The sequence below is a fragment of the Miniopterus schreibersii genome, assembly GCF_964146895.1.
Source record: "Miniopterus schreibersii genome assembly, chromosome: 13".
NCBI classification, from domain to species: Eukaryota; Metazoa; Chordata; class Mammalia; order Chiroptera; family Miniopteridae; genus Miniopterus; species Miniopterus schreibersii.
Window position 1 is genome coordinate 49,836,075 of NC_138113.1, and position 121,580 is coordinate 49,957,654.

Below are 121,580 nucleotides of genomic sequence, written 5' to 3' on the forward strand. Positions count from 1 at the left end.
GGATAAAACAAAACAAACATAGTATGAAACAGTACTTTTAGAAGTCTAGGTAAAGCTCCTCACAAAGTTAATTAACATATGACCCGGCAGTTTCATTCCAAGGTATATACTCAAGAACTGAATGCAAGAATTCAACCAGATACTTGCACACCATTTATTGCCTCACTGTTCACAAGAGCCAAAAGGTGGAAACGACCCAAATGTCCACTAACAGACGAATGGAAACACAAAATGGCGTATACACACAATGGAATATTTTTTAATCAAAAAGGAAGGATATTCTGACACAGGATTCAACATGGATGAATCTTGAAAGCAAGCTAAGTGCAATATGCCAGGTACGAAAGGACAAGTATTGCAGGATTCCACTAATAGGAGAAATAACGATATTTCTCGAATAGTCAGGTTTCACAGAGACAAAGCAGAAAGTGATGAGCTGAGAGGAAGGGGACTGGGAATTGTGTAGTGGGCACAGAGTTTATGTTTGGGATGATGAAGAAGTTCTGCAGATGGGTGGTGGTGATGGTTGTAACACACTGTAACTGTACTACCACCTAACTGGATACTCAAAAATGGTTAAAATAGTCAATTTTATATTTTGCCAAAATAAAAATTAACTTAGTAGGAAAAGGGTTTAGAGTTGAATCCGAAAATGACTTTTTTTTTTTAATTGTTTTAAAAGGCAGAAAAGAAGGAACAAATGGGACTTTTCCACTCCAATTGCAGTATAAAGATTGACTGGATTAAGTAAAAGATGACTATATACTGTTTATAAAAGATATAGTTTGATAATAGGTTAAAACTAAAAGTAGAGTTGTTCCTAGGTATCCAACAGAAACTGGTTCCAAGTTCTCCTGCAGACGCCAAAATCTGAGTATGCTCAAGTCTCATGTAAAATGGTATAGTATTTGCATATAACCTATGCACATGCTCCTATATACTTTAAATCATCTCTAGATTACCTATAATGCCTAATACAACGTAAAGGCTATGTAAACAGTGGTTATATTGTTTAGGGAATAATGACCCAGAAAAAGTCTATTCAGTATAGATACAGCCATCACAGGCCTAACTACATAGTACACATCCGCAGAAATGTAATTTCCCCCCAAATATCATCAATCTATGGTTGGTTGAATCTGCAGATGTGGAATCTGAGGATATGGAGATTTGACTGTGTAGAAAGAGTTAAACCCTGCAAACACTAATCATATGAAAACAAGTGTTAATACCAAAGTGGTTTAAGAGTATTATCTAGTAAGAAAAAGGTTTTGCATCATAAAAGGACTGAATTAGCAGGATAATACAATAATCTTAAGTAGGTATGTGCCTAATAGCAGAGCTTTGAAATAATCCAGAAGCAACACTTGACAAAATTAAAAGGGTAAAAATTCACAATCATACTTAGAGATGCTAATCTACCTCTTTCTGCTCTTTCTGAAGAATTACTTAAAAGAAAATGTGTAGCCATACACAAGAATAAATTCAAAATGGGTAAAAGACTTAAGAGTAAGTCATGAAACCATAAAAATCCTAGAAAACATAGGCAGTAAAATCTGACATCTCTCATAGCAATATTTTTGCCAGTATATCTCCTAGGGCAAGGGAAACAAAGGAAAAAATAAACAAATGGTTCTACATCAAATTAAAAAGCTTCTGCACAGCAAAAGAAACCACCAACAAAATGAAAAGGGAACCATCTGTATGGGAGAACGTATTTGCCAATGATAAGTCTTATAAGGGGTTAATTTCCAAAACATATAAAGAACTTCTACAACTCAACATCAGGAAGACAAGCAATCCAATTAAAAAACAGGCAAACGACCTGCACAGATGTTTCTCCCAAGAGGACACACAGGATAGAGAAACAAGATGGCACGTAGGTAGCAGCCGCACCCGCCGCCTCCCGCAACCACATCAAAATCACAACTAAAACACAGAACCACCTTCACTCAGAGCCGCCTGAGACCTGGCTGCACAGAAGCCCCACAACCGGGGACCTGAAGCAGCACCGAGAGCAGGCGGATCGGGGCTGGATCATGGAGACGCAGCTGCAGGCCCACCAGGTGCTGTGGGTTAAACCCGGGAGGGAATCTCAGCGGTGGGGGTTTCCCGGAGGAGTGAGGGGTCCCAGCCCCACAGCAGGCCCCCAGCCCAGGGCTCCAGGGCCGGGAGGAGACGTCCCCACAACTCCGGGCTGTGAAACCAGTGGGGACTGTCCCTGAGGGTCGCGGAGGCCGCGGGAGCCCCAGCAGCTCCTCCTAAAGGGCCGCGCACAGACTCACTCAGATGCTCCCTCTGAGCCCAGCGCCGGGCAGCAGCCTGAAAGGACCCGGGACACTCGGGGGGGAACTAACCTGCCTGAAGTTGGGACGAGAGGTGGAGGGCGGCTTCCTCCCAGGCAGAAGGGCAGGCAGAGGCTGTTGCTCCTGTGGCGAGTCCTCCCCGCACACAGCCGGCGGGCAGGCGGGCAGGCACCATATTTGAGTCGCCAGCACCTGACTCACCTTTGGCCCCGCCCCGTGATTCCCGGAGGCCCCGCCCCTCCCCACCTGCAGCTCATCCAGGCCATTTCCAGGGGCTTTTCTGTGCAAGTGGCCTCTCTATTCTCATGCTTAGGACTTTCCTAAAATCTCTCAAACAAGCAGCAGCTGCCCCATAAGGCTTGATAAGCGGCCCCGGGCCTGGCTCTAGTGGCAGCTGCATTGGCTCATAGCTTGGCCTCTCCTGGGCACCTCCAAGCCCAGCACAAGTAGCAGCAAACTACAGTTTGCTGAGTAGCTCATGCTGGGTGGCCCTGGGCAAGGCACTGGCACAGGCTGACTTTGCACCTCTCGGGAGGCCCCAGAGACAGTGCACCTGGTGGTCAGACTCGACCACGCTGGATTACAACCCTACCACAGCCACGAGTGACACACTCAAGGGGCGCATTTGGTGAACACCAAAGCTCCACTGAAGTAAATCCTGCTTCATAGGAGTGTCTCCAGCACAGCAGCTCTTTGGCTGTAGTTGCAGCTGGTCCTCACAGCTGATTGGCTGGGGGGGTCAATTCCTCCCAGTGACACCAACAGCAATCAAGGCTCAACTATAGCAGGACAGTGCACACAGCCCACACAGGGGAGCACCTAGAAGGCCCAGCTCAGGTGACTGGGGGAGGCTGAGCCACTGGACCCTACAGGACACCTACTAAACAAAGCCACTCTACAAATTCCAGGAGACACAGCAGCTCTACCTAATACATAGAAACAAACACCTGGAAGCAGCCAAAATGTGGAGGCAAAGAAACATGTCACAAAGGAAAGCACAGAAGAAATCTCTAGAAGAGGAACTAATGAAATAGATCTAAGCAAGCTAACAGATAGAGAGTTCAGAATTTTGGTTATAAGGATGTTTAAGCATACTATTAGGGAAATAACTGAGAAAATCGATAACATAATAAAGTACCAATTTGAAATGAAGGCTACACGAACTGAAATGAAGAATAATTTACAAGGAATCAACAGCAGAGGATTCTGAGAATCAAATCAGCAATTTGGAACATGAGGAAACAAAAAACAACCAACCAGAAGAGCAAAAAGAAAAAAAAAAAAAATCCAGAAATATGAAGATAGTATAAGGAGCCTCTGGGACAACTTCAAGAGGCCCAACATTCGTATTATTGGGGTGCCAGAAGGGAAAGAAAGAGACCAAGAAATTGAAAACCTATTTGAAAAAATAATTACAGAAAACTTCCCCTATCAGGAGAAGGAAATAGACTTACAAGTCCTGGAAGCACAGAGGGTCCCAAACAAGAGGAACCCAAAGAGGCCCACACCAAGACACATCATAATTAAAATGCCAAAGGTTAAAGACAAACAGAGAATCTTAAAAGCAGCAAGAGAAAAGCAGTTAGTTACCTACAAGGGAACACCCATACAACTGTCAGCTGATTTCTCAACAGAAACCTTGCAGGCCAGAAGGGAGTGGCAAGAAATATTCAAAGTGATGAAAAACATGGAACTTCAACCAAGATTGCTCTACCCTGCAAAGCTATCATTTAGAATTGAAGGTCAGATAAAGAGCTTCACAGATAAGAAAAAGCTAAAGAAGTTCATCACCACCAGACCAGCACTACAGGAAAAGTTGAAGAGTCTTCTTTAAGAAGAAGCTAATGAACAAAAGAATCTGATGAACTAAATAGACCCAGAGACATTGACACATGCAACAGATGATCATATCTCAGAGGAAAGAGGGAAGGGGGGTTAGGGTGGGAAGAGATTAACCAAAGGAGTTATATGCATATATGCATAACCCATGGACACAGTCAATAATGGGGTGAAGGCCTGGGGAGGGCGTGGGAGCAAAGTGGAGGGAGTCAATTGGGGGGAAAAAATGGGACACCTGTAATACTCTCAACAATAAAGAAAAAAGAAAAAAAAAGAGGCCATACAGCTGGCCAAGAGGCATATGAAAAGATGCTCAACGTCACCGATCATTAAAGAGATCACATTAAAACCACAATGAGGTACCACCTCATACCTGTCAGAATGGCACCATCAACAAATCAACAAGGGTTGGTGAGGCCGTGGAGTAGGGAGTCCTCATGCACTGTTGGTGGGAATGCAGGCTGGTGCAGCCACTGTGGAAAACAGTATGGAGGTACCTCAAAAAAATAAAAATAAAAAAGGAACTGCCTTGCCCAAGATGGTTTAGAGCATCGGCCTGCAGAATGAAGGGTCCTGGGTTTGATTCCAGCCAAGGGCATGTACCTCAGTTGCTGGCTGGATCTGCAGCCTGGTGGTTGGGGCTTATGAGGGAGGCAGCCAATCACTGTGTCTCTCTCACATCCCTGTTTCTCTCTCTCTCTGCCCCCCCCCCCACCTCCCTCACACACTCTCTGAAAAAATATCCTTGGGTGAGGATTTTAAAAATAATAATAAAATAAAAATGGAATTGCCTTTTGACCCAGTGATCCCACTTCTGGGAATATATCCTAAGAATCCTGAAACACTAACCAGAAAGAATATATGCACCCCGATGTTCACAGCAGCACAGTTTACAATAGCTAAGATCTGGAAACAGCCCAAGTGCCCAACAGTAGATGAGTGGATGAAAAAGCTGTGGGACATTTACACCATGGAATACTACGCAGCTGTAGAGAAGAAGAATCTCGTGCCCTTTGGGACAATATGGAGGGATCTGGAGAATATTACAATAAGCGAGCAAATACCATATGATTTCACTTATACATGGAATCTAATGAACGAAATAAACTGATGGAAAAAGTAAACCAGAGGCATGGATACATGGAAGAGACTGACAGATGGCAAAGGGGTGGGGGGCACTGGATGAAAGAAGGTGAAGACAGTAGCTAAAAAACATATGCATAGCTGTGGACACAGACAACTGTCTAGTGAAGGCCCGAGGGAGGGCGGTAAGGGCAGGATGGAGGTGGGCAAAGCTGGGGTTGGGGATGGGGGACATCTGTAGTAGTGTCAACAATAAAAAAATAACATTTATTAGAAAGCAAAAAAGGCCGAAGGAAAAAGAAATATATAATACATTGAGCTAGAAAAACAATAACCTCACAGTTCACAGAGGGAAGGGATTAATAAAATTAAAAGCAGAAATTAAGCAATGGAAATTATCAATAACATCAAAAGCTGAGTTTGAAAAAAATTAGTAAGCTAGGCGATCTTCTCCAAGACTTAAGAAAAGGAAAGAATACAAGTGCACAATATTAGGAATGAAAATGTAACTATAAATATGGTAGAGAATTATTTTAACGTTATTTATATTAATTTTAAAACAAAAGAAGTATACATTATTCTAGAAAAATAATTAAAATTTAATCTGGAATCTGGATATTAAAATAATTGAATTGTTAATCAAAAATATCTGCACCATCCTTAGCCCCCAAAAGACACCAGCCACAGGAAATTTTACAGATCAGTTTGTATCAAACTTAGAAAACAGTCTATTTTATGCAAAATAACCAAGAGGGCAGAAACAGAGAAAACTGCTCAATGGATTTTATAAGGCTAGTACACTTGGTATCAAAATCAGACAAGAACAGTAGGAAAAATAACATACAGGCCAATATTACTTATAAACACATTTGCAAAAATCCTAAATAAAATATTTGCAAGTTCAAATGCAGCAGTGTCTCAAACAATGCTACCTTTTTGTTTGGCTTATTTCACTTTGCAGAATTTTTTATGGCTGATCCATATTTAAACATGTGTCAGGCCTGGCCAGCGTGGCTCAGTGGTTGAGCATCAGCCTGGGATCCAGGAAATCACGGTTCGATTCCTGGTCAGGGCACATGCCCAGGTTGTGGGCTCCATCCCCAGCAGGGGGTGTGCAGGAGACAGCCGATCAATGACTCTCTCTCATCATTGATGTTTCTCTCTCTCTCTCCCTCTCCCTTCCTCTCTCTGAAGTCAATAAAGATATATTAAAATATATATATATAAAGTCACTCAAGTATTTTCGATGGTTTCAGAATTATCTGTAGGAAGCTCTGACTTAGTTGTATAGAGTTTGATACATGTGTCCACCATTAAATCCAAATCATGTTTTATATCAAAATTTGTGTTAAGCAAAGCTAAGTTACTTGCCCTTTGGTGTGTCACAGTGTTCCCCGGGCGCGCTTTGAGGTGCTCCGCCCATGTCACAGCGGCCATTCTCCACCTTCATCGCAGGGATACGTGGACCTTCGGCGGCCCGTGAACATTAGGACAAAGCTCCATGTGTGGCAGGTGGAGGCTTCATAAAGGGGGGATGGATTCCCTGTATCTTTCCCTCTGTTTCCACTTGGTTCTCCAGCAATGCAGCTCAGCTGAGAGTGTCAGGATTGGGTAAGCCGCTTCTGTACATCAGCGGTGCTCCTCCCATGTACTGAATTTGAGCTGTCCCGTGACAGAGGATACGAGCAATAAGCATTTGAGAGCCCGAGGCGCTCCTCTGAGACCTGATCTTTCAGGTCCTGACTAATGTGTTCCACTGTTGGGCCACTCAGAGCTTCTTTAGAGTAACTCTCGGAGGTCAGCTGAGGTTCCAGGTTCCCTTGCTGAGCTCTGCGGAATCTCCCAGGGAGCTTCATCTGCATATCAAGTTTGGCTGCCAAATCGGTGGCTTCCTTAAACCAAAATTCATGATAAACTTCAGTATTTTCCGTCACTTCATTCAGCGAATGCAGCACCGCAGTCAAGCTACTGGCTGCAAACAAGACCTCAGAAGTCTGCCGCTGGAGATTTTTCCCAAGGCTCTTGTAAAAGATAGAACATTTTTGAGAACAATGGTAACAAGAAAATCAAAATCTGCTGCTGCACTACAGAGTACAAATGCTCTGCCCGCTACACAGTTATTACATCTAATATCTGTGTCATTAGTTACACCATCTAAACATAAAACAACCGCTTGTAGGAGGTCCACTTAAATTTTTAAATGCATCAAGCCTGCCTGTCCACCAACAAAGGCAAATTCCCTTCAGTTCCTTACCCCTTTCTTCGTTGTTCTGAAGGAGGACAGGAATCACACTGTCAAAGTCTGAAAGCAGTCGTGGTGATCAAGGGACAAAAGAACCAACTTCCTCAATTGTTCCTAATGCAACGGACGCTCCCATAACAGGCACCGATTTTGCCAACCACACAGTGAAGGCCCGGGAGGAGCAGAGCGCGTGTGTAGACAGCTTGGGGACATTTCTCTAAAAGTCTAGGAGCAACAACTTTCATTTTGGAAGAAAACCCACCGGACACAATGTCAGCCTGGCCACAACCATACTCCATGTTTAACCCCCACTTCTCAGTGTGAAATTTCACTGCCAAAATTTCAGCAGCAGCTTCGTAAGGCAGGAAGCCCACAAATTCCTCCCTCGGGTTATGAGCTTCGGCCACAAACCTCACCAACGCGGCAGGTGCTCTTCCCGTGTCCACCGCGACATCAGCGATAAGGGGAGGGCAGTGAGCCTCCCCTTCCCCGCGGGTTCCTCCCGAAGGCAGCGACACAGATCTCCAGCACGTTTCTGCGGTGTTTGAACAGAACAGTGAGTTGGCTGCTGTCTCAAAGCCCCTTTCCAGAGCCTGCGCCCCGAATTTACCCGGCGCTCCAGCAGTATTTGAAATTTATCAGGAGCAGAGAGACCTTCTGGGATCTCATAGCTTCCTGTCCATCCAGGGGTATGTTTTGTTTTCCCGTGAGTCAAAATTTCAAATAAAGGTGTCAAGTATTCTTTCTTTCCCTTCCCGTCAAGGGTTAAAGGGAAAAGGTCTTCCTCCAGGTCTGTGGATTGTTCAAATGACTGGTCAGATCAACTATTACTGTTGGTGTCGCATGATCTCGAACTGTCCCATACGGGCTAGCTCGACAGGTCACAGAGGTCTCAAAGCGTTTGGCACATAATCCATGACGTTTATTTAGTTGATCGGTGTTTCATCTTCTGAGTCTGCTCTCCTACAATGTTCCACCCACTTCTGGCACCTGGCCGGACCCGGGGCCTGAAGGCGGCCAGGCCCGACCGCGCGCCCCCTGGGTGCACCTGGAGGCAGCGCAAGAAGTGAGGCATCGCCGCCCGCCTGCCGGCCGGCCCAGCGCCCCCTCCCCGCCTCCTGGGGCAGCCCGCCCGTCGGGGCCCGTCGGGGCCTGGGCCAGGCTGGCCAGCAGGCTGGGCAGGGCCTTTTTTTTTTTTTTTTTAACTGTGCTTTAGGTGTTATATTTAAGAAACCACTGCCAAATCCAAGACAATGAGGTTTGCTGTTATGTTTTATTCTAAGTTTTATAGCTTAACTCTTACGTTTAGGTTTGATACACTATGGATTTTTGTAAGTGGTGTGAAGAGTCAAACTTCTTTTTTTAAACATACGGATAGCCCATTTTCCAGCACCGTTTGTTGAAGATCTTGTTCTTTCCCCACTGAACGGTCTCGGCACCCAGTTGTTTCTGACCACAGATGGGAGGGTTTGCTTCTAGGCTCTCAATCGATTTCATTAGTAAAAATATCCGACAGAACTGCACTGTGTTGACTCATTTAAAATCAAGAATGAAGTCCTCTAACTTTATTCTTCTTTTTCAAGATTGTTTTGGACTCAGGGTCCCTTTAAATTCCATATGAATTTTGGGTGTTTCTATTTCTGGAAAGAAAAAAAAGTCACCTGGCTCTTGATATAGATTACACTGAAACTATATATATTGCTTCGAACAGTATTGCCATTTACCAATATTGTCTTGTAATCCATGAACATACCTTTCCACTTGTTGGTGTCTTCTCCATCCCCCAGCTTTATTGAGATATAACTAACATATTGCACTGTGTATGTTTAAGATGTGCATGTTTGATACATTTATATATTGCAAAATAATTACCTACTGGTTGGTGTCCTCTCTGATCTCTTTCAAAAATAATTTTTAATTTTCAGTGATCAAGTCTCGTGCCTCCTTGGTAAAAATTTATTCCTAAGTATTGTATTGTTTGGTGCTATTGAAAGTGGAATTGTTTTCTTAATTTTTTCGGATTGTTCATTGCTATAGAAATGCAACTGATTGTTGCATGATTTTGTATCCTGCAGCTTTGCTTAATTTATCAACTCCCAATAGTTTTGTGTGTGTAACTTTTAGTTTTCTACATCAGAGCATGTCATCTGTGAGAAGGGATAGTTTTCCATCTTCCTTTTCAATCTGAGTACCTTTAATTTCTTTACCTTGCTAAATTGCTCTGGCTAGAACTTCAAGTTCCATGTAGAATAAAAGTAGTGGAAGCAGGCATCTTTGTCTTGTTTGTGACCTTAATTGGGGGGAAGCTTTCAGTTTTTCACTGTTGAGTATGATGTTAGTTGTGTGTTTTTCATACATGTCCTGTATCATGTTTAGGGAGTTTCCCTCTAAGTGTTTTCTTTCCTAAAAGGGTGTTGGATTTTGAAAAATGCCCTTTTTGCATCAATTGAGATGACCTTGCATTTCCCCCTTTGTTCTATCAGTATGGTATATTTGACTTTCGTATGTTGAAACACTGTTGCATTCCTGGGATAAATTTCACTTGGTCATGGTCTATAAACCTTTTAAGATGCCACTGGATTTAATTTTCTGGTATTTTGTTGAGGATTTTGCAGCCATACCCATAAGGGATATTTGTAGTCTTATTTTCTTGTAGTATCTTTGGCTTTGGTGTAGAGGTATTGCTGGTCTTATAGAACAGGTTAGGTAAAGTTCCTTCTTAACTTTTTTTGGGGGGAAGGGCGGAGTTTAAGAAAGATCGGTGCTAATTCTTTCAACACTTGGTGGAATTTACCAGGGAAGTCATCTGGTCCAGAGGTTTTCTTTGTTGGGAGTTTATTATTATTATTATTACTACTAATTGTCTCCTTGTTATAGATCCATTCAGAGTTTCAGTTCTGGTAGTTGGTGTGTTTCTAGGGATTTGCCTATTTCATCTAAGTTATCCAAGTTGTTGGCATAGTATTATTCTCTTATAATCCTTTACATGTGTGTAAAGTTGGTAGCAATGTCCCCTCTGGTTTTAGTAATGAGTCCTGCTCTCTCCTTCTTTCTCTCCTCCCCCTTACAGTCAATCTAGGTTAAGATTCGTTTTGTTGATCTGTTCATAAAACCATCTTCTGGTTTTGTTGATTTTCTCTATTTTTCTATTTCCAATTTCATTTATTTCCACTCTGATCTTTTTATTGTTTTTTGTTTTGTTTTTTAAAAAAATATATCTTTATTGATTTCAGAGAAAGGAAAGGAAAGGGAGAGAGAGATAGAAACACCAATGATGAGAGAGTCATCGATCGAGCCCGCAACCTGGGCATGTGCTCTGACTGGGAATCAAACCCCGATCGCCTGGATCCCAGGTTGACGCTCAACCGCTGAGCCACGCCCGGCCGGGCCACTCTGATCTTTTTAGGTAATTTGTTATGCAGACACAGATGACTAATACAGGGGCAGGGAAGATTATGACTGGAACCTAAGAATAGATGCTTGGGTATCTTCTAGCTCAATCTGCAAAGTTTACTTAAATTGTTCTACCTTCAAGTTTACAGATTCTTTCTTCTGCCTGCTCAAATCTAATGGTAAACCCTCTAGTGTATTTTTTCTTCTCATTTCAGTTATTGTACCTTTTAGCTCCAGAAATTGTTTTTTGTGTTTTTTTTTTAGTCCTCACTGAGGATATGTTTCCATTGATTTTGAGAGGGAGTGAGGGAGGGAGGGAGGGAGGAACATTGATGTGAAAGAGAAACATTGATCGGCTGCCTCCCATACACGCCCTGACCAGGGATCAAACCCACACCCTAGGTATGTGCCCTGACCGGAAAGCGAACCCACCACCTTTTGGTGTACAAGCCAACACTCCAACTGAGCCACCTTGCCAGGGCTCTGTGGTTCCTTTTTAAAATTCTCTTTATTGATATTCTCATTTTGTTCATACATTGTTTTCCTGGTTTTCTTTACCTCTTGAGCATATTGAAAACAGATGGTTTAAAGTCTTTGTCTAGGGAGTACAATGTCTGGGCTTCCTTATGCATGGTTTCTGTAATTTTTTTTCCTTTGAATGAACCACACTTTCCAGTTTCTTTGTATAATTTGTGATATTTCTTCTTGAAAACCGGACATTTGGATATTCCAGAATTCAGAATTTCCCCCTTCCCCAGGGTCTGCTGTTCTTGATTGTTAAAAGCCTAGCTGTGTTCAGTCAGTGTTTTGAGATTTCCTTGAATGCCAGGACCTTGAAAAAACAAACAATACCACCCTTCCCAGTCTTTATGGAGTGACTCTGTGCTGGGCAGTCTTTAAGCACTTAATCAGACCATTTATCATTCTACCTCACATCCTATATATCAGCCATAGTGAATGTTTAGGGTCTTGTCACATCTCTTCTGAGCGTATTTCCTGTCCTGGACATGCATGTGGCTTTCTAAATTCCCCAGTATACAGATGCTTTTGAATGCTCTAGTATCCCAGAGAAACCCTCTGCCTGGTTTTCCTTCTGTTGTTGCTGGGGATTTTTTTCCATCACAGCAAGCAAGAATTTACTGGCCACAGCAAAAGCACCCTCAGATGGGCCATTTATTAAAGCTAGGGACAGTGAAACAAGGTAGGGCTTAGCATAGAAGCAACAGGAAAATTAGAAAAAAGGGGGCCTTGGAGACAGGTTTAGGGGGTTAGCCCAGATTGAGCTGCCGTTGCCCACTGCTCCCCTGGTTGCAAGTGTTGTGGGGTCCCTTGGAGTTTAGGAGATGCGTGCCTATGGGGGAATGAGAGGAATGGGAATGGCAAGGGCGTGCTCCCAGAGGGAGCACATTAAAAAAATTTCCTTAACATGTTTTCAAGCAATGACTGCTGCTTTTCCACCCTAAGTTCCAGGACAGGCAAACTGAGGATGAGCACCTCGGGTTAGTTGTTCAGGATGACCCCTAAACAGGTTAGAGTAGACGAACATAATTTGTGAATGAGGTCTGCTCCGTTCCTCTGGAACTAGGAACCAGGGTCCCACACTGATAATGTGGGCTGCTGTTTTCAAGACTGCTGCCGAGCTTGGGAACAGGTGGGGCAAGGACAAGTAAAAACGCCACAAACTTTCTGTTTTTAAGTTTTTTTCTTAATACAGCATTCACTTGGATAGTGTGAACTTTTTGTTTTTCCAGAGTTCTGACAAAGTTGGTTCTGACATTTTTGGTTCTTTTTTCAGTGTTTCTTTGGAGGGGTGGGTGTTTGGAGCTGTCTACTCCACAATTTTGCTGACATCACTCTATAAATATATATGTTAAAACTATAATTAATTATGTGTAGAACTTTCTTTGCTTAAAAAAGGGTATTTCCCTACTGAGGTTTAGACTCGCATTTCTGAAATGGCTCAGTAGCTAGAAAATGTTAATTCTGGTATCTTAAAAGAAACTGTTGTGGCCAAATGAATTTGGAAAAAGTATATGAAAGGCTCTGAAAAGTTGTAAAGAAACCTGCTTTATGTTTACTTTAACCAAACACTTCCCAAGTTTATTTCACTTAAGAGCCTTTCTAATTGGTAATGCATATTAGAGTTTGAAGAGCATCTGTTGATAGGACAAGAAAAAAGGTCCCAGTTCTTCGAGCTTTGAAAGCTTTCTGTTTTACAGCTGTTTCCATAGCCACAGTTATGGGGCTGGGTGTCAGGGAGAGGTGAAGAGGCAGCATGACTAGTACTAATTGAGAACAAATATGAGTCAAAACCCCTCCTGTGCAGGATTTCTGAGGCACACCTGGAAATATGCAAGACAAGGGGCCTAAGGCCACGTGAGCTGTGCGCACTCACATCTATCATCTTTGGCAGATGACATGGGGAGAGGTTACAATCTACCTAGAGTGAACTGCTGGGTGATCACCACAGTGATTTTTACAAAGCAAGCTGTGTTTAAAAACAAATGAGTTGGTGGTGTGGAATGCTATTCTCAGTACCCTTAAAATTGTTTAGTTTTTTTAGGGGGGCACCAAATAAATTCAGTCTGTAGTTAATGCCGGTGCCACCAGTGCTGGATCTAAGTTGAGGCCCTGAGTATAGAGGGAAACTTTGATTTCAGTTGTTTACACCATTATTTCCCTTCCCAGCTTGTGGACCCTCTCAGGGCCAGGAGAGTATCTGACTCACCTTTGTTTCCAATGATGCCCAATAGAGTACTGAGGGGAAATGGAATATAAACATGACAATGAGCCAACAATATTCTTTCCCTTGCCTCAAAGCAGGAATGAAGAATATAGAACCTCTTCAAACAATTAAAACAAGCCCTACATTTAGATCATTTTATTTGAATGGCTGGAACAGTGGCTGTCATTATTTATTCTGACTGTCCATCCATCCACTTGGATAAATTCTGATTAACCACCAAAATGCCCAGGGATTATGAGCATTTAATTCCAATGTCATGCTATAAATAAACTAGCCAGATACATGCAATCATAAAACTATATCCTGTCAATAAGTCAATGTTTCTCAACTTGATTTATGGATTCACTGCAATCCCAATCAAAATCCCAGCAAGTTAATTTGTGGATGTCGACAAATCAATTCTAATGTTTGTATAAAGAAGTAAAATACAGAAGAGCGAACTCGATACTGAACGAGAAAAACAAAGCTGGAGGACTGACGCTAGCTCACTTCAACATTTACTATAAAGCTACATTAATCAACAGAGTGAAAAACAAAAACTGTGGTATTGGAGAAAGAATAGGCAAATACACCAATGAAGCAAACAGAGAGCCCTTAAATAGGTCACACAAATACAGAAAACTGATCTCTGACAAAGGAGCAAGGATAATAAAATGCAGCACAGACAGTCTTTTCAACAAATGGTATTGAACAATTGGACATCCACATGTAAAAATAAAAATCTACACAAAGACCTTAAGTGATTCTTAAGAATTAAATCAAAATGGATCACAGACCTAAATGTAAAATACAAAACTATAAAACTCCTAGAATATAACATAGGAGAAAAATCTAGGTGACCATGGGTATGGTGACGACTTTTAAGATCCAACACCAAAGGCACAACCATGAAAGAAATAATAGGTAAGCTGGACTTCATTAAAATTAAAAACTTGTGCTCTATGAAGGACAATGTGAAGAGAATGAGAAGCCACCGACTGGGAGAAAATGTTGGCAAAACACAGATCTGATACAGAACTATTATCCCAAGTACACAAAGAACTCTTAAAACTCAATAATAAGGAAACAAACAACCCAATTAAATAATAGGCAGAGTAATTCAGCAAAAAAGAAAAAAAAAAAGAGAACTCATGGACATGGACAACAGTGTGGTGATTGCGGGGTTTGGGGGGTAGGGGGCGTGAGAGAGGGTAGGGGGGAATAAACGATGATGAAAAAAACAAAAGAAAAAAAATGAGCAAAAGACCTAAACAGATACGTCTCCAAAGAAAATCTACAGATGGCAAAAAAACACATGAAAAGATGTTCAACATTATGTCATTAGGGAACTGCAAATTAAAACAATGAGATACCACTATACAACTATTAAGATGGCCAAAATCCAAAACACTACCACCAAAGCTGGTAAGAATGTAGAGCAGTAGGAACTCTCATCCATTGTCGGTAGGAATTCAAAATGATATAGCCACTTTGGAAGACAGTCGTGCTCCTTGGTATTTCCCCAAAGGAGTTGAAACGTGTGTTCACACAAAAACCTGCACGTGGATGTTTACAACTTTATTCATAATTGCCCAAACTTGAAAGCAATCAAGATGTCCTTCGGTGGCTGAATGGATGGTGTGTTACATCCAAACAATGGAATATTATTCAGCAATAAAAAGAAATGAGCTACTAGGCCATCAAAAGACATAAAGGAAACTTACATGCATATTAGTAATTGAAAGAAGCCAATCTGAAGAGGCTACATACTGTATGATTTCTGTAACAAATGTACTTCTGTGGTGGGGATGTCAATACACAAAGTGGGGAAGTCTGTGCATGTGTTGGGGCAGGAGGTATATGGCAACTCTGTATTTTCCAGTCAATTGTGCTATGGACCTAAAACTGCTCTAAGAAATGTTTACTTAAAAAACAAAGTAGATCCTGAAGATAAAATCAAGAGTGATAAGACAGTCCCTGGATTCAAGATTTCCATTTTGCATAATGAGACTGGAAGGGCCTCAGTGCAGTGACATCTGAGACTTCAGGATTTCTCTACACAATCCACAAAAACCAACCTGTGATGAGTGGTTGGTTTTTTTCCTGCCTGGCTTACTATACATAGGGCTTGGATCACAGGGGTCTGGGTTGAATCCCAGCTGTGCAAAGTGAGCTGTTTTCCTCATTTGTGAAGACTGAATGACATCACATATGTCAAACAAAGAGCTTTATAAACCATCAAACACAAATATATATTGCTACTGCTGAATTATTTATAAATGCAACTTAGGAATATTTCAGATGTGTGAGAGTTTATTATAATGCATGACCACACCAAGCCTCTCACTGGTCAGCCCCTGGTTTTAAGAAAGCACTTATGGGTAAGCCTATATCCCATGCATCCAAGACAAACAGCTCAGTGCAGTGACAGGCAATCAGAGAAAAGGTCCTAATCTCATAGCTGTCTGCTCTGGGTACAACTTGCAATGGGAAGGAAGGGAAGAGAAGCCCACCTACCTGCCCCTCACCCCCATTCACACACCCTTCAAGACATATAACAGCCATCCAAACAGGACAAAGGGTCATAATTCCCAAGCATCTTTTTAGTTAAACAGATGACAAAAATTACAAAGTGGCTCCTATACCATGTCTGTGAAGGCTGGGGAGGAGTATCCACAGAGGAGAAGCCCCCTTCCTTCTCCTGAGCTTCTAAGTCTCATGCCTTTCTTTCCAAGGCCACATATGAAATAATTTGGCACAGCAAACACCTGGAAAGCTCACTGCACATGGCAATCTAAAACAAGACCAAGTGTTAAAGCAGAAATTTATTAAAATCCTCCATTTATACAGTGTTCTACAGACAAAATAATGTACAGAGTCCTCAACATTCAGGCAATGAACTCTATTCTCAGAAGTGTCTTGCAAGAAGACCAAATTTTTTGCTGTCCCTCCGAAAAGATACTTGTTTCTGCTCCTGAAAATAATGCATTTATTACACCATGTCTCAAGAACAATCCTTTGAGACCCCAAAGCCTCTGCAGAGTGAAGGAAACCTCCAGAACGCAAAGGTGTAGTGCAAGAGATACATAAATAGCGGCTGTTTCAGAGGAGTGCGCGCACACCTGGTGGACAGGTCATGAGCAGAGCTTGAGGGCCCAGATGGGTGGCCCTAGCTGCGGAGCGTGGCCAGCCGGGACTGCATGGCCTCCAGGGCCTCCTCTTCTTCCTCATCTTCTGAGGCGGCTGTTGCTCCTGGAGTTTCAGGCTCGGGAAGGGGGTCAACCACTTTACTAGGTGCTTTGCCCAAGGCCCCTGAAAAGAAACAGTGAACAGGTCAACAAAATATTGGATTAAGGATGTGGCCCATCATCTTCCCTGCCTTTCATACCTGGACCAGTCTGACAGAGAAGGGACAATAAAACAAGCTGTTTTGGTGAGGTTTTGTTCACGGTGACAAATGTGCAAATACCAACTTGTAATGATACCAAAGTCCTAATAACTGTAAAGATTTTGATTTTAAGAATTTTGGTTCTGAATGAACAAACTGAACTACCAAGCACAATAGAGACAGACTCATAGACAGAGAGCAGGCAGAGAGCTCTGGTGGCGGGGTGGGTAGAGGTGGTGGAGGGATTGAGCAAAAATTAAAAAAGAGAGCTCATGGACAACAGTGTGGTGATTGCAGGGGGTGGGGGATGGCTGGAGGTGGAAGAGAGCATGGAGAGGATAAATGATGATAGAAAATTTAAAATTAGATTAAATTTTTAAAAAAAGAATTTTGGTTTTGAAGATCTTGATCTAAATTCCTAAACACTATTGAATACTTAATTTTCAAGGTTCATGAAGATTTCAAATCTAACTAAATTGTTTCTAAATCTTCATACGATGTTTTTCTGGAGTATGGAGTAACTAGTCTTCTTATCCCCCCAAATTAAAACAAATAAAAATTAAATCTCACCAATTATATTTTTTATCAAACATAAAACTCAGAAAATCCATGCCTGTTGGGTGTGCCTCAGGGGCTGAGCACTGACCTACGATCCAGGAGATCACAGTTTGATTCCTGATCAGGGAACATGCCCAGGTTGCTGGCTTGGTCCCCAGTGAGGGGACATGCAGGAGGTAGCTGATCAATAACTTGCTCATCATTGATGTTTCTATCTCTCTCTCTCCCTCTCCCTTCCTCTCTCTGAAATCAGTAAAGATATATTAAAACACACACACACACACACAAAAACACAACTCAGAAAATCCAGAAGTAAAAACAAAGATTAAAAACTCAACTTCTGATCAAGATGGCAGATTAGATAAATGCTATACTTGCCTCCTCCCATGATCACATCAAAACTACAACTGAATTATAGAACCATCACTGAGAACCACTTGAACAGAATTCCTATAACTGAGGATATGTATAAAGATATAAAGGAGAAGCAACGTGAAGACTGGTAGGAGGGGCAAAGATGTGAAATGGGCATATCTCACAACCATGGTGGGGCCATTAATAAATGGGAGGGGTATCTTGGCTGCAGAGGCCTTCCCTGGGGAGCCACAAAACAGGCTTTCCAGCCTGGGGAGGGGAGTCTCCATAATATCAGGCTATGAAATCAGCAGGGACTGCTTCAGAGAAACAAAAAGGGCTGGTAGAGACGGAGGAGCTGATCATAAAGGGCCCACACACAGACTCACTCACTCACAAATTCACTTGCTCTGAGCTCCAGCAGAGGGGCAGTAGCTTGAAAAGCATCAGGGACATGTGGCAAGGAACTAAATTGACGAACTTCAGGGCAAGAGCTGGAGGGGCAGGGGAGGAGACAATTCTCTCCAGGAGACAGAAGTGCTGGAAGGTATCAAATCTATGCTCTCCTTTAAATTGGCTAACACCATTCACCTTGCCTAGGTGATACCAAAACCCTGCCCCACCCAAGTCCCTTGCCTGGCCTGAACCTCTTCCAGTAGCTCTTCTACACAAGCAGCCTGCCTCGGCTCAAGCTACAGACTTTCCCCCAGATCTGCACACCTCATATGAGTGGTGGGCGCCTTAGTCTTGCACTGAAGACTATTTCAAAGGTCTGCAAAGCCCACACATGTGATGGCTGGCCTCAACATGCACTGTAGCTCCTATCAAGCAATCCCAAGACCAGCACAAGTGGTAGGTCTCAACATACATTTTAACTCCCATCAGGTAGCCCCAAGCCTGGCATAAGCAGCATTCAGCTGTGGCCCGTAAAGTAGTTCCAACTAAGTGGCCACAAGCAAGGCACAAGTCACAGCCGGCCTGAGCGTGCATCGTAGTATCCAGCAAAGGGTCACAAGCCTGGCACAAGTGGCAGCCAGCCTTGCTTCACAGTGTAGCCTCTCTCAAACACCTCCAAGCCCAGAGCAAGCAACAACCAAATGCAGATCACTTTAACTCCTACCAAGTGGTCCCCAAGCCCAGCACAAGCAGTGGCTGACCTTGGTGTCCACCAGAGCCACTCCCAAGAGGCTCAGACCTAATAAATCTAGTGGCCAGCTTCAGAGCAGACCAGAGCCCAAACAGCTCCACAACTGACACACCTCAAAGTTGGACTTGGCTGGCACCAGAGCCCCACACAACACCTTGTCCACTATACTGGCAGCCAGCACTCACAGCCAGTCAGCCTGAGTGTCAACCTGAACCACTGACATGCTAGCAGCATTTGGGGCCCAACTGCAACCCACAAGGGGACACCCCTGGAGCAACTGGCTCAGACGACCAAGGAGACTGTGCCACTGAGCCCCACAGGGAGTCAGCCAAAATGAGGAGATAAAAAACATGTCCCAAATAAAACACTAGGACAAAACTCTGGAAAAAGAACTGAAAGAAATGGAGATAATCTACAAGATACAGAGTCCAAAACACTGGTTATAAAAATGCTCAGTGAACTTGGGAGAAAAACAGATGGACTCATTGAGAACTTCAACGAAGAGATAAAAAACAGAAAAAAGGATATAGACAGAAAACATTAAAAAACTAGTCAGAACTGAAAAATACAATAAATGAAGAATACACTGGTGGGAATCTACAGATTAGATGAAGCAGAGGATCAAATCAGTGATCTGGAAGACAAAGCAGTGAAAAACCCAATCCGTAAAAGCAAAAACAAAAAAGAACTAAAAGAAATTAGGATAGTTTAAGGGACTTCTAGCATTAAGCATAACAACATTCACATTACTGGGATGCCAGAAGGAGAAGAGAGAGAAAGAAATTGAAAACCTATTTGAAGAAATAATGACAAAAAACTTTCCTAAACTGAAGGAAATAGACATACAAGTCCAGAAAGTGCAGAGTCCCAAACAAGATGAACCCAAAGAGGGCCACACTAAAACACATCATAATTAATATGCAAAAAGTTAAAGACAGAATCTAAAAGTAAAAGCAGTTAGTTATGTACAAAAGAAAAGCAGTTATGCACAAGGGGGCCCCCATAAGACTGTCAGCTGATTTTTCAACAGAAACATTGCAAGCCAGAAGGAAATGGCACAAAATATGCAAGGTGATGAAAGGCACAAACCTACAAGTACAATTACTCTACCCAGGAAGGCTATCATTTAGAATAGAAGGAAGATAGTTCCCCAGACAAAGAGTTAATCACTACTAAATCAGTATTACATGAAATGTTAAAGAGACTTCTTAAAGTGGAAAAGATAAAAAATATGAATAAGAAAATATAGGAAAGAAAAAAAATACCACTGACAAAGGCAAACATTAAAAGAAACCAATTAGAAAGCTAGTACAAAGGTTAAAAGGCAAAAGTAGAATTATCATGTGTAACTGCAACAATGAACTAAGGGTTACACATACACACACACACACGAGAAGTAAAAAATGACAAAAACATAAGTGTGGAGGGGGTGAGTAAAACAATAGTGATTTTTAATGTGTTCAGATTTAAGCAACCACCAACTTAAAATAGACTGCTATATCAATAGCCCGGTATTTATGAAGTATATGGTAACCACAAACCAGAGATCTACAAGACTCTACAAGATCTACAAGATGGATAAGAGATATACAAGAAATAAAGAGAGAGGAATCCAAGCACAACACTACAGAAAGTCGTGAAAACACGAGAGAACAGAGCAAAAAGAATAAGGAACAGAGGATAACTGCAAAAACAATCAGAAAAAAATAAAATGGCAATAACTATATACTATCAGTAATTACTTAAATGTAAATGAATGAAATGCTTCAATCAAAAGATAAAGGGCAGAAGGATGGATAAAAAAACAAGACTTATACATATGCTGCTGACAAGAGACCCACTTTAGATGGAAAGACACACAAAGACAAAAAAAGGGATGGCAAAAGATATTTCATGCAAATGGAAATTTTAAAAAAACTGGGGAAGCAATACTTGTATCAGACAAAATAAGACTTTAAAACAAAGGCTATAACAAAAGACAAAGAAGGTGATTTCACATACACTAGCAAAGATATGGAAGCAAAATAAGTGTCCATCAATAGATGACTGGATAAAAAAGCTGTGGGATATATAAACAATTGAATATTACTTGGCAATTAAAAAGAATGAAATCTTATCATTTGCAACAGCATGGATGGATCTGGAGGGTATTATGCTAAGTGAAATAAGTCATACAGAGGAAGAAACATACCACATGATTTTATTTATATGTGCAATGTAAAAAAAAAAAGTACTTGAACAAATAAAACAGGAACAAACTCATAGATACAATGGAAGGAAGGTTGGGCAGATGGGAGGAAAAGGTGAAAGTCATTATGAAGTACAAATTACCAGTCATAAAAATAGTCACAGAGATGTAAAGTACAGCATAGAGAATATAGTCAATAATATATATGTGCCCTGGACGGGTGTCCTGATAAGCCAAGGTTGCAGGTTCAATCCCAGGTTAGGGCACAAAGAGGAATCAATCAATGAATGTATAAATAGGATCGATGCTTCTCTCTCCTTTTCTCTCTCTCTAAAAAAATCAGTGTGTAAAAATTTAAAAAATGTATATATATATGTATGGTGTCAGATGGGTACTAGACAGGGTAATCACTTCACAAGGCATAGAATTATCTAATCACTATGTTGTACAACTGAAATTAATATAATATTGTATATCAAATGTAACTGAAAAATAAATTTAAAAAAAACAAAGGAAAAAAATTCCAAATAAACCTCATTAACCATCACTCAGAGATAACTACTATTTTTCTATAGGTGTGAGTTTTACATAAGTGTGTATTTCCATAACAAGGCTTTTTTCACATAATATATTGTGAACATATGTCCATGTCAACAATATATTTCTACATTCTCTATCACAACTATAATGTATTCCATTCAAACATATATAACATAACTGATTCAAACAATATTGTTAGGCATTTAGCTTCTTTAAAACTTTTCAATATTATAAATAAGACTACTATAGACATCCTTGAGTTAAATCATTCAGCCAACCTTAATTAATAGAGTAAGCCCCCAGAAGTCAATCTTCTAGGTCAAGGGCTTTTGATAGCTACTGCCAAATTATTTTCCAGAATTTCTATGCCAATTGAAGCTCCCAAATGCAGTTTGTGGCACCAACATTTCACCTTTCCACTTTGGAAGCTCTAGAATTTTAAAAAATTTTACCTCTGTGTTTTAAAAAAGATGTTTATAGATATTGTGCTTATTTTTAAAAAAATAACTTGCATAATCTAAAATTAAAAATGCGTAAGTATGGGCGTTATAGCCTAAAGAAAAAGCTACCTGCTAGTTTATGAATGAAGGAAGAACGGCCATAAAGGGAGGCGAGAAAGGATGAATGTCAGGGTCATACCTGCTGTAATTTCAGACAAAATTTTGTCAATTTCCATTTCTGCTGCTTCTTCCATTTCTTCCTGGTCATCCATGCTTTCAAAAGTGTCCTCCAACATCTCTTCTATGATCCCAGCCTAAACACAGAATAAACCATGTCACTTCCAACTGTTAAGTCTGTTCTCAAAAGACACCTTTAAGTGCCAGCGCCCAGTGAATTACAGTGTCTCCCAACCCAGTCCACCCTTTTGAGGTCCTACATGCAAGACTGCTGGACACAGGAAACACTGGATGTTGCCCTCTCTGCAGAAGGGCAAAAAGCCAAAAGGAAACTGCTCTCCAAATTTAGCACCAAGCTGGAGGTGGGCCTTTAAAGTCTATCAGCCGAGTTTCACAAATTAACCTGCACCATAACAGCAGTGCTCAGAGAACAGCTTGCTGACAGATGAGTCAATGCCCTGTTTTGTCTTGGCAAGCATTTGTTCTCACACTGCAAATATAATCTGTGAGTGCAGTTGAAACACAGTATGGAAATTGGTTGGAGTCATAGTAGGCACTCTGATAAATACCAAGAGCACGGTGGGGCTTCATGGGACCCCAGAAAGGCCTGAAGACTACTTCAGCATGTCCAGGTTATACCTGGTGGCATAGGGTCAATCTGGTGGGTCTGTATTTGTTTTTGAAGCAAAAGGTCAGAAGAGCACCCTCCAATGTGAAAAAGCGCAAGTGACACCCCTTGGCAGAACAGGTAGGAAGGGGCTGAGTGGCTGTGGTGTAGAGCAGAAGGAAAGCATGGATTCAGGCTTCTGAGAAGCTGCCAGAAGAGAAAAAACCTGACTGCTTTGCAACCTACAACAACTGAGCCCCTTGCTTTGTACCTTGAAATCCCAATCATTCCAGAAGCAGCAGGTCACATGGAGCAGCTCCAGCCCTGGCTCCCCGGTACTCAGCCAGGGCACAGCTCTCACTTAGCATGCTGATGGGATCAAATTTAAAGCAACCCCTCTCTCCTGCCCTGCCTTTCTGCTCCTGGACCACTCAAGTGACTTAATGACATGGATCTAGCTAGTGTCATATTCTACCCATTCTCAGACCCTTTCCTTCCAACATAAATGAACAAACTAATTCACATTCAAGCTCACACAGGTGGAGCCCTCTGGAAGTCATCTTAGTGCTAGAGGCTATTGTAAAAGAGGTTCAGTACATACTTGCTAACTGTTTAAAAGAGCCTAATAGAATCCTGACTGTAACAGTCCTCCATATCCTGGAGGGAGAAGCTGCCATTCATTAATTCAATCAGCAACCATTCATCAAATATCAGCTCTGTGCCACATGACAGGCCAAATGAAATGACTAAGTTCACGTCCCTGCCCTTGAGGAGCTGGACGTCCACCCCATCAGAGGCTTCAGTTTGTACCTAGGGATGCATCATTGAATGAATTCCATAAATACTTATTATCTACTACATGCAAGCCTTCCTTCAAATTTGTATTACTTTCAATATTCAGAAACTGTTGTGGAAAAGATCCCAGATTCTAAAAAAGGATTTCCCTCAGATTCTGATGGCAACATAAGTTAGAATAAGCAGGCATGAAGTCATTCCAACTTGGGGGATGAGACAAACCACTTTTAAAGGACACACCTATTTCCCACCTACTGCTACTACCCAAGGAGTTCTCATTCCAAAAACCTGGACCCTGGGCTTTTAAGATGCTTTTCTTTTCCATCAATTTTCTTCTCCAGTTCCTCTCTCCTATGCGCTAGAGCCCTATATATAATTCAAGTTCATGAATGAAATTCCCTAGGAAGAAGGAAGGAAGACACAATTTCTTGCTTTACAAATTACATACAAGAATTTGAGGTATACAACCTTGACTTGCAGGCCACACATTTGAAGGATGAATCAGCACCTGCACAAGGCACTTCCTATCATCACTTCCTCTGAGGCAGCTCAGGCAATAAGGTCAGACATCTGTGCTCCAACCCCAGATCTGTCACTTACTACCAACATTACTTGTAAGTTACCTGGCAACTTTAAGATTAAGTTTCCTCCTGTGTAAAATGGGGATAAAAATACCTAGCTCACAAGGTCGCTGGGAGGACTTCATAGGACAGAATGTGTAATGTGCCTCTGGCTGGCAGAGAGAGGGCTCAGTAACAATACCCTTCTGAGCCCTGTCCAGCAGTACAGGTCTGTGCCCGGCCCCAATCCTGGGGATGGAAGGTATTTATTGGTTTCTACTTGGTTTTCAGCCTCTCCTTTTCTAGTCTAAAACAAGCATCAGCAAACTACAGCCTGTGGGATCAAATCAGTCCACTCCCTGATGTTATAAATAAACTTTTATTGGAACACAGTAACTCTCATTTGTTTACATATTATCTATGGCTGTTTTTATACTACAAAGCAGTGTTGAGAGGTTATAACAAAGATCTATGGCCCACAAAGTAGATATTACATTTAATATCTAGCCCTTTACAGAAAAAAAATTGCCAAAAGTTTTCTGGCGAGGGAGGGAGAACTCCACCCCCCATGCCAGCTTCACTAACATTCCCCAGGAGCAGGCAGAGGAACCTGGGCTTTTCCTGTTTCCTTACTCGGGTGAGAGCTTGTAAACCCTAGCTCCCTGAATCCTAAACACTTACCCTCTGGATGCCCCCTCCCCTAGAGCTCTGGGTACACTTTCACTTCTTCTAAGGGGCACTCTGGCGATCTGACCCAGCCTCTGTGATGCTCTGCTCAAAGGGTTTCAACTGACTGTAACAGCTGCTCCTCTGTCCTCAGTGTCTGATAACAGTGGTCTGTCCATTCCTGCCCAGCCCAGCTCTAGCCCCTGCCACTTGCTGAGAACAGCACTTGGTGGTTTAGAATGGGATGCAGGGTTAGTCCCTGGTCACCTTCATCATCTCTTTGGACAGTTCCCGCATGGTGGCCTGGATTTCTGGGATCTTCACAAGACTCTGCATGGCCTTCATCACTTCTGTGCTCTTCTGCAGGGAACCAGCCACTCGCAAAACAGCTGAAAGAGAAAGGATTGCTCAATAGAATGTGACACAGGATGGAAAAAATGAGTCAAATTATGAGCCATTCTAATAAAAGGGAACAGTAGTATGTGAATTTCCAAAGCCATTAATGTATCTGCAGAATACATTACTGCACTAGTTGACCAAGAAACTGACTTTTCTAAACTCTGTGTTACTTTGCTAACACCGGTGCAAATTTTCAGAGCATGCACAACAATTAACCAATCTGGAGAGTGACCTGAAGGCCTGTGGCTGACTTTTAGGGAAGGAAGTCAGCCAGGAATAACCATGGCATCCAGGTTAAGTCACACATGGGAGGAACAGCTCTAGACCTTGCCAGGGCCACACTGGAAAACAGAAGGCTTTAGGCTACCCAAGTAGTGCTTGTTACAAACCAGCCTATGGACTACAGCTGCTCTGTTAGGAACCTGCTGCTGGTTCTCAGGAAAATGAAAGAAATCAGGATAAGATACAGTGAATATATATGTGTGTGTCAATGTAAGATGGTTACAGTTCCTTGCTAGGGAAAAACTGTCCGTATTCTGAGATCCTATGCATATATATATATATATCACATACCAGTTCTTTTATATCCATTCACCTACTGATAGATACCTAGATTGCTTCCGTATCTTGGCTATTATAAATAATACTGCAACGAACACAGGGGTATAAATATATTTTGGAATTAGCGTTTTTGTTTTCTTTGGATAAATACCCAGAAGTAGAATTGCTGGGTCGTATGGCAGCTCTATTTTTAATTTTTTGAGGAACTTTCACGATGTTAATCATAGTGGCTACACAAATTTACACAAGGGTTCGCTTTCCTCCACATCCTCATCAGCACTTGTTATTTGTTGTTTTGATAGACATTCAGACAGGTGTGAGGTGATAGCTCATTAATTTGTTTTCCTGATGATGCGTTATATGAGCATCTTTTCATGTCTGTTGCCTATCTTTATGTATTCTTTGGAGAAATGTCTACTCAGGTCGTCTGCCTATTTTAAACTGGATTTTTTTTTTTTTTTTTGGTGTTAAGCTGTATGAGTTCCTTATAGATATTGGATATTAACCCCCTTACTGGATGTATCATTTGTGAATATCTTCTCCCATTCAGTTGGCTGTCTTTTTCTTTTGTTGATGGTTTCCTTTCCTGTATAAAAATGTTTCAGTTTGGTGTAGTCCCATTTGTTTATTTTTTTCTATTGTTTCCTTGCCTGAAGAGACATAAAAGATATTACTAAGACTAATGTCAGAGATTTTGTTGTTGTTAATGCTCACCCAAGGATATTTTTTCCATTGCTTTTTAGAGGGAGTGAAAGGGAGAGAGGGAGGGGGAGAGAAAAGGAGGGAGAGTGTGAGAGAGAGAGAAACATTGATGTGAGAGAGACACATCGTTTGGTTGCATCCCATCCCAACAGAGGCTGGGGATCGAACCTGCAACCCAGGTACATACCCTCGAACAGGAATCGAACCCCCGAACTTTCAGTGTGTGGGCTGTGGCTCTAATCATTGAGTAACACTGATCAGGGCATGATGGCAGATATTTTACTGCCGACGTTTTCTTCTAGTTTTATGGATTCAGGTTTTACGTTTATGTCATTAACCCATTTTAAGTTTAACCTTTGTATGGTATAAGAAAATGGTCCAATTTCATATTTTGCATGTATCTGTGTAACACCATTTATAGAACAGATTGTCTTAACCCTATTGTGTATCCCTACCTCCTTTGTTGTAGATTGACTGTGAGGATTTATTTCTGAGCTCTCTATTCTATTCCACATCTATATATCTGTTTTTATGCCAGTAACATACTATTTTGATTATTGTAGCTTTCTTAGTATAGTTTAAAATTAGGGAATGTAATATTTATGTTGCTCTTTTTCAAAACTTCTTTGGCTCTTTGAGGTCTTTTGTGGGTCCATAAAAATTTTAGGATTAGTTGTTCTGAGAAGAATGGCATTGATACTTTGATAAAGACTGCACTGAATCTGTATATTACTTTAAGTAGTAAGGGCATTTTAGTAATATTAATCCTTCCAACCCATGAGCATGGTATATCCTTCCATTTATTTGTATCTTCTTTAATTTCTTCCTTCAATGTCTTTATAGTTCTTCCATTGCTTTTCAGAGAGTGGAAGGGAGAGAGAGAAACATTGATGTGAGAGAGACACATCAACTGATTGCCCCCTGAGCACCCCAACCCAGGGCAGGGGATTGAGCCTGCAACCAATGTACGTGTCTTTAGCCAGAATCGAACCCAGGACCCTTCAGTCTGAGTGCTGATGCTCTAACTACTGAGCCAAACCAGCCAGGGCTATAATCCTTTTAATGTATTAGTGAATCCAGTTTGCTAATATTTTGTTGAGAATTTCTGCATCTATGTTCATCAAGCATACTGGCCTGTAATTTTCCTTTTTTGTAATGTCCTTGTCTGATTTTGGTATCGGGGTAATTAATGCTTGCTTCATAGAAAGAATTTGGAAGCATTCCTTCCTCTTCAATTTTTTGAAAGACAGGTATTAATTCTTTAAATGTTTGTTAGAATTCACCTGTGAAACAGTCTAGTCTTGTTATTTGTTGGAAGTTTTATGATTACTGCTTCAATTTCATTACTAATACTCTGTTTAGATTCATTATTTCTTTCTGTTTCAGTCATGGAAGGTTATAAGCTTCTAGAAATTTATCCATTTCTTCTAGACTGTCAAATTTGTTGGCACTTAGTTGTCCATGGTAGTATATTTGTGTTGGTTGAAACTTTTCTTTCATTTATGATTTTGAGTTTTCTTTTTTCTTGATGAATTTAGCTAAAGATTTGTCAATTTTGCTTATCTTTTCATAGCTGCACTGACATATTGTTTTTAAATTTTTATTTCATTATTTCCACTCTGATCTTAATTATTTCCTCCCTTCTACTTACTTTGGGTTTTTTTGTTCTTCATTTTCTAGTTCCCTTAGTAGCATAACATTAGATTATTTGGGAATTTTCTTGTTTCTTGTGGTAGGCCTGCATAGAAATGAACTTCCCTAGTAGATCTGCTTTTACTGTATTCCATAAATTTTGAAAAGTTGTGCTTTCATTTTCATTTGCCTCAGGTAGTTTTTGATTTTTTGTTTGATTTCCTCTTGGATTAATTGGTTGTTTAGTAGCATTGTATATCTGTGTATTTGTGTCTTTTCCCAGTTTTCTTCCTGTACTAGATGTTTAGTTTCATGCCATTGTAGTCAGAAAATACACTTCTAATCATCTTAAATTTATTATTCAAGGCTTGTTTTGTGGCCTGATATATGATCTATACTGGAAACGTTCCATGTGTAGTTTAAAAAAACGTGTACTGTGCAGGTTTTGAATGACGTATTCTATAAATGTCCATTAAACCAATCTGGTCTAATACGACATTTAAAACCATTGTTTCCTTATTAATTTTTGGTCAGGATGATCTATCCATTCATGTGAGCGAGGTATTAAAATCCCCTATTATTGTATTATTATGAATTTCTCCCTTTATGTCTATTAATATTTGCTATATATTTTATTGGTCCTATGTTGGTTGGATGTGTAGATATTTACAATTTATATACTCTTCTTGGACTGACCAATTCATAATCATGTAATATCCTTCGTCTTTTTTTATATTCTTCATTTTAAAGTCTATTTTGTATGATATGAGTATTGCTACCACATCTTTCCTTTCGTTATTATTTGCATGTAATATCTTTTTCCATTTCTTCACTTTCAGTCTGCTTGTTGGTCTTGCAAATTTTAAAAATTTAAATCATTTTTTATTATTCAATTATAGTTGACATACATTATATTAGTTTCAGGTGTACACCCCCAGTGATTATACATTATATAACTTACTAAGTGATCATCCCAATAAATCTAGTACCTATCTCACATCATACATAATTATTAGAAGATTACTGACTATATTCCCCATGCTGTATTTTACATTCCCATGACTATTCTGTAACAACCAATTTGTACTTCTTAATCCCTTCACCTTTTTCATACATCCCCTCTCCCCCCCTCCCATGTGGCAACCATCAAAATGTTCTCTGTATCTGAGTCTGTTTCTGTTCTGCTTCATTTTGGGTTAAGATTCATTTATTGATATGTCTTTATTGCCATTTTATTGTTCATATTTTTTGTCTTTTTTCCCTCTTCTTCTTAAAGAAGACCCTTTAACATTTCATGTAATAATGGTTTGGTGGTGAAGAACTCCTCTAGCTTTTCCTTGTCTGGGAAGCTCTTAATACATCCTTTGATTCTAAATGATAACTTTGCTGTGTAGAATAATCTTGGTTGTAGGTCTTTGCTAGGTATTTTTTGCCAATCACTCTGGTCTGAAAAATTTCTCTTGAGAAATCAGCTGATGGTCTTATGGAAGGTCCCTCGTAGGTAACTAACTGCTTTTCTTCTGCTGCTTTTAAAATTCTCTTTTTCTATTTAACCTTTTGCATTTTAATTATGATGGGTCTTGGTGTGGGCCTCTTTGGGTTCATCTTGTTTGGGACTCTGCAGTTTCTGGAACTTGAAAGTCTATTTCCTTCACCAGGTTAGAGAAGTTTTCTGTCATTATTTTTTCAAATAGGTTTTCAATTTCTCAGTCTCTCTCCTTTCAGTACTCCCATGATGTGAATATTTGTATGCCTGAAGTTGTCCCCAAGGCTCCTTAAACTATCTTAATTTTTTTGGACTCTTTTTTCTTGTTGCTGTTCTGCTTGGCTGTTTTTTGCTTCCTTATACTCCAAATCACTGATTTGATTCTCAGCTTCATCTCCTCTACTGTTAATTCCTTGTAAATTATTATTTGTTTCAGTTAGTGTATCCTTCATTTCTGACTGTTCTTTTTTATGGTTTCCATGTACTTTTTTATGCTATTGAAGTTATTTCTAAATTCAACTACTCTTCCCCTAAGTTCCTTGAGCATCCTTATAACCAGTGTTCTGAACTCTGCATCTATGTTGCTTGTCTCCATTTTGTTTAGTTCTTTTTCTGCAGTTGTGTTCTGTTCTTTCATTTGGGACCTGTTTCTTTGTCTCTTCACTTTGGGAGCCTCCCTGTGTTTGTTTCTATGTATTAGGTAGAGCTGCTACATCTCCTGGGCTTGGTAGAGTGCCTAATGTAGCAGGTGTCCTGAAGGGTTCAGTGGCAAAGCCTCCCCAATCACTCAAGCTGGGCCCCCCTGTGTGGGCTGTGTACACCCTCCTGTTGTAGTTGAGCTTTGATTGCTATTGGTATGTCAATGGGAGGGATTTACCAATCAGGCCAATCTGCTGCAAGGACTGGCTGTGACCACTCACCACTATGGAAGATCAGCTGTGCAGGGGCCTGCCCCACAGAGCAGGACTTACTTCAGAGGGGCTCTGGTTCCCACTAAATCCACCCCTTGAGTGTGTCACTGTGGAGGTGGAGGTGGTTGGGCAGTGGTTCAACATGGTCTGAAGCTGTTCACTGGGTGTGCTGGACTCCCAGAAGATGCAGGCTAAGGTCAGGTGCTGCCTATGTTCTGCCCAGGTCCACCTGGCTTGAGCTGCAAAGTGATCTGCAGCTGCCTCCTATTTGTGCTGGGCTTGGAGGTGCCCAAGAGAGGCCAGGCTGAGAACTATGGCCAGATGTTGCTAGTGCTGGGCCTGGGGCTAATGAACGAGGGGTATGGGGTATGCTGAGGCCAGATGCTGCTTCTTTGAGATTTTAGAAAAGCCTGAAGTGTTAAGCGAGACAGGCTATTCATATGTAAAAGGCACTGGAAACAGCTTGGGTTGGCCCGGGTGGTTGGTAGGGCAAAGTCTCAGGGAATCACCAGGGTAGGACAAAGAGTGATAGCCAGGTTGATGGATACTCGGAGATGGCACCCGTTTGCCATCTCTGTGGGAGGAAGGTTCATCAAAGAAACAACGGCCTCTGCCAGCACTTTTGTCTGCGAGAAAGCTGCTCCCCCAGCTCTCACTCTGATGCCAGATACTTCAGTTACTCCTGTATGTCCCTGGTACCTTTCGAGCTGCTGTCCCAGCACTGGAGCTCAGAAAGAGTGAGTCCAGTAAGTCTGTGTTCAGGACTCCTTAAGAACTACCTGGGACTCCCTCCAGCTTCGCTCCATCTCACTCAGCCTCAAGCCCTGGTGGGTTTTACAGCAAGAAGTTATGGGGACTTCTCTTCTCAGCATTGGTAGAGAAGCTGGTGTGGAGCTGGGATGGCTTGCTCCTCATGGGGAACTCCACAGGCAAGATATCCCTCCCAAATTTTATCTGCCACACGTGGATGTGGGACAAGCCCATTCTCCTTCTCAGCCCCAACTACCAGTCTTGATGTGACTTCTTCAATTCCCTAGCTGTAGAACTTCTATTCAGCTAGAATTCGGGCAATTCTGAATAATGACTGTTCTATAGTTTAGTTGTAATTTTGATATGGTTGTGGGAGGATGTGAGTACCATGTTTACCTACACTGCCATCTTGACTGGAAGTCCTGGTCTTGCAATTTGAGGCAAGTCTCTTGTAAGCAGCATATAGACGAATCATGCTTTTTAATCCAGTCACCGTGTCATTTTATTTTAGCATTTAGCTCATTTATGTTTAATGTTATTGCCATTTTATTCACTGTTTTCCGGATTTTTGTTGTTTTTGTAGTTCTCTGTCCTTTCTTATCTTCATCTCTTCCCTTGTGGTATGTTTCAGTGTTTGGTTTTGTCATTGTTGCTGTTCCTTTTTCTTTATTCTTTGTAAATCTTTTGTAGTTTTTTTGGTTTGTGTTTACCATGAGGTTTACATATATTGTTCTGTATCTGTAGCAGTCTTTTTTAGGCTGATAGGCATTTAAGTTTGAATATACTATAGAAGGACTTCATTTTTACTCCCTTCTCCACTTTGGTTTTGATGTCATATTTTAGACCTTTTTGTTTTGTGCATCTCCTAAGTACTTACTGTACTTTTAGTTAAGTTTGGTACTTCTGTCTTTTGACCTTCATAATAACTTTTTAAATGTCTGATTTGCTGTACTTAATTATTTGGCTTTACCTGTGACATTTTTTCTCTCACATTTTATTTTTGGTTATGGCCTTTCCTTTTCTGCTTAAAGAAGACCCTTTAATGCTCTTGTAAAGCTGGTTTAATGGTAACAAGCTTCTTTAGTTTTTGCTTGTCTGGGAAACTTCATCTCTCCTTTAATTCAGAATAACCTTGCAAGTAAACTATTTTAGGTTGTAAGTTCCTTTCTTTCAGCACTTTAAACATGTCCTGCCACTCCCTTCTGGCTTCTAATGTTGCTGCTGAGAAATAAGGTGATAATTGTATGGAGTTTCCTTTGTAACTCATTTTTCTCTCCCTGCCTTCAAAATTGCTTATTTACCTTTAACTTTGGGTATTTTTAATTACAATATGTCTTGGTATGGGCCTCTGGGTAAATTTGTTTGAAACTCTCTGTTTCTTGGAACTGGAGGTCTGATTCCTTTCCCACATTAGGAAAGTTTTCAGTCATCATTTCTTCAAATAAAGTTTCTGTTTCTTTCTTCTCCTAATGGCATTCCTATAGAGTGATTGTTACTGTGCATGCTGTTGTTCCAGAGGTCCCTTGTATTATCTCAACTTTAAAAAGTCTTTTTCTTTTGGCTGTTCTGATTGGTTGATTTCCACTAGTCTGTCTTCTAGGTTGCAGATCCCTTCTCCTGTTTTCCATTTCAGTTACCATATTCTTCAGCTCTGCTTGGTTCTTTATTCTACTTTCTAACTCTTTGTTCAAGTTCTCCTTAAGTTCCTCTATTCCATGCTCAAGAATGGTGAGCATCCTTATGATTATTTCTTTAAATTCTCTACCAGGCAAACTACTTATCTCCATTTCATTAGGGCTTTCCTAGGGCTATTTGTGTTCCTTCATTTGAGATATATTCTGCTGTCCTTCCATTTTATTTGACTTTCTTTGCTTGTTTACATGAATTAGACAAAACAGCTATCTCTCCAAGTCTTGAAAACATGGCCTTGTGAAGAAGTGTAGGCTGTATGTGCTAGGTGGTTTTGGCAGACTGGTTGGAGATGAGTGGGTACCTACAGTGTCCAGTCACTGGCCTACCAAGCTGGAGTGGCTGTGGGCAAAGAGGCCAGGTGTCTGTAGTAACACTGTTGATCCTGCTTGCTTCCTTTATTCAGTGCCAAAATGGGCTTGGGTGATGTGTCCAGGATCATGCTGTGGCAGCCTTATCTGTAGACCAGAGCACCAGGACAGAGCTCCTAGCCACTCTATCAGGGTGGAGGGGAATATATACAATGGTGCTCACTAGCACCTCCAACCCTTGAGAATTCCAGCAGTTCTCAGCACCTGTAGCTCCACAGCCTTCTCTATATGGTCTCTCTCTTGTTTCTTGTACAAAAAGTGGTCTTGTGCAGAAATAACCTCTGTGTAGGTCAGGTGTGCTGGGTAATTTTGATAGGGTGGTTGGAGCTGGATGGTGAGGCCAGGTGCAGGTGGTAACACCTGGTTTATGCAATCTTGCTCCCTTTGTTCAGAGCTGAAATAGGATGCAGGCAGTTTGGCTGGCAGTGTGCTGTGGTGATCTTGCAGGTAAACCAAAGCACCCAGATATAGCTCCCACCCAACCTATCAAGGTGGAGAGATGTAAACAATGGTGCTCACCAGCATCTCCAACATCAGAGAGTTCCTGCAGATCCTAGAGAGTTCTTGCAGTTTCCCAGGCTTCTCTATGTGGTCTCTTTCTCCATGTGGTGTTCAGAAGCTGTTCAGTCAGCACTTGGTGGTCTCTCAGGAGTAACTGCTCTCTATATAGGTGTGTAATTCAGTGTGCTCATGGGAGAGGGTGAATTCAGCATCCTCCTGTGGCCCAGCCATCTTGGATATCTTCAGAAATGGATTTTTAAAAGGCCAAAATAAATGTATGTTGTACACTGGAAACTCAAAAAAAAAAGTCCAAATACAGAGAAAAATAAAACACTGGACTAAAATGTATTTTCTATGATTCACAGGAAGAACGCAGGTGTGTCAGATAAAAGGTTATTTTATAATAAAAGAATCACCCCTTTTGAAAGAATGAGAAGACAAGCCATAAGCTGGAAGAGAGTATTTGCAAAAGGCACTTCTGATAACAGACTGTTATCCAAGATATTCAAAGAACTCTTAAAACTCAGCAATATGAAAACAATGCAATTAACAGATAGCAAACACCATAAACAGACAACTCACCAAAAAAGATATACAGATGGCACAAAAGCATATAAAAAGGTGTTCAACATCATGTCACTAGGAAATAGCAAATTAAAACAATAGCGAGATACACTACACACCTATCAGAATGGTCAAAATCCAAAACACTAACACCACCAAATGCTGGTAAGGAGGGAGAAACAGGAACTCTCATTCAATGCTCTCAGGAATGCAAAATGATATAGTCACTTTGGAAAACAGTTTGACAGTTTCTCATAAAACTAGATATAGAGTAAAATCTCAATATAAGGGACTAATTTGGGTGAGGGGGTATCCATTAAAAATTAAAGTCCATTATATAATAAAGACTTGTGGAATGTGTATGTTAAAAAATTGACAAATTAGTTAATTTACCTGTTTTGATGTATGGAGATACATTTGTGTAATTAAAATTAAGTATGGATGAAAAGTTTGATTTCACAGAAAAGTTTGCTATATATATTATAGTAATTTAAAATTTATACTTAATAGGTCCAGTAGATGCAAGCATTCATCAGTCACCGTGAGTAAACAAAATGCACATGGCTGGGGAGTGGAATAGCGCAAGTTGGATTATTGGCCTGGCCTGTGTTAAAATTGCTGCAGAAAGTCACACCATGCTGAACCAATTACTGCGCATGATGCAGTATGATCATGTGCTACTTATTCACTAAACACTGTTTACAAGCAGTGATTCTTGGATTTAAATACGCAGACTATAGTTGTAGATATGTAATGTAATATTTATATATGTTGACAAAATTACTACAGTGCTTTTTCCAACACATGGCCTATTTGCTCAAATTTGTTATAAAAATAACTGAATTAGTAACAAAAAATAACCTGTTAATTTATATATAAGCTTATCTTGGTTAAAAACATTTTAAAATTAACAGAGTGTTGCCCAGCTGGCGTGGCACAGCGGTTGAGCATCTACCTATGATCCAGGAGATCACGGTTCCATTCCTGGTCACGGCACATGCCTGGGGTTGTGGGCTCGATCCTCAGCGTGGGGTGTGAAGGGGGAAGCTGATCAATGACTCTCTCATCATTGATGTTTCTATCTCTCTCTCCCTCTCCCTTCCTCTCTCTGAAATCAAGATATATTAAAAAAAATAAAAATTAACAGTGTGTTAATTTTCACATACGACATATGGACCAAAAATTCTGTCTGTTAAACCCAAAGTCTGTTAACTTAAGGTCCGCAAAATTGAGGGTTTACTGTAATATTACCATATAATCCAATAGTTGTGCTCCTCAGTATTTATCCAAATGAGTTGCAATGTATATCCACACCAAATTTTCAACATAGAGATGTTTATAGCAGCTTTATTCATAACTGCCAAAACTTGGGAGCAACCAAGATGTCCTTCAGTAAGTGAATGAATAAATAAAGTGTGGTACATCTGAATAATGGACTATTACTCAGTGCTAAAAACATATGAGCTATGAAAAGACATGGAAGAAACTTAAATGCATATTACTAAGTGAAAGAAGACAATTTGAAAAGGCTACATACTGTGTGATTCCAACTATATGACATTATGGAAAAAGCACAATTATGGAGAAAGTAAAAGGATTAGTGGTTACCAGGGGCTAGGAGAAGGGAGATTTTTAGGGCAGTGAAAATATTCAATATGGTATTATTATGATGGATACATGTATATGTGAGCAAAAACTGCAAAATATGCAACACCATGAGTGAACTGTAATGTAAACTATGGATTCTGGATGATGATGATGATGATAATGATATGTCAATGTAGGTTCACCCATTGTTACCACTTTACCTCTCTTGTATGGGATATGGACCGTTGGGGGAGACAGTGTGCATTTGTGTGTGGAGGCAGGGGGGTAAATGGGAACTCTGTATTTTTTGCTCAGTTTTGCTGTGAGCCTAAAACTGCTCTAAAAAATAAAGTTTACTAAAAAGAAAAAAACCAAAACAATCTATATCCTGAAGATGAAATTAAGAGGAATAGGAGGGCCCCCTGGATTAAAAATGGCCATTATGGATGATGAGACTACAAGGGCCTCACCTAAGGATTTCTCTACACAGTCTACAAAAACCAACCTGTGAGAGAGTGGTTGCTTTTTCCCCCCTGCTGGGTTAGTTTAGTGCACACAGGACTTAGACCAGAGGGATCTAGTTGAATCCCAGCACTGCCACTTCCTGACTATGATTTAAGATATATCACTTCAGTAAGCTGAGCTGTTTTCCTTATTTGTGAAGATTGAATGAGATCACATATCTCTCAAAGAGTTTTGTAAACTGTCAAACACACACAAATAAAAAGAATTTACAAAATAATAAAAAAATGATTTATAAATGTAACTTAAGAACGTTCCAAATGTGTGAGTTGGTTATGACACATGCCTCTCACTGGTCAGCCCCTGGCTTTGAGAAAGCACTGATGTATAGGCCCATAGCCTATGCATCTAAGACAACCAGCTCAAAGCAGGCACAGGTAGTCACAGAGAGTCCTAATCCCACACCTCTGCTACAATGTAAGCCTGTGGTCAAGTTTTCTGGAATTTGCTGCTGAACATATAAACTAAGACAACAAAATAAAGTAAAAATATCACCTATTTTATGTTTTGTACACACACATTCTAAAGTCTGAACAAAACCCCTAACTGCAGAGCTGCTCTTTAACATTCATGTACCATTTAAAATACCAAACATGTCCTCAAATAGGATTGTATAAATCCCTTAAGACCAAAATAGATTCATACTATTAGAATATTATATTCAAAAAACAATAAACATGATATACTAGAAAATAAGTGGCATCAGGGTAGTGATCATGTCCCACTATATATATATATATATATTTTATCTTTATTGTTGAAAGTATTACAGATATCCCCCTTTTTCCCCCATTGATCCCCTCCACCCCACATCCATGCTCCACTCCCAAGCCTTCACCACACTACTGTCTGTGTCCATGGGTTATGCATATATGCGCGTAAGTTTTTTGACTAATCTCTCCCCACCCACTCCCCACTCCCCACTCCCCAACTTCCCACAAGATTCATTAGTCTGTTCCATGCTTCTATGTCTCTGGATCTATTTTGTTCCTTAGCCTGTTTTGTTTACTAGATTCCACATATGAGTGAGATCATGTAAAACGTAACCAGGAAGAATCAGAAAACCTAAATAGGCTAATAACAACTAATGAAATCGAAACGACAATAAAAAACTCCCAGCAAACAAAAGCCCTGGTCTGGAAGGATTCACACGGGAGCTTTCTAATTCTTTAAGTTGTAGGGTTAGTTTACTAAAAATGTTTCTTGCTTTTGGAGGTAGGCCTGGAGTGCTATGAACTTTCCTCTGAGGACTGCTTTCACCGTGTCCCATTGATTCTGGGTTGTTTTGTGTTCATTTTCCTTTGTTTCCAGGAAGTTTTTTATTTCTTTCTTGATCTGATTGGTAACCCATCATTGTTTAATAACATGCTATTTAGCTTCCATGAGTTTGAAAATTTTTGAGTGTTTTTACTGTAGTTTGTTTCTAATTTCATGCCATTGTGATCTGAGATGCTGGATATGATTTTAATTTTCTTGAACTTGTAGAGACTGGTTTTGTGTCCTAACATGTGGTCTGTCCTTGAGAATGACTCATGTGCACTTGAGAGGAATGTATACTCTGCAGCTCTGGGGTGAAATGTTCTATAAATATCAATTAAATCCACCTGATCTAGTGTGCCATTTAGAGTCACTGTTTCTGTGCTGACTTTTTGTCTGGAAGATCTATCCAGTGAAGTCAGTGGGGTGTTAAAGTCCCCGACTATGACTGTATTGCTGTTGATCTCTCCCTCAAAGTCCTTAAGGTTATTATTGATAGGTCCTTATTTGTTGTCATTTTAATTCTTTATTCCTATGTTTCTCTCTCTATTTCTTACTATTATTATAATAGCAGTCCCTTTAACATTTCCTGCAATGATGGTTTGGTGATCATAAACTCCTTTAGCCTTTTTTGTCTGGAAGCTCTTTATTTCACCATCTATTTTGAATGATAGCCTTGCTGGATAGAGCAGTCTTGGTTTCAGATCCTTGTTTTGCATTACCTTGAATACTTCACGCCATTCCTTTCTGACCTGTGGAGTTTCTGATGACAAGTCAACCGACAGCCTTATGGGGAGCTCCTTTGTAGGTAACAGATTACTTTTCTCTTGCTGCCTTTAATATTCTGTCTTGAATTTCTGGCATTTTAGTTATGATGTGTCTGGGTATGGGCCTTTGAATTCTTAATGTTTGGGACTCTATGTGCCTCCTGAACTTGTGTGCCTTTTTCCTTGACCAGGTTAGGGAAGTTTTCTGCCATTATTTCTTCAAACAGGTTCTCTAACCCTTGCTCACTTTCGACCTCCTCTGGCACTCCTGTGATGTGAATGCTGTTACGTCTCATGTTGCCTCACAGCTCCCTTAGATTGTCCTCCTGTTTTTTGTTTTTTTCTTTTTGGATCTCTCATTGATTTTTTTCTATCTTCTAATTCGTTGATTTGATCCTGAGCTTCCTCTAATCTGCTGTTTATTCCTTCCAATACATTCTTTATTTCTGCTATGTCATTCGTTTCTGACTGGTCACTTTTCAGTTTCCATATCTTTTTTCATGCTGTTGAGCATCCTTACAATCAGTATTCTGAACTCTATATCTGAGAGATCGCTTATCTCAATTTCATTTAGCTCTTTTTCTGGAGGCTTCTCTTGTTCTTTCATTTGTGGCTTGTTTTTTTGTCTCCCCATTTGGGCTGCCTATTTGTGTTTGTTTCTTTGTATCAAGTAGGCCTGCTAGGACTGTCAGTCTTTTTAGAGGGTCTCTGGTGCAGGCCAATATCAGATGCTGTTTGTGACTTGCCTTGAGTACCCTGTTTGGAACTATCAACAACCTACTGCTTGAGGTCTCCTCTGTTGGGTCTGGGTGTGTTTGGACAGGACCAAGATGCACACAAAAGTCTGCTTTTCCAAGGCCCCGGTCCAGAAGCAGATGAGGCAAAGCACTCTGAGGTCTGCCTCTGCCTGCAGGCTGATTAATCTGATTCTCTTAATGGGCCTCAGGCTGTATAAACTCCACAGGGTAGGGGAGTTGAGTGTTATCAGTCTCTAAACAAGCCTCAGGCTACAGAAATTCCATGGCATAGGGTGAGAGGTTTTCCAGCAGGGTGGGGCAACTGCTTCCCCCTCAGGTAAAAGCTGCTTGGAAGGTAAATGTCTGCCTGTGAAAGATATCCTCTGCAATATGGGGAAATGCCTTGGCCTAGGAATCCAGAGGGATGCCCTCTGAGCTCTATCTCCAGAGCCCACAACCATAGATTCTCCTCACATAGCTCCAGCCCATTCTGCCCTCCCTCTGCTGGACCCCAAGGTAAGTACTACATGGGAAACTTTGTGCATTGGCTCTTTAAGAGGGTGCCTACATTTCCAGCTATTTCTCTCTGGCAGACAAAAACTCTGCTGCTCTTCAGAGCTAAATGTTATGTGGGCACCTTTCTCAGTTCTGGTACCAGAGCTTTCAGTGGAAACCCCCCACAGCTGATATCCCTCCGGACCTTCAGCTGCTGCCTGTGGGAGCCCAGCCAGCCCTCTTGTGCCTCTGCACTTCCTACCAGTCTCTATGCGGTCTCTACTTTTCCTCCTTGGTTATGAGGGTGCTTTCCAGCTCGTCTTCAGTTGCAGTTGATTATTCAGGACAGTTTTTCTGTATTTTAGTTGTCATTCAAGTTTGAACCTGGGAGAGTATCAGTGTAGCTTCCACTCATTCTGCTGCCATCTTTAATCCTCCCATGTCCCACTATATTAACAATGTGATGGACACAGAGAATACTACCAATAAATACTGTACTTGTACAAAGAAAGAAAGAATTATTTTGTGGAAGACAGTCACAGAAAGCATGTTAGTTTGAAATAGAAATTCCTATCTAAAATCTCCAAATAACAAAGTATTGAAAGTATTTTCTTATATTTTATCAAAATGTTAACTATGAAATTATAATCTTTCTTATGCTGGATGACAGTTAAATGTTGAATGCCAAATAAAGGGAAAAGTCTGTCCCTATTTGCTTATTTAAAGAGCTGTATACCTGGGTAACAAATACTGCACATGTATATATATATACATAATGACATACTGTTAGACTGAAAAAGCAAATTGCAGAATAGTCCCTGTGGTTACTGGTGGATAAGAGGGCTGAGCCCAAGACGGGAATTGGTGAACATTCACTTTTTATTTTGTATCCTCTTTGTTGTAGGTAGCTGTTTTATATATTCTAGGATGTTTAGCAGCCTCCCTGGCTTTTACCCACTAGATATCAATAGGAACATTTCCCCTTCCCCAGTTCTGACAACCAAAAATGTCTCAAATCTACCAAATGTTCCCTGAAAGGCAAAAGTGACACCCTTTGGGGATCACTAAGTTAGAAGAGCTACTGCAACTGGAATTAAAATTACAGTAAGCCTATATAACTTTTAAGTTAAAAATACTAATTAAAAAAATGTGTTTTGATTCAACAAATCAGTTTAATTTTCACAAATGTGATGCTTCACCTCAAAGATCCATAGTTTGTAAACTCACTTTCAAGTACTCCAATCAAAGCACTAAATGAAAAAAAGAAACAAAGCCAAAGAAGGAAATCACAACCGGTACCTAGGGAGAGGTACTGCCCTAGCCTGGCTCTCCCTGTACTGCCTTTTCTTGCCCTCTAGAAACTCTGCCCCCACCACTCAAGGGCTTAGAGCTCCTATTCGGTCCCTGACGCCAGGACCCCACCATGGCTCAGCACCCAGCACCTGTCACCAGAACCCCCTCACCATCATGGCTGAGCACCCAAGCCTGGTCTTTTTTTTTTTTTTATTGTGGCAAAACATGTATAACATAACATTTACTGTTTTAACCAGTGTTAAATGTACAGTTTAGTGGCATTAAGTACATTCATGTTGTTGTGCATCCATCACCACTCTCTCTCTCCAGAACTTTTCTCAAACTTCCCAAACTGAAACTCTGTACCATTAACCCTTGGCTTCCTATTTCCCTCCTCCCTCCAACTCCTGGCACTACCATTCCCTTTCTGTCTTTATGAATTAAATTAAATTACTATTTTAGGTACCTCATAGGAGTGGAATAATATAGTATCTCACTAAATTATTGACTAGTTTAGGTACCTCATAGGAGTGGAATCATATAGTATTTATCCTTTTGTGACAGGTGTGTTTCACTTAGCATAATGCCTTCAAAGTCCATCCATTTGTAATGTGTCAGAATCTCCTTGCTTTTTAAGGCTGAGTAATATTCCATTTTGTTTTTCTATTTACCCTTCAATGGACACTTGGGTTGCCTTTACCTTTTGCCATTGTGAATAATGCTGCTAGAAACATGGGTGCACAATTACCTGTTTGAATCCCTGCTTTCAGGTCTTTTGAGTATATACCCACAAATGGAATTGCTGGATTATATGGTAATTCTATTTCCTGCCCCACCTTTGAACCTCTCTCTTAACTTTATGCCCTCAATCAAAACATACTCATCATCTGTCTTATTCTTCCATAAGCTGCTGTAGGAAAGCTTCACTTGGAAAGCATCTAATCATGACAATGTATTAATAGCTGACAAGGCTTAGCATATTACCCCTCCCAGGGACATCTGCATTTTAACAGAGGAACATCTTAAGGAAAAGGAATGGCTGCATCAAATGGTGGCTTTTCAAAGCAGCAACAGGCTGGGGGTAGGGGTGGGGCTATGGCACATCTGAAGTAAGGCCTCTCAGGAACTCTCATTACACTATTTCTAATTTTCTCTTTTCTCACTCACTAAGTGTAGACTCCTCCGTCTTGCCTGTCCCAAGTTCTATCCTCACTTACTTTCTCTGCTGTAGTTAATTTGCCAACAAGCAACATCCTATTATAAACCCTCTCAACACCCTCCCTGGGGGTTCTTCCCACCAGGCAGTGTATTTGGTGCTGGAGAAGCCAGGCAACCCTCTTCCAGTGAATCTGGACAGCCCCAAATAGAATCTCCTTTCTCTCTTAAGCCTGTTCCTTTCCCTAGGTTTCCAGTGTCTTTTAATGGCCCTGCAGGCTTTCCATGTTCAAGGGTTTGGAGCATCTCAGGCTTGTTTATACCTTCACCAAGTCCCACTTACTCTGCATCCAGAAAATTATTCCTCTTGTCCTCTCTTCTACACCATCCCATTGGACTGACTTATTCAGGCTCTGCCCACTACCTCCCAGGTCCCACTACCCCATCATCCTGCATCTGCAGTCTGTGCTTACAGTGAGCCAAGGTTCTCCACTGCCTATGAAATGAAATTACAGTTCCTCAGAGTAACTCTCAAAACTGGCTCCAAGTCACCTTTGCAGCTTTACCTCCCACTGCTCCCCTTACTGCACTCTTGTCAAACTCAATCAAGTGCTGTTGGTTGAACAGAGCTGAAATATTTCACCTGAGCCTTTGTGCACCCTAGTTCCTCTACTCAGACACCTCCCTGATTCTCCCCCGAATACTTTTCCTCTGAACTCCCACTGCATTTTATCTGTACCATTGCCACAGTACATCTTAATTTGATCTTGTCTCTAAGAACCCTTGCTTTTAACAGCTGTAAAAACCATCTTCTTCACTTCCCTGCTAGTCCCCACTGGCCATCAACCTAAGAGCTGGGGTACCCAACCTCCCAGACCTTCCTTCAGGGTTTGGAGTGCCCTGTTCTCTTTGGCCCCTTGTCCATTTCTACACATGCTAGCACTCTAGCTGGAACGCCCCCCTCACCCCTTCGGATTTCATCCATGCCTATGAAGAGCCACCTTTTCCTTTTCACAGTCCCCCAGAGTTTATCACGATTCACGATTATAAATATGCATTTGTGTCATTATTTTTTATTGTCATTAAATTTGTCCTATTATTTGCTTTTCAATCCATACCTAGAGAGCAATGACTGTGCCTGTAACGTTCACTAATATTCACTACCTTTCTCTCCAGTGCCCAGCAATGTACATGGCACATAATAGGGGCAAACAGAAATTTGTTTACTAAATATATTAAAACATTTTGCTCTTTGTAGCTTAGTCTGTTTTGCTGAGGAGACTGGAGAAGGTTCTCATGAAACCTACACTTAATGCAGCCTCCCCATTCTCCCTCTTCTTTTCTTTCTTTCTTAAAACAGAGGGAGAGACAGGGAAGGAGGAGATGGTGGTAGAAGGAGCTCTGAGGACCACTGCAAGGAACAAAAAGAAGACTATCAATAATAAGGGACAATATTGCATTCATGAAATAGGAATAGGGTGTTTTTAAAAGGAACTCTTTCCTGGAAATAAAAATTAAGATAACCAAAATAAAGAATTCAAGAAAATAAATGTAATAATATAGTTGAGGAAATTTCTCAGAAAGTAAAAAAACAAAGACTAAATTGGTAACAATGATGATAATATTTAGAACTTAAAATATACAGCAATTACCATGTGCCAGGCACTGAATTAAACCTCACAACTACCCTATGAGGAAGGCACTGTTATTATTCTCAAAACAGAAAACAGGAAAGCTAACAAATTAAAGGATCAATCTAGGAAATTTAATAACTGACTAAAATCTTTTGTTTTCAAAAAAAGAAACAACCACCACCAGAAAATGCAGTGAGTGAAAAAGAAATGATCACAAATCCCAGAACTGAAAGACCAGGGAACAGAAGGGACAGAACCCATGTGGAAACATTTACAGTTGCAATGATATGATGTCTTGGATCCCAGAGGAAAATATAGGGAGTAGGTGGGGATGCAGATGAAGACCAGACAATACTTTTGTATGGGAATATTAATTTTTAAATACCCATTAAGATATGAGTGGAGATGCCAACTTAGTGATAAAGTCAGGCCTGAAGATAAAAATTAAAAAATCAACGGTATTTAAAGGCATGAGGTTAGATGAGATCACAAGGTTAGAGTGAAGATGGAAAAGAGCAGAGGATCTAGAACAGAGACCCTTCTAGCACTTTAACATGTAAAGATCAAAGAGCATATAGTTTACTTTTCAGTTGTGATAAAGCCACAAAATAGCATCTAATTGAAACAACATTATATATTGTTGCAAATGTATATTTAAAGGATAACAGGCTCCTGACTTATGTGCAGTACCTGAGAGCTTTTGTCATGTTTACCACTGAAAGTACATGCTATGGAAGAAAATATACATAAGTTAATGATTATTTGTGAGTTATAATTTCTTAAAAAGATTTTTTGGAATCAGTACACAGGAAGAAAGGTGAACAGAAGAGAGTGATCAAGTTCACTAGCTCCCAGAGAAATGTTAAAACAAGGTAACACTTCTCAGACTTGTCTGACAATATCAAAAGGTATGGAAAAAAGAACTCTCATCTGCTGCTGGAAATATAAATCAGCAAAGCCTCTTTTGCTATTCTAGAGTAATTTAAATCCAGCTATTCCACTCTGAGTATATAACTGTCCTAACGAAACTGTTATACCTGTGAAAGAGTGAAAAGACACTCACAGCAGCACTGTTAGTAACAGCAAAAACTGGAAACAGCCTGCATGTTCATCAATGGGGGAAACAAAAATAAAATATGACACGATCCATATGATGGAATACCATCCACTAGTTAAAGTACATACTTATCACTGAGTATATTTCAAAAATACAATGACGCATGACAAAAAGATACGAACGGTGTGTATAATATAATACCATTTATAATATTTTAAGATTCATGATACTGGTTTCCTCTGGGGAGCTTGAGAGAGAAGGGAATGGAATTGGAAAGGTATATTAAAGGAGCTTCAAATTTAGTAATAATGTTTTATTTCTTTTATAATATAAAAACTGAGGTAAATACAATAAAATATCAAATTTTACTGGTTCTGGGCGATAGGTACATAAGCATTTACTGTATTATACTGTGTACTTTTAACCTTCGCAACGAGGGGGGGGCTGTGCATACAGTGTTTTATTCATATAGGGGGGAAATGGTAGAATAAGCAGTATGCTTTCTGATGTTGATTCAGTAAAGAAAATAGTGAAAAAATTTAAAATAAGTTTCTCATGGTCAACTGACCATGGGCTTTTCAGCATTTTGCATAAAAATAGGAAATAAAAAATAGGGAATGAACATGAAACTTTCAAAGCTGAGCTTTCAAAGTAACAGATGAGATTAAACTATTTCTTCATGGTACTGAATACTTGGCTTGTTCTAAAGGCATATAGCTAAGTGATATATCAAGTATTTAAAGAGCCTAAATATATTACTCTAGGGCTGAAATAACACAGTTTTTAAGATTTAAGAAGATGTGTTACAAACAGTTTGTAATATATTTACTCTTTCCCAAACCATGATTTACTTTCTTCAGTATCTAAAGAAACTGATGATATATTCATTATTACACATATTTAAAAACCACATCCAAGTTTTAAATTAAAATTGAACGTAAAGAAATACCTTCAGAACTAAATATAACCAAAGAATGGAATAGGTACTAATTTGGCACCAGCCTTTAAATTGAAAGAGTCTTCTAACTTTTAAGTGTGATATACTCATCAATGTAGTATCTGATAGAGTTCAAAATACTCATCAATGAAAAATTTTTCCATAATTTCTGAGTCCATACACAGTCTAAATTTCTGACAGTCACCTGCTGCCATTCTCAGTAACTATAATTCTGAATTAGGATGTCTTCATTTAACAGAAATAAAGTAAGAACAGAAACTAGATAGAAAGTTTAATCTATGACTCAACTCTTAGATCACTCTATAACACTGTACACATGAGGACATACATTCTTTTACTTAGTTTTAAATTTTTATTGATTTTTAGAGAGAGGAAGGGAGAGGGATAGATAGATAGAAACATCGATGGGAGAGAAACATCATCGATCGGCTGCCTCCTGCATGACCCCTACTGGGGATTGAGCCCACAAGCAGGGCATATGCCCTTGATCAGGAATCGAACCGGTGACCTTTTGGTTCCTGGGTTGACGCTCAATCACTAAGTCACACCAGCTGGGCCATTCTAACTTTTATTTTTTTTATTTTTATTTTTTATTATTATTATTTTTAATATATCTTTATTGATTTCAGAGAGAGGAAAGGACAGAGAGAGAGAGATAGAAACATCAATGATGAGAGAGTCATTGATCGAGCCTGCAACCCGGGCATGTGCCCTGACCGGGAATCAAACCCCGATCGCCTGGATCCCAGGTCAATGCTCAACTGCTGAGCCACACCCGGCCGGGCCATTCTAACTTTTAAATGAAGAAGTTTCATGTGTAGATTTTATCATTACTTCAACAACACTGGCCAAAAAAAAGTAACATTAAAATAATTATAGTAATAATTTGCATTTTGTGTAACACCAAACTGAGACAATAATAAAAAATAAATATCAGAGCCCTGGCTGGGGGGCTCATGTGGTTGGAGCGTCGTCCTATACACCAAATGGTTACAGGTTCAATTCCCAGTCAGGGCACATGCCTGGGTTGCGCAGGTTTGATCCCGTCAGGGTGCATACGAGAGACAATCAATAGATGTTTCTCTCTGATATCGATGCTTCTCTCTCACACTGATGTTCCCCCCCCACCCCTTTCTCTCTCTCTCTCTCTCTCAAGTCAATGAACATATCCTCGGGGGAGGATAAAAATAAAGTAATAAATAAATAAATAAAAATCAGAGCTGAGGCTGTTCTTCCTATTCATGGAAACCAGTACTGATAACAACAGCGAGAGCAGCAGTGTTAATTAGGTGGCTTTAAGGTAATGTCCTTACCCAGCTGGTTCTTCATCCCCATGAGCACAGAGTTCATCTGAGCTCTGGATGTATAGAGCTTGTTTACAGCCTTCCTTGACCTGATCACCTCCTTGGCCAGGACCACACAGACGTCTTTCTGACCCTTCTTGGCAGCATCTTTCACAGATCGTTTCACTTTTTCTTCTTCTCTTTGAATATCTAAATTTAAAGCACAACACAAAACAACAAAAAATTAAGGGTAAACCAGATTTATTGGTACTCAAATCTGCTCTTATTGTGAGCTAAATGTGTCTGTTAAATAGGAAAACAGATAGGAGAATACAAACAAAATTAAAATAATGTGATGGGTATTTGTTATTTCCAGATACAACATTAAAGTAATTTAAGAGTAAAAGTAAAAATAAATCCTATTACATTAAGTCAAAATTTCAAAACTGCTTTTGCAAACCCATTCTAATATTTGTTGGTATTGGTATAAAGAAACTTGAATTCCATCCGTAAATGCATTCCAGAGCTTGCTCTAATAATCAGTAAGTAGTATTGCCACAATTACGGGAGCACAATCGTTGTAGGGTCACTAATGACTTATAAAAATCTACAACTCAAAAGTATCATAACAGCATCAACTAGTGGTAAGATATGTCTACATTATATGCTTTATTAACAGTCAAGATTATTTTACTACCATTTTAAGTATACAGTTCAGTGGTATTAAGTACATTAGTACTGTTATGACCCATCACCACCATTCATCTCCAGAACTCTTTTATAGCTTTCAAAACTGAAACTCAAACCCATTAAACAGTAACTCCCCCAATTCCCTCTTTCCACCAGCCCCTGCCTACCACCATGCTACTTTCTGTCATTATGAATCTGACTACTCTAGATACCTTATATAAGTGGAATCATATGGTATTTATTTTTTTGCGACTTGCTTATTTCATTTAGTATAATGTTCTCAATGTTCATCCACGTTGTAGCATGTATCAGAATTTCCTTCCTTCTTAAGGCTAAATAATATTCCATTGCATGTATATACCAAATTTTGTTTATCCATTCATCCACCAATGGACACTTGGGTTGTTTTCAACCCTTAGCTATTGTAAATAATGCTGTTATGAACTTGAGTGTACAAATATATCTTCAAGGTCTTGCTTTCAAATCTTCTGTGTATATGCTTACATTACCATAGACTGGGTGGCTTAAACAGCATAAATTTATTTTTCACAGTTCTGGAGGCTGGGAAGTCCAAGATCAAGGTGCCAACAACCCATTTGGTTCCTGGTGAGAACCAACTTCTTGGTTTGCAAATGGAAGGCATCTTGTTGTATCCTTACATGGCCAAGAGAGAGATCATCTCTTGTGTCTCTTCTGATAAGGGAACTAATCCCATTAATTAGGGCCATACCCTCATGACCTAATTACCTCCTAAAGGTCTCACCTTCAAATAGCATCATACTGGAGTTAGGGCTTCAACATACGAAATTTGGGGGCACACATTCATCCATATCATTCTATCTTTGGCCTCCAAAAAATGCATGTCCTTCTCACTTGTAAAATGCATTCGTTCCATCCCAACAGCCCCTTCTCTTAATTTTTTGTGAAAGTTTGAGAAGTACTGATGTTACTTCTTTAAATGTTCAGTAGAAATCACCAGTGAAGACATCAGGTGTAGAGCTTTTCTTTGTCAGGAGGTTTTTTGTTTTTTTTAATATATCTTTATTGATTTCAGAGAGAGGAAGGGAGAGGGGGAGAAAGAGATAGAAACATCAATGATGAGAGAGTCATTAATCGGCTGCCTCCATGTGCCTGACTGTAGATCGAGCCCGCAACCCATGCCCCTGACTGGGAATTGAACCCTGATCTCCTGGATCGTAGGTCGAAGCTCAACTGCTAAGCCACACCTGGCCGGGCTGTCAAGAGATTTTTGATGACTGATTCAATCGCCTTACTAATTATAAGTCTATTTAGGTTTCCTATTTCTTTATGTTTGAGCCTTTACAGATTGTGTTTCTAGGAAGTTGTTTATTTCATCTAGGTTATCCAATTTGTTGGTGTGCAATAACAACTGTTCAAGGTACTCTCTTAAAATATTTTTTATTTCTGTAGAATCATTAGTAATGCTCCCATTTTATCTGATTTTAGGATTTGAATCTCTCAATCTAGCTAAAGGTTCATCAATTTTGTTGATCTTTTTGAAGAACTCACTTTTGACTTTTCTCTATTGTTTTTTCTATTCTCTATTTTATCTTTGCTCTAATCTTCATTATTTCCTTCCTACTGAGAGCTTTAGGTTGAGTTTACTCTTCTTTTTCTAATCCGTAAATTGCAGTTTTGGTTGTTGACTTGAGATCTTTCTTATTTTTCATTGTTTTTACAGCTATAATTTCCTTCTGAGCACTGATTTTGCTGCATCCCATACATTTTGATTGATATATTGTGTTGTGGTTTTCACTCATCTCTAAGTACCTTCTAATTTTCCCTTGTGATTTCTTTTTTGACCCACTTGTTGTTTACTAGTGTTTAATTTCCACATACTTGTGAAATTTCCAGTGTTCTTCCTGTTACTGATTTCTAACCAACCCTCATGTGGTCAGAGAAGATATCTTAAATGAAATCTGTTGTTTAAAAATGATTGAGAGTTGATTTTTGGCTTAACATATGATCTATCCTGGAAAATGTCCCATGTGTACTTGAGAAGAATCTGTATTTTGTTGTTTGGGGATATAAATGCTTTATGTGTCTATCAGTTCTAGTTGATTTATTGTGTTGTCCAAGTCCTCTATTTCCTTATTTACCTTCTGTCTACTTTTGAGAGTGGGTTATTAAAGTCTCCAACTATTATTGTAGTACTATTTCTCCCTTTAATTCTGTCAATTTTTGCTTCATATATTTTGATGATCTGCTATTAGATAAATATGTGTATAATTATCTTCTCATTGTATTAAAATTGTTATAAACATATAATGTCCTTCTCTGAGACTCAAATTACCTGTTGGACCACTTGATATTGTTCCACAGGTCATTTTTTTTACTTTTTTCTCTGTACTACAGTTTTAATAGTTTGCATTGGTATCTTAAATTTCACTGATCTTGTTTTCTGTAGTGTCTAATCCGCTTGCTAAAACCATTCAGTGAAGTTTTTATTTTACTTTATTTTAGACCTTTCATCTCTAGAAGTTCCATTTTCTCTTTTCTATATCTTCTATTTTTCTCCTTATAATGTTCATGGTTTCCTTTAAGTTCCTGAACATATTTATAATAGCTGTCTAAAATTCTTGTCTGTTTCCGATCATCTCAGTTTTTTCTGGGTCTTTATTTCCTGATTTTTCTGATCTTGGGTCCCACTTTCCTGCTTCTTCCTAGTAATTGCTGGGTGTCTAAATTTTTTGTTCTTCTTTTAAAGAGCATTCAGCTGTATTTTGGAAGACAGTTCAGTTGCCTACAGATCAGCTTTTAAAACCTGACTTTAAGCTCTGTTAGTGTGGACTTATAGTGGCCTTTAATCTAGGGCTATTTTAGCCTTAGTATTAAGGCATGATCCTTCTGGGGTCCCTAATGACTGTCCCAGATGTTCAACAAAGTCTCATTACTGTGTGGGATCAGAACTCTACCATCTTTCAATTCTTTGTTAGTGCTGGGAATTGTTTAGCTTATAGTTTCCTAGTAGTTGTTATGTCCTCAGTAATTGTTCTTTGTCCAACCACTTGAAATCTTACTCTAAGTATGCTGAGCTTAGTATTCAGCTAAAGACTCAATGGGACACCATGCAGATATTTGGAGCTCTTTCTCTGCGCAATGCCCTTCTGATACTCTGCCTCACAAAGTCCAGCCACTGTAGCCTCCCTGATCCCTAATCTCTGTTTCCTCAACTCAGTGAGACCACCATGCTCTGCATAGAATCCCCTTCCATGTACTATGTATGATCCAGAAAGTTTCTCCAGGCAGAAAATCAGGGACATATTAGGGCTCTCTGCCTTTGTTTTCCTTCTTTCAGTGATCAAAATTCTGCATTACCAGTTGTCCAATGTTTGCAAACAGATGTTTTATAGACTGTCCAGTTCTTTCATTTACAGTGGGAGTGCAGGCCCAAAACCCTTACTCCATCATGGCTGGGAATGGAATTCCCCTCTCCAATTCTTTTTTTAAGAAAGTGATGATATTGAGATATCTTTATGATATTAATTTTTCTCCAGTCATAAAAGTGTTAAAAATCATAAAAGTTTTAAACATTATCTCTTTGCAAGTCACCTTAATTTTAAGTGGTACTCAACAACAACTTTACTTATAAATATATTTTCCTCAATTTACAGCCATGCTAAGATAGATGAGTAGTGAAAATGGAATTTCATTCCTTACTTATGTAGTTTATTTAATTTGAATTTCATTTCTTTATAAGTAGGAAGAGATTTTTTTTAATTCTTTATTTTTAATAGCTTAAAACAACACATTTATTCTTTTACAATTCTGGTGGTCAGAAGTATAAAAATCAATGTGTTGTCTTCTGGAAGCTTCAGGGAAGAATCCATTTCCCTGTCTTTTCTACCTTCTGGAGGCCAACTAGGTTCTTTGGTGCATGGCCTGATCTCCCATGTTCAAAGCACATTACTCCAACACCCGGGTACTGTGGTCACATCTCTTTTTCTCTCACTTTTCCTCAACACATTGCCTCCCTCTTAAAAGGACCTTTGTGATTACATTGGGCCCACTCAGATAACCCAGGATTATCTCCCCACCTCAAGATCCTTAATTTAATCACATCTGCACAGTCCCTTTTGCCATGTAAGGTAAAATATTCATAGGTTCTGAAAATTAGAACACAGACATCTTTAGGAGGTCATTATTCTGTCTACCACAGTATGTGAGCACTTGCTTTGTTTCCAACCCTAACTTAGACTCTAGAAAATCAGAAATTAATGAACATGGCCTGCCTCCCTTAAACAGCTGAATTCCAGGCCAGAGAAAGCTTTAGTTTTAACAAAACATAAAGTTTCTTTGAGTTCATTAGAGTTTAGTTCTTCTTATAATTATTATAAAGCAAAGTAGTTACTACAATTATAAATATAAGAATCAACTATGTCTTACAATATATAGAAGCAGTTTATTTTTATGAACTAATGCAAAATACACCAAGAAAGTGAGGAACAGGAGACATAAAAATGATAATTTACCTCTTATTTGCCTGTCAACAACTCTCATTTCCTTTCTTATCTTCAATGACCACTCATTGACCTGGGAAAGATTTTAGAAAAGGAATTATAAGAGAAGCCAACCTCCTAATTCACCAAATTTTAAAGAATTTTATATTAATTCTACATTTATTCCAGGTACAAAATAAATAAGCCATTTTCAAAACAGAGCTTTAGGGCAAATTCCATTTTTTTAATCTATTTAATCCCAGTACATAGAAATCCCCAGCTATTCAAAGATTCTTATCTGAAGGTAGGCAGTAAAAAGCATTTTATACCAGATCTCAGAGAAATTTCAGTACCCTGCAGGTACATAAAGATTTTTCAAGAGTTGCATGAGTATAAATAGGGTTTAAGGGTATCAGAAGATTTTCAACTCCTATAGATAATTATTTTAAAAACTGCTCTGCCTGTATCATTAGAGTTCACCTTTTCCTTTTCCCTTTTAACAATGCTTTTTCATTTCAAAAAAGAAATATATCCCTCTAATATATTTCCCTGAGAGGCAAAATCTCTAAAGCAGTAAATATAAGGACAACTGGAAATACTGGTATTGGTGTTGAGATAACAGTGAGTGACTGACTAATGATTATCAAATTCTTATGTAAGTATAAAGTGTTTTAATTCTTCAGTTTCAAAAAAATTGAAGGAAAATCTGATAAATCACTAAAACTAAATTTTACACTAAATCACTGTGCTTTTTGGCATATGACATAGAAATTCAAAGAACTGAGTGACACTGACATAACAAAGTGTCTATTACAATCTACTTATTTATATTAACAATGTTTCTCAGCCCTTAAGTCTAACAAAACATAAACATAAAATAGGACTTTTTTCTGCTTGCTGCACCTCACATTGAGAATCTTATATACACCTGCAGCCATGCCATCCGAGGGTCCTCTGCAGTTGATGCAGGTCTTAGGACATAAGAAAACTGCCAGAGCCATGGCACACTGCAAATGGGGCAACTGCCTCATTAGATGAATGGGTGGTTCCCTGAACATGATCCAACCACACACTGCAACACAAGCTACGAGAGCCTGTTCTGCCTCTGGGCAAGGAACAATTAGCTGGCTGTGTCCATGTGAAGGGTGGTGGTCATGTGGCCCAGATTTACGCAATCTGCCAGTCTACCTCCAAAGCCCTGGCGGCCTATTACCAAAAATATGTGGATAGACTTTCAAGAAGGAGATAAAACACTCTCATCCAGTACGACCAGATCATTCTGGTAGCTGACTGCCTTTACTGCAAACCCCAAATTTCGGTGACCTGGTGCCCATGATCACTATCAGAAATCCTACCAAACAGCCCTCATGAGGGTCAGGGTTCACCTTTATAATAAACAATGGTTGTGAGAGTTAAGGTTAAAAATATATAATAATAATAACAGTAGTAAAACAGGAATAGAACTGATGTTGAACACTTTAGCTTTCATTCATGGATACATGAACTAAATAGCATTAAAAAAATCCATACCATTAAGAAAAGATGTATCTCCAATAAATCTGACTTTTAATAATTTGATTAAAATCATTATTTAACAAAATCTGTAAAACATTTTCCCCCCAAAATATCTTTTTATTGGTTTCAGAGAGAGGGAGAGAGAAAAATGTCAATGATGAGAGTCATTGATCAGCTGCCTGCCCCCCCGTGGGGATCGAGCCCGCAATCCGGGCATGTGCCCTGACCCAGAATTGAACCGTGATTATCTGGTTCAGAGGTTGACACTCAACCACTGAACCACACCCGCCGGACTGTAAAACATTTATTATACAACAACAACTCCACCCAGAAGAACTACTAAAGCACCTAATGCTGTTTGGTTATACAATTAAAAATTTTTAATATTAAGTTTATATATGTTTTTAAGTGAAATTCGCATATCACGATTAGCCATTTTAAAGAGTACAATTTAGTGGCATTTCGTGCCTTCACTATGTTGTGCAAACCAACTCTCCCTAGTCTCAAAACTTTTCAACATGTCTGAAGAAAACACTATGCCCTTTAAATAATCTCTCCCTATGTCCCCTTCCCCCCATTCCTTTTCAACTGCTAACTGGCTTTTTATCTCTTTTGATCTACTTATTTTAAATATTTCATATAAAAGGAATCATACCATTTGTGGCCTTTTGTGTCTGGCTTCTTTCATTTAATATACTGTTTTCGAGGCTCATCCATGCTGTAGCATGTACCAATACTTCAGTCCTTTTTATGGCTAAAGTACATTTTTACAACTTGTTTATCTACTCATCTGTTGACGGACATTTGGGTTGTTTCCATCTTTTGATTACTGTAAATAATGCTGCTATGAACATTTGTGCACAAGTATTTGAGAACCTATTTTCAATTCTTTTGGATATATACCTATGAGTGGAATTGCTGGGTCATATGGTAATTCTATGTTTTTCCTTTTTGAGGAACTCCAAAACTGTTTTTTAAAGCGTCTTCACCATTTTATACTCTCACCAGCAATGTACAAGGGTTCTTATTTCTCCACATTCTTGCTGACACTTATCTTCCAATATTTTTTATTGTAGTTCATCTTCGGGACCTGTTAAGCAGGACTCTCAATGTGGTTTGATTTTCATTTCCTTAATGACCAATAAAGTTGAATATCTTTGTGTGTGCTTGTTGACTATTTGTATATCCCTTTTGGAGAAATGTCTATTCATGTCTTCTGTATTTTTAAGTTCAGTTGTCTTTTTGTTATTGGGTTCTTTATATATTCTCATGTTAGAATCTTATCAGATACATGATTTGCCAATATCTTCTCCTATTCTGTAAGTTATCTTTTCAATTTCTTGATAATGTCCTTTGACGAACAAAAGCTTTTAATTATGATGAATTCAATTTTTTTTTCTTTTCTGTTGTGGCTTGTGCTTTTGGTGTCACAGCTAAGAATCCATTGTCAGATAGGAGATCATGAAGATTTACCCCTATGTTTTTTTCTAAGAGTTCTATGGTTTTAGGTCAAAGACTTTAATTTAGGTCTTTGATCCATTTCGAGTTAATTTCTGTATATGGAGTGAGGGAGAGATCCAGCTTCATTCCTTTGCATGTGGTTATCCACTTGTCCCAGCACCATTTATTGAAGATACTATCCTACCCTCATTGGATGGTCTTGCACCCTTGTAGGAAATCAAATGGCCATAGATGTATGGGTTCACTTCTGGACTCTCAATTCCATCCTATGGGTCTATATGACTGGGAGTTCTCCACATTTGTTCTTCATTTTCAGTACTGTTTTGGCTATTCAGATCTTGTATTTCATATAAGTTTAAGGATCAAACTTTTCTATTTCTGCAAGAAAGGCATTTGGAATTTTGATAGGGATGGCACCAAATCTAAAGATCACTTTGGGTGGTACTTCCATCTTAACAATATTAAGGCTTGCAATCCATTAACTTGAATTCTCTTCCAGCTATGTTTTATAGTTTCCAGTGCACAAATGTTTTGCTTCCTAGGTTAAGTTTATTCCTTATTTCCTTTTTAAAATTTTCATTGCTAGTGTAAAACAAAAAACAAAAACACCTAATTTTTTAATGTTTATCATGTAATCTACAACTTCACTTAATTCACTTATCACTACTTTTTTTTGTGCACGAGTCTTTGAAGTTTCCTATATAAGGAATCATGCCATCTGCAAACACATAGTTTTACTTCTTTCTTTTAAAAATGAATGCCTGCTATTTCTTTTTCTTGCCCAATTGCTCTGGCTAGGACTTCTAGTACAATGTTGAATAATAGTGGCAAAAACAGGTGTCTCTGTGTTGTTCCTAATCTTAAGGAAAAAGCTTTCAGTCCTTCACAATTTAGTATAATGTTAGCTGTAGTTTTTCATAAATGTCCTTTATCACGTTAAGAAAGTTCCCTTCTATTCCCAGTTTTCTGTTTTTATCATAAAAGATATGTACATATTTTTATTTCAAGAATAATAGGATTATTAAGTTATTCCAAGCATAAATGTATTATGTTAGGAGAAATCCATGTGGTGAAAGTAGAATGGAAATAAATGGAAATTCTCCCCTCAAGGAGAAAAAGAATAATGCAAAATGTCCAACTATAAAAAAGAACTTGTACAAGTATATTTTAAATAAATATTGAAGGTAATCAAATTGCTGTGATACTTTTAAGAGATTGATGCACCAATTTTAAACACAATATTTACAGTATGTAAAAATTGCATCCTATGCAACTCTATTTAATTATAATAAAAAACATAAAATACTGATTTTACAACTATACATGATAGCACACAAGTACTCAAAATTCTTTCACGTAATATATGAAGAAACTGAAAGACAATGTTATAATCTTACTAGAACTTTCAGAATTTTCAGGAAAGGAAATCCAAAATTCATACATTCATTCAAATGTTTACTAAGCACATGCTTTGTGATTCAAGATGCCCAAGGATAAAGAAAAGCACATATTTCAGTGATGAGAAAGAACTTACTGATTAAAATTATACTTACTGTGTAAATACTGATACAATATTTTTTTATTTTAAATCTTGGAGTACTAAGTTTAGTTGGGACCAAAGACTACTTCTGGAATTTGAGCATAAAAACACTTAGTACCAAATAATTTTTTACTATAAAATAGTTCACAGGAAATTGAAGACTTAAGTATCACATTTCTATTTTGCTTAAACAGAGTAATAAAAATCATGACTTGCTAATAGCCACTAATATTAAAAACAGATTATCTGAATAAAAATGAAAATAATACTAGCATAATAATGCTATTTTCATCCCAAGAAAAAGATATTTAAAAGATTCGTTTGAGAATTCATTAGAAAAGTTTACTTATGTCTGATTGGTTTATATGAGGACTTTTAAAACAAATTTCATCTTTAAAAAAAACTTCAGAGACTATGGAGAAGTTGAGTGATTTCTTGTTATTAAATGTTAATAAAATCTTCAAAAGAATTTTTGTTTTAAATATGGATGTTTTGCTGTTATTCTCTAGAGCATTTGAGATTTTGTTCCCCAGCATATGTCATCAGTTGGCTCAAACTCTTATAAAAAAATTTTTAATTACCATATAACCCAATGATTCTCCTAGGTATATATTCCCCAAAGAACTGACAATAGGTCCTCAAACAAATACCTGTACATCAATGTGCACAGTAGCTCTATTCACAATAGCCAAAAGATGATTCCACTTATAAGAAATATTTAGAACAAGAAAGCAGATTGGTAGTTGGTACTGGGAAAGAAGAGAATGAGCTGTAACTGCCTAGAGAGTATGGGGTTATATTTTGGAATGATGAAAATGTTTTGGGGGATGAGCTAAAGAACATATGCATACCCCATGGTCATGGGCAATGGAGGGTTGAAGGCCAAGGGAGGGAGTGGCAGGGTGGGTGGACATGGGCAAAAAGGGGAAAAATGGGGGACATCTGCAATAGTGTCAACATCAAAAATTAAAAAAAAAAGAGTGAAAAACTGTTTTGGAACTAGAAAGATGGGTGGTTGCACAATGTTAGGAATATACCAAATGAATTGTTCAGGGTAAAACTGTTCATTTTATGTTAAGTGAATTTCACCTCAATTTAAAAAAAGAAGTAAAGAAAGAAAAAAGGAGGGAGGGAGAGGTAACTATATTAAGACAGAAGACTTCAGAACACGGAAACTTATCAGAGCTAAAGAGAACAGTATATAGTGATAGCACAATTCAACAAAATACATAACAATCCTTAATGTACATGCACCTAAAACAGAGCATTGAAATACATAAGGCAAAAACTGATAAAATTCAAAGGGGAAATGGATGAATCCACTATTATAGCTGGAGAATTCAACACCTCTCTTTAGGTAACTGACAAAATTGAACAGGCAGAAAATCAATAAGGACACAGCTGACTTGAACAATACTATCCATCAACTAGTTCTAACTGACATTTATAGAATACTCACTCTGTCCAACAACAGCAGAATACATATACTTCTCAAGTTCAAATGGAACACTCCCCGAGATAGATGACTTTTTTGACCATAACACACACACACCCTAACCAACTTATAAGAATACAAATCATACAAAATATGTTTTGAGACCACAATGGAATTAAACTAGAAATCAGTAATAGAAAGGTAGCTGGAAAATCCCCAAATATTTGGAGACGAAACAACACACATCTAAATAACACATAGGTCAAAGAAAAGTCTCATGAGAAATTTTAAATTATTCTAAGACACAACATTAAGAATTAAATGAAAGTTAAATACAACTTATCAAAATGTTTTGGGTGTAGCAAAGCATTACTTAGGGAGAAATTTATAGCATTAAGTGTATGCATTAGAAAAGAAGAGAGCTCTAAAATCAATAATCTAAGATTACACCTTAGAAGATTAAAGAGCAATTTTAAGCCAAAAGCAAGCAGACAAAAATAAAAGTGGAGAAGTCAATGAAATTGAAAACGGCAAAATAACAGAGAAAAATCAATGAAGCCAAAATCTGGCTCTTTGAAAAGATCAATAAAATTGAGAAGCCTCTAGCCAGGCTAAGCAAGAAAAAAGAGAGAAGAAAAAATTACCGATATCAGAAATGCTAGAGGAGTCACCACTGATCCCAGAGTAAAAAGATAATAAAGAAATGCTATTTACAACTATATACTCACAAATTAATATAGATAAAAGGGACCAGTTACTTGAAAGACCATTAAAACTCAGAAATAGACTATCTAAATAGGCCTACATCAAAGCAATTGAATCAGTAATTAATAACCTTGCAACAAAGAAAGTATCAGGGCTAGCTGGTTTCACTGGTGAATTCTACTAAACACTTAAGAAAGAAATGATAACAATTCTCTACAAAATCTTTGAAAACATATAAAATACTTCTAACCTCATTCTATGAGGTCAGTAGAATCCTAATACCAAAACTAGATGGACATTAACAGAAAGGAACACTACAGGCCAGTAGCTCTCATGAGCCTAGATGCAAAAATCCTCAATAAAAATGTTAGCAAATTGAATGAAAAAAACAGATACCTCAAGGAATCAATGGAAAAAAAACAAAAAAACCCTCCTGGAACTAATAAGCAAGTATAGCAAGATCTTAGGACAGAAGGTTAATATACAAAATTTAACTGCTTCCCAATATAACATTAATAAACAAGTAGAATCTGAAACTTAGAAAAAATATTTACAATAGTACCAAGCAAAAAATAAAGACAGGTATAAATCTAACAATATATATAGGGATCTACATGTGGAAAACTACAAAACATTGATGACAGAAATCAAAGAAGATATAAAAATAAACAGATATTCCATGTTCATGGGTTGTGAGACCCAACATTAAGATCTCAATTCTCCCCTACTTCATCTGTAGACTCAATACAATCATACTCAAAATCACCAGAATCTATATTGTAGATTTCAACAAACTAATTCTAAAATTTTTATGGAAAGACAAATAACCTATAATAAATAACATAATAGTGAAGAAAAAGCTGGAGGATTTCCCACTACCCAATTTCAAAACCTAATATAAAGCTACAATATTCAAGAAAGAGTATTATTAGCCAAATAGACACATAGATCAATGGAAGACTAGAGAGCCTAGAATTAAAACCACACAAATATACTCAACTGATAACAAATAGATATTTTTCCACAATTGAAGCAAACTAGTTGTTTTTAAATTGTCTAAATTCAAATATTCAGGGCAATGCTAATTAAACTCAACCTCTACGTTATTAACATCTGAAAATAATAAATTCTACCTTAAACTTAGTGAAGTATTTCTCTTAGAAGCACTAAGACATGAATTTAATAACTATGTAGAAGGTGGTAACTAGCTGTTAGAACAATTTCACATAACCAACAGAAAGTATTTCTTTCCCCAAATGTTAGCAATAGTCAGGAAAATAAAGAGCATGTTTTCTGAACTTGTTCTTCAAGTCTCAGCTTAAATGCTACTTCAGGGAGGGTTTACTTGACCCCTAGGATATGTTAAAAATCCCCTTGCAGTTTAATTACACAGAACTCTATACCTCCTCTCTTCTGTAAACCGCATTATATTTACAATTACTTATAGACTCCATGCTCCAGAAAGTCAAAGGCCTTTTCTTATTCACTAAGCCCTTGCACAATGTCTAGCACAAAGCAGATGCTCATTAACTATCTGTTGAATTTAACTGCATGGAATATGTGTCGTGAAGAAGTAACATAAAATTTCAGCCATCAGTAACACAAACAAATATCTACAGAAACTTTCTATATATGTTTTTAAATGTCAGAGAGAAAAAGTTTCATAAAATCTGTCAAAAAAAATTTAACTTACAAAATCAAAAGGGATTTTTGCAAAAGAAAACTTACCTAAGAGAAATGAGAACAACCAAAATTACCCAGCTAGGTCCCACACCAGTGGTTCTCAACCTGATTGCATATTGTCACCTGGGAAACCTTAAAAATACCAATTTAATTGGGCTAGGAGTGGAGCCCAGATGATAGATAGTACTTAAAATCTCTCCAGGTGATTCCAATGTTCAGTTAGGGTAAAATACAGCCTAAGATGAAAAGCTCAAGAAAATGTATCACACAAGTCTCATAACTAAAAAGATTACTACAATAAACAACAGGAAATTAAAAAGATAAAAAGGAAATTGGACATTTATTTACAACCAATAATTTTAATAATAAATTAGATACATTTATAGTTGATAAGTAAAACAGAACATAAACAAGGAGTACAGTACAAAGAAAAATCAACTTGTAAATTAGATAATATGCTGTGAAAACCATAAGGAATCTGCAGAGACTTTCACACTATCAAGATGTATAACACCTAATTCAAATTCATTGATAGAGTGTCTACTACATCCCAAGCAAACTAGGCACAGAAACTAAAACAAACAGGAGAGCATTTTCCATAACTAGCATGGAGACAAATGGTAAACCAAATGGAAAACAAAATGACTCTTTGTTACCATCATTCACTGGAATTAATTCCAGGTGGACTGAAGACTTAACTATAGATTGCAAAACTCTGTTACTTTAAAAAGAGAGTATAGGAGAAGACCTTTATGATTTCAGATTAGGAAAGGATTTCTTAAACTAGACCAAAAATGAATAAGCACAAAGGAAAAAAATGATATTTTTAAAATCTATGTTGAAATAAAGATTTTTTATTCATCATAAGACACCACTTAAAAGGAAAACAGTCACAAATTTGGAGAAGATATTTGTAACCATATGAATGGTAACAAATAAAAAGCATTTATAAAGACTTATATCCAGAATATGTAAAGATTTCCTATGAATCAGTGTCTTTTCATCTTTCCTTTAAAACTGAATTCTGAACATGGTATGTGAAAATTAGCTGGATAATTTGTCTCTGGATGATGCTATCTTCTTCCAGAGAAGACTTACATTTGCTTCTAGTAAACATCTAACCTAACAGCACTGGCAACTGGTTCTTAATTAAGCTTAATTAATCCAATCAGGGACAGAGGTAGTTTGAAACTGGACTTCATTCTTTGTGAAGTCCGGTTTATTTCCTGCTCACTGTTACTACTAAAGTGTATCAGAGTCCCAACCAAAACCCTGGAATTTATCTGAGTCCCTTTATCCTTGGTGAACTCCAGTTTTGAAGCCCCTAACCACAGGGTTTGTCAAAAGCTCTACTCAAATTCTCAGTTTCTCAAACACTGCATTAGGAATTAGAGGATATCTTTATGGAGAAAGTGGTCCCAAATAATTGGCGCATATAATTTAGCTTCCCTCTTCTCTAGGATCTTGATTTTGCAATACTGCACTGCCTTGGTAGCTTTCAGTGATTTCAAATAGTTATACCTTTTATCTAGCTCTTCCAGTATTTTCAGCAGGAGAGCTGGTTCAAAACAACCTAGTTTCTAATCACCCTTATGATTTTTTAAAGAACATATTACTTTCTTATTTTAAATGTTTTTATTGATTTTTAGAGAGAGGGAGGGAGAGAGAGAAACATCCATGTGAGAGAGAAACATCATCAATCTGCTGCCTCTCATGTGTATCCCAAACAGGGACGGAACCTGCAACCTGGGCATGTTCCCTGACCAGGAATGGAACCAGGGCACCTTTTGGTGCACAGGATGATGCCCAACCAAGCCATACCGGCCAGGGAAAGAATATATGTCTTTATCCAATTGAAAGGTCTAGAAGCAAGAACACTGTAGAAACAGTAAGCACCATGAGCACATAAATTTGGTTTCTTTCTTTTTTTTTTTAATAAAAATATATCTTTATTGATTTCAGAGAGAGGAAGGGAGAGGAAGAGAGACAGAAATACCAATGATAAGAGAGTCATCATTGCTCAGCTGCCTCCTGCACGCCCCCGACTGGGGATGGAGCCCACAACTCAGGCATGTGCCCTGACCAGGAATTGAACCACAATCTCCTGGATCCTAGGTTGATGCTCAACCACTAAGCCATGCCCAGCCAGGCTAAATTTTGGTTTCTAAATACCATTCCCACTAAAAGAAACCAGTGCTCCTTGGAGAAATGGCTGATTCCAGGTCTCAGGCTAGGAAACACAAACTACACTACTATTGACAGAATGTTTATGTCATCCCCAAATTCTTATGTTGAAAACTAATCCCTACATGAAAGTAGTATGTTGTCAACTGTAATTGAAAAATAAAAATTTAGAAGCTGGCAGCAGATTGAGTGGAAGCTACAATGACACTCTTCCAGGACCAAAATGGAATTACAAGTAAAATACAGAAAAGCCATCCTGAATAACCAACTGAAGACTAGCTGAGGAACACCCCCATAACCAAGGACCTAACGTGAAAACCACATAAAAAATGGTAGGAAGTATGAAAGCACAAGAGGGATGGCTGGGCTCCCACGGACAGCAGCTGAAGGTCCAGAGGAATAACTCAGCTGTGGGGTGTTCCCATTGATAACTCTGGGGTACAAACCCCAAGCTGGGCTTCCCAGCCCAGAGCACCAGAACTGAGAAAGGTGCCCACATAACATTTGGCTGTGAAAAGCAGCCTGCAGGCAGAGGCAAACCTCAGAGTGCTTTGAGTCTTTGCATAATCTGCTTCTGGACCTGGGACTTGGAAAAGCAGACTTTGGTGTGCATCTTGGTCCTGTCCAAACACACCCAGACCCAAGAGAGAGGATCTCAAGCAGTGGGTTGCTGATAGCTCCAAACAGGGTACTCAAGGCAAATCACAAACAGCACCTGACATTGGCCTGCACCAGAGACCTTCCAAAAAGACTGAGAGTCCTACCTAATACATAAAAACAAACTCAAATAGGCGGCCCAAATAGGGAAACAAAAAAACAAGCCACAAATGAAAGAACGAGAGAAGCCTCCAGAAAAAGAGCTAAATGAAATGGAGATAAGCAATCTTATCAGATATAGAGTTCAGAATACTGATTGTAAGGATGCTCAACAGCATGAAAAAAGATATAGAAACTATTAAAAATGACTAGTTAGAAATGAAGAATGACATAGCAGAAATAAAGAATATATTGGAAGGAATAAACAGCAGATTAGAGGAAGGTGAGGACTGGATTAACAAATTAGAAGATGGTACAAAAAAATCACTCAATCAGAGATCGGAAAAGAAAAAACAATTAAAAAACAGGGGGACAGTCTAAGGGAGCTGTGGGAAAACATGAAACATAACAATATTTGCATTATAGGAATTTCAGAAGGGGAAGAGAATAAGGAAGGAATAGAGAATTTGTTTGAAGAAATAATAGCAGAAAACTTCTCTAACCTGGTCAAGGAAAAAGGCATACAAGTTCAGGAGGCACAAAGAGTCCCAAGCAAGAAGAACCCAAAGAGGCCCATGCCCAGACACATAATTAAAATGCCTAAAATTCAAGACAGACAGAATACTAAAAGCAGCAAGAGAAAAGCAATCTGTTTCCTACAAAGGAGCTCCCATAAGGCTGTCGGCTGACTTGTCATCAGAAACTCCACAGGCCAGAAGGGAATGGCATGAAGTATTCAAGGTAATGCAAAACAAGGATCTGAAACCAAGATTACTCTATCCAGCAAGGCTATCATTCAAAATAGATGGTGAAATAAAGAGCTTCCAGACAAAAAAAGGCTAAAGGAGTTTATCACCACCAAACCAACACTGCAGGAAATGTTAAAGGGACTGCTGTAATAAGAAGAAGAAATAGGGAGAGAAATATGGCAATAAATGGCAATAAATATGGACCTATCAATAATACAGTGGTACCTCGATTTTCAAATGTAATCTGTTCCGGAAGACCGTTAAAGCTCTGAAATGTTCGAAAACCAAGGGATCAACAGCAGAGAGCTAAGCCTCAGGATCTTGCACTCAGTGGAAGCCATGAGGCATGTTTGACTTCCGAGGCATGTTTGAAAAACGAAGCACTTCCTCCCGGGCTTACAGCGTTTGTAAACTGAAATGTTCATCAACGGAGACCTTCGAAAACCGAGGTACTACTGTAACCTTAAGGACTTTAAGGGAGAGATCAACAGCAATAGTCATAGTCAGAGACTTTAACACCCCATTGACTGGATAGATCTTCCAGACAAAAAGTCAACACTGAAACAGTGACTCTAAATGGCACACTAGATCAGATGGATTTAACTGATATTTATAGAACATTTCACCCCAAAGTTGCAAAATACACTTTATTCTCAAGTACACATGGATCATTCTCAAAGACAGACCACATGTTAGGACACAAAACCAGTCTCTACAAGTTCAAGAAGACTGAAATCATATCCAGCATCTCAGATCACAATGGCATGAAATTAAGAAACCAACTACAGTAAAAATACTCAAAAACATTCAAACACACGGAGGCTAAATAGCATGTTATTAAACAGTGAATGGGTTACCTATAAGATCAAGAAAGAAATCAAAAACTTCCTGGAAACAAAGGAAAATGAACACACAATAACCCAAAATCTATGGATACAGTGAAAGTTGTCCTGAGAGAGAAGTTCATAACACTTCAGGTGTTCCTCAAAAAGCAAGAAAAATTTTTAATAAACTATCTAACCCTACAACTTAAAGAATTAGAAAGCTCCCGTGTGAATCCTTCCAGACCAGGGCTTTTGTTTGCTGGATTTTTTTAAATTGCCATTTCGATTTCATCAGTTATTAGCCTATTCGGGTTTTCTGATTCTTCCTGATTCAGTTTTACATGATCTCACTGATATGTGCAATCTAATAAACAAAATAGACTGAGGAACAAAATAGATCCAGAGACATAGAAGCATGGAACAGACTGACAAATCTCAGAGGGATGGTGGGGGTGGGTGGGGAGAGATTAGTCAAAGAACTTATATGCATATATGCATAATCCATGAACACAGACAACAGTGTAGTGAAGGCCTGGGGGGGGGGCGATGCAGGATGGAGGGGATCAATGGGGGAAGAAAAGGGGAACATCTGTAATACTTTCAACAATAAAGATAAATTTAAAAAAAAAAGAAAAAGAAAAAAAGAAAGAAATCTAATCCCCAAATGTGATGGTATTTGGAGGTGGGGCCTTTGGAAAGTAATTAGGTAGAACCCTCATGAATAGGTTTAGTGCCTTTATAAGAGAGCCCAGAAACTTGACTCCTCCTTCTGCCATGTGAGAATACAGTGACAAGATGGCAGTCTATGAACTAGGAATCGGGTCTTCACCAGACACCAAATCTGTAGGTGCCTTGATCTTGGACTTCCTAGCTTCCAGAACTGTGATAAATTTAAGCTGTGAATAAACCACCCAGCCTATGGTACTTTGTTGTAGCAGGACACTAAGACAGCATATAGTGAAAATTAAGTTGACCTTCCACTTTTAACCCTCAGCTATCTAGCTCCTCTCCCTAAAGGCAATCTCTGTAAACTAGGATTTTGTGTATCCTTCAAGATTTAAAATATATGTAAAACTGGAAATTAGCCAAAAGTTACAAATGCAAGTGAACTCAGGTCAAAGTTTGCCTATTCTGATCACTCTCAGATGGGTATACAGAAGGTGGTGAACTAGGCTATACTTCAAATGTATGAGCATTTTCTCTCACATCTCTACTTCTGTTCATCAAGGCAATATTTGATAGGCACTTTATTCTTATTAAGAGTTCAACACCATGCTGGCCCAGGGGACAATAAAGAAAAACATGATCCTCCCAGGATAACCCACTGTCTAATGTCTTCCCTGATCTCCTGAATTCTGCCTAAAACTGAGCTCTGTGGCTCCTCCCCCTCACCATCACCATGCCATCAAACTTGCTCTTTTCCTGAATTCTCTCAATTTCAGTTTACGGTAGCGAAACTCAGGGTGACGGTAGGTTTGATTGGGGGTAGGGTTAAAAAGAAACCTAATAGTAATCTTTGCATTCTCACCCCATATCCAGCAGACGAGCAAATCCTGACTTTAGTCCTAAATGTTTCTCAAACTCATCCTTATCCTCTCCATCCCATTTCCACTTACAGACCCACAGCACCTCTCCCCTGGGTCACTAACTGGCCTCCATATCTAAGTCTCCTCCCTCCAATTCTTACTCCAAACCACTATTCTGAATGCTCCCCCTAGGTATGGCACATGGTCCTTTGCTAATCTGTCCTCGACCTACCTCTCCCTCAGTCCTGCATTCCACTCACATAGAACAGTATTTCTTATTCCAACCACTCTGAACTTTTTTCTGGTTTTCCAACCTATGTTCCACACTTCCACACCTTGTATACGCAGTTTACTTTGCTTGGAATGCGTCCCCTTTCCTAATCCTACACCACTCATCGACCTGGCTAACGCCTCTTATGACAAGACCTGATACCCTCCCTGACCAATCACTTCCGCACTCTGAACAGTTAATCACTCCCTCTACTGCAACATCATAGATCCTGTACATACTTATATTATTGCTCTTACTGTAGTGACCCTAAAATACAAGTATTTGTTCACGTGTCAATCTCTCCCAGTAAATTTGGTATTCTTTGAAGTTCTCATCCAGTTTTTATAAACCTGGTGTCCAACCCAATGCACACCAAAATAGATATTTAAAAAAGAGAAAAACAAAAAACCCAAAATAAATAAATGTTTGTTGTATAAACTAAGTGAATGAAGCTTTTTATTTTTCTCCATAATCCCTTCTCATTTTCTTCCCTTTTATGATAGTACCCCACAACCATGAGTCATGGTTAGAAGTTAGTAATATAATTTCAGAATTCTGATTCCATGGAAAGTGACAACTCTACCCAAAGGCTGTATCAGTGAAGTCCCTAAGTAAAAACAGCAATTTTCCAACAGAACTTCAACTCCAAGAGAAGTATCTCTTTCCAGTAGAATCTCACGTCCTCTTGATTCCCATCTCGAGTGTGTGACAGGTTTCTAAATGAGTTACAAGGTCCCTTTGTCCTCAGCAGGCCCAATCTAGTCTTAGCTTAAACACTTTTTTGTCTAAGATAGAACAAGTTTCGCCAGTAAGATGTCTTCATCAAAGTGTCTGAGATGCCTGGGGGCAAAGACTTTAGTCTGGAAGGCTCTTATATAGCTTATGTTTCCCTGAGTGTCCCTTGAAACACTACTCACTTGAGGACTGCTTGACTTTAAACCTTACTTAATCTTAAGTCTGGTGCTCGTTCATCACTCGATATTTATTTAGCACCTACTCGGTGCGGCACACTATACCAGAGCTCTGGGGACACCACCCATAATAGATCTTACTTGTCTTACCTGACTTGTTACCTGACTTATGGCCTAAAAGACAACCATGACGGTGTGGCACGGCTGCACCTGGCCCCTGCTTATCCTGTGCTGGGACCAAGACCTGCATGCTCTCATCTTCCAGCCCCCAGTGGAAAGCATACTATAAATTTATCCTAATTCAACAGTTACCCAGCTGACACTAAAGGCTTTAGTCAATTCTCTCCTTTTTTCTCTAATTTTTCTTCTGTCTCTGCCCACATTACCTCATTTTGTTTGAAAAATGTTTTTACCTTGCTTCTTTTATAAAGTTGAACATATAATTTTTTCCTTCTCCCTCTTAAAAAACTAAAACTAAAACATCAGATATTACTCGTCTTCTTATTCACATATGGATCCCAATACAGTGTCTGTGTGTCAGCAGCTCTACAGAGAAAAAGGCATTTCTCATTCCTGCTTTACTGGCACTTTCTGGAATTACAAACTCTATGCTAAATAATTGTGGCAGGTAACGAAGCACTCTGCTTGGTCACAAATCACAAGATATAAAGAGAGCTTGGTAGAAGCTGAACTTAAAGCAAACACAGACACTCTTCTGACAAATTCAGACAAGATATAATCAGAATTGAAAGGGAAGCTTGGAGTACTGTGAAGGGGAATTTGAAGAAAATCTTGGGCAAGGTATGTGCAGCACCAGTTAAAGTAAAAAAATCTAATACTAAATAGTCAAGAACTAATTCACAGGCAAGAGGTGTGTGAAAAACATGATAGTGAGGAGCCAAATCATTTGATTACCCCACTGTGGGGGTGATCACTCCAATTCCTGAATTCCTATAATTATATATGTGGTACCCAATCCAGACTTGTTCTTATAATGCTTATCTTACTTGCTTGGTAAATTCCTTGGCTGTCTATTTCACCTTTATAATCTCCCCCTGGCAGGTATATTTTAAAAAAAAAATCTCAGGCATCAATTTTGAGATTTTTTTTGGTGTTATTTTCCCAGGTAGGTAACCTCACCAGAACAGTATACTGACATTGTTCTGGCCATCATTGTTCTGGCCACCATGGCCAGAAGAACACCTAAGGAACTAACAGTAAAGGTAGGAAAAGATCCCTATTGTACAGGACAAGGCCTGACAAGCTAGCCCAATAATTACCGCTCCCCCTGAAGTCCTATAGAAAAACAAAACAAACCAGTCACACTCCAGTCAAGCATAACCCCACATTACTCATTGTAAGACATTGTGTTTAAATCATCCCTTTTATGTTACTAAAGGTCCCTCCCTTGTTTCATGTTACAAAGCTGACAACCTAACAAATTATCAAATTATTAGAAGCCCCTTTACTGTAGTTGCCTTTGTAGTTACTGAGTATAAAATGTGGGAAGAACTGAGGGTCGGGGCTGCAGTTGGGCTCTTACATGGGTGAGACGCTGCAACTGTAGCCACTGGCCAGCTAATAAAGGCTCCAAAATTCAAACACAAACTCTGGTGGTCGTCTGTCGCGGGTCACACCAAAACAACAGCATGTTCTCAGCAACTATATTTGTCACCTAAAAATAGTCTAAGTGTTATACAAGTAATTTACTATTTAAACTAGTAATGAGACTGTTTCCCCAGAATCCTATCTCATTTTATGAATGGCAAAGCAATAGGCAAACAGTGAAGGTAATAATCCTTCCCTAACATCAAAAATACACCTCTAAAATAACAAGCATCTTAGAATCCACACAAGCCACGAAATGTGCATCTAAATAATGCTCTACATTGGCAAATGTCACACACTCTTACCTCATTTAAGGTCCACAATTTTCATTTTACAGGGAGTAAAACGAAGTTGCCTGAGGGAACTAATCTTTATTGAGTACCTACTGTTCTAGGATGATGATTAACAAATATAATCAAAATTAGCACATTATATGCTGGCAACTTCATGAAGCGCGACATTGGTTTTAAAAATGTGCCTGCCAGAGAGTAACAGGTGAGATTATTTATTAAATAAAGGATTTTAGGGGACCTTGTCAGAATTCAAATTATTATACATCAGGTTTTGGGTAGGACCCAAGTTTTCTAACAAGTTCCTAGGTGATGCTGATGTTATTGGTCTGCACTTAGACAGCAAAATTGTACAGTTTATGAAGAATTAACCCTAGCAAGCACTACTAGCTAAAACTTTATATCCTTTCATCTTCAATGACTCTATAGTGATACTATTATCATTCCTATTTGACACACACGACTAAAGCACAGAGAAGTGAACTTTTAATAGATCACAAGGCTGGTATGTGGGGAACCAGGATTCAAACTCAGGCAGGCTTGACCCTGCAGGGCACTCTTAACCCCTACACATTATCTCAGTTAACAGGCACATCAGAATTCAAAGCCAGGGTCAGTTATCTTCGGTACCATTCTTCGGAGTCGGGTCCTGCTATAATTAATGTGTCGGGACAACATAAGGCCATAGGGCGGGGGTTACAGAAAACAGCCTCCCTCTAGAGCGAGCAGGAGAGGCGGGAAAGGATCGGCAGGAGCCTGGATCTTCCCGAGAGTCGGGGAACAACGCTCCGGGCAGCCGCAGGTCCGCGGGTTGGCAGTAGGCGGGCGTAAGGGGGCGGGCGTAAGGGGAGGGGCGTAAGGGGGCGGGGCCTGCACCAGGAAAAGGTTCCGGGCGGGACGTACCAACGCGCGCAGGGAAGGGGTTTCAGGGGCAGGACTACGTCGCCGCCTCCGCGCCCTGTGCCGAGGGGGAGGAACTCTCACTCCAGCCCTCGACTCCCTGGAGTTGTGCGTGCTGAGGTACCGGGGTCTCAGGCCACAGCTGTCCCCTTAGAGGCTCTTCCTCCGGCCCCTCAGTCGAGTGGGAAGCCCCGGAAATGGCGGCCGTGCGGTACCTGACCAGTGGGGCTGGGAGAGTGTCCAGTCGCTTTACCAACTCCGCTACGCCTCACGCAAACCCACCCACTCCTCTGCCGCCACCGTAGCCCTTACCAGCTCTTTGGGTGGCTTCTCCTCGGTTTTTCCAAACAGCCCCATGACTGACTGAACTCGTGCCCCTCCCGGCTTTTCGTTCCCTGCGCCCAGGCAGGTCCGGGGCAGCCGCCTGGGCGGGGCCGGTGACTGAATAGGAATCCCGACGCCCAGAGAAGGGAGCGGCCGCAGTTTGGGAAATACGCATGCGCAGGACTGGGGTGGGCGGAGTTTTGTCAGAATGATTGACGCATTCGCGCAGGTTCTGGGAGGGGATTTCTAAAGGGAGGCGGCGAGTTTGGTGTTTTTCCCTTGAGCTATAGAAATGATTCATCTGGAAGACAGGAATTTATTGACTACACTTGGTGATTACAGCTGCTCCTGGTACTTCACCTACTGCTCTGTGTTGTTGTGCCTGAAGTCTGTATCTTCACCCAGACAAGGGACAATAGCCACCAGTTTTCAAATAGCTTCACCTTGTGTCCTGTAGGCAGCTCCCTGGCAGCAACCAGCAGAGCTGGGCCTCCTCTCTGTTGTCACCACCATCACCTAGTCCGTAAAACCCGGGCGTCACCACCTCTCCCTTTACCAGTTCCCAACTATTATAAACTTCTCAACACGTTTGAACTGCAGCCCCGTGCTCTCCATCCCAAGCATCCCAGCTGTTATTCAGGCCATAGCTATTCCAAAAGTGGATGACATGTGGGGTGTGTGCGTGTGTGTTCCTATACTCCAAATGGACCCTGGCCTTAATCAGATGCTCAGAAGAATCTGTGACTAACAAGGACTAGACACCTTCTAGCTGGCCAGTCTCTGACTGAACTACGCCGGTGAGCCGATGGTTGCTGCCATTACCTCGCCTCCTGATGAAGAGATCACTCCTTTGGTGCCTCAACCCCATACTCCCATCTCTGGTAGGAATATAAAACGGTACAACCACTTTGAAAACATTTTGGCAACTTCTTAAAATGCTAAACATACACCTATCTTAAGTCATTCCACTGCTAGCCATTTACCCAAGAAGAGAAAAAGCATATGTCCTTAAAAAGAAGGACTTGTACACAATGTTCATAGCATCCTTATTTGTAATAGACAAGAACCAAAAATAATTCACATGTCCCTCAACAGGCGAATGAATAAACCAATGGTGACAGATCCATACAATGGAATACTATTCAGCAATAAAAAGACCAAGCTTATGATACATGCAACAACATGGATGAACCTCAAAATAATTACGAGTGAAAGGAGCCAGAAAAAAAAGCCCATAGTGTATTTCATTTATATAGTATTTTATAAAAAAATGGAAACAGCTATAGTGACAGAAAGTAGATCAGTGGTTACTAGGGGACGGGTTGATCAGAAAAGGAGGAATTGCAAGAGACAAAAGGAAGCTTTTAGGGGTGATGGAAATTACAGTGGTACCTTGATTTTCGAACGTCTCTGTTGACAAACATTTTGGTTTACAAACGCTGTAAATGCTTCGGTTTTCGAACCCGTCTCAGAAGTGGAACACGGCTTCCGCTGAGTGCAAGATCCTGAGGCCTAGCTGTCGGCTACTGATCCCTTGGTTTTCGAATGTTTCAGAACTCTTAATGGTCTTCAGGAATGGATTACATTAGAAAACCGAGATACCACTGTGTCCTTCAAGGTACCACTGTATCTTAATTGTGACGATTTCACAGATGTATACAATGTCAAAACAAACTGTACACTAAATATGTACAGTTTATGTCAATCATACTCAATAAAGTTCTTTACAAAAAAGCTGTACATATTCATCGTAAAACTTATCCCTGCCCCCAATTTATACTTCCTCCGGGGTAAAGGTCTCAAAGGATTCACACCTACTAGTTAGTGTCATTATTATAATATTATGATTATAAATAGTTGATGTGAATCCTTTGAGACCTTTTTCTTCGGAGAATATACTTTTACTTAATTGGGTTATTACACATATTGTTCTGCAATTTCCTTTTCACAAAAAGTTTTACACAGACTTTTATTGATGTTCATATCTATAGCTAAGGGATTCCATAGCAGGAATGTACTAAAATTTATTTAATAGTTTCTCTATTGGATGATGTTAAGAAGTTTCTAATTTTTCCCTGTTAAATAATAAATATAGACAGTTTAAATTTTAAACATACTTCAAATGCCCTCCAAACAGGTTGCACAGTTTTGAACTACCAACAGTGTATGAGAGCACCCTATTCCCGAAATCCTTGCTAACAATGACTGTTATCAACCTTTCACATTTTTGCCACTCTGGTGGTATAAAACATAATCTTAAATTTTCATTTCTATGATTACCAGTCTAAAGGAGCATCTTTTTGTAAATTTGTTGGCTATTTGAATTTCTTCCATGAATTGCCTTTGTATCCTTTGCCTATTTTCTTTTGAATTGTCCCTCTTCCTCTCACCATCCCTGCTTCCTTCCTTTCTCCCTTCCTCCTCTCTTTTTTAATGGGAAGGAACTCTTTGAAAATGAGGGTTCTGTGGAATTTTTAAAAGACTTCTTCACCATATCCCTTCCCCCCCCCCTTTTTTTTTTTAGAATGAACTATAAGGCAGCAATATTTCAGGTAGTAGAACACTGGACTTCCAATCAGTCAATGATAATTATTGACTGTCTACTATGTGTCAGGCATTCTACAGACTCTAGGAAAACTGTAGTGAACAAAAACGAACCTTATACAATCTGGAGATAAGGTGGTGATAAATAAAAACAACGGTAATAAACAAAGTGGAGCAAATAATTAGACATGTGCGAAATCCTGTTAAGAAGAACATGGTGATTAGTGAATCTTCCCTGAGTAGGTGATATGTAAGCTGGGACCTGAAGGATGAGCTAGGAGAGCAGTGAAGAGTATTCAGTGCAAAAGAAAGAGCATGTGTCAAAGAACCTTCCCAGTTTTCCGGTGGCTTTGAGCCGCAGGCATTTCAATTTCAGCTTCTAAAGGTGAACTTGTTCTAAAGTTGGTCATCAAGGGCAGAGGCCAAATACTGTGGAGGAAGGTTTGATTTGGCATGTGGCATCTCACTGAAACACAGAGCCCTAGAAATACATCAATGTAGTTGCTCCTCAGCAACTAGAAGGGCACTGTACATCTTCTACACATTTTCTGGGTTCCACCCTTAGAGGAACATATCCTCTCTACACATGTCCTGATATTGTCTTGGTTTTGGACAAAGCTTAAGCAGGGGGTGTAGTGCTTCCTCCCTACATGGACCTCATGCTTCATGAAGCATGCACCAGATCCTCCCACCTGCTAAGACTCACATCTGAGGGGGTGGGAAGAACTAAATGAACAGGCATTCTAGCTCTTTGCTCCTGCCAAGCACAGCAAGTGTTTAACAGGATCACAGTCCCCTGCCATATGTTCATATAGATGTTTATTCGCACACATTTTTAAAGGCTTTATGTGTATTTTCCTCCGAATCCATGAAAAATAATTATAAATGCATGCATGTCCTTGACTTGAGAAGTCCTTCAATGCCTGATGCTTTAAATATTTCCCTGATTTTAAAACAAAAAATATAAAGGACTGTTTTTCCTCCATTCCCCAGGTTATGTTTGCTCATTTCAGTAAGATTTCCAATCTTCAGGAGCCTCCTGGCCCACAAGTATTCCCCATTCACTAGGTAAATTGTTAAATGAAATGCTTTGGGCAAGAAAATCACAACCCAATTCCTGGGAGGAATTTTAGCTTAATAAGACCAAGATACACTTGATTTTATATAACAGATAGATTCTTAAGATGTTAGTTATAAAGTGACCTTTGGAAAACTGAATTCCTTCTCATAACTTATATGATAATTTCAGAGTGGATTTATCTTCACTTCTGACTAACCTCAGGTTCCACAGGCTCCTAACCACAGTTAAGACTTGAGATAAAGCAAAGAAAGACCTTGAGTCATCTCCTGCCCTTTTCCAACCTTTCTCCACCCACCTTACAGTGATCCTTGTAATAGTTTACTCGGGTGCTGTAACAAAGTATGGCAAACCAGGTGGTTTAAAACAACAGAAATTTATCCTCTTATAGTCCTGGAGGCTAGAAGTCCAAAATAAGGTGTCAGCAGGGCAATGCTCCCTCTTAAGACTCTGGGTAGACTCCTTCCTTGCCTTTTCCTAGCTTTTGGTGGTGGCCATCAATCATTGGCATTCCTCAGCTTACAGATGAATCACTCCATTCTCTATCATCATATGGTGTTTGTATTACTCAGCTTAGGCTGCCATAATAAAATACCATAGACTGGGTAGCTAAACAATAGAAATTTAATTTCTCACAATTTTGGAGGCTGGATGTCTGAGATCAGAGTGCCAGCATGGTCAGGTTGTGGTGAGAGCTCTCTTCTTGGCTTGGCCATCTCACTGTCCTCACATGGTGGAGAGAGAGTACTTGATGTCTATCTAGTCTCTTCCTCTTATGAGGGCACTAATCCCATCATGAGGGTCCCACCCTCATGACCTCACCTAAACCTAATTATCTCCCAAGGGCCCTGTCTCCAAAATCCTTCACATTTGGGGTTAGGGCTTTAACACATGAATTTTGGGAGGACACAGTTCAGCCAATAGCAATGTTCTCCCGTCTGTCTCTCTCCTTTTCCTATAAGCACACCAGTCATAATAAGGGCCCACCCTAGGTCCAGTATGACCTCATCTTAACTAATTACATCTGCAATTACCCTATATCCAAATAAGGTCACTTTCTGAGATACTGGGGTTGGGACTTCAACTTATCTTTTGAAGGGGTACAAATTCAACCCATTACAACCCTCACACATACACATAGGTCCCCCATTTTAGAGAAGAAAGAAGGTGACAGAGGGTGAAGGGAGACTGGTTAGCTAAATCCTTGGAAAATAAACAAATCTCTAATCTCTATGAGTGTCCCCAAAGTAGAGACAGTTTCCACTTGAGAAGGTTAAGTATACATCTTATAGACAGTAAAGTACACAAATTTTAAGTGTAAAATCTGATGAATTTTTACATATGTATATACCTGTAAAACTACTATGTAGATCAACATTTAAAACATTTCCAAACTCTTAGCAAACTCCATCATGGCTATTTCTAGCCAATCTGCCCAAAAGATAACCATTATTCTGATTTCTATATCCATAGGTTAGTTTTGCCTGCTCTTGAACTTTACATAACTGGAATAAAATAATATACTTGGTTTTAATGCAGAGGAACAGGAGGCAAAACTTTTGGCTGGGCAAAATGGTGGAACAAAATTGACACCCATAGGAGCTGGAAGGCTTGAAGACCTCACCCTCAGTGAAAGGACAGGCTAAGAAAGAAACCTATCTTCTGGCAAAGGGGCCAAGAAGGAAATGTTTGTCTCAGTCTGCAGCTCTGATAAAAAAATAAAAGTAGAAGACTTCCTTAAGAAACTGTAATTATAAGTATGCCCTCATGTGGGTTTATATTTATACTACTAACACAGTGTTGGAAATCCCAAGCCTAGATATTAGCTTAAAATGTTTCTGGCTTGATAACGTCATGGTTAGTATACCTGACAAAGCGATGTGAGCTCTGTTGAAAGGAACATACCCTGAATACAGGCACTGTAGTATTACTACAGATTCAGAGAAACAAAACTATCAAATGTATGAGGAAACAAACATTTATGGCCAAGAGAAAATTTTAAAAGAATCTTTATACTCCAAAGCACTTCAGATATTAGAATTCTTAAATGCAGAATGAAAATAAGTTATGCTTAAAATGTTCACAAATAAAAGAGGGACTTGAAAGGAACAAGAGACCATAAAAATGACCAGGTAAGCTTGAAAAACAAAAAACTGAAAAATACAATTATGGAAATAAAAAGCTCAGTCACTGAATAAACCTCAATGAATAAATTAAGCTGCAGATTGCAAATAATACAAGAAAAGTGAACAGGAAGATAAATCTGAATTATCCATAATGCCCCGGAGACAAGCTAAGGCAGTGAGTATATAAGCAAGATGAGACAGAGATGTTAGAATGTGAACACTCTTTATACATTTAAATGAAGTTCCAGAAAGACTGAAATTAGGAAATGGGAGAGAAAAGATTTTGAAAGGATAAAAGCTGAGAATTTTCTCAAATTTATTAAAACTATTAATCTGAACATTCAAGAAGTACATAAAGCACAGGCAGGATAAATAAAAACAGCCATACATTATAGTAGCAATGTTGAATATGAAAGACAGAGACCATCTTAAAAAGTAACCTGCCCTGGCTGGTAGCTCAGTTGGTTAGAGCATCGTCCTGAAACACCAGGGTTGCAGGTTTGATCTCCAGTCAGAGCACATACAAGAGGCAAACAATGAATGAATAACTATGTGAAACAACAAATAGATGTTTCTCTCTCCCTCTCCCTCCCTCCTTTCTTCTCTCTAAAATCTTTATTTTATTATTTTATTTTATTTTAAAAAATATATCTTTATTGATTTCAGAGAGAGGAAAGAAGAGGAAGAGAGAGAGATAGAAACACCAATGATGAGAGTCATTGATTGGCTGCCTCCTGCAGGCCCCCTGCTGGGGATCGAGCCCGCAACCCGGGCATGTGCCCTGACCGGGAATCGAACCCTGATTGCCTGGATCCTAGGTCGACACTCAACCCCTGAGCCACGCCCCGCCGGGCTCTTTTTTTTATTTTAAAGTAACCAGAGTGAAAAGATAGGTTACATACAAGAGGACAACAATCAGACTGAAAGCACCTTTCTCAATAGCAACAAAGAAAGATAAAAGAATTAGTGCAGAGAAAGAAAAAAATAACTATTAACTTATAATTGTATACCCTGATTAATTATCATCCCCAAATGAAGGCAAAATAAGACACCTTCAGAGGGATAAAAACTAACAACAGACCAAAAAACAATCCAGAAACTAACATATCAACACTAAATAAAATTCTAAAGAATGTGCTTTAGAAATAATAACAATAATCTCAGAAGGAAAGCCTTAGATACAAGAAGTCATGACAAATAATTAATGAACTTGTGGTTAATCAAAGAAAGGTTGGTGCAGGTCCAAGATGGTGGCACCGGTAGACACTGAGTTTGCTCCATCCTAAGAACCCATGAAATGTACACCTATATTTAGAGCAATTCCTCCTAAGAGACAACTGTGAGCCAATTGAAGAACTTCTACATAATAAAGAAGAGAGAGACAGCATAGAGAAGGTTGGAGAACTGCAAGAGCTCTCCAGGAGCTAAGGGAACACCCAGGACCAGGGGAACTGGTGAGCACCATTGTTTACATCCCGCCCCCCCCCCCCCCCCCCCGCATGTGGATAGTGGGTGGGACCTCCATCCAGGTTCCCTGGCCTACCGGCAGGGTGCTGTAACATGTCCCTAGCTACTCCTCCTGGAGCTAGATCCAACAGAAATAGGAGAGTGTCACAGCATGCATACAAGGGGCCCCTCCACCCAGAATTGATCCAGTGGGTACAACAGGGTACTACTTCACACATCCACTGGCTATGCACACATGGGGGCTTCCCTGGCCTGAAGAGAGTGTGGAGCTAGCAAAACACTGAGGCACTTGCCTTCAGGGCTACCCTGTGCAGAGAAATTATTGGGCTGCCTTGTGGGTAGAAAGATAAAAGCTTGCAAAACTTGCACACAGCTGCCCCCGAGTAGTGAGTAGGGCACTGCCATGTGTGCACACAGGCTGTCCTGCCCAGAAAGAGTACAGAACTAGCAAAGTGCAGCCATGTGTGCACAAAAGACTACCCCATCCAGAGAAAGGGCAGAACTAACAGGGCAGTGAGATGTAAGCATGCAGAACAGCCTCTGCCCAGACCCTACTCTGATAACAGATAATTCAAGCAACAGGGCATGCCAGGAGTGCACATGAGCAGCCCTGTTTACACCAGGAGCCCCACCTGGAACCTACTGCTCCAGGTCAGGTGACCACACGTGCCTGCCCTGACTACAGCTGGCCTACCAACACAAACTATTCAACACACAGTCTACACAGAGACCACTTTTCAAGACTGGGATATAACTTTCACATCCAATTCATAGGAACAAATACAGAAAGTCAAACAGACTGGGGGTACAGAAGAATATGCTTCAAATGAAGGAACAAGGAGGGTGGGTGGGGGGTCGGAGGGGTGATGGGGAAAAAGGGGACATCTGTGATATTTTCAATAATAAAGATAAATTTTAAAACCAATAACAAAACCAAATGAAGGAACAAGAAATAACTCCAGAGAAAACTCCTAATGAAGCAGAGATAAATAATGTGCCTAATAAATAATTCAAAGAAACTGTCATAAGGTTGCTTAACAAACTTCAGAGCAGAACATAGGAATTCAGCACTTCAACAAAGAGAGAGAAAATGTAATAATGAATCAATCAAAAAATGAGTAATACAACTGAAATGAAGAATACATTAGAAGGAAGCAACAGCAAATTAATTAATACAGAAGAATGTGTTGGCAACCTGAAAGACAATAGTGGAAATCACCCAATCAAAACAGCATAATAAAAAATGAATTTTATAAAATGAGGACAGTGCCCTGGCTGGGTGGCTTAGTTGGTAGGAGCATCGTCTTGGACACCAAAAAAATTGCAGGTTCAATTCCTGGTCAGGGCACATACCTAGGTTGTGCATTTTATCCCCAGTTGGGGGCACATATAGGAGGCACTATGTTTCTCTCACACATCAATATTTCTTTCTCCCTCCTCCTCCTCCTCCTCCTTCTCCTCCTCCTGCTTCTCCTCCTCCTCTATCAGATCAATAAAAGCATATCCTCAAATGAGGATTAAAAAAAAAAGAGGATAGTATTAGAGATCTCTGGGACAACATGAAGTGCCCGAACATTCGCATTATAGAGATCCTAGAGGGAGAAGAGAGAGTGAGAGAAAGGGGCAGAAAGAATACTTGAAGAAATAATGCCTAAAAACTTCCCTAACCTGATGAAGAAAATAGACAAGACATACAGGCCCAGGAAGCAGAGAGAGTTCCAAATAAGATGAACCCAAAGAGACCCACACCAAAACATAGTATAGTGAAAATGGCAGAAGTTAAAGATAAAGACACAATCTTAAAGGCAGCAAGAATGAACAAGTCACATACAAGGGAAACCCCATAAAGTTATCAGCTCATTTCTCAGAAGCAACTTTACAGACTAAAGGGGAGTGATAGGAAATATTTAAAGTGCTGAGTGAAAGGAATCTACAACCTAGAATACTGTACCTGGCAAAGTTATCATTCAGAATTGGAGAGATAAAGAGTTTCCCAGACAAGCAAAAACTTAAAAAAGTTCTGGCCTTACGAGAAATGTCAAAGGGTCTTCTTTATGAAGAAAATAAAAGGCCATAACCAGAAAAAATATCTCACTGATAAAGGCAAATATACAGTAATCACAGTGAATCAACCACTTAAAAAGCTAATATAAAGGTTAAAGAGAATAGTAGCAAAGTTAATTATAGCTACAATAAATAATCAGGGGATACACAAAACAGAAATACAAAACATGACATCAAAACAAAGGAGCAGTAAAAATGTAGTGCTTTTTAGAATTCGATTGAACTTAAATGCCTATCAGCTTAAAATAGACTGCTACAGATATAGATGAATATATAAGAACCTTAGGGTAACCATAAAGCAAAAACATACAAAAATACCAAAAAAAAAAAATAAAATAATAAAGGGAAAGGAATCCAATCAAAACACTAAAGAAAACCAACAAATCAAAAGGAAAGAGCTCAGGAGAGGAAAGGAACAGAGAAGAATAATAAAAACAACCAAAAAGCAATGAACAAAATGGCAATAAGCACGTATCTATCAATAATTGCTTTAAATGTAAATGGACTAAATGCTCCAATCAAGACACAGGATGTCAGAATGAATAAAAAATCAAATGAACAAAAAACATGACCCAGTCCTAGCTGGTTTGGCTCAGTGGTCAGAGTGTCAACCTGAGGACTGAAGGGTCCCAGGTTCGATTCCAGCCCAGGGCATGTACCTCGGTTGCAGGCTCGATCCCCTGCCCTGGTCAGGGCACATGGGGGAGGCAACCAACTGATGTGTCTCTCTCACATAGAAGTTCTCCCCCTCTCTCCCCCCTCCCCCTCCCTTCCACTATCTGAAAAAGCAATGGAAAAAATATCCTCGAATGAGGATTTAAAAAAAACAAAACCCCAAAACAAAAAAACACACCCATGACTCATCTATATGCTGTTTACAAGAGACTTACTTTAGATTGAAAGACACACAGACTGAAAGTGAAGGTTGGAAAAAGACAGTTCATGGAAATAGAAATGAAAAGAAAGTTGGGATAGCAATACTCATCTCAGACAAAATAGACTTCAAAACAACTAATATAAAAAGAGACAAAGAAGGACATCACATAATTTTTATTTTGTTTTATTTTGTTTTTAATCCTCACCTGAGAATATTTTTTCCATTGCTTTTCAGAGAGAGTGGGAGGGAGAGAGAGAGGGAAACATCAATGTGAGAGAGACACAGTGCTTGGCTGTCCCCTGCACGTGCCTGACTGGGGCTGGGGATTGAGTCTGCAACCGAGGTACGTCCCCTTGGCCCAGGACCCTTCAGTCTGAGGGCTGACACTCTAACCACTGAGCCAAACCAGCCAGGGTGGCATTACATAATTTTTAAAAGGTCAATCCACGAAGAAGATATAACAGTAAATATCTATGTGTGCATCACAGGAACACCCAGTTATATAAAGCAAATAGTCATGGACGTAAGGCAGAAATTAACAGCAATACTACAATAGCTAAGGACTTCAATGTTTCACTTACTTCAATGGATAGTTCATTCAGACAGAAAATTAATAAGAAAATAATGGCCTTAAATAGCACATGAAACCAGTTTAACTTAATAGACATTAATAGAGCATTTCATCCCAAAACTGAAGATTATACATTTTCTCAAGTGCGCATGAAACATTTTGCAGCATAGATCACATACTAGGCCCCAAAACATACCTTGATAAATTCATGAAGATTGAAATTATATCCAGCATATTTTCTGACCACAATGCCATGAAACTAGAAATCAACTAGAGGAAGAAAACTTGAAAAAACACAAATAGGTGGAGATTAAACAGCATTTTTCTAAAGCAGCTGATCAAAAAACTACCTTGAGACAAATGAAAATGAAAACACAACCTTACAAAATTTATGGTATCCTTACAAAAGCAGTTCTAAGAGGAAAGTTTATAGCTATACAGGCCAATCTCAAGAATCAGGAAAAACCCCAAGTAAACAATCTAAGTTTACACATAAACAAACTAGAAAAGGGGAACAAACAAAACCTGAAGTAAGTACAAGAAAGGAAATAATTAAGATCAGAGAGGAAATAAATAAAATAGAAAAAATCACTTGAAACTAAAAGCTGGTTCTTTGGAAGGATAAATAAAATGGACAAGCCTCTAGCAAAACTTATTAAGCAAAAAAAGAGATAAAAAACAAAATCAGAAATGAAAGAGGAGAGATTACAACCATATAATACAGAAATATGAAGGATCATTAAAGAATACTATGCTGCCCAGCGAGCTTGGCTCAGCTATTGAGCACTGACCTATGATCCAGGAGATCTAGGATCGATTCTAGGTCAGGGCACATGCCCGGGTTGTGGGCTTGATTCTCAGCACGGAGTATGCACGACGCAGCTGATCAATGACTCTCTCTCGTCATTGATGTTTCTCTCTCTCTCTCCCTCTCTTCCACTGTCTGAAATCAATAAAAACATATTAAAAAAAAAAAATACTGTGCTAGTATACTGCTGGTGGGAATGCAGATTGGTGCAGCCACTACGGAAAACAGTATTGAGTATCCTCAAAAAATTAAATATGGAGCTGCTATTTGAGCCAGTGATCCCACTTCTAGGAATATATCCTATGAAACCCAAAACACAATCAGAAAGAATATATGCACCCCTATGTTATAACAGTGGAATTTACAATAGCTAAGATCTGGAAACAGCCCAAGTGCCCATTGGTAGATGAGTGGATAAAAAAGCTGTGGTACATTTACATCACGGAATACTATGCAGCTGTTAAAAAGAAAGATCTCTTACCCTTTGAGACAGCATGGAGGGACCTGGAGAATATTACACTAAGCAAAATAAGGCAGTCATAGAAAGACAAGTATCACATCATCTCACTCATCATTGATGTTTCTATCTCTCTATCCCTCTCCCTTCCTCTCTCTGAAATCAATAAAGATATATTAAAAAAAAGAACTATTCATGAAAAGATACTATTACGAAGGAAGGATAAGAGAAGTAGCGGGGAAAAAACAGGTAGAGCAATACCAGAGAAACCTATGCGAAAGGAATTTCAAGGAGTAAGTGGTTGACAGAATCACCATCTGCAGAGCGCTCAGGTAATATAAGTACAAAAATATATTCACTGGACTTAACTATTAATTCAGTTGGATTTAATACAATCAATATAAAGAATAAACAAAGGGATGTTGAGTGAAGTAATAAAGGCCTAAAAGGATTAACAATGAAAACAAAAGGACCGATTAGGGTGATGGAAGAGGGTGATTTGTAGTGGGGCTATAACTGAAACATGACTGGCCATGAATTGATACTGAAGTTGGGTACATGGGGATTCATTATATTAATGTTTCTACTTTTGTATATGATTGAAATATTCCAAGGAAAAAATAATTTTTAAAAAATCCTTTCTTACCCCAAAATGAAAAGCCACAGACTGGGAGAAAATATTTGCAATACATATATTGGACAAATGATTTCCATCTAGACTATATAAAGAATTCCTATAATTCAATAAGAGAAAGAAAGACAGCAACCCAGTAGAAAAATGGACAAAATATTTGAACAAGAACTTCAAAAAGGAATTCAAGTGGCCAATCAACATACAATGAGTCTCAGCCTCATTAGTCATTGGAGAAATGAGAATTAAAATCACAAAGAGATATCTATACATCCACGAGAGTTGTTAAAATGAAAAAACAAAAACAAATCATCGCATCAAACTTAGTAAGAATGTGCAAGAATTCTTGTAGGACTCAGCATACTACTGAGGAGGGTGAAAATTGGTATACAACCACTTTAGAAAACTGTCAACATCTACCAAAACTGAACTTAGGCATATTAAGTAACCTGGAAATTCCACCCTCAACATAAATTTGAACCAAAGTCATATGTAAGTATATTCACAGCATCATTATTTTTGATTGCCAAAAGCTGGAAAATTGTGATATGTTCATACAATGTAACAGGGCACAGTAATGAAAATGAACAAACTACTGCTACATACAATAGAGATGAACCTCACAAACATAATTTTAAGTGAAACTATATACAAAATACTACCTGCGATGATTCTAAGAGAATCATTCAGAGAGAGACAAAACTATGATTTTAGAAGTTATCATAGAGATTACACTTGGGGAGGATGGTGGAAGCAGTGACTTATAAAGGAATCAGAGGAGGCTTCTGGGATGTGGCAATTCTGTTTCTTTATCTGGGTGAAGTGTTAACTTTGGGATAAACTAATAATATGCACATTTAAGATGTATATACTTGCCCTGGCTGAGTGGCTCAGTCAGTTGGAACATCACCCCCTACATTAAAAGGTTGTGGGTTCTATTTCTGATCAGGGCACATACCTAGCTTGCAGGTTTGATTCCCAGTTGGGGTGTGTGCAGGAGGCAAATGATTGATGTTTCTTTCTCACATTGATGTTTCTCTCTCTCTCCCTTCCTCTCTCTAGAATCAATAAAAACATATCCTTGGGTGAGGATTAAAAAAAAAAAAATTTAGCCCAGCCGGGCATGGCTCAGCGGTTAAGCGTCGACCTAGGATCCAGGCCATCAGGGTTCGATTCCCGGTCAGGGCACATGCCCGGGTTGTGGGCAGCAGCCGATCAATGACTCTCTCATCATTGATGTTTCTAGCTCTCTCTCTCCCTTTCCTTTCCTCTCTCTGAAATCAATAAAGATATATTTAAAAAAAAATTTATATACTTTCATGGAAATATATTGCCCTTCATTAAAACTTTAACTAGAAGGAAAAAAGAATGTATTTTCCTTAAATGACTGAAAGTGGTTAAAGAAGGTCTGCACAGTCAAGGCACTGCCATCTTTTCCTTGCCCCACTCCTCTCCTTTTTAATTGATTGGCATATGTCATGTTATGGGGCATCAAAAGCCTGTTTAAAAAAAAGCAAAAAAAGCCTGTTCCACTTCCCACCTTTGGTTTGTCTTATAGAAATAGCATTTCAGAAAACACTAGTACTGCATTCGGACTATGGAATAATTCTCACATAAACACGCAACATAGTTAATACGTTCTCCTTGGCTAAAAACTGTAAGCTGTTTGAACAATCTCTAGGGCTCTGATACCAGATTCTAAATAAAACGCATATAATTTCCTCAAATGAGTCAGTTAAATACATTTCTCCTTAGAGTTAAAGGAATGTAACTGAATGAATTATTGCAGCCATTTTTAGTCCTTAAAAACTTTGAAAATGTAAAGGGTTGTTTCTCCAGTTTCTGTATAACCCTGTCTGGTGCCTATTATGCTATAAACTGTCTTTTGCTTTGGTCATATTACCTCTCATCCTTTCCATAGCCATGAAAAGACAGCAGAATCTGTAAATCTGCCTTCATTCGGTAACAAGAGGGGAATATGTTAGGCTGAAGTAGAAAACTGCTCTCGTCTTCTGTTCCTTGCTTTGGAGATATTCAGGGTAATGGAATGAGTTTGGAGCTGAACTCATGAGGATGGTCTTTAATGCCTTCCAGTTCACAGGTTTCTCTCTAAATAAAAATACTGGTTAAATATGTATCAGTTTGACGAATAAATACATTTATTTACATTTCAAAGCAAGCAGGACTAGCTTTTTCAACAGATAAACTCCTGATTCATTCTTTCCCAAAGGTGATGATAGGGAAAGTGTCCAACTAAGTGTCCAAATCTTGGCTTTTGTCACCTGCTGTTGCTACATTGCCAGGTAACAGCATGCTTTTCTGTGGATCCTGGCAGGTGGACTGTTTATAGACTTTTGCAAATGTACCATGCTTCTTGTTAGATGATGAGTGTGCCAATTCAGTCATAACAGGGACATCGACAATATAAATCAAGGCAGAAGATTGGAGAAAGCGGCCTTCGTTTCTGACACTTAGATTCTATTACTTTAAACAGGAAAGAACTATTCTTTTTTTTCTCATCAAACAAAATGAGGTGTTTTAAAGCAAAGTAAAGCAATAGACATCAAAATTGGTCACAGTCCACCACGTTTAATACTAAAAAATAATTTGAACAATACTGTTTTAAAAGCCCAAGATATTGCTGTGTTTGGCATTTTAAGAGGTGTCTCTTACACAAGCCTCTGGCAACTAAGCCAAGAGTCAGCTTGAGGTATTTTGTTCCAGAAACCTGTTGTTTTAGCTACTTGGCTCAGTAATTATGTAAAACTAAATGGAGAGCATTTAAACAATAAAAACAGAAGTAGCCCTGAAAATATCAGTTCTAATTTCACTTTTGCTGTGTCTGAAGCCCTACTATGTCTTAGTGAAATGACTTCACAAAACTCCAAGTAAGTTACCCTATGTGGAAACATGTCACCAGACTCTGCTTTATCAACAAATAGACAATGGTCTCGAAGTACATTACCAAATGAAAAGAGCACAGAATTTTATTAACAGTCGTGACACTGACTAGATATACAGCGTGTATGAAAGTCATTTTTCTAATATACAACTGATGGCATGGTTTATGGCAAAACAAGAAAGACTGTTAGGCATTAATCTTTTATAAGGGAGACAAAGAACAAGATTTCTGTCCCCCAAATGGGTTTTCCAAGAAACAGAAACTTTTCACTTTGTTAAAACGTTTTAAAGTTAACAATTTTGAATATCATAAAATGAATTTTCCTGACTTCTCGTGCAAATAGTTCTGGTAAAATGATTTTCGTGATGACACAGAGTTATTGTTGGCAAGACAGTGATATCCTCTCAGGAAATTATTTGCCATTGCACTCCTTGGCCACAAACTACTGGTTTTTGTTTTGGTCTTTTTTTTCCCCTGCCCCTAATACTTCTACCCCTTACTACCCAACTATTGTAACAATACCTTCTTTGCCTGGCTTGCCTTTAGCAGGCTCCATCCCTACTCCATAGTCTCTTTACAGGAAGTTTCTGTTCTATAGACTAGGAAGCTAGATCACCAAGCCCGTAAGAATAAATTTTCTCCGAGTAAGCATCTGCATGGCTCTTCATGCTTTTAAGAAAATATTAGGTGCCCATCAACTGATGAATGGATGAAGAACACATAGTATCCATCTATCTATGTATATATACAACTGAATTATTCACCGATGAGAAAGGAGAAAATCTTGCCATCTGTGACAACATGCATGGGCCTTGAGGTTAAGTAAAATAAGTCAGACAGAGAAAGACAAAACTGTATGGTATCACTTCTATGTGAATCCAAAGGCAGAAATGGAGAGATGGTCAAAGAGAACACACTCCCAGTTAGAAGATGAATAAATTTGGGGGATGTAAGGCACAGCATTGTAACTGTAGTTAACAATATTGTATTGTATACCTGAAAGTTGCTAAGAGAGTAGATCTTAAATGTTCTTGGCATAAAAAAAGAGAAAGAAATGGTAATTATGTGACATGATGAAGGTGTGATTACAGTGGTAATCACATTCCAATATATAAATGTATCAAATCAACACACTGTATACCTTCAACTTATACAATGCTGTATTTCAGTTATAGCTCCATAAAGTTTGGAAAAGCAAAAATAAACAACAAACAAAAAAAGAAACAAAAAGAAGAAAACACTAGTGCCTGAACTTCAAAATCTCTTTGAGTGCCTTTCTATTTTCAAGCTTACTTTTGCTCTTCATTATTAAATATGCTATAAATTCAGTTAGGTATCCTCTGTCAACACTAAGAGTGTATTTTAAAACCAACTGTAAATAAGAATATTCAAGCATCAGTTGTTTAATATATATCCCATCATGCACATAAACTAAGAGAGCTTGACAATACAAGTATGCAATTTAGCACCAGCAAAAAAGATAACATAATTTTGACAAAAGGCATTTTCCTACAATTGTCTTTTCCACAAACACACTTCTAACAAAAATATGGTAGAAAGAGCCCTGAGCAAGACAGAATCCTACCCAGAGACTACAAAGAGGCTCCCATCAGCTTTGATTTGCTGATACTATCTTCTAAAAAAAACTTGAGTATCTTTAGGTAGAGCACACACACTGTTGCCCCCACCACTCCTTACTCAAATTGTTTCCCTGGGCTCTGAAGACATTCAAACTTGAAAGCTGTGTCCTAGTCACATCTTTAACTATCTTGGTTGTCCTGAGTTCTGATCACCTACTTAGTGGGAATTCTTTCTGTTCTACCTGTTGCACAGGGATATTAGGAAGTAAAATGATCGGCTATCTATAAAACAATAAAAACTTTTGGTGAGAAGATAGTATTAAAAAAAAATAAGCAAAGAAATTACCTAAATTGATCATAAATCAATATACTTAAATGACCGACAATAAAGAACTAGAATGGTTAAAGCACAGATGATTCAAAAACATAATTTTAACAAATTTCCATTTTTTTAGTCTAAATTTTTCATCAGACTCAACAGCAAAAAGGACCCAACACTTCACCTGTCGCTACCTTTTGCCCCTTTGTACGAGTTTTAAGGAATAATACATAAAATGGCCAAGGGGAAAAATGTGGGAGCAAGGAGAAAGATTACATGAGTAATCTTCCAGGCTCTGAAATAATCTAAAGAAGAGATGAAAAGAAGTATGTGACTACAGGGGTGAAAAATTAAAATTTTCGTCTTGGAGCAGGACAAAAATATCAGTATTTTTGTCACTACAAATGAGTACTAAAAATATCATCTCTTGTTTTATCTTTTCTACACTACACTACTTACCTACATTACTAGATGGGTGGTAAAAAATAAAATAAAATAAATTTAAAATATTCAAGCCACCAATTTACTCACTGAATATCTAATATGTTACGGATATAACAGATTATAGCATTACTCCTGCCTTCAGGGAGCTTATCCTTAAAGAAACAAAAGATTCACATAAGAAATAGACAGGAAAAGCTCCTGAGCTGAACAATAATGTGTCCTACTCTTAGTTAACCATGGACTTCAGTAACTACAAAACCATACTTGGAATGTGTAGTTCACTAAATTCAATTGCTCTAAGAATTCCAACTTTCTTTTAAAACATAAAGTTTAGAGTCTGTCAATCTTGAATATTTCCTTCAATTCTCCACCTCCAGGAAAACCTGATAAAAGCATTACTTGCTATGCTTAACAATTAAGGGATGAGTCAAGCTTCCCTGGAGGCCTGAACCTCTGGCAATTGTTTTCTCTGTGACCTCATTGTAACATTTTCATTGCACATTTAACATTCAAAAGGTATTATCTCTACTTTAGGCCACGACTGTGGATATTTAGATGAATAAAACCCAGTTCCTACCTTAAGGGAGTTCACCCAAATAAAAAAGATGCATGCAGTTTTAATACAACATGGCTAAGTATGACAGACATGTACAAGGTATTCCTGGGATATAAGAAGGGCACACACACCAGGAGAGGGCAAGGTTTCTCCAATTTAGAAGGGCACAGATCAGTTTGCTCCATTGTTGGTGATGCTAAATTTGATCACAAGGTGACAGCTGCTCAAATTTTAACTGTAAAGGTATCTTTGTCTTTTTATAAGCCTGTTGGGGAACAAGAAGATGGGTAGGAAGGTGTCAAGTTTCTGGAGAAAGTGGGATCTAGTCAGGAAAGCAGAGAGGAAGGAGTGAGAATACCAGGCAGAAGGGATATAGCAAAGCACCAAGCTGGGAAAAACTAGAGCATGGCCCTGGAGTGACAAGCAATGTCCCAGGAAGTCTAAGATGTGGGCCATTAACAGATTACAAAGGGCCTTGAAAGCCAGTGTTAAGGAGATTGGTTTACCTTCTAGGCTAGTAGTCTCCAAAGTGTGGTGTGCCCAGAGATGAAAGAGAAATTTTAATACCCTTTTAAAATGTCTATACTTATGTGTACATTTCATAAAGGACACTATTATATGTATACATATATGACCTACTAACTGAAATCAGGACCATGAGAGGACTGGAGGTGTGGAGAAAATGGAAAGCTCTTTTAGACTTACTAAGTACTTAAAAACATCCAGGAAGAGCTGTCCGGCAGATAGCTGTATAAAAACTGAAGATCTGGGACATCCATTGAATACATGAGAGAAGAGAGCAGTGGATCAGTGGTGGTACTCTGGGAAACACTAACATTTACAATAGCATGATTACTTTTTTCAAAAGGAAAATCAGAGCACAAGGAGCAGTGTTTGCCTTTTGAAAAAATTTAAAAAGTTCCCACATATTAATATAAGGTAACTGCTAGTCCTTACTATTTCCATTAGTATATGAAAATGAGGCTGAGTGCACCATGAAGAAAAGAAATATTTCTATTAGTGACCCCACAACAATCCAGAATGAAAATTTTTTGTTTTGGGGAGCGATCAATAAAAGTCCACCATGAAACTTGGGCTTTTGAAGAAACGGCTTGATTTACAGGGCTGGGCCAGGCAAACTGCAAGGTGAGCCTGAAACACCTTGCATCAAAAAGCAAGGAAGTGCTTCAAGATTGAAAGGGACATGCCAATAGGACGTAAGAGCTGGCTTAGAGGGGCTTTCACCAAATTTGGGATGATTTGTGCATCACAAATAATAATGCATTTTGACACGTCAAATAAAAAAAGAATCTGAGTCCACAGTGATATTTAAAAGCGCAAGGGAAAGAAAGGTCGAAAATGGAAAGTTCTTCACACACACAAAAATGCCAGCTAGTAAATGTAAAATAAAGGATGAAATGAGAAAGTCCCCACATTACAACTCCTGTTTAATAACTGATCCAGGTTAACAAGCATCAATGGATATTAAAACCAATGAATTAAAGGTTATTGACAAACAAGATATTTACATGGCCTCACAGGTTCTTTCTTAATTATAAAGTGAGACAGACAGACATCACGTGCCTCCTGACATCAAGCAAATGCAAAGCACATTTAACGTAGGCAAAATCTTTAATTTACATTTAATTGTGAAGAAACATTCAGACAAATCCACAATGTGGAACATTCTATAAGCCAACTAGTCAGTACTTTTCAAAAATGTTAGTATTAGCCCTGGCAGGCTTGGCTCAGTGGTTGAGCATTGATGCCATGAACCAGATCACAGTTCAATTCCCAGACAGGGCACATGCCCAGGTTTCAGGCTCAATCCCCAGTGGGGGGTGTACAGGAGGCAGCCCATCAGTGACTCTCATCATTAATATTTCTATCGCTCTCTCCCTCTTCCTTTCTCTCTCTGAAATCAATAAAAAACCATATAAAAATTTTTAAAAAGTATTAGTTAAGACATAAAAAAATTAAATTAAAAATAAGTTTTAAAAAAGGCAGAGGAACTGCTCTAGAGGAAAGAATGAAATGGAAGGAGACTAAACTCAATGTATAAACCTTGCCTGAGTTCACAAAAACAAATAAAGATACAAAAAATATTTTGGGAGTAATTGGGGAGTATAGATTATGTATTAGATATTATTGAATCAATGTTAAATTTGTTGGGTATGATAATGGTATGGTGTTATGTAAAAAAAAAATAGCCCTTGGGAGATACATGGTGATATATTTAGCAGTAAAGCATCACGAAGACTGAAATTTATTTTCAAAGGGATTAGGAAAAGGAAAAACTACCAGAGAAAAGTAAGAAAAAAGATAAATATACATATACAGGACAGAAAGCAAATGTAAAGAATGTAAATGCTTGCCTGGCCAGGTGTGGCTCAGCGGTTGTCAACCAAGGATCTAGGAGATCAGGGTTCGATTCCCGGTTTGATGCCTGGGTTGCGGGCTAGATCCCCAGTTGAGGGCGTGCAGAAGGCAGCCGATCAATGACTCGCTCATCATTGATGTTTCTCTCTCTCTCCCTCTCCTTTCCGCTCTCGGAAATCAATAAAGATATATTTTTTTTAAAAAAGAATGTAAATGCTTGGTGAAGTAGATAAATGAATGTTCATAGTATTGTGTTTCCAACATCTCTATAGTTTTGAAATTTTTCAAAATAAAAAGCCAGGAAAAAGATATAAAATAAACTATATGTGTCTAATTGCTATAGTTGATTTTATTTATATGAATATGTAAATACTCATAAATTATTTAACACTTTAAAAAAGCCCACCATAAAATTCCTTCCCATTAATGCTAACCAACTTAAAAGACAGACTAATGTCACCTCTGGCCACTGTAAGCAACATAATTTTTGTCTTTTTTACCCCTCCCCTATGAGTCAAGAATCATGTTTGACTTATCTGTGAAACTAACAAATCAATAAAACACCTATAGAATTCAGACACCTTATCAAAAACAATTTAACATTGGAAAGGCTGTAATCTTCTGGTTTTAAAATAATTTATTTCATAGATCTGTTTTAATTTCATGTCTCAGAGCATACATTATTTAACCAAGAGATGCTGGACAGAGATTGTAAAAAGGGAGGAAACATTTAGGATAAGAAACTGCCTCAATTCCATTAGAATTTGATCCTACTTTATAAAGTCCTGCTAGGATAAATTTCTATCATACTTCTTTTGTGCTTACAAAAAACATTAACTTGTCAATTGCCAATGTTGTAAATAAAAATCTTTACAATTAAGTATGCATTCAATTGACACAAGGCAACCAAATAATTGTCATCAACATTAGCATAATGTGTATTTCCTGTCACTGCACTAACATTAAACTAAACTTCAAACCACAAAAACATTGTGACTAACATTAAAAAGGCAAGCTGAGGATACTCAAAGCTTATAAAGAACAAATTGCACATGGTTAAGATAGGACATCATTGGACAAGGGCTGATGTTGTGCATATGGCTGCTTTTTTTTATAAGAAGGCCACCGGCAAACAGGGCAACAGTGTCGGCCCCCAGCCAACCACATCGCAATGCAATTCTGATGGAACACATGACCACAAGGCAACCCCATTAGCAAACATCCATTTTCAAAATTCTCTAGACAAACAACACATTCAGTACAGTGCAGCATATCAGCAGGCCAAGTTAACCAATCAGGCTCCATATCTTCATTAGTGTTATATGACCCATATGACCTCCCCTTCCTTTCAAATAGGCTCGTCTGACAATAATTATTGGCACATGAACAAGCCTCAGCACCACAGTGACTTGCTCTTCCTAGAGAATTGTGATCTATGCTTTGTTTATCTTCAAATACTTCCTTCTCACTGCTAAAAGTGTCTGTGCTCTCGAAGTCCGAGTCATTTTCAGTATCATGAGAACCCTCCGACATTTCTTCTTCAGACTGGATTCCCAGACACTTAAATTGCCACATTGGCAAGTTCTTTATATAATCAGTTGGTATCAAAGGGTGAAGCCAAAGGTCAGGGAAAGCTAATCTCTCCAAGTATAAGTCAGGGTCTTCATCCCAATCAGATTCCACAGGGAAGTTCTGAAAAGAAGCAATCGGGTGGAAGAGGTAGCTGGTGTACCAGTCCCACAGACTTGATAACCACTCTAAGTTATTGGCATTGACTTCATCATTGTTGTTGTTGCGACGTCTCTTCTTCTCGAAATAATCAATTAGTAAACCATGTCCAAGGTATGTACTGAGAAATAGGGCTGGGTGTGAAGAATAAAACATCCAGTCCGCTCTTACCCATGAAGCCAGTGTGGTCGTGTTGGAGTATCTCAACAATTTTAAGCTATATTCATAAAAGCTATCTAAGTAAGGGAGCTGTAAAAAGCCCAACACTGGTAGCCAGGAAATAATTAATAGAGAATTATACGTTCCTAAAGTGCTTATGAGAACCACAAATCTCTTTATGGTCGCTCCTTGTGTGATAAATAAGTCCATCCAAGCCATAAGATTAACTAGAACCAAGCTCAAAACAAACAAATCGTTTACTTCAGGTTGTAATGAGCGCAAAAATGAATCCATGGCCTGAAGGGATATAAATTCACCTGTGTGATTTCCGTATCTGTAAATTCCTTCAGGAGTTCTAAGTATGTATGATGGCATGTTATATACACCAATATCTGTCATATAACTCCTGTTGTCCCAATTTTCCACATTAACAAAAATAAACTCAACTCTTCCAGTAAACTTTATACTTAGTGCAGAGAAGAAAGCTGGGGGTTGGTCAAGGTTTGCAAACAGGTATATTTTTACCCAATACTGATCACTTTTATTCCATTCTTCTTTTAAATGTTCAGCATTATAAATGGTTTTGATCCGAGAAGCTGCGTGAGTAGTTATCCACTTAAAAATGTGCTCTACTTCAGTCTTGCGCCCACTGTATTCTTTAAGCATGACCTTCCCTTTAGAAGTACTTGTTTGTGGAACAGACATGATGAGTGTGGATCGTACCCAGCCTCTTCTCTTGCAGTATCTGTAAGAGAGTGAATGGTAAGTAAATAGCTATGCTGCTGGATAAGCTGGCTTGCTCATCCTCACTGTTGTGCAATCTGTCTCCCCCTGAAAAGTTTCTTTAGTATTTGAAAGATACCCTCTCCCCCAAACCAAATAACCTCTACAAAATCAAAAGTAGTACCAGTATCTTGCAGTTTGACAAGAATTTGAAAAGCAAGCTCTTTTTTTTTTTGTTTTAGCTCTCTCTTTTAAAGAAAAGTGTAGCTTGAAAAGTCAAGGGAATCAGTAAATCAGCATCTTTTATGAACTTACTACTGTATTAGTGTTGATAAGATCCAAAAGATAATAGAAAAATAATTCCTGCTTACCAGGAATTTAAAATCCTATTAAGGAAACAAAACAAATACAAAACTGTATATATTCCATTACTAAATAATGTTAAGTTCAAAAAAGGGAGTATCATTGGAAGTTTGAACTGGTAAAGACTTCATGAAAGGTTTGGGAACTAAACTAGGTCTTAGAGAACAGTTAGATTCAGATGAGCAAAGAAGAGAGAAGGAAACAGATTATCCTATACCCTGAGTCCCTGACTTGAATGCAAGCTCTCTGATAATAGGGGCCAAGCTGCGCCCATTTATTAACCAAACACCCACCACAATGCCTGATGCACACAGATAGTTACAAATTAATGTGCACAAAAGCTCATCTAGAAAATAGCAAGTTCCATATTGTTCTGTAGTCTCTCATCTCTTTAATGAAGACCATGAAGAGGAGTTATTTAACACAGAGGAAACAAAAACAGTAAGTTTTCAGATTAAGAAGGGATTCAGTCCAATGATGATCCCATTTTATAACAGAGTAAGTACAGAAGAATTATCTAAAATTATTATTTTAAAAATATATCTTTATTGATTTGAGAGAGAGGAAAGGAGAGGGAGAGGGATAGAAACATCAATGATGAGTCATTGATCGGCTGCCTCCTGTATGCCCCCGACTGGGGATAGAGCCCGCAACCCTGGGATGTGCCCCGACCAGGAATCGAACCCTGATCGCCTGGATCCTAGGTCGACTCTCAACTGCTGAGCCATGCCCGGCCGGGCTAAAATTAAATCATTTGATCAGATTTAGCCAGTAGTGTCATGATTCCAATCCTTTTGGAAATGCACTGATTCTTACTATATTTGTGACAGCCCTCTCCCCATAAAAAAAACTAGATGATGAATGAAAGGGAATATTGAAAAATAAAAATAGCTATTGTATTACAGTGCTGAGATTATAAATGAAATAGTTCTTTTTTAAAAGAGAAAAAGTATACATATATTTTCCCCAAAAAAACCTACCCTGTGGAATTTTATGCTATGTAAATCTACCTGAATGAAGTTGGGGGTGGGGGGAAATCTACCCTGTGGATAGATTTTTTTATTTTTTTTTTTGAGTACAAACAACTCTCTGTTGATACATTTTGTTTGTTACAGATTTGTAAATGGATGACAATAAATAAAGACATGTTCTGTCATAAAGACAAGGTTAGTAATGACTCTGGGAAATGATCTGTGTGACTCAGAATCACAAATCACAACTCAGCTTCTTGTTGAGTTGATTCACTTCCTTAACAAGGTAAGATTCCAATGAAATAAATATTGCTTTAACTGAAATGGTTTTAGAATTATATATCCTAAAAAAGAAAATATTTTCTATCCCTTAACAATGTATTCATTTAATGCAAAATAACTCATTGATATTAATTCTATTTTTACTCCCCCCAAATCAACAAGTTAAATATAGATAACTGCCTTATTTACATCTTAAAATCTTTAAATAGATTTAATTTTTTTAATTGCATATGAAACTTATGACGACACATTTCTACTCTTGGTCATTCTTTTTATCTTTGAAACCACTTCAGAGAACTGGCTTCTGATTTGTGTAATAAATTGAATGACAGTCTTTCTAATAGAAAACCTTAGTCTATAAAACAGACAGTTTTAGTGTGTAGTATTTCTTCATGTAAGAAAACAAATATACTATGTACTTTCTTTTCAGTTCAGAGCTAAGTGATAGTTTTAAAATTTATCACTACAGATGAAAAAGTAATTCTGTATGTTATCATGTATCTTTCAAATTAAATCATGTTTCCAGACTTGAGAAAAAGTCTAATACTTATAAAACACCAGGCTACTAATATATATTTACATGCTGTTCTAAAGAAATCCAATATATAAATAAAGTATATTAATTTAAGCCTTACTGCTGAACAGAAATAAAGGCTAATGTACATATTATTTTTTAAGAATGGCTACCATCAACAAATCAACACATCAACAAATGACATGTGCTGGTGAGGATGTGGAGAAAGGGGATCCCTAGTACAGTCTGGGAATGCAGACTGGTGCAGCCACTATGGAAAACAGTATGGTGGTTCCTCAAAAAATGAAAAATGGAGCTCCCTTTTGACCCAGTGATCTCACTTCTAGGAATATATCCTAAGAATCCTGAAACACTAATCAGAAAGAATATATGCACCCCTATGTTCACAGCAGTGCAATTTACAATCGTTAAGATCTGGAAACAGCCCAAGTGCACATCAGTAGATGAGTGGATGAAAAAGCCGTGGGACATTTACACCATGGAGTACTACGGAGCTGTAAAGAAGGAGGATCTCATACCCTTTGGGACAGTATGAAAGAACCTGGAGAATATTATGCTAAGCAAAATAAGCCAGGCAGAGAAAGACAAACATCACATGATCTCACTTATATGTGGAATATAAAGAACTTAATAAACTGATGGAAAGAAATGATTCAATGACATGGAAGCATGGATCAGACTGACGAATGTGAGAGGGATGGAGGAGGGCGAGAGATTAACCAAAGAACTTATATGTATAATCCAAGGACACAGACAATGGTATGGTGAGGGACTGGGGAGGCAGGTGGGGTGGTGTGGAAGGGGTCAATGAGGAGAAAAAGGGACATCTGTAATATTTTGAAAAGAAGAAAAAACAAAAACAAAAAAACTAAAAAAAAAAATTATGCTATATTACCTTTTATCTATATAAAAACTTTTACTTCCAATTTTAAAAAAGCTTTTTAAAGTTCTGAATAAATTCAGTAACAGTACCATGAAAATATTTTCTAGTTTTTAAATCATTTGAGATTTCTTAGAGAATTTGAAGACTAAAAATAATAGAAAACATGGCTTGTGAGTTTTGGTACTCCAGTTTCTGGTATGGCATGCTATATTTAAAAAGAAATCTTGGTATTCTGATTATATAATGTTATTTCTTCAGATGAAGTCATTGGCCTCCTTGGCCTTCCTGGTTCTTCCTCCAATCTCTACTTCCCTGCTTATTCCATGGGCCCACATCCCTGTTTACCACTCAGCTTCCTGCAATTCCAATGTCCTCCACCGGCTCCTTACTACCCCAGATCTCTCCACCACCACCTCCCAAGGTATAAACCCACTTAATTTTCTATTTTCTCCAAAAAAAAAAAAAAAAAAAGAGCAGAGAATAGACCCATAAGGTGCTGCCATCTGAGCTAGATCGCTTGTTTGGGGAATGAGAGGAACTATATGGCCAAGTAAGCTGGATACTCAGGTAAAAAATTAAAACTCCTGCCATGGATGGAGTCAGATGATGCCCAGAAGCAGTGGTCCTGAATAGTCTTATGGGGATTGAAAAGGTCGAGAAAGTACTGCTGTACAATGGGACAGGCACACTGAAGGAGGCTGTTCTGGAGGCCAGCCAGAGAAGGAACTGCAGTAAAGAACGCAACACAGACAGTGGAGTAGAGTGTTTTGGTGTTTTTAAAAATCCAAAATAAAAATGATGATCAATTATTCAAAATATGCTACTCAGTAACATATTCTTGCTGAGTAACACTATTCCCTGGCCAGTTCTTCTATTTTATTCTTCTACATTTCCATAATCCTCAAAAGAAGAAAAAAATAACCCTAAGCAGAGCTCCCATAGCAAGAACAGTTCTTACTCTAGTTGGAAGACTTTCCAAATAAAAGGAAATGTGAACATGACAATATCGAAACCGATACAAGTAACTGTGCATCAAAATCTTTATCTTTATGCCCAGCTGGCATGGCTCAGCGGTTGAGCATCGACCTATGATCCAGGAGATCATGGTTCAGTTCCTGGTCAGGGCACACGCCCGGGGTTGTGGGCTCCATCCCCAGTAGGGGGAGTGCAGGATGCAGCCGATAAATGACTCTCATCATTGATGTTTCTATTGCTCTCTCTCCCTTTCTCTCTCTGAAATCAATATATATTTTTAAAAAAATCTTCATCTTTATAAAAGTTATTAAGATAAAGTAAAAGTGTTTTTAATAACAAAAAAATTATAGCTGTGATTAACAAAAACACAAAACACTGCTCAAAAATATCTCTTCCATCATAAGAGGTACGATTATTTGAAGATGAAGGATTTGGAGGAAAATATATGGAGGTAGCTTATATGTATCTTCATCATTCCTTAGCTAGTATAGAATCAAAAAGAGTTTTTCCAAAAGAAGCTAGAAATATTGGGAATAAAATCCACTGACCTCAATTATGATGTTTCTTATATATTTAGCTTTGTAAGATTATACCACACACAAAAAAAGATTACACCAAAAAAAATCAAATATTACTACTTCCCTCAGGTTCTCATGCTTAATAGATTATCTTCATTCTGTGTTGTGCTTACTTTATTTTTGAACTCTTTATTAATGTTATCAAACAACTTATACTAAGCTGTAATATATGTTTAACCTTTACATTTCTTTAAATTTGTTTTTACTTGATATTTTCTAATATATTTGTAAGTTGCTGTGTTTGAAATGTATTATTTAGTTCGATTTTTTAAAAAATCAATTCTGAATATTTTTCTTTTTTCTTAAAAAATATATCTTTATTGACTTCAGGGAGAGGAAAGGAGAGGGAGAGAGAGATAGAAACATCAATGATGAGAGAGTCATTGATCAGATGCAGCCCACAACCCGGGCATGTGCCCTGACTGGGAATCGAACCCTGATCGCCTGGATCCTAGGTCAATGCTCAACTGCTGAGCCATGCCCGGCCGGGCTGAATATTTTTCAATAAAATGCTGACTTCTGGCATAATCCAAAAAAAGTATAAAAATACCATTACTATTATTTGTTCTGATATTGCAATCACCAGCAGGGTAAAAAAGATCTTTCACTTAGATTCTGGGAATGATGAGACTAGACCAAATGCAATTGTTTTTGGTAAACAAAGGACAGAAATAAGAATGATTTCCTTTTCATAAGAACATTAGCACTTAGACTATCTTGAACATTTCAACAAGACACTGGAATATGATCAAGGTTCTGTGGTGAAGAAGAGTTAGGAGCTCTGTGGGTAGATGAGACTAAATATGAGTTAGGAGATACAAGAACTTCCCCTCTGATCCCCAACCCTTAGGGAGTCCTGCCACAACAACTCTCACCCTACATTACAGTGAGCAAAAACGAGGAGAGTAAGGAGAACAGAAGCACACGTGGGCCTAAAGTAGAAAAGCAGGGAAACCAGAGGTGTAGCAGGGGTGTAGGAAGGTTCCTACAGTCAACAGGTTTCCCAACTGTGGACACATATAGAGTATATAGGTAAGTCAGGCATATCTATCTACAGTAGAAATTACCTAATGTTGTGGGGCTTTCTACAATTATATCATATGCCCCCTCCTAAGCACTAAATAAAATATGCTATAGATGCTAATCTTTTATTAAATATTTGATGAATAAATGAATAGATGAATTTAAGTTCTAACTTGGTGACACTAGAAACTGAAAAAAAAAAAGCATTGTAAAGAACAAATAATGGAATAATAAAACAAGAAATAATTTGACAGAAAACTGGAGATGACAAAAAGACAAACAAAAATGCCTACAAGGATTCTTGCCTGAGAAAACAGGAAAAACAAACAATAAAAGACAGAAAAGGGAAGGCAGAAAGGGTACATGGTTTATTAAAGAGAGGATGAATCTGAATTCTGGCACTAGGTTTAGGGAACAGGATGTATTAGGGATACTTGTAAGGCAGATTAAAATGCACGTCAAAATGCAAACCAGAGATCAGGATTATGGAAGATTTAGGTCAGCACAAAGGTGTTACCTAAAGCCATAAATGTGAAGTCTCTCTGGGAAAGAAAAGTGAAACAAAAAGGACTGAAGACATACAATTAAGAGTCACCCCTACTAGAAAGAACACGGAAGAACCAGATAGAGAGAAAAAAAATTCAGAAAGAAAGTAAGAAACTGCCAGTTTATCAAAAACTATTAATCAAGCACCTGCGTACCTAATAGCGGAACTAACTTTCATTTTAAAGAGGCTTCTAATATCACTGTCTTTATTTTTAAAAATTCTGGTCAGAACTCAGATTCTAAGAAATGCCTATCAACTTACCTGGGGTCACTGGAACAGTTAAAAGTGCCTGTCCGTATTCCAAACCTGGACACCTTCTTCACCATTTTCTCCCAGTGGATTTTACCCACCAAAGGACTTCTGTCATTTGCTATGACCTACTCCCCCCAAAAGAAAAACAGAAACTTTAATTACTTAAAATAGAGTCAACCCAACCAATTATAATATAACTTCACTTAAAAAAAAAAAAGATAATCTGTTCCTAGTTCTTCTTTACTATATCATCATATTGTCATTGCAATTCTTATAGAATGAACAACTGTCCAATTGGAAATGGAAAAGACTTAAAATACTTAATACAGTACATTCAACTCCCACACTCTGTGGCAGTTACACAGAAGGGGAGTCAAAGCCCTTTTAAAAAGCTATCCATATCCCTTCTCCACCATGTGGCCTGTCCTCTAGAATTAAGTTACACAGGTTTAAGAAAATGGCCCTTGGAGTCATTTCTCTGCTCTGAAAATTATAAAAAAACACCCTCAAAGTTTAAGTTAAAATGATCACATGTGGGTTTGATGAGTTCAAATTTCACTTTTTAAGAAGTATAATATGGAGCCAAGAGTCAAACGTATGTTTTATATTAAACTATGCTTTGACTAAAATCAATACTATTGCTTCTACGGTCCTTTCATAAAAATCATGAAAGGTTCTAACATATAAAAAGAATTACCACAATGAATTCTACATTTTTGAACTTCTACTTCAAATTTGCAAATACCTTTCAAACATGAACACAATTAGGATTGGGAGGGGAAAAATATTTTTTTAAAAAGAAAAACAAAAAAACTAAATTAACAAGTAAATTAATCTTCAAATTATGTAATGACTTGTTTTTCAGACTTTCTAATAGTTAACACCTTTTCCCTTTATTCCATAATCTTCCTGCTTTGAATGAAGGCAGAATTTCAAGATACCAGTAAAAAACAAAAATTAAAAAAAAAAAAAAAAAAAAAAAAAAAAATATATATATATATATATATATATATATATATATAAAATAAAAACACAGCCCTAGAAGGGTGGTTCAGTTGGTTGGTGCATCGTCCTGTACACCAAAACACACACACCACATTGTGGGTTTGATTCCCAATCAGGGCACATATCTAGGTTCTGAGTTTGATCCCTGGTTGGGGCAGGTATGAGAGAAAACTGATTGATATTTCTCTCTCTCTCCCCCTTCCTCTCTCTCTAAAAATCAATAAAAACATATCCTCGAGTGAGGATTAAAAAAACGATAAACAAAAACAACTAAATGGGAACTTAAAGGAAAGCCAAAAACGTCTCCATCAAAACATCTGTGTATTTTAAGCTCAGGGTGTACATATGCCAAGTTGTTTTTTTTCATGAATGCTATATTACTAGTACTATTTAATTCAAAATTACAACACAATACTCTGAGGGCCTCTAATCTTTCTGGAAGGAAGGGCTATTTTCATGTTCACAAAGCCTCCAGGAAGTGAAATTCCAGGGGTGTGTGTGAAATGAATGCCAACAGTCAACTCCCAGAGAGAGGTGGGAGATGGTACAGCTACCTCATCTGTGGCCCCTCTGCTGGAAGTCTGACAAATTTCAAGGGCAACATGAGGAGAGCGAGCGCATGGTAGTGACAAATAACACGTAATGTGCCTACAGTCCAGTAATATCATGTACCATTGATATTATCATCCTCATGTCTACAGATACATACGTAATATTTTGTAACATAACTTTGATGCTTAATAAATACACATACACAACTTAAGGCATAAACAAATGGCTTTGTTAGTACTTTTTAGTGACAATAAATGGCCTTATTTAAGGAGACACAAGTCATTATTCAAATGCTGTGATGGCTGAAGGAACCAGAAAAAGGGCAATTTGAGGACATGGTCTTAGTAGATGAAAGCTCTTTCTGAGTAGGTTCACATAAGTTACACATAAGTTCCTAGCTTTCACATTTTTCCATGGTCCAAAGGTGCTGTATAAATTTTACTTGAAGAATAAGGGAGTCTGACCAGGAGTGGCTGAGTGGTTGAACATTGACCTAGGATCCAGGAGATCACGGTTTGATTCCCGGTTAGGGCACATGCCCAGGTTGCGGGCTCAATCTCCAGTAGGGGGCGTGCAGGAGGCAGCCGACCAATGACTCTTTCACCACTGATGTTTCTCTCCCTCCCCTCTCCCTTCCTCTCTCTGAAATCAATAAAGATATATTAAAAAAAAAAAGAAAAAAAGAAAAAGAAGGGAGATCGAGCAAGACAAAGCATTTCTTTTCCTTTTTTCCTACCACTCAAGAGTCAATGTAGTGGTTCTTCTTTCCGTCAAGTAATCAAAGAAATCTTGAACTTATTCTTCAGATCACTCAGGGTTAAGAAGTCTCTGTGCAGTCATATCACCACACTCCCTGTTTTGCCTTCCTTTTAAAAGAACTCCCTTGCACTCCCATTTCCTAATCAAGCCTGCAAATAACAAACATTTTCAGGTCTGTGTTTAAAATGACACTGAGTTAAGGGGATTAATCAAGAGGTTGTCTGAATCAATATAAGGTTTGGCCCTAAGTATAGGGGCATCTTCCAGTGAAGATGCTGATCACTGCACAGGTACCTTTCAGACTTATAAGAGCTCCAGTGCTAGGAAAGGAAGTAGGAATGACAGGTGGTTGTTCCCAGGCACAAGAGAAGTGTATGAAGAGAGGTGGGAACACCCCTGAGGCAAGTACATGACAATGTTTAACCCCAGGGCCTTATTTATTCAGCAAGCTGGTCCAACACATGCTTTTGAAAAGTTTAATGATTCCTGACTGAGAGTCACACAAAAATGAAAAATCCCCTAGGCTTTGCATGAAAGCATTTTTATTTGACTCTACGGTTATGTTTATGCAATTAGAAGTTATTTTGTATAATGTCCTAAATAGTTATATTATTCAACTAAAGGTTTAGCATAAATGAAATTTGGTGGAGGCTGAATTAACCCACCACTAAAAATCTTCACAAAATAACTCACCTGGCTGAGTCACATGGCACAACAAAATACTTTAAGCCTATTACTACTGTGTCACACCAGTAAGAGTTCCCAACTATAGCTCATACCCAAAAGTATGCACAATGATTCTGAGAAGCACTCACACTGCTGGTCTTATTAAGAGGGGAAGCATATTTCTTGGCAGTTCAGGAAGGATGTTGCATTCCCTGTAAGGAATATTTAAGAGACCAGAAAAAAAAACCTAGATAAAAGTACAGCCTGAGTTCCAAGTCTGAGACAGACTTGGCAACAGGCTAGAAGCGAAGCCATCTTTAAACCTCCCCTTCCCAAGGTATCTGCCTCTAACTGGCATCCCGACACATGCTCACCATTGTACTTCCTGCAGCCAGTCTAGTGCAGCTAGCCTAACTCATTTGGGTACTCATTGAATATTTATGTTGAACCAAACAATTTCAGCTTTTAATGGTTCAGTAACTCATTCTTCTACTTCTAATTATACAGGTTCTCTAAAGTCTCAAAGTTTGATTACTGTTACAATAAAAGTCCCTTCCCCAACAGTCTGTCATCTGGAATGCTTTCTAGACAAACATTAGCATAAATATATGTTGCTTGCTATGCAATAACCCCAGTCAGGCATAAAGGCTTCCAATCCAGTGTATTTAAAAAATACACTTTTTCCAGAAAAAAAAACTACTGCAATTTTCCTAGGTTCCACTTCATTTTCTAATAGAACTTCTTCAGGATCTTTTAAGATGCTAGCACCATCACAGACCACCTAACTCAACTAGGAAAGATAATTAACTATATACTAAGATTTTTACTGTCCCACATATTTTAGTAAACAACTGTAAGCTATTTCATGGCACAGACTATATGTTTTCATCTTTGTGCCCTCACTGCTTATCACAAAATTTAGCTGGCACATACTAGATTTCAAAAAATATTTGTTAGATGGTTGGAATGGATGGAACCAGTGGTTTGCTGGTAAATGATTAACAACTAGCTCTTCAGAAGAAAAAGGAAGCTCTAATTTGCTGATTTCCTTAGTGCAAATACTCACAGATGGCTGACTTCAAGTTAGCAACATGACATCTCTAAATATGGAGTTGGGAAGAGATGTTAACAATCGCCCTTCATGAAACAGGATGAGCTGGCTCCAGCACATAACTGGATGGAACTGGGTTGGACAGTGAGTGATGCCAAGTGGCCATATTTTCTGATGACAATCTTATGTAGTCCAGTTAAACAAGGAAAAACTAGGCCTCAGGTTACTGCCTACTCTCTTCCACATGTACTACAGGTATTACATTGGTATAAGAAAAAGCCGCCTACTTTTGCCTATAAACGTATTTTAGAGGTGGGTTTTATCATTATTCAGAACATTTGGCATATGCCTTTTAATATTGTTAATGACCATATAACAACATCTAGGCTAAATTAAATAACATAACTGCACAGGAGTGCTGTGCTATGATGTTTTTTGCATCTCTCAGTATTTCATTTTAATAGGGAGTTTCCACTTTCAAAATCATAGCCAACCTAAATATATATATACAAATTGTATAAAATCACTAAAATGAGGATGAGTGATCAACAAAAACAAAACTCAATAGCATTTATTTCTTTGGTATTCTCATAAACTTTCCTTATGAGTAAACATTCTAACCACTGAGACACACTGGCCAGAGCAATAAATCCATTTTTTAAATTACTAGATTAGATAATCTGGAGGGTAATAGGTCAAACACAACCGGAAGATTGCAAGCAAAGGAAAGGTCATGAGTATCCAATGTAATCCCTGAAGAATTCCCAAACCTTAAGCCTTTAGCCCAGTGAATTACAGTACTTTTCTGTCCTCTTTAGCTATATATGTATTTATTTCAGACCATGTGCAACAGAATCTATCCACAATCATAATGGAAATCAATGACAGAACCAGATCTGCAACTAAGACCTCTGAACTCAGCTTTTTCTCGCACATTTTGCAGTCATGTTCTCATACTGAAAGATATATAAAGCAATGGCCATTTTGATTTTTATACCCTAAATCAAACTTTACCAACCCCAGTGTGAAATGACAAGAGCACTAGACAAGAAATGAGGGGATCTGGGATTTGATCCTAGTTCAATAATCGTAATTTTAGCTGAACAAGTTGATAATTTACTTAATATATACTTAATATGATACTTTAAGGAACTTATATTTTAAAAAATTTAAGTAACTTTAAGCCTTGCCCTAAGTGATATTTATGAAATTACATGTTCAATATATTGATTTTTCTAATTTACATTAAAATACATAAATGATAATTTGTGCCCACTCAGTTATCATGAATGATACATAAACTACACAGTGGGAAGCATAAAAGATGATTTTTAAAGTCCTTCATAGTTCTAAAATTCTAATACACTAATTAAATCTCATAGCTTTGATAAGAGCTAGGGTTTAAAATTATAATCTCATGAATTTCATAAGCAAAGTAATGAGTACCCCACCCCCACGATTCTCTATACTAGCTCTTCTTCTATAGTCACAACAGTTGGCTATGTCCCTATAGAAAGACTCTTTTTCTTTTTTTACTTTAGGGTTCTTCCTTTAGATACAAAAATTATTTGGGTCGCTGAATTAAAAACTGTAGTTCACAAAAATTAAGATATATAGTACAAACCACCAAATAAAAGGAATATATATGTATGCTTCTTACTTTAATGAAGATCCAACAACTAAAGTGGATTTGCTTCTGCTGATTCTAAACAAAGCGGTCGTCTCTTTCCCCAACACTGCCCGTCACTCACTCCTCAGTTTTTATTTTCCTTCGTCTACGAAACCTCTTTAAGAGGACACTGGAGCCTCCCTATGAGAACTGAGTTATGTCTAAGAAACTTGACATAAGTACAGAAGTGTTACCAGCTGGTGAATACTCTTTTGGTAAAAATAAATTCACTTCTATCACTGTTTCTGATACCTGAACCAGCCAGATGCCATCTTTTGTGTCTTCTACAAGCTCATAGAAGTGCATTTCACCACTGAAATTGGTACTAGAAACAGATTCAGATGCTTCTTCTTCCTTGAGTGCAGAATAGAGCTCACCTTCCATCAAATCACCTGAAGACAGAAAAAATAACACTAATAAGGTTTCAAAAATCCCTTGTTTCCAACTTCAATGATTAACTCCATTTTACAATATTAAAAATCATGTTATTATACTTTCATTTCACTCTGCTCAGGACCTGAATACACCATTTAAGATCCACATTCAGTAAATATGTAATAAGAACCTACTATGTGTTAGGCAAAAATGAACAAAACAGTCAAATATCCATTTTCTTTTTTTTTTAAACAAAGCCTCGAGTAATAGAATACTCACTTTATTTATTTTCAAGGATATTTTTCCACTGCTTTTCAGAGAGGGGAGAGGAGAGAGAAAGAAAAAGAGAAAGAGAAAGAGAAACAGACAGACAGACAGATGATGTGAGAGAGATGTATCAATTGGTTGCCTCCTGCACTCGCCCTGACCAGGGATTGAACCTGCAACTGAGGTGCAGTGCCCTTGGCTGAAATCGAACCCAGGACCCTTCAGTCCTCCGGCCAATGCTCCAATTACTTAGCCAAAATGGCCACGGCCAAAAATCCATCTTCTTGTGGGGCTTATATTTTAGGAGGGGTCATCATATAACTTATTAGGAAATTACTAAATTTATACCAGTCCAAAAGACAAAATATTATTTAGTTTTTATGCATAATATACCCAGTCTTCAAATAATTTTTTAGTTTTTATTGATTTTAGAGAGAGGGAAGGAAAAGGGAGAGAGAGAAATATCAATGTGAGAGAGAAACATCGACAGTTTGCCTCCCATCACAACCTGGGTATATGCCCTGACCTGGAATTGAATCTGCCACATTTTGGTACACAGAACAATGCCCAACCAACTGAGCTACACTGGCCAGGGCCAAACAATTTTTCTGTTGTTGTTGTTAATCCTCACTCAAGCATATTTTTTCCATTGATTTTTTTGAGAGTGGAAGGGAGGGAGGGACAGAGACAGAAACAGACATACATAGACTGCTGCCTCCAGTACAGCCCGGGGATCGAACCTGCAACCCAGGTATGTGCCCTTAACCAGAAATTGAACGGGTGACCCTTTGGTGTTCTGGTCAATGCTCTTTGGTGTTCTGGTCAATGCACTGAGGACACCAGCCATGGCCAGGGTCAAACAATTTTTAAGCATTATGATTTATATACTTCTGACATTTAGAAATGAGTACAGAATTTGCCATCACCACATGCTTAAAATAGCAACAGATCTTATATGACTTGGAGGTTAGATACAAAAGATCATCTGTAAGAGCAAACTCCATATTCAAACACAAATTAATAGAGTAAATTTAGAGCTTACATCATCAAATAAAAAGCAGAGGAAAACACTAATGTCAAATCAAGTTTTGCCTTAAATTTTAAACCTGAGAAAACAAGCACGTTATCATAATAGCAGCAAAACCACTCACAACGAATATTTAAATTATAAAGTTAAATTGCTATACCAAGACTTCTCTGCTATAAAATGTGTGATCTGAGTCGTATTTTTGTGGGCTGTATTTATTCTTTGAGTGTACTTCGTGTTTATTTGTATTCATTTGTCAAAGTGACAAATATTTTTAAGCCCAAAGGCAGGCAACATTAGATAAAAGCCAAAAAGGGAAAAAAATTGTGTTATTAGCCCTAGCTGGTTTGGCTCAGTGGTTACAGCGTCAGCCTGTGGACTGAAGGGTTCCAGGTTCGATTCTAACCAAGGGCACGTGCAGTAGGAAACCAATTGCATCGATGTTTATCTCTCTCTCTCTCCCTTCCACTCTCTCTGAAAAGCAATGGAAAAAATATCCTCTGGTGAGGATTTAAAAAAAAAAAAGTTGTTAAACTATTTTACCATGAAAAAGGATTTGGCTTTGGCAGTTAAGATACTTCTCATTTCTTTTTTAAATATATCTTTAATGATTTCCGAGAGCAGAAGGGAGAGGGGGAGAGAGAGAGACATCAATGATTAAGAGTCATTGATCAGCTGCTTGCTGCACACCTCCTACTGGGGTTTGAGCCTGCAACCTGGGGCCAAGAATCGAACCTCGATCTCCTGAATCCCAGGTCGATGCTCAACCACTCAGCCAGGCCCGGCCAGCCAAGATGCTTATCATTTCTAAACCTAGAGAGTTTTTACTTACTAGAGATCTTCTAATTTACTCCATTCCCTCCAACCACAAAAAAAAGTCAACATAAACCAGTTAGTAAAGAAGGGGCAAGAATAATACACAATTTTTATGTTTCCTCTAAAGAGAAAAGAAAAATACATCACTTTTACAGAGAGGGTTCCCTCCTCTAGCCTCATAGTGACATATGAGTTTGATAACCCTTAACTTGCAAATAGGTGAGTGCTAAATCCTCTGGAATTAATATTTTCATCTATCATACTATATGGCTGTAGAGTACTAAATAAAGAAAATATTTTTCTTATAAAAGACACAGCTGACAGCTACACTTGAAACAACAAAAGATAACCATCAGTTTCAACTGCTATCTACAGCAACCCAGAATGCCTTTTTCAAATGATAGTACATCCCCCTTCCAGGAAGTATATATCTAAACAAGGATATACTTTGTCCAGGGGTGAAAAAAAATTAACCATATTTCTCACCCAATTCTACCAGAAAAAGAATAGTTATTGAAAATGGATTCTTTAGGATGTTATTCTCTTAGAACTATTTCAGTTCTATTTCTCAGTCCATTTAAGTTGATGTAGTGACACAGAAGGGGAAGAAAAGTTTACATCCAAATACAAGGATTTTTTAAAAAAGTCCTGACAGAAATATAAAACAAACAAGGTAGGCATTCTCAAAAAATATTCACCTCATTTTCACCACACATAAAAATATGAAAACCTAATACTGCACAGTGTACACTTTCTCTATATTTAAACTTATTTTAAACTTAAATCTGAGGTCTAAATGCCTCTTTGATATTACGTATTCCAATGATATTTTCCCCTCTAGGCAACTTGCTATTATTATTCTTGACAAATATTGGTATCTACAGACAACGTTTGGTGGTTTTCCTTATAGCCTTATGAATTTCAACTGACAAATAATAACGCTCTCCAGTTTGTAACATTCCCGAATTTGGAGAAAAATTACTGAACTTAGTAAACAATGTTAAGAAGCTGCACTTGAATCTGTTATTTTAAAATAGTCTTTAAAAGACACACCTACGCCTTACAAATAATTCCAGACCCCTTCTCAAAACGGGGATTCACATATATATTTTTTTAATTTACTTTTTTTTTTTTTGTAGAAAACCTGTACAAAGAAAAACTGGGCAGCTCTCGGAGGAGTCGGCTTAACTCTTCCAGGGAAGGCCTCATCGTGGGTACCACCAGGTACGAGGAAGTACAGGTCGCCCCCCACCCCGGGTGGAGACCTCAGGGGAGCCGGATACTCGCCTGACTTTTCCACCAGCTCCCGGACATCCTTCTTCTCAGGCAGTCCGGAGTATCCCAGCCCCCGGCACTCCAGAATGGTCTTCAGCTTCTTGAAACTCAGCGCCACGGGATCCACCAGCTGGGTGGCAAAGATGCCAGTTTCATACCACACAATGGCCTCAAAAAACCTGGCCAGGACGAACAGGACCAGGAAATAGAGGAGCAAGAAAAAAAGCTTCAGCCACATCTTCCCCTGCGTCTTCTCTCCCCAGGGAGCTCCGAATACGTAAAAGAGGAGGGTGGGGGAGCGAGCGTTCACGCCGGCCAGGGCAAGGGCACTGTCTGCGCGCGCGGTCCGGCTCCCCGCCGTCACTGTCGGAACATCCCCGGCCCCGAGGCAGGTGGATTTGGGTACCTGCGGGATGAGGACCAGACGACGAGGGGCCTTCCAGTCAAGAGGCGAGAAAAATAAAAGGAAAAAACTTTAAAATCCCCATCAATTAAACACCGAAAGGAGAGGAGCGTGGGGAGAGCCCGCCCGGGCAGGGGCCACCGACCGAAGTGGCGGGGTCGGCCTTCCCGCACCGTAATCTCAAGGGGGAGGGAAAGCCAAAAAAATAATTGCGATCCACAAAGGAAGCCGCGTCGGGGCTGCAGGCGGGGCCGGAGGGGCCCGCCAAGATCCCGCGGCCGCGGGTCAGGAGGACGCGGCCCTCGGCCCGGCCAGGCCCGGGGCCCAGCGCGCGGAGGAGCGGACGCCGCAGCGCCGCAGCGCCGCGCCGGGTGCCCAGGGCCCTGGCCCCGCCGGCCGCCCAGGCTCCGCGAGAAGCACGGCAGGCACGGCGGCGACGGCGGCTCCCGGCTCGCTCCCGCCGGCGGGCGGCGCCTTTCAGGCGGGCGGGCACCGCGGCCGGGCCCGGGAGGGGGCGTCGCGGTGTCTGCAGAGAGAAATGGGGCGCGCGGAGCAAAGGTCCTGGGGAAAAAAAAAAAAGGAAAAATAGGCCCGAGATGGCTCCCCCGGCGGCTACCGAGTTGCCTCCTAGGCACCCTGCGCCAGCCCCGCTCGGATGGGCGCCGCGGGTCCCGGCCGCCGTCCCCAACGCCCCGGTCACCTCACGAAGCCCCGAGCGTCGCCCGCCGAGCAGAACACCCGCTGCGGCCGCAGCCCCAGCCGAGACGTAACAACCGACGTCGACGGGGGGCGGAGCCTGGGGCGGGGCCGAGAGGAGCGCCCGCCGGGCCGGCGGAGGAACGCGGCGGCCTGGCGTTGGGCGCGGAAGTGCGAAGCCGCAGCTTTGCCTGGGCTCCGGAGTAGCGCCCGGAGGGGCATCAACAGTGTCTTCTCCGCTTTCTTTCCCTTTGCCCTGCAAATATTTAGTAATCGATTTTGTCTGAGGTTTGGACTTGGGACTGTGTCGCTTTGTGTATTTTTTTTTGTAATAACGGGTCCCAGTTATCGGTAAAAATAGAAGAGGGTGTTTATGCCAGGTCCTGGGGAATTGCGAAAACTTTGGCATAGCTGGTTTGAGGCGGTAGCGGGTGAAACGCAGAAAGAAAGCAATGATGTCCCGTCTCTAGGTGAGACTGTAGTTTGCGCACCGTGTGTGAGAGAAGGTTGGGCCCAAAGGGCAGTTAGGACTAGGTCCACCCAGTCTCTTCCCTGCCCGCCTTCAGTCTGAGCGGTGTTAAAAGCCAGGCACTGAAGCGCTCAGTCCCCAGGACAAAAGCTGTTGCATGTTAATACGTCCCAGTGCAAGGTTTACCCGTGTTTTCCTTCATTACCCTCCCTGCGTGTGGGCACCGCCCCGCAAGAGCAACTTGCATAAAATGAGCAGTGTGGGCGAGCATGCGGTGCCTGGTTCTGCGTTTCTTTGACCCCAGTGGAGCATACTCTTTAGGACAACCCCTGTGCCGGTCCTGAGGAGGAAGAGGGTTGCTTGCATGCATAAACTGAACAGGGCTGGCTTCTACCAGCCCCCTTGGATCATGATGGAAAGGCCCCAAGAACCACAAGAGAAATGTGAGCCAAACGTTGCTCCCTCAACTGGGGGTGAAAGTTTTAGGAAGAATGGGGGCGTGATCCTCACTCTTGGCCTGAGTGAGGAATGGTAAGCAGAGAATGGACTGTGAGAATGAAGCCTCCAGTGGTACCCCTTTAAATAAAGCAAACAGGGACATTTCAGTGCAGGCAGTGGACGTGGACTTGGGAGGGGATGTCCCTGGGGCAGGGAGAAAAGAATCAGACAGAGGAGGAGGTTAGGAATGTGCCGCCAGCTCTTGGCCTCTGTTCCTGTGTCTTAATTAGCATCAATGTGGCTTTGTTTCTATGACCGGCCGATCAGTGTGGGAGACTGTATTAAACAGTTCATTTTAACAAGCCTGGTTCTGAAATTTCAGAATCCTAGGGGATGTCACAGTGACCCTGTTACTGGGCGATGTTGCTATACGAACTTTGATATATAGGGTGCTGTCTTTCACCTCAAAGGAATGTACTCACGAGTGAGGAAAGACTGACTGGAACTCAAATAATATAAGAGAGGGGCAGATGGGAAAGTTGTGGTGTGAGCTGAAGACGGAACCAGTCAGGCCGGAGTTTCAAACTGGAAAAATATTGGAGAAAGAAGGAATTAAAAACTCTTGACATTTTTTGTTTGTTTCAGCTGCCTCCCATCCCACACATACTCTTGCCTGGTTCCCTCCAGGTTTAACTCTTAGGAAAGATAACAGGGTTGACGGTATATAAGGATATGGACATTTATATCCTCTATTGATGAGAATATATATAACCTTTCAGAAGGGCAACTTACAATGTGAATTAGAAGGGCCCCTGAAATTCTTGCTCTTCGGAACAGTCGTCTCACTTCAAGGAAGTTATCCTGAGGAAGTAACTGGACATGTACACACAGATGTGTGTGCAGAGTTTTGTTGTTGCTGTAAAGTTAATAATAGAAAAAGAGAAAGAAAGAAAATAAAAACAACCCAAGTATCTAGCAACAGAGGATACGTCAAATATGGTAGTCCAAATGATGAACTATTACGCAGCTACTAAAAAGAAATAGCCATATGGCTATGGACATGAAACCATGTCCAGAGTGCAGTGTTTGGAGGGGAGAAGCAGGTTACTGAGAAGTCTGCATGATATGATCCTATTTTTGCATTTGTATAAGAAAAAGACAGAGATATATATGCACTAAAATGTTAACCATATTCATCCTTAGGTGATGGGATTTAGATGATTTCATTTTTCTCTTTTGTGCTTTTTCTCTATTTTATTATTTTTTCTGAACTAATTATCCATTATTTTTATAATTTTAAGATACGTTTTAAAAAATAAGAACCACTAGAACTACTTCCCTGGTCTGGAGGTTTAACAGTAGAGACTCATCCTCCGGGACTCCAAAAGAGATATGGGTTGCCTTCCCATGAGGGTGATTTCAGCTTCCCCTATGCCTAATTGGGCAAACTAATTAGAACTTCTTTCAAAGACTGGGCTGACAAAAGGATGTTTGAGGTTTTCATTGCTTCTCATAATCTGTTTTTCTAACGGCTAGGCTATTAATCTGGGTTCTTGATTTTCCATCTTAGATTCTGCTGGTTTGTGGCAAGAGCATGAGAACCGTCATTAGAGGGCCTGGTCCAGTGTGGACTATTATCTAAGAACTCTGTCACCTTGTTAGGAAGTCATAAGACCTCTCTAAACCACATTTTATCATCTATAAAATTGGATAGGATATTTACCCCATCAAACTGTTGTAAGGATTAAATGAGGCAATGAGTGTAGAAAGTGCTTTGAAATAGACATATTGCTTGTATTCCATTTTAAATAAAGAATTAATTTTAGAGGAAAAGAAAATTAAAGTCTTTGACTTAGCTGAATGAAACAGTTATTTTATTTAGGGTCCAAAGAGCCCTCTCTTTTATTTTATTTTTTATCAATTTTTTGCCCATATTTAGTTTTAAAAGTCAAATAACACTTCAAGGCTTCATCTAAATTGGGACAATTTTGAGAGTGAAAGGGGAAATGATAATAAAATTATGCCACACTAACAAGGATAAACTGGGACTGTCCCAGACAAGCCCTACTTATTAAAAAATATAGATAATCTTCTTATCCCTACCCACTCTAATTCCCATTCCTCAGAGACAATTCTTTTAGCATTTTTCTCATGTTTACCCTTGTATTTCCAATAATAGATTTCTACTGCGTTTCCTGATTTTTCCATTTTATACATCATTTATTGATTTCTTACTGTGGAAAATGAGGAATGATCTGTTTTATACCACCCATTCATATACCATTTTCTTCCACTCGTTCCCAATGCGATTATATTATATATTCATTTTTATATTAATATGACCATATAAATCTTGTTCATGGCTGAAGCACATCATTTATATTTCCATTCTTATGCAATTGTTCACTTCCCCTGGAGTTAATAATTAACTCAAATTTTGGTTTATTCTATTTTCTAGGGTCCTGTCCACTTATTCATCTCTGTCTGAACTATAAAACTACTTCAATGGCTAATCTATCAATTCCATATTTTATTGGAAATAAACCTCTAACCTTGGTCCTCCTGCTCCAGGCTGGACTGGTTCTTCTCCAGACCAACTACACAGGTGTCACCCCAGGACTATGCTTCACTTCTCTTCTATGCTGGATTCTGTTTTCTTGATCCCTTGGTTGCACTTTGTCCTTTCTCTTCCTTGTTTGCATGGAACACATCCCCTTCTGCAGTGGTTTAATAAGAGAGTGAACACAGAGATAAACTTTAGAGACTTTACATATCTAAAAATTCCTTTATTCTACTCTTATTCTTTTTTTTTAAACTTAAAAGCATACAAGAATATTACCACCCTCTGAAGCCTACTGTCCCCCTAGTTTCTGCCTTCTTTGCCCATAGCTCCTTTCCCTTTTTTTGGCCCTTTCTTCCCCACACTTTCTATCCATGCACAAGCCCCCTTCCTGAGGAATCTTCTAAACAAGTAAAAAAAATTAACTGAAAATTTATAAGATCTATTTCCTTACTACCAGACTGATTTACATTTTGAAAACTTACTATTGGACAAGATACAATTACATAATTTATAGCTGATTTGAATATGGCATTTATGATCATTAAAAGAGAAGAATTCAGATTAAATCCTTAGGCATATAGCTACCTAACTACATTGTTTGTGTAAGAAAATCAGACTTACCCAAGAGTGCCTTCTCCAGGGACATGCGTTGCTGTGGTTGTGAGAACTGTCTGTCCTGTTCTTTCTATGTGGAGATCACCCTGTTGACTGTCACCACAGCATCGGTACTAAGTTGCTTTTTACAGTGCATTAAGGCCATTATCTGCAGGAATAAGCAATGTCCAGGAAGCAGTGTTCAGAGACCTATTTGGCACTCTATGAGGCACCTTAAAAAGGGGAAACCTCTTTCACCAGAGCGATCCCTGCAGAAAGTAGCTTTCAATAACACTGAAAGGAATACACCCTGGGACAGCTCTGCTTTGTACACTGCCAGCCATATAATAAACAGCCCTTCTCCTCTGGCTGGCCAGCCAGATAGCAGTGATCAGTGCAGTCATCTTCCAACACCAGGAACAGCAAGCAGTAGGACTCTGTGTATAAACACTTTGAAGACAAATGTAAATAAGGGTGGAGTGATCAAATAAGTCACTTTTCCTCTTGGAGTAAACTGTTTTTCCTCCTCTGTCACCTGGTCTGACCATAGCACAGCAGGGCTGACTACATAATTTTTCTCCCTGGTACAAAATGACACACTCTTCTTGTTTAAAAAGCAGGAAAAAATGTACTGTTAAAGGTACTATATGAAGCTTTTCCTCTCTTTCCCAGTTGCTCTCTTGACCTGTCATGGTGTCTTTTAATTTGCTATTTAAGGTAAGTCTCCCTTTGGTAGGGGACACTCACAAGGTAAGTGCAGGTCCTGTCAGGCATCTGGACCACTCCCTCCAGCCGCAGACCCCTGCCGTGAGTCCCAAAATGGATTGCAACCTCAGTGCCGGAGCATGAGTACCTGGACTGGGGGGTGGGCAAGAGGCCTTTCCCTGGCAAGTTCCCCCCATCACCCCCCCAAACAGTTGTGGTGCCCTGGCAGGGACTTGTCACCCACACCTTGCTGAAAAGTGTTCCTGGGGTACATATAACCCACCCCAACCTTCCTGGGCCTCAGCCCAGGCCCCACAAAGGGCAGAGTGTCACAGCAGAACATGGGCTTCGTAGCAGAAGACAGCCTGGTTGCCAGCTTGGTGGACGGTGGCGGTGGTCACAGTGGGGAGGGCAGACATGGAGTCTGGGCAAGGCCCCAGGCACCAGGTGATGGAGAGTCAGCTGCCAGGAGGTAGGGAGCTGACAGCAGGCAGACTGCACGGGAGCTGAAGGCTCCAAGGCACATGCTTACAGTGTTGGTCAGACTTCATTTACAAAACAGAAATTTAAAGAAAAAATGCTTAGAATTTCAAGGTGGCAACTGCATAGCATTAAACACCAAGTGCAGGGTCTGTCTGGATGTGGGGTCCTACGCCACTGCTCTGTTCACACCCCTTGGAGCCTGCCGTGTGGGGTAAGATTACTGAAATCAGTGAAGGTACAGAAAGGACTTTGTTTTTTATCACATTTGTGGCATTTCTCATATGGACTCGTACACAGTTTCATACCAGTCTAGCTAATGGATGGATGCTTTAGGTGAAATGCAATGCAAATATAACTTTACACTTTAAAAAAGAAACCAGAAAAGCATTTTTGAAAATTTCAAACCTGTTACGGTAGACTGATTCAGAAAGTAAGCTCGACTGAATTGAAGACATGGAGAAAATGAAAAAAGTTCTGCAAATCCTGAAAAATATGATTGCAGAATGAAAATAGGCCTTATAAAGAAGAGGAAAGAAATTGGTTAGCATACAGAAGGGTAAGAGAGAATTTTAAAATAGCAATATTGCTTTCGATTAAAAGTATATTTTGTTACAACAGTAGTACATGTTTATTACAGAAAACTTAGAAAATACATATTAGCAAAAAGAAAAAATTAAAAATATGCACACTCCCATCATTCTCACATAATGAGAAAGTTTGTACCAATTGATTTTCCTACTGTAAATATAGGTTTGATACCCTTGATGACACTGAGCATTTTCATTTTTAACATATATTTGCTGATTTTACAGCTGAAATGGCATCTCACCGTAATTTTCATTTAAATTACTACTTCGAGTACTAAATAACTTCTTTCCTCATCTTATATGTTTATTGTCATACAAATTTTCCTTTCTGAATTGTCCGTGGCCATGGACCATCTTTAATTGAGGTGTTTGGTTTTCTTTTAAAGCAGTAAAAGTAGAAATATTTTATTTTATTTATTGATTTTAGAGAGGGGAAAGGAAAGAGAGAGAGACATCGAATTGTTGTTCCACTTATTTTTGCAATCATTGTTTGATTCTTGCATGTGCCCTGACGGAGGACTGAGCCAGCAACTTTGGTGTATTGGGATCACGCTCTAACCAATTGAGCTACCTGGCCAAGGCAACAAATTAGAAATGTTTTAAAGTATAAATAAAAAGTACAGAAAAGAATAGAGCAGACACAGCACTTCTATGTGTTTTTCAGAAAGAAGGCCTGCTAGGGGTGAGGTCGAGGCTGTAGTAATACAATGTGCTATGTTGCTAGAAAAGGAAATAAAATGTTTATCTTTTTTCCTTACTGTTGTGCAAGAGTTTTTTGTTAACCTTTTTCTATGCCACAGAGCTTTTGCTTTACTATTTCTGGCCAAGTCATCTAAGTGACTGATAAGAGCCCTGGCCGAGTGTCTCAGTTGGTTGGAGCGTTGTCCAGTACAGCAAAAGGTTGTGGGTTCCATCCCCGGTCATGGAACATTCCCAGGTTGCAGGTTTGACCCCCTGTCTGGGCGTGTACTGGAAGCAACGTATCGATGTTTCTCTCTCTCTCTCCCTTTCTCTCTCAAATCAGTAGATACATATCTTGTGGTGAGGATTAAAAAAACATTTTTCAGGAAGTGACTGATAAGAACAGAGCAACATAAATTAGTTTAAATTAAAAAATAAAATTTAGTTGGACATGAGAAACAATTTCTTGACCATAAAGATAATAAACCTAGGAAAGTGAATTTTTTCATTATGAAGTCTCAGACCCTCCATCTGTCTTCTGCGATTTACATTAAACTTAATCATCTAGGAGACCGGAACTAGATCAAAGGGTTGTTCATGTTTTCTCCCAGTCCTATTTATTTCTTAGATTCAAAGAAGCACTAACTTCAGAATTAGTGGGGAAAGGTCTGGGTTACTTGGCCAATTTGATTTAACTTGTGTTTCTCACTGTTGTAAGCAAAACAACTGAACCTTTTCAGGACTTTTGAGCGAGGGCTGCTAAGTCTACTATTGTTTGTTGGTTCTGCAAATAAATGTGAATTCTATTACGTAACAACTAGGACAAGTGTTCTATTTATAAAAAAACAGCATGCTTACTGCTGAGTCATTAGGACTCATTAGGACTGTACACAAACACAAATATTCAACTCTATCCAAGCATGTAGTAGGAATGCACTTTCCTAGCCCCTTAGAGTGAGGTGTGAACATTTAATGACATTAACTGGCCAATGAAAATGACAGGAAGGAACATTTTCACTTTTGGGACCAAATTTTAAAACAAAAGGTTTATATATAGTTTATTGTGTGTCATTTATACACAAAGTTTATATGCATGTAAATTTTACTAAAGTTTATATATAGTTTATAAAAAAATTAACATGTTTAAAGTGTACAATTTTATGTGAGTATACACACCCATGAAATCATTACTACAATCAAGATAGCGAGCGTATCTATCACCTCCAAAAGTTTTCACTAGTACTTTTGTAATCCCTCCCTCTCACAGCCCCCTGTCCCCTATTTCCAAGCAGCTACCAATCTCCTTTCTATCTCTATAGATTAGTTTTGAATCTCTACAGTTTAATCATACAGTATATATTCTTTTCTGGCTGGTATCTTTCACCCAGTGTGATAATTTTAAGATCCATCCATGTTGTTATATGTGGCAATAGTTTATTCTTTTTTCTTGCTGAGTGGTATTTCACTTTATGAATATGCCAGTTTGTTTATCCATTCTCCTGTTGATGAACAGTTGAGCTGTCTCCAGCTTGGGTTCTATTACAAATAAAGCTTATGTAAACATTTGTGTACAAGTCTTTATACGGTCAATAATTCTTTTCCCTTTGAGCAAATGCCTAGGCATGGACTGAAGGGATCGTCTCTTCCTTGTATGTTCAGCTTAAGAAACTGCCAAATTGTTTTCCAAAGTAGTTGTAATGTTAACAACATTCACCAGAAGTCCACAAGGGTTTCATTTCTTCTCATTCTCATCAATACTTGGTATGGCCCTGGCCAGTGTGCTCAGTGGTTGGGTCATTGTCCCACACACCAAAAAGTTGCAGGTTTGCTTCACAGCCAGGGCACATACCTAGGTTTTGAGCTCAACCCCTAGTTCGGGCATGTACAGAAGGCAATCAACTGATGTTTCTCTCACATTGATATTTCTCTCTCTCTCCTTCTTCCTCTCCCTCTAAAAAATTTTTTAAAAAAATCAATAAAAACATATCCTCAGGTAAGGATTAAAAAATAAAAAGAAAAAGAAATAAAGGGTATCCAAGTTGGAAAGGAAGAAGTAAAATTGCCTTTATTTGAGATGACACGATAGTCTAGACAGGACATCCAATGGAATTCCCAATTCTATTGTGGGTTTAGAGCAAGTGTGTTTAGCTAGGTTGTAAAATACAAGATCAACTGACAAAAATCAGTTGTTTTCTTATATACTAGCAAAAAACAATTGGAAATTGAAATAAAAACATTAAAAATATTGAATAGTTAGTGATAAATCTGACAAAAGATATGAGAGACCTATGCATTGAAAACTATAAAATGTATCTAAGAGAAATTAAAGAAGTTAATAAAGTAGATATACTGTGTTCATGGGTCAGACATTTAATACTTTTAAGATGTCATTTCTCCCAAAATTGATCTATAGAGTTAATGCAATCTTAATCAAAATCATAGCAGGACTTTTTATGGTAGAAATTGATAAGCTGTTTCTAAAATTCATGGAAATGCAAAGGGCCTGAAAAAATGAAAACATACTGAAAAAGCAGAATAAAGATGGAGAACTAATGCTATTCAATTCTAAAATCATTATAAAACTTCAGTAATCAAGACAATGTAATATTGGCACAAAAGGAGAAAACTATATCAGTGAAACAGAGTCCAGCAATAAACACATACATATATGAACAACTGATTTTTTTCAAAGATGCAAGGCAATTTAGTGGGAAAAGAATAGTCTTGTCATTACATGGTGCTGGAACAATTGGATATCCATATGCAAAAGTTCCCCACAGAACTGTACTTCAATCCATACTTGTGCCATATACAAAATTTACTCAAAATAGATCTTATATCTAAAACTATACACTTCTTAAAAGAAAGGCTAGGAATGGATCTTGGTGAATTGAGTTAAAGATTTCTTAGATATGTACCAAAAGTTCAATCCATAAAAAAAAACAAATTAATAGATTAGACTTAATAAAAATTAAACACTTCTGTTCTTCCAACAGCATTATAAAGAGAATGGGAGGTATAATAGCCACAGACTGAGAGAAAATATTTTCACGTCATATATCTGATAGAAGTCTTCAATCCAGAATATATAAAAACTCTCAAAACTCAATCATAAGCAAACCAATAACACACACAAAAGTTGGCAAATGATTTAAATAGATAATTAAAGAAGATATATGTTTGGAAAATGAACATATGAAAAGGTGCTCAACATAATTAGCCACTAGCAAAAGATAAATTAAAACCACAATAAGGTGCCAGTACATATTCACTAGAATAGCTAAAATGTAAAACTCCCCATTTCAAGTGTTAGCATGATGCAGAGGAATTAGAACTCTCACACACTGTTCATGAAAATGTAAAATGTTACGTCCACTTTGGAAAATACCTTTTGGCAGTTTTTTTAAGTTAAATATATACCAATCATATGACCCAGTCATTTCACTGTTAGCTATTTTCCCAAGAGAAAAGAAAGCATATATCCATACAAAGACTTGCATGTGAATGTGTATAGCAGCTTTATTTG

At 38.9% G+C, this 121,580-nt stretch overlaps 2 protein-coding genes across 5 annotated transcripts; both read right to left on the reverse strand.

Annotated features, from left to right (window-relative positions):
• Nucleotides 1-14,089: 14,089 nt before the first annotated feature.
• Nucleotides 14,090-71,298, reverse strand: LOC308566052 (charged multivesicular body protein 3). Its single transcript, XM_081155960.1, has 6 exons — nucleotides 71,140-71,298; nucleotides 52,503-52,563; nucleotides 47,350-47,529; nucleotides 25,276-25,397; nucleotides 22,403-22,517; nucleotides 14,090-16,900 (listed from the first exon to the last, which is right to left on the reverse strand). The coding sequence occupies exons 1-6, from the start codon at nucleotides 71,182-71,184 to the stop codon at nucleotides 16,758-16,760; spliced, it is 666 nt and encodes a 221-aa protein (XP_081012086.1). The 5' UTR covers nucleotides 71,185-71,298; the 3' UTR covers nucleotides 14,090-16,757.
• A 19,708-nt stretch (nucleotides 71,299-91,006) lies between these two features.
• Nucleotides 91,007-111,604, reverse strand: RNF103 (ring finger protein 103). 4 transcript variants are annotated; one of them, XM_081155956.1, is made up of 5 exons: nucleotides 111,539-111,604; nucleotides 110,448-110,871; nucleotides 106,928-107,067; nucleotides 100,983-101,098; nucleotides 91,007-94,586 (listed from the first exon to the last, which is right to left on the reverse strand). In XM_081155956.1, the coding sequence occupies exons 2-5, from the start codon at nucleotides 110,671-110,673 to the stop codon at nucleotides 93,011-93,013; spliced, it is 2,058 nt and encodes a 685-aa protein (XP_081012082.1). In that variant the 5' UTR covers nucleotides 110,674-110,871; nucleotides 111,539-111,604; the 3' UTR covers nucleotides 91,007-93,010. The 4 variants fall into 4 exon arrangements, with proteins under 4 accessions (XP_081012082.1, XP_081012083.1, XP_081012084.1 ...); XM_081155957.1 differs by having other exon boundaries at nucleotides 111,455-111,583; XM_081155958.1 differs by having other exon boundaries at nucleotides 110,448-110,841; nucleotides 111,455-111,581.
• Nucleotides 111,605-121,580: the final 9,976 nt, after the last annotated feature.

Excerpts from the sequence above, each read along its gene's own strand:
- LOC308566052 (XM_081155960.1), bottom strand. The coding sequence starts at position 71,184 with ATGGGGCTGTTTGGAAAAACCGAGGAGAAGCCACCCAAAGAGCTG. Across the intron at positions 25,398-47,349 it reads GGGGATGAAGAACCAGCTGG|CTGTTTTGCGAGTGGCTGGT; the intron begins GTAAGGACATTA and ends TTTCTCTTTCAG. Across the intron at positions 22,518-25,275 it reads TGTCCAAAGAGATGATGAAG|GCTGGGATCATAGAAGAGAT; the intron begins GTGACCAGGGAC and ends TTCTGTGTTTAG.
- RNF103 (XM_081155956.1), bottom strand. The coding sequence starts at position 110,673 with ATGTGGCTGAAGCTTTTTTTCTTGCTCCTCTATTTCCTGGTCCTGTTC. Across the intron at positions 107,068-110,447 it reads GGAGCTGGTGGAAAAGTCAG|GTGATTTGATGGAAGGTGAG; the intron begins GCGAGTATCCGG and ends TTCTGTCTTCAG. Across the intron at positions 94,587-100,982 it reads AACTGTTCCAGTGACCCCAG|ATACTGCAAGAGAAGAGGCT; the intron begins GTAAGTTGATAG and ends ACTCTCTTACAG.